The sequence below is a fragment of the Aegilops tauschii genome, chromosome 5 (genome assembly GCF_002575655.3).
Source record: "Aegilops tauschii subsp. strangulata cultivar AL8/78 chromosome 5, Aet v6.0, whole genome shotgun sequence".
NCBI classification, from domain to species: Eukaryota; Viridiplantae; Streptophyta; class Magnoliopsida; order Poales; family Poaceae; genus Aegilops; species Aegilops tauschii.
This window is the reverse complement of record NC_053039.3, coordinates 354,729,820-354,873,998: the sequence shown is the minus strand read 5'-3', so window position 1 is coordinate 354,873,998 and position 144,179 is coordinate 354,729,820. Positions and strand designations below refer to the sequence as shown.

Below are 144,179 nucleotides of genomic sequence, written 5' to 3'. Positions count from 1 at the left end.
GTAATTGTTGGCCCGAACTCACGACAGAGGAGAGGGGGGCTCTCAAAGACGTTGGGGAGGTGGGGCGGCGTTGCGGTGACCGGATGGGTCCTGGCGCGGCAGCGACGCGTCGCATGAGGACGTGGCTGGCCGGATCCGAAGGAAGGGAGCGCGTCGCAGTTGGGCGGCGCCGGAGCTAGAGCTGGAGGCGGCGGTTCTCGGATAGCTGGATCAGGAGGTGGGAACGGGGGGTACTCAGGGCGGCGCGTGGAGTAGGATGGGGAGTGAGGCAGCACGGCGGCGCGGTGGAGGAGTGAGGCGGCGCGGCGGCATAGTGGAGGAGTGAGGCGGCGCGAGGAGGGAAGCGGCGGGGCAGGAGGGGGGCGGCCCGGTGGCGCAGGGAGGGAGGCGACGCGGGAGGGGGGCGGCCCGGCGGCGCGGGGAGGGAGGCGGCACTACAGCGTGTGCAGGGAAGCGGCGCGACGCGGGGAGGGAGGCGGCACGGCGACAGGGTGGGAAGTGGAGATCGTTCGGGAGTGGGAGGTACAGGATAAGGTGGGTGGGTTTTTTTTTATCCAGGTAGTTCGGTCGGGTTAGTTTGTAGTTACGGGTGGGTGGGAGGTGTTATCAGAATAAGGTCTTAAGGGGTGTTATTAGAATAGACCCACCCTATATATATATATATATATATATATATATATATATATATATATATATATATATATATATATATATATATATATATATATATATATATATGAGTTTATGTCCTCTACAGCATTCACTTATTGCTATTTCTTCAAATTGCCTTTTTCTGCTAAGTGAATGTGATCTGACCCTTCTCCTCTATGCTAAACTCAACCCAATCTGTTCACAAATTCTTCATGTGCATTCTATTTGAGACCCGTTCAAAGTCTTTACTGTGTCCTTGTCAGCTGAAGAATTTGCGAACGAAACATTAAAATTTTCTTATCTAAATTTTTGGCTTTTGCCACTCAAACCGTTCCACATCCCACGATAGGATTTATCTATTCACCCACGATCTCACACGATCGCCACCGCTCTGTACATGGGTGACACATGTTGCTAGGATGAGAAGAGTCAGGGGCACGTTTGTCCATTTTCCTCGGGCGAGCGGTTTTTCACCTCGGCTATATATATACCGCTCACCCTCCTCGGACTGCATTTACCCCGCTCGACCTCACTTCCCCTCGCTCAAGCTTCCAGACCTAGCGCCGCCACTACTTCCATCGTTGCCGGTGAGGAAGTGCTTCACTGCCTCGACCTCGTCGCCGTCATACTCGCGTCGGCCGCGGATTTCTTCACCCCGCCGCCGCCGTAGCTGTCTTCCTCTGCCAAGTTAGGGCGTGGAAGATTTGGACTGACGAACTTGCAATCTACTACTCCCAGTTCATCGTGTTCTTCGTCAAGGGTAATTAAAAGCTACTTTTACTGCCCTTGTTGATTCTGATGATTTCTAAAAAACTTCCAAAAGGTGTTTATTCTTCAACTTCCACACTTTAAACACCTCACACGAGCATCTGTTCTTGATCTATTTCGCTCAAGCAACATTTTTCTTCAAGATTCCTCAATTGTGTGGATTTTCAATCTATACAACTCTGGAACCTAAGTCAAAAGGCGCTTAGTGAAATTCATCAAGACACCTCTGGTCAAATTCTTCAAACTTGTTCTTTTTGGAAAAACTTATGAGAACGCATATGACCTCTCCAAATTCTTCGCACCTATACTCTATTCGCACGTACTCATGTCCGCTGCTGAATTACTAGGTTCTCATCAACTTAACTCATTTGCAGCGTTCCTCAAAGAAAAATTGCATACTTCTTCAGAAAACTCAATTGTTCAAAATCCTCAGCTGAAGAATATGGCAGATGGCAAGAAACCTCAGAAGGGAGGCAAGAAACTGGAAGTCAACACCGCGTTTGAGATCCCTGAGGACATTTATGAAGAATGTTGTACTCCTGATGAAGCCAAACATGGCAAGGAGAACAAGAATCAGCGCAAGGTGCACATACAAAGGATAGAGAGGAGATGGGCATGGGAATGGAGGGAGTACAGATATGTCACTCCAAAGTACATGGAGAAATTCGCTCTTCACCCTCCTTGCCCAAGACCTACATTGGCAGCTGGCCAAGAAGCTGATCCCACCAGCCTCAAGCGCGGTGAGGACTATCCTGATAAATGGGCTAAACGGCAAGCCAAGCTAGCCAAAATGGCTAAAGAAGCTGTGAGGAAATTCAATTAAGACTTTGCTGCTGCTGCTGCTGCTGAGGCCTCTGCTAGCAAGCCTAAGAAGGCCATGATCAAGAAGCGAGCGCACAAGCCCAGTTCTTCACCAAGCCCTCACGGCCAAGCTCATCAATGCCCTCATGGCAAATTCCTCACGCTACTCCAGTTCCTCAAGTTGCAAAGCCCTCAGCTCCTCCGGCAAAGTCCTCAACACTTGTGCATCTCGCCTCGTGTCAAAGGAAAACTAGCATCTCAATTGCCTCAGGAGCCTCTACAAGTTCTTCTGCTCCTCCGCAATCCTTAACAGGCCCCACCTTGCTGAAGACCAAGGCCACTGCTGGACGAGGCTCTAGACCAAGTCCTCACAAGAAGCAGGTTGCATTTCATGTGCCATCTAGTGATGACAAAGCTGATGATGAAGAACTCGCTGAAATCATCAGAGATAGACAGCAAAGGGCTGCTAGAGCCAAAGGAAGTGAAGTGCCTCTTCTGCTGGATCCCAAGCTGATCCTTGAGTACATTGATCTTTGGCACAAGGACCCCAACACTCCTATGCCTGACTTCAAGCTTACTCCTGGTCAAAGTCACATGCTGACCGCCTTCATAGGCGAAGAAAAATGGAAATATGAGAAGGTCAGGCAGCTGAAGAAAGCTCAATACAAGAAGGAGCGCTTTCTGAAGAAGAACGTTGTCAAAATGACAACTGATGAACTTGTAGCTGCACAAGCTCAGATCAAAGGACTCAATGATGAATTCCAAGCCTACTGTGCAGATTGGCTTGGAGCCAAAGTCAGATTTGTAAAGATGGCTGAAAAATTCACTTCAAATGTTGCTGCTTCATCGCAACATGAAATTCCTCAGGCTGAAGCATCTGCACAGCCTAGTGAATAACATGCCAGCACCGCTGATGAAAATCAGGCTGCTGATGAAACTGCAAGTACCAGGGTTGATGAAGACATGTCTGCCGCCTGATGAAGTTGCCAGGGCAACCACTAGTGTTGGGCCTGAAGAACAAGCCAGACCAGCTGATGCATTTGTCACTGCGCCTGAAGAACCTGAATAAGCCAGGGCAACTGCATCAGTTGCGCCTGAAGAAAATGAACCAATTTCCTCTACTCCTCCTACACCAACACCATGCCCAGTTCTTCCTTCTGCATCAGAAGCGAAGAAAACTAAAGCTGTGAAGCAAGAAAAGGAAAGCATCCGCCACCTCAGAGTCTTCCGCACCAAAGAAGACGAAGACTTTGACAAGCTATTTTGAGAATCCCATTGATGCTATTCCTGTCTCAAGCATGCCATCAAAGGATATTGTTCCCTTTGGTGAGGATTATGTGATCCCAAGCGGATCTGATGAAGATGTTCCTTCTGCTACTTCGTCAGAGCAGTTGGACGAAGAAATTGAAGTGGATGATATCCCTTCAACCCCACTGGTATCATCGCCCATGCCTCAGTTCGCAGCTGAAGAGGCAGGCGTTGAAGAAATTGATGATGAAGATGAAGACGTGGACATTGGGAGCACCACTCCTGTTCTGAACGATGACTATTGGGAAAGCCATCATCCCAACTCTCCAATGTTCACCCCACTGCAACACATTCCTCAGTCCCCTGTCCAGACTGAAGAAATTCATATGGGCTCTGATGAACTTCAAGCTTCACTTCTTCCCATCCCTGAAGTAATTCCAGCCACTAGTGCTGATGTTAATACTGCTGAAGAGATGGAGACCCAGGCTGCCACTGAAGATGTTGGCACTGAAATTCCTCAGCCTGCGGCTCCTGAGACTGTGATTCCTGAGGCTGTGAAGACATTGACTAATACTCCTCAGCCCAAGCCGAAGAATCCTTTCTCAAAGAAGCAGAAGTTCAAGGCTGATGACTTCTTTCACGAGCATGTATTCTTCACTGACTACAAGCCATATGACTTTGCTAGTCTTCGAAGGAAGCGTTTCTAGACAGCTAGCCAGGCGAACTTCTACTCTTCACTTCTTTTCGACAAAGACAAGATCTTGGACCATGAGCATATTCCTCATGTTGATATGGAGTCGCTGCCTTGCTTCACCCCAGTTCTCAGTGTTCTTCATGACGCTGGGCTGCTCAATTTCTGCACTGACATTGTTGACTGGAATGAAGAGCTAATTCTTCAGTTCCACGCTACATTGCACATAACTAGCAATGCTGAAGATGTGAATTCATGGGTGCTGGACTGGATGACAGAGAACACGCACTATAAAGCACCGGCCTCTGAATTGCTTCATGCCCTGCCTGTCAGTCCTCCCTTTGAAGGTACGCAGCTCATCTACCATGAACCTGAGCTATCTTATCATTATATGCAAGTATTGATGAAGCCGCTGAAGCTTGGTCAAGCCCCCAGAACCAAATTCCTCATGAAGGAATTGCTCTATGTGCCAAGAACCATCTACAGAATTCTGACCAAGACCCTGAGTCCTATGAAAGGCCACGATTCTAATGAAGAAGAAGTCGTTGGCATCATGAAGAATTTGCTATTCAACATCATTCATGGCATTCCAATCAACTACCATGATTTCTTCATGAGGACTCTGGCAAATGTCGCATTATCACCTTTTGAGTTGAACCCTTACGCTCCTTGGATTATAAGATTCCTCAGATCAAGGTCTTCAATCAATTACAAGGCTGACACACTTAACCATGGCAGCTACTTGCCCCCTATTGAAGTCCTCAAGCGGACATTTTCCTCAGCTGATGAGAAGGGCAAGGCGATTGCGGTTATTGATGAAGGCATTCGTCCATTGGATGGACAGTTTCGCAAAGCTACATCCTACTCCACCAATGATGACTCTGCCACCCATGACTCTGCCGCCAATGCTTCTAAGCAAAATCCTCAAGGCACAGCTCCAAGGGTGATGACTGGTCGTGAGCTTCTCCTCAGTCTTCACCAGAAGGTCGATCGCAACCACAAATGGGTCAAGAGACAGTTTGGTTCAATTCTTCAGAACATGACCATCACTCAGAATTCTGTGAAGAAGAACCATTACTACCTCCATGAAGTATTTGATCGCACCTGGGCTATTCAACCTCATCTCTACGGTGAAGACGGTCTAAAACAGATGGGCTTCAAGTAGGACTTTGACTGGTCTCAGCCTCCTTCGAAGAAATTCAAGAAGGTCAAATTTCCTCACTTGGTGGCCACTTCTTATTCTTCATCACACGAGACTGATGAAAATGAAGACTTGGACGACACTGTGGCAGGCCCTACTTGAACAACCGACCCCAACAATGCTGGCGCTCCTCCATCGACTTCATGATGTTATTCTTCAGGGGCGTTAGTCCTCATTTTTCGTCCCTTTTGCATTCGATGACAAAGGGGGAGAAATTTGAGTTAGTCTTCAAGCGGGTCTATATATATGGGCGTTTTTTCGCTAAGTTACAACTCTCGTTCTTTTGAAAACTTTGTTGGATCGAGTTGTAATCTTAACTCCGATGGTGGTAGGATACTTTCGCTATGTTCTTCTGCATGCTATTTCCTCATATATGTTAATGCATGCATGCTGAATTACTTCAGTCACCATATTTCATCATGCATTTCAAATTCTTCATATTATATGTTAAATGCGTGTATGAATTACAAGATATAGGGGGAGATCCCCATGATTCTACTCTTTAATGTGCAATGCTTCAAAAAGAAAATTCCTCACATATGCACATCTTCAAGGGGAGTTCTTCTATATCTTGCAAGTCAAATTCCTCAATATCTGTACTTACACTTCATATATTTATCCCCATTGAAAACTTAACCTATATTGTCATCAATCACCAAAAAGGGGGAGATTGTAAGTGCATCTAGTCCCCCTTAGTGATTTCCGTGTATTGAAGACTTATAGGTTAAGGGACTAATGTGTTTGTGAGTGTACACTGGTCTATAAGTCTATGAGGAGTTTGATATTTACTGAGAAAGTCGACCCCTAAAAATGAATGTCTTCAACTGAAGACTTTGGCTTTCTGAAGACTTTGAAAGTGAAGGAATTGGTTTGACCATGAAGACTTGATATTCATGCAAGGAACATGAAGCATGAAGACTTTTGTTTTCGTAGTTTCATTTTCTCTTTCTTGAGTCATAGGAAACACCGTACTGTTAAATGAGGTCGAGGAAAAACTAAGGAAAAGTTTCCAAGTGATGCTCAACTCAAAATCCTACACCTACCAATCCCTTCGACTGAAGCCATTGGAAATCTCATACAGTTCAGTCAATTTCTTCAGTGACAGAGACGAAGTTCTTCTCGTCTCCGAGGAATTTGTTCTGACTGAGGAGTTAGGAATTCTCCAGTGGGGATTGCCTACAAGTGAGGAACATGATAGCCCTGAGGATTTTGAACCTCACATTTCTGACCATTGCTGTGCTATGCGCCAGCTGTCCCAAAATATATTACCCACCTAACGGTCATATCATTGAAGGGCATTTATGTCTTATCATGTCGGGCTGCTCCCTAGGCTATAAATAGCCGCCCCCCTACAACCACTAGCTGGTTGGCTGCTCCTAGAGAAACTGACACTTGTCATTGAGAGCATCCCATCCTCCGAGGACTTTGAGCGAAAATCATCAAGTGAGGAAAACCCAAACACAAACACCTACAAACCCAAAGTGATTGAGCATCACTAAAGAGATTAATCCTATGTGGATCCAACGCTTGTTACCTTTGAGGACTGTGCATCTTCCAGACGGTTAGGCTTCATGGTCTAGAGCATCCAAGAGGAAATTGTGGATCGCCGAGTGACCGAGTCTGTGAAGGTTTGGAAGTCACCCGAAGACTTACCACGAGTGATTGGGCGAGGTCTGTGTGATCTTAGCTCAAGGAGAATACGGTGAGGACTATGTGTCCTCAGGTTTAAATACCTAGCCGCTTCAACCAGATGTACAACTGTCACAGCTGTTGGAACTGGTCTACCAAATCATTGTCATCACCGAGCTAACTGGTTCTATTTCCTCAACCCTTGTATTTCCTCATTACTGTGCTGTGTACTTGATCGTTACTATTTGAAGACTTTGACTGAAGACTTACTCAATTTCCTCAGTTCAATTTCTTCAGTCAGTTTGTCTTCAACCTGCTTATCCTATGTTTACGCTTTCTGTACTCTGTGCTTGTTTTCATTTCATCATGATGACTGTGCTTCTATTCTGTTATGCTTGCATCTGAGTACTTATTCTGCTGCTAGTTGTTCGTGACTTAGGAATTTCCTCACCCTGAAATTCCTCATTGACGAATTTGTAAAAATTGCCTATTCAACCCCCTCTAGTCGACTTAACATACTTTCGCTAGGAAAGATCATTACCCTATACCTTTTATTGATCAAATGCTAGAAATACTATCCACACATACACACTTTTGCTTTCTAGATGGTTATTCTGTTTTTTCTCAAATACCTATGTCACAAGAGGATCAAGAAAAAACTACTTTTACAGGCCCTTTTGGTACCTTTGCTTATAGACATATGCCTTTTGGTTTATGCAATGCACCTGCTACCTTTCAAAGATGTATGACTGCTATATTCTCTCACTTTTGTGAAAAGATTGTTGAGATTTTCATTGATGATCTCCGTTTACGGAACTTCTTTTGATGATTGCTTAGGCAACCTTGATCGAGTTTTGCACAGATGTGAAGAAACTAATCTTGTCTTGAATTGGGAGAAGTGCCACTTTATGGTTAATAAAGGTATTTTCTTGGGGCATAAAATCTCCGAAAGAGGTATTGAAGTGGATAAAACTAAAGTTGATGCTATTGAAAAAATGTCATGTCCTAATGATATCAAAGGTATAAGAAGTTTCCTTGGTCATGCTGGTTTCTATAGGACATTTACTAAAGACTTCTCTAAAATTTCTAGGCCTCTTACCAATCTCTTGAAAAAAGATGTCCATTTGTTTTTGATGATGATTGTGTAGAAACCTTTGATTTTTGCGCCTATTGTTCAACCACCTGATTGGAACCTACCATTTGAGATTATGTGTGATGCTAGTGATTATGCTATTGGTGTTGTTCTAGGACAAAGAGTTGATAAGAAATTAAATGTTATCCATTATGCTAGTAAAACTCTAGACAGTGCTCAAAGGAATTATGCTACTACTGAAAAATAATGTTTAGCGGTTGTATTTGCTTGTGATAAGTTCAGATCTTATATTGTTGATTCCAAAGTAACTATTCACACTGATCATGCTGCTATTAAATATCTTATGGAGAAGAAAGATGCTAAACCTAGACTTATTAGATGGGTTCTCTTGCTACAAGAATTTTACTTGCATATTATTGATAGAAAGGGAGTTGGGAACCCCGTATCAGACAACTTGTCTAGGTTAGAAAATGTTCTTGATGACCCACTACCTATTGATGATAGCTTTCCTGATGAACAACTAGTTGTCATAAATGCTTCTCGTAGTTCTCCATGGTATGCTGACTATGCTAATTACATTGTTACTTATACCACCTAGTTTCACATACCAACAAAAAGAAAAGGTTTTTCTATGATTTAAGACATTACTTCTGGGATGACCCACATCTTTATAAAGAAGGAGTAGATGGTGTTATTAGATGTTGTGTACCTGAGCATGAACATGAACAGGAACATATCCTACGCAAGTGTCACTCCGAAGCTTATGGAGGACACCGTGCTGGAGACAGAACTGCACACAAGGTATTACAATCTGGTTTAATTGGCCTACTCTCTTCAAAGATGCTCGTAAGTATGTCTTGTCTTGTGATGAATGTCAATGAATTGGTAACATTAGTAAACGTCAAGAAATTCCTATGAATCATTCACTTGTTATTGAACCATTTTACGTTTGGGAATTTGATTATATGGGACCTTTTCCATCCTCTAATGGGTATACACATATTTTAGTTGTTGTTGATTACGTTACTAAGTGGGTAGGAGCTATTCCAACTAGTAGTGCCGATCATAACACTTCTATTAAAATGCTTAAAGAAGTTATTTTTCTGAGGTTTGGAGTCCCTAGATATTTAATGACGGTGCTTCACACTTTATTCATGGTGCTTTCCGTAAATTGCTTGCTAAGTATGATGTTAACCATAGAATTGCATCTCCTTATCATCCCCAGTCTAGTGGTCAAGTAGAATTAAGCAACAGAGAAATAAAATTATTCTCGCAAAAGACTGTTAAAAGATCCAGAAAGAATTGGTCTGAGAAACTTGATGATGCATTATGGGATTATAGAACTGCTTATAAAAATCCAATGGGCATGTCTCCATATAAAATGGTTTATGGAAAAGCATGTCACTTACCTCTTGAACTAGAACATAAAGCTTATTGGGCAATTAAAGAGCTCAACTATGATTTTAAACTTGTCGGTGAAAAGAGGCTATTTGACATTACCTCGCTTGATGAATGGAGAACCCAAGCCTATGAAAATGCCAAGTTGTTTAAAATTTAAGAGATGGCATGACAAAAGGATACAAAAGCGTGAATTCAATGTAGGCGACCATGTCCTGTTATACAACTCTCATTTAAGATTTTTTGCAAGAGAACTTCTCTCTAAATGGGAAGGGCCTTACATAATCGAGGAAGTTTATCGTTCCGGTGCCATCAAGATTAACAACGTCGAAGGCACTAACCAGAAGGTGGTAAACGGGCAAAGAATCAAACATTATATCTCAGTTACTCCCATAAATGTTGAAACCGATATTATTAATACCATAACACCGGAGGAATACAAAAGGGAGACCTACCAGAACGTTCCAGACCCCCAAAAAGGAATAGGTATGTGATACGGAAAGTAAACCGACTCCAAAACTTTTCCGATGGCAATTTTACTCCATTTTGGAATATTTAAAAAAGTAGGAAAATAAAAAGTAGTCCGAAAAGTGCACGAGGAGGCGACAAGCCTTGGGGGCGCGCCCTACCCCCCTAGGCGCGCCTCCCAGGCTTGTGGCCACCTCGTGTGGCCTCCGGACCCCGTTTTCTTGCAGTACACTTCTTTTGGTCAGTAAAAATTCATTATATAATCTCCCGAAGTATTTGAGCACCGTACGACGGCAAAATCCTCTGTTCATGTTTCGAGCTGTTTTTCTGGCGGATCTAGATCGCTATGACGTCCCCAAGCGCACCGAAGGACAAGTTCTTCGAGAAGGTCATCAACCCCTACCTTGCGGAGGTGCTGCAACACCCTCAAACCATTGAGATGCGTGTGGGGGTGCTGCACATCCGCGATGTTCAAGGGCCAAAGAGGACCGGAAGCGTGGAGACAAGGCTTGAAGCAATGGAGCAGCAAGTCTTAAAGTGCCAAGGGATGGTGTCAATGCTAATCACTCCATGATCACGGAATTTACCCGTGACCACAAGCTGGACACCAAGAACATCGGGGAGGCCATCTTCAAGCTTGATGAGAAAATCGAGCATCTCCAAGCCCTGATCTATGACCTGCAAAACCAAAACTATGAGTATGAATTCAGATTTAAGAGGATGAGTTTGGCTGCAGATTTGAGGATCCCGGAGACTCGTTCATATTTTTACGATGGTGAACCTATGCCTTGGAAGACGGAGGACAAGCCCACAACATCATCAACTCCATCATCACCACCTCCGAAGAAGGAAAATGGAGTATAAGGGTATGGGCACTCCCCTTGGCTTGTGCAAGCTTGGGGGAGGTGTCCCAGTATCGTATCACCATCACATCTTTACCTTTATCGTTTTCTTAGTTTGATCCCTTTGGTTGAGAGTTTCACATATAAATATACTAACTTGGACATCTTTTGTGATTGTGAGCACTCAATACAATATTACATGCTAAAAAGTAGATGTTGGACAAGGAAGAAAACATAATGTGTTATGCTTTCTTATATCTGAATAGAAGTTATATTGTCATGGATCCTCCAACATGTTGATCTTGTTTCTAATCCCATGCTAGCCAACTCTTTTGCACCAAGTAGAGATACTACTTGTGCATCTAAACATCCCTTAAACCAGTTTTGCCATGAGGGTCCAGTATATCTACCTATGGATTGAGTAAGATCCTTGAAGTAAGTTGTAATCGATGCAAAGCCATAAAAATTGCTCTTTAAATATGTATGATCTTTTAGTGTGAAGAAAATGAGCTTTATACGAACTTGTGGTATGGAAGAAATGAAAGCGACGGACTGCATAATAAAGTTCTTTATCACAAGCGGCAATATAAAGTGACATTCTTTTGCATTAAGACTTTGTGCATACAACCATAAAAGCGCATGACAACTTCTGCTTCCATCTGCGAAGGGCATGTCTTTTACTTCTACCTTTATACAAGAGTCATGGTTATCTTCACCATTCCTTTTTACACTTTTTCTTTTTGGCAAGCAATATAAGTTGGGGAAAGATCCATATATATATATATATATATATATATATATATATATATATATATATATATATATACACTCGGATGTAGGTTATCATAAATTATTATTGTTAACATCAATGGCTGAGATCACAGTTTGTTGGGTTTCAATGAAGTTTTATTCATACTCTACCTTGTGAACGAATTGTCACTTTAGCATAAGAAATTATATGACAATATATGTTGCTGTTCTAAGCATGATCATCATGCCCTCATGTACATATTTTATTTTATCGACACCTCTATCTCTAAACATGTGGACATATTTATCGATTTCGACTTTCGCTTGAGGACAAGCGAGGTCTAAGCTTGGGGGAGTTGATACCTCCATTTTGCATCATGCTTTTATATTGATATTTATTGCATTATGGGTTGTTATTACACATTAGGGTACAATACTTATGCCTTTTATCTCTTATTGTACAAGGTTTATATGAAGATGGAGAATGCCGACACCTGGAATTTTGGACCAGAAAGGAGCAAATCTGAGAGACCTATTCTGCACAACTCCAAAAGTCCTGAAAATTTACGGAGAATTATTTTGGAATATATAAAAATATTGGGCGAAGAAATACCAGAGGGGGACCCACCAGGTGGCCACAATCCTGGGGGCATGCCCCTAGGGCTTGTGGGCCCCCCTGGCAGGTCCCCGGTGTCCATCTTTTGCTATATGAAGGGTTTTTACCTGGAAAAATATCAGAAGGAAGCTTTCGGGATGAAGCGCCGCCATATCGAGGTGGAACCTTGGTAGAGGCAATCTAGGTCTCCGGCGGAGCTATTCTGCCGGGGAAACTTCCCTCCGGGAGGGGCAAATCGAAGCCATCGTCACCACCAACAATCCTCTCATCGAGAGGGGGTCAATATCCATCAACATCTTCACCAGTACCATCTCCTCTCAAACCCTAGTTCATCTCTTGTACTCGATCTTTGTCTCAAAACCTCATATTGGTACCTGTGGGTTGCTAGTAGTGTTGATTACTCCTTGTAGTTGATGCTAGTTGGTTTATTTTGTGGAAGAAAATATGTTCAGATCCTTAATGATATTCAATACCCCTTTGATCTTGAACATGAATATGATTTGTGAGTAGTTACATTTGTTCCCGAGGACATGGGAGAAGTCTTGTTATAAGTAATCATGTGAATTTGGTATTCGTTCGATATTTTGATGAGATGTATGTTGTCTTTCCTCTAGTGGTGTTATGTGAATGTCGACTACATGACACTTCACCATGATATGGGCCTAGGGGAAGGCATTGGGAAGTAATAAGTAGATGATGGATTGCTAGAGTGAAAGAAGCTTAAACTCTAGTTTATGTGTTGCTTCGTAAGGGGCTGATTTGGGTCCACATGTTTCATGCTATGGTTAGATTTATCTTATTTCTTTTCTTTCATAGTTGTGGAAGCTTGCGAGAGGGGTTAATCACAAGTGTGAGTCTTGCCCAAGTAAGGACATCACCCAAGCAAGGGTCCACCAACATATCAAATTATCAAAGTAACGAACGCGAACCATATGAGCATGATGAAAACTAACTTGACATCTTTTGCTTGTTTCTCCTTGGTCTTTGGGTTTCGCTTCCCGAAGCTTGGCTGAGCCCCCTGGTAGCCTGCAGGTAGCCCTCGCGAAGAAGCATAATCACACCCCTGCCAGGAAGGGGGCCAAAAAGTCCGCCACACCGCCGTAGGCGACGTGGGCGAGAGGACCTAGGCGCCCCCCTCGAGCAACGAGCACTACTGGAATCTGGCAATTTGCCGTCTGCCACCTCTTTGCCGTCCGCCAGCGGACGGCAAAGCGGAGACGTGGGCTAGCCCTAAACGGCCGCCCTCTTTGCCGTCTCCTAGCAGACGGCAAAGAAGGCCCACTTAACGGGCCGAGCCGTCTCCCTCTCTCTCTCTCTTTCCCTGTCTCCCTCCCACGCGCCTGCCTCTCTCTTCCCCCGCCACTCTGCCGCCGCCGCCCGCCCGCCCCGCCCCCGGACCCAGCCCCCGCCGCCGTCCAACCCTCCCCCCGCCCCTGCGCCCGTCGCCCCATCGCCCCGCCGCGCCTCGTCGCCCCGTCGCCCCGCCGCGCCCCGTCGCCGGAGAGACCTGTGCCGGGCCGCGCTGGTGCCGGACCCCTCTCCGCGGCCTTGCGCCGCCCCGCCCCGCTGCCGCCCTCCTCCCCGCGGCCCCTGCGCCGCCCCGCCCCACTGGCCGACCACGCCATCCAGCGGCGATCCCCTGCAGGTTTGTTCTTCCCCCCTTTTTTTTAGTTTAGTTTTTTAGTTTCTTTTAGTTTATTTTCTGTTTTAGTTTTAGTTTTAGTTTTAGTTTTAGTTTAGTTTTATTTTCAGTTTAGTTTTAGTTTTAGTTTTAATTTATTTTAGTTTAGTTTATTTTAGATTAGTTTTAGTTTAGAAGAAGAAGAGGAGTAGAAAGAGGAGGAGGAGGGAGGAAGAGGAGGAGGGAGAAGAAGAAAGAAGAAGAAGAACAAGAAGAACAAGAAGAAGAAGAAGAAAAAGAAGAGAAGAAGGAAAGGAAAAAAGAGGGCGCCCGGGGACAAGCGGGTTCGGGGTTCCTCGGTGTCGATGGAACCGTAAATAGCAAGTATCGTCGGTGCGAGATACATGTGGCCGTCGGTGTCGAATACTACATCCATGTCCCACAAGTGACGCCGACGTTCGGCGTCCCAAAGCAACTGTTCTCGGCATCGATGGAGGTCGAACACCATTGCCAATTTGTCTGGCAGCCTCTGCAATGACGATTAAAAGGCAAGTGTTGAAACTTGAAACACCCAAACTGACTCAAGTCGGTTTGGTTGTTTGAAATTTCAAAACTCGGCTTTAATCCTCATCATATAGGCTGCTAAACAAATTCGCCAAGGTGTTCGACCGTCATCGGCCACCAGAACTATTGTTGCGGGACGCCGGGCGCCGGCTTCACTTGTGGGATGTGGATCTAGTGTTCAACGCCGAGCGCCACATGTATCTCGCACTGATAATACTTGCTATTTAGGGTTCCATCAACGCCAAGGACCCCGTAACCCGCTCATCCTGTTGTAAAAATTTAGTTAGGTCGACGGAAGAAACAAAATTTCTATGTCATTCATCTTTCGATTTAAATGTGCAGTTATTTCGTTGCTGCGAGGGTCTGGTGTTCGACGAGCTCTGCCCTGCGTTCGTTGGTGAGCACAAATGACATCTCCTCCTCCCCGCTTCATTTGCTCTGTTCCGGTCTTTGTGCCGATGAAACTTGCTAGCTATAGGTGTCAATCATCAGTATGCGTAACGACTATGCGTCTCCCGTTCGAAAGGGTTACATCTATAAATATGCATGCATTTGCATATTTATAATCGTGATTATTTCGAATTGTCCAACGTTATCCATGGACAGCCCGAGTATGTGTAGATTGGGTTCGTTTTCTCATATGCTCTGCTTCGGATCCGATGCAGAATTTCGTCAGTGCCTCCCTGTTGTTCTCCGGGTACACATCCTCTCTGCTTATTGCCGAGACGTGTATCAGGAGAACAGCGGGGAGGTGCTATCAAAATTTTGCGTCGGATCCGGAGCAGAGCATGGGAAAAAGAACCCAATCTACACATACTCGGGTGGGATTAGGACCTATCTTTACCTATTAGTGTGTAGGTTGCATGGACGTAATAAAACTGACAAACTCCATTAACTGATGGATATGCATGGTTTGCTTAATTATGTATATATTTCTTGTGTGTCTAGTAGGAAGTCCATATGAGTGATCGTGCATGGATGTACACCGGCTACACTAGTCAGAAAGTTTGGACCGATGAATGGTTAACAAAAACCAAGGGGTTTGTTAGAGCCGCATTTGCAAATGGCCAGGAATTAAGTTGGTGCCCCTGTGCCCGTTGCGACAACTATAAAAAGAGGGACGAGCTTGAAATGAGTAAAGACCTCCAGAAGTTTGGTTTTACGCTTGGTTACACGGTCTGGACATTACATGGTGAGTCTGCCCAACGTGCCAGAGCCGAGGTGGTTCGTCGTCGCACCGACGAGCATGGTACCGAGACCGCAGACATGGTGCAAGACTTTGACGATGCTCGGGACTCGGACGAGGAGATGGAGGAATCTGCAAAGGCCTTCACTGAAATGTTGGAGTCCTCAAAACGTCCTCTCCACGAGCACACTGAGCTTTGTCAGCTGGATGCCATCTCACAAATAATGGCTCTGAAGGCTCAATTCAACTTCGGCAGAGAATGCTACGACGCGATGATGACAGTATTTAGACGATTTCTACCCAAAGGCCATGTGCTACCTCCAAACCTGCACCAGTCAGACAAAATCCTCCGTGCTCTTAAGATGCCCTATGAGAAGATACATGCCTGTGAGAAAGGATGTGTCTTATTTAGGCTTCAGTATGAGGACTTGAACTATTGTCCCATTTGCAATTCTTCCAGGTATGTTGTGGTAGACAACGGTATGGGTGAGAAGACGCAGACCAAAATACCCGTTAATGTTCTTCGGTATATGCCAATCGTACTAAGACTTCAACGTCTTTTCATGGTCGAAGAGACGGCCAGACAGATGACATGGCACAAAACGGGCAAAAGAACCGAACTAGATGCAGATGGGAATGTGATGATGGTGCACACATCGGATGGTGAAGCGTGGAAGCGCTTTGATGCATTACATAAGGAAAAAACGGCATATCCAAGGCATCCTCGAGTCACCATCAGCACATATGGGTTCAATGTGTTTGGTCAGATTGCAACCCCATACAGCTGTTGGCCCGTGTTTGTCATTCCACTCAATCTCCCCCGGGCAGATTATGCAAAGAAAGAACATTTTCCTGACGTTGATAATTCCAGGGCCCAACTATCCGGGGAAGAATATGAATGTGCACATGCAGCCGCTTAAGGACGAATTGCAAGAAGCTTGGGATAATGGGTTCAAGATATACGACGCCTTTAGCAAAGAGAACTTCATAATGCGTGCCTGGTACATGTACTCGACGCATGACTTGCCGGCGTATGCGCTATTCGTTGGCTGGTGTGTGCATGGAAGGTTCCCGTGCCCCACATGCAAGGGAGCTCTTGAGTTTCGTTGGCTGACGGCAGGGCACAAGTATAGTTGCTTCGACTTGCATAGACCGTTTCTACATCCTGGCCATAATTTCAGGAAAGACAAGAAGAACTTCATCAAAGGTAGAGTTGTCAAACACTCTGCACCACCTGCGTTGACAGGCCAACAGACCCTAGATCAGTTAAACGCTCTCGAGCCAGATCCAGAGCGTCCAGGGTATTTCAAGGGTTATAATAAGGAACACACTTGGACTCACACAGTTGGCGCGGGAGTTGATCTGCAAGTTAGAGATGATCTTTCCACCAAGCTTCTTTAATCCAATGCAACACTTGATTTTGCATCTCCCGACCGAGGCACGATTGGGGGGGGGCTCGTGCAAAATCGTTGGTGCTACTTAACTGAGAGGATGCAGAAGACGCTTCGAGCAAAATGTAAAAATAAACGTAGAATAGAAGATCGATGGCGGAGGCATTCATCACTGAGGAGGCGGCAAACTTCGTGACAGCACACTACGAAGCCAAAAAAACGTCATTTGCATAATCCGAAGCCTCGGTACAATGCTGACGAACCTCAACAGGGTCAATCCAACCTCAGCCTATTCAAAGGGAATCTTGCACGCAGACTAAGGCATAGCCTAGTGGTGGGAAGGGGTTGATGCCTTCCCACCCACCCAGGTTCAAGGCATGGTACTTGCAATTTGGATTTGTTGCACCAATTATACTGTAGGGGCCTCCCTTACAGTCTTTCTGTCAAAAAAAGAGGGAATCTCACACCAGCCAGTGGTTGGAAACCAGTAAGGTTGGATGTTGAAGAATGGCAGACCATTTCGCTGTATCTCTTCAACAACCTAACGGAGGTGAGGCCGTACATCGAGTAAGATCTCGGTACATTGTTTCACAACTTCTAATTCCTTTGAACTTCTCTTATTCCTGGATATTTGATGCAGTCGATACGTCGCCATATTCTCGTATGGAGCGGTGATCCAAAAGGATTCCGTCGAAGAGTGTGAGCTTCTCGCAAAACAAGGAGCCGAATACCCCGGTTTCATCTCTTGGTTCAAAAAACGGTAATTTCCATTTGACCCTTTCATTTCTTTGGCTAATTTGCGACTAATGCAACAATCCTTTCGTATTAAACTTGTAGGCTAATTCAGAGATTAGATGCCGAATTGAAACAAGTAGCTAATAGTTTTGACTATAAGGTCCGTTCATTTGACAAATACGACATCAACGGGTATCTCTTTCGTACCTATGGCAAAGAGCTGTCTATGGCCGACTGAAAGTCTACAAATTGTTGTGTCTCTGCTATCGGCGAAGGAGGTATCGAGTATTATGAAAGAGTTGAAGCAATTTATGAACTTGAATTCTATGGTGAAAACCCACCAAACGTCGTAGTCTTCAGATGTTATTGGTTCCAGCCGAGGGAGACTAGAAGGACTCATGAACATATAGGTCTAGTCAAAATCAAACAAAGCACCCATTTGGATGTTCCCGATGTCTATATTACGGCTCAACAGGCAACCCAAGTTTTCTATCTACCGTGGGCCTGTCAAAGTGATCCAAATCTCAGTGGTTGGGACGTCGTTTATGAAGTGCCGCCACGTGTTAGACCACCTCCCCCCAATGAAAAGGATTATGAACCTCACATTAACCAAGACACATATGACGAAGGAGAATTATTCCAAGAAACACGTCTTTCCAAAAAACGTTTCAAGAACCGCTCTACTCCACCCGAGAACATTGAAGTAGACAATGATAGTGAATCCGACTTCACCCCTGAGCCGGAACAAGAAGAGTCGGAAGAAGAAGAAGTTACTGCTGCAGATGACCAGTCAATGCTTGAACGATTACGTAAAGGTGGCCTTCCACATGATGCGTTTATTAATGATGATGATGAGCACGTCATTACCGATAGTGATGATGATGATGCTTTTATTAATGATGATGATGAGCACGTCATTACCGATAGTGATTATTAGGTATTCAAATTTTTATGTTATACTTGATTTATATAGTTATTTGTATGATTGTATGATTTATATAGTTGGTATTTATAATTTTCTTACTTTGTATGATTGTTTCTTATACATAGTGCCATGGTCTCGATGTCCGTCCCAGGCGGCCCTCGCCCGCTTTATGATTCGGATGTGGTAAATTCTCTTTCATAACTATTTGTTGCATTTCGCATTTTTGACAATTATGGCCATCAAGTTGACATAGAGATATTTTAATCTAGGAGGTATGTGAACCGGAATATGAAACGAACCCTCTTGTCGAGAAGTTAAATTTAGTTGAAAAATAAAATGAGTATTTGAAAGAAAAAATTAAAAGAATTGAAGAAGAGAAGATGACATTGGAGTTGTATGTTGCCGATGTCATCGATGATCACAAGATGAAGATGAATGCAATGCGCTTGAAGATGGATGCAATGCGCCTGAAGCTTAAGAAGATTAGAAAATATGCCATTGATAATGAGGCTTGGTATCATTATGCCGTTGGATCAATTTTTACCTTAGTTGCGATCTTCATCACATTTGTTGTGATGAGGGTAAGTTTTCTCTAGTGTTTTGCTTTACAAATGGATACTTAGCTTATTTTCCTCCTAAATGGCATAATTACCTAAGTTAGATAAAAAAATGAGCTATACTTAGCTTTTTCAGTTCATTTATGACATACTTAGCATACTTAGGTAAAAAATGGCATGATAATCTTTGTTAGCTCCAAAATGATATAGACTTAGCTCGAAAATGACATAATAACCTTACTAAGCTCCAAAATGACCTATTTACCTAGCTTAGCTCTAAAATGACCTACACTTAGCATTTTTACCTAGCTTAGCAATAAAATGACATTTTTACCTACCTTAGTTAGAAGAAGAAGAAGATAAAGAAGAGGAAAGGAGAAAAAGAAAGAGAAGAAAAATAATCTTCTTCTTCTTCTAACTAGTCTTCTTCTTCTTCTTCTGCTTCTTCTAAATTTCATCTTTCCCAATTTGTAGATTTGCTTTACATGAGGAAGCTTGGATCCATGGAGTGTACTATTCTTCTGGTGCTTCCTTGTTGTTTATGAAAACTTGTTTGGATATGTTGTTGGAAACTTGTTTTAGGTTATGTATATATGGATATGTTGGACTTTGTTGACCTATATTGTTGGATTTGATGAAATATGTTGTTGGCCATGCTGTTGGATATGTTGGATATGTATGCATGTATATCCGTGTTTGAAACCATGTCTAATTAATGGGATTTAAATAAAAACAGGGGGCCACGTGTCCTCTTTGCCGTCCGCTAGCAGACGGCAAAGAGCTATGCCTTAGGAACACTGGCAGTCACCTGTGCAAACTAGGAACACTGGCTGCCTATTTGGTCATTTTTCCGTCCGCTGGCAGACAGCAAAGTGACCAGCTATGCCGTCTGCCGGCAGACGGCAAAGATTCAAACCTCTTTGCCGTCTGCTGGCGGATGGCATATCTGGACACGTAGAAGCTTCCCAGTGCTACCTAGCTGGGCTCTTTGCCATCTGTCAGCGGACGGCAAAGAGCTTTGACTCTTTTCCGTCCGCTGGCAGACGGCAAATAGCGTCGTTAACCCCCTAACGGCCCTCACGCCACCGCACTGCCGTCCGCTGTCATTGCCGTCTGCTGGCCTCGGATGGCGGACGGCGTAATCCTTTGCCGTCCGTTTCTAAGAAGCGGATGGCAAAAAAGGCCTTTGCTGGCACGTGTTCATCCGGACAGTTTGCCGTCCGTGATCTATGCCTTTGCCGTCCGCCATGGCGGACGACAAAGAAGCTGATTCCAGTAGTGGAGGGTGATGCGGCTTGAAGCTACTTCGGTATTTCCCCAAAGAGGAAGGGATGATGCAGCATAGCGGCGGTAGGTATTTCCCTCAGTTATGAGACCAAGGTTATCGAACCAATAGGAGAACCAAGCAACACAACGTAAACAGCACCTGCACACAAATAACAACTTCTTGCAACCCGATGTGTAAAAGGGGTTGTCAATCCCTTTCGGGTAGCGGCGCCCCAAGATGAGCAAACGAATGTGAATAAAATTGTAGTAGATTGATAGATCGAATGCCAAATAAAATAAATAAGAATAAAACGCAGCAAGGTATTTTTGTACTTTTGGTTTAATAGATCTGAAAATAAAAGTAAAGGAAAATAGATCGCAAAGGCAAATACTATGAGAAAGAGACCCGGGGGCCATAGGTTTCACTACTGGCTTCTCTCGATAAAAATACCAAACGGTGGGTGAACAAATTACTGTTGGGCAATTGATAGAACTTCAAATAATCATGATGATATCCAGGCAAGGATCATTGCATACGCATCACGTCCTAGATTAGTAGACCGACTCCTGCCTGCATCTACTACTATTACTCCACACATCGGCCGCTATCCAGCATGCATCTAGTGTATTAAGTTCATGGAGAAACGGAGTAATGCAATAAGAACGATGACATGATGTAGACAAGATCTATCTATGTAGAGATAGACCCCATCGTTTTATCCTTAGTAGCAACGATACATACGTGTCGGTTCCCCTTTTGTCACTCGGATCAAGCACCGTAAGATCGAACCCACTACAAAGCACCTCTTCCCATTGCAAGATAAATAGATCAAGTTGGCCAAACAAAACCAAAATATCGGAGAAGAAATACGAGGCTATAAGCAATCATGCATAAAAGAGATCAAAGAAACTCAAATACTTTCATGGATATAAAAAGATAGATCTGATCATAAACTCAAAGTTCATCGATCCCAACAAACACACCACAAAAAGAGTTACATCATATGGATCTCCAAGAGATCATTGTATTGAGAATACAGCGAGAGAGAGGAAGCCACCTAGCTACTAACTACGGACCCGAAGGTCTACAAAGAACTACTCACACATCATCGGAGAGGCACCAATGGAGGTGGTCAACCCCATCCGTGATGGTGTCTAGATTGGATCTGGTGGTTCTGGACCCTGCGCCGGCTGGAATTGATTTTCGTCGACTCCCCTAGGGTTTCTGGAATATTGGGGTATTTATAGAGCAAAGAGGTGGTCCAGGGGGTACCCGAGGTGGGCACAACCCACCAGGGCGCGCCTGGGCCTCCTGGCGCGCCCTGGTGGGTTGTGCTCTCCTCAGAGCACCCCCAGGCACAGCCTTGGCCCATTAGGTGTCTTTTGGTGCAAAAACAATCTCTGTAAAGTTTCGTTGCATTTGGACTCCGTTTGGTATTGATTTCCCGCGATGTAAAAAACATGCAGAAAACATCGACTAGCACTTGGCACTATGTCAATAGTTTAGTAGCAAAAATTATATAAAATGATTATAAAACATCCAAGATTGATAATATAATAGCACGGAACAATCAAAAATTATAGATACATTGGAGACATATCAGAGGGGCGCGAGTAGACCAGACACAGAAGCGAGACTGTTTGCAATGATTGAGATGGAGAAAAGTTGGTACAAACTCGACCTATTTTGTTTTTGTAAATACGATTAGCTCATCGTCCTTGATTCAGCCCATTATGAATGAGACATGTTTGCAATGACAATTAGAGATTATAGTTACTCATGGCATGCTTAATTAGCTCGGGGTGGTTATGATGTAGTATGATAGGATGGTATCCTCCTTTGAATGATTCAAGTGGCTTGACTTGGCACATGTTCACGCATGTATTTGAAACAAAAACAACATAGCCTCCACGATATTTATGTTCATGCTGATTTATATCCTACTCATGCTTGCACTCAATGTTGGTTAATCTCAATGCATGTTTATGACTGTTGTCGCTCTCTAGTTGGTCGCTCCTCAATCTATTTGCTAGCATTCACTTGCACTAAGCGGGAATACATACTGCTTGTGCATCCACTTCCTTAAATCCAAAGTTGTTCCATATGAGTCCACCATACCTACCTATATGCGGTATTTACCTGCCGTTCCAAGTAAATTTGCATGTGCCAAACTCTACACCTTCAAATGATAATCTTTTTTGTATGCCTGGATCGCTCATGTAGTGACTGGGGGTTGTCAGTATCTTCCATGCTAGGTGGGTTATTCTCACGATGATTGTTTATTCACTTGTCATTCACGAGAAAGTGTCTGGTATTCGGGATGCCCAGTTCCATGCTCTAAATCAAATCAAAATATAAATATCAAACAAAACTCTTGCAGGACTGTTGTTGGTATGGACGGTACCCGTGGATTCGGCAAGCCGTGGAGTGTGATTGTTGGTGGAGGGGGAGTAAAAACTTTACCATTCTGTTTGGGAACCGCCTATAATGTATCTAGCATGGAAGACAGTGAGATCTCTTGGTTGTTATGTTGACAATGAAAGCATACCGCTCAAAATTATATCCATCTCTATTGTCAAAGCTCGAGCTCTGGCACCTCTGCGAATCCCTGCTTCCCTCTATGAAGGGCCTATCTATTTACTTTTATTGTTGAGTCATCATCTTATTATAAAAAGCACCAGCTGGAGAGCACCACTGTCATCTATATGCTTTGTTATTAATTGATGTTGAGTATGAGTGTGACTGGATCTCTTTTGCCATGAATTATAATATCTAGTCAGTCCTTGATCTTTAGGGGTGGTTTGCATTTATGTTTTGCGGTCTCAGAAAGGGCTAGTGAGATACCATTTTGTTATATTATATCATGATTGTTTTGAAGAAGTGTTGTCATCCGAGATTAATTATTATTGCTCGCTAGTTGATTGTGCTATTGTTATGAGTAAATGTGAGACCTAAATGTTATTGTGAATATGGTTAGTTCATAATCTTTGTTGAAAACTTGAATACTAGCTAGACATATTTGCAACAACATGATCAAACAAAGTTTGTAAAAGTTTTTCTTTGTCACTTTCAGTTTGTCAACTGAATTACTTGAGGACAAGCAATGGGTTAATCTTGGGGGAGTTGATATGTCTCCATTGTATCTACTTTTCCAAACTCTTCTGCCCTTGTTTTGGACTCTAATTTGCATGATTTGAATGGTACTAACCCAGACTGGCGCTATTTTCAGCAGAATTGCCATGGTGTTATTTTTTTGCAGAAATAAAAGTTCTCGGATTGACCTGAAAATTTACAAAGAATATTTTTGAAATATATAAAAAAATATTGGCGCAAGAAACAACCAGAGGGGGCCACCCAGAGGCCACAAGCCCTGGGGGCGTGCCTACCAGGCTTGTGGCCCCCCTGGACCACCTCTCACCCTAATTCCAACTCTATAAGTACCTATTCACAGAGAAAAAAAATTAGAGAAAAGGATTCATCACGTTTTACGATACAGAGCCGCCGCTGCCTCCTGTTCTTCATCTGGAGGGCTGATCTGGAGTATGTCCGGGGCTCCGAAGAGGGGGATTCGTCACCATCATCATCACCAACCTTCCACCATCACTAATTTCATGATGCCCACCGCCGGGAGTGAGTAATTCCATCGTAGGCTTGCTGGACGGTGATGGGTTGGATGAGATTTATCATGTAATCGAGTTAGTTTTGTTGGGGTTTGATTCCTAGTATCCACTATGTTCTGAGATTGATGTTGCTACGACTTTGCTATGCTTAATGCTTGTCACTAGGGCCCGAGGGTGCCATGATTTCAGATATGAACCTATTATGTTTTTATGAATATACTTGTGTTCTCGATCCTATCTTGCAACTTGTAGACACCTATTATGAGTTATGATCCGCATACCCCAAGGTGACAATAATTGGGATTATTTCCGATGATTACCGTAGTTTGAGGAGTTCATGTATTCAGTAAGTGTTAATGTTTTGTTCCGGTTCTCTATTAAAAGGAGGCCTTAATATCCCTTAGTTTCCATTAGGACCCCGCTATCACGAGAGGGTAGGACAACAGATGTCATGCAAGTTCTTTTCCATAAGCACGTATGACTATATACGGAATACATGCCTACATTATATTGATGAATTGGAGCTAGTTCTATGTCAACCTAGGTTATGACTGCTACATGATGAATATTATCCAGCACAATTATGGTTGCCGATCCATTGCCTACGAGCTTTTCACATATTGATCTTTGCTAAGTTACTTTCATTGTTGCTGCTGTTACAATCGCTACAAAACTACTACTGTTACTTTTGCCACTGTTACCATTACTTCCATATTACTTTGCTCCAGATATTAAGTCTTTCAGGTGTGGTTGAATTGACAACTCAACTGCTAATACTCGTGAATATTCTTTCGCTCCCCTTGTGTCGAATCAATAAATTTCGGTTGATACTCTACCCACGAAAACTGTTGCGATCCCCTATACTTGTGGGTTATCAGCTACTGAAAAATTGAATCAAGGGATTGAAGCAGAGTGGGAGTAACAGACTTCGCACAAGGTCCACACATACTAATCGTGTGCTATCAAACATAAAAACCGTCCAGGCAGTAGATATTTTCGAGAACAGCAGGTAAGCCTCGTGGAGCCCAATCTATTGTGCTGATGTGAGTGACTGCATGGGCACGGGCGTGGCACACGGGTAGTTTGGACGAACCATGTTTGTTGCATCCCCAATTGCACACGGTTTTTGCATCCAAATCGTGTGCTGTTTATAAATTTGGGAAAAAGAATAACGCGGGAAAGGGTCAGAACACGAACACACTTGCATGTGGACCAAATTTATGTATGAAAAGGGTGGTTTGCTGTTCGAATACCCAATGCACAACTTTGATGTGGCACCTGTCGCACAAAAGCACAGTATTGCTAGTCAGCCACCCCTACGAACCACACTTCATGTCGGCGGTAAGGGAATCCTAGCTACAAATGCATGCCCCAAATAGCTAGGTCTGAAATCTCACCCTACCGTAACACAAAACCTATAGGAGTCCATCATGTATATGGTCAAACTTCCCCTTTCGCTTCCCGACAAAGGTGGACCGTGTGCTGACCCACAAATGTGTGCCTGTGGCGCGAGATGGGTGAGACCACATACGAACCACCTGTGGGTGACCCTACTATATGTATAAAAAGGGTGTGGTGTGATATTTAACTACCATTCACAACTTTGATGTGGCACGTGTGCCTCGCAAATTAACCGGACTTCCTTGACCCCACGGAGGTTCCAGGTAGTGCGAAGTAGCCCCCATCCCCCAACCACACAAATGTCGGGGGGGGGGGGGGAGGGCATCTCACCAAGATGTACTATAACACGGACCAAGCAGAATCCAACTTGGACATACAACCTCTCCCGCTCATTGTTGGTCAAAGTGATGGACGTCCACATAGCCCCGCAAAATGGGATAGCTTGTCGCCGATAACGTCGCAATGGAGTACTGCATGAAGACAAAACCACTCTGTGCATGTGGCCCAAGTATGTATATGGAAGTGGTGTGTGTGGTGTTTGAATACCCAATGCGCAAATTTGATGTGGCACCATGCTTTGGAACCATAAACCACACTGAGCGAGGGTTCACAACGTGTAGCATGCGCTCAAACTTAATTAGGCTTGGGCTTGTTAAGTCTAGAGTAGTCATGCTATCGCATCTAGTAATCATTTCTTGGAAAAGGTTAGAAACACTTACTGTACACAGCTTCACTAGTCTTCTAGTCTTTAGCCTTGGCAGCAGCCAGTCGAGCCCTCAGCAGATCAAGCTCTTGGGCTTGTTGGTCATTCTTTGCTTTCAACTTAGCGACCTCTTCCTTACAGCGAGTCAACACGAGATTATGGGCCTGTCGTTATGATTCCGCATACAGCTGGTCCTCCCGGGCCTGCTTCAAATCCTTCTCCAATTGACCAATCACTTCCACTTCTATTGAAGCATGGTCCTTTAACATGGACTTCGCGTCCCTTATAAGAAGACAACCCCAAATGCTAGATCCCTGATCGTCCCAACTGGGCTCCACTACCGATCAACAGGAAATGAAACAACACAACGAACAAGATCTTCATCGAACTCCCACTTGAGCTCGGTTGCATCACCTGCACTGGTTTCGTCGGCACCTGCAACTGTTTTGGAAGTATCTGTGAGTCACGAGGACTCAGCAATCTCACACCCGCGAGATCAAGACTATTTAAGCTTAAGGGGTAGGAAAGGGGTAGTAAGGTGGAGCTGCAGCAAGCACTAGCATGTATGGTGGCTAACATACGCAAATAAGAGCGAGAAGAGAAGCAACGGAACGGTCGTCAACTAGTAATGATCAAGAAGTGATCCTGAACTCCTACTTACGTCAAACATAACCCAAAAGCCGTGTTCACTTCCCGGACTCCGCCGAAAAGAGACCATCACGGCTACACACGCGGTTGATGCGTTTTAATTAAGTAGAGTGTCAAGTTCTCTACAACCGGATATTAACAAATTCCCATCTGCCACATAACCGCGGGCACGGCTCTCGAAAGTTTATACCCTACAGGGGTGTCCCAACTTAGCCCATTATAAGCTCTCACGGTCAACGAAGGATATTCCTTCTCCCGGGAAGACCCGATCAGTCTCGGAATCCCGGTTACAAGACATTTCGACAATGGTAAAACAAGTCCAGCAAAGCCGCCTGATGTGTCGACAATCCTGATAGGAGTCGCACGTACCTCGTTCTAAGGACACACCGGATGAACACTACGTACAACTAAAACCAGCCCTCAAGTTTCCCCGAGGTGGCGCTGCAAGTGGCTCTAGTTTGGACCAACACTCCGAGGAGCACTGGCCGGGGGGGGTAAAATAAGATGACCCTCGGGAGCGCGACTCCCAAGGGAAAAAGGCTAGGTGAGGCAAATGTAAAACCAAGGTTTGGCCTTGCTGGAGGAGTTTTATTCAAAGCGAACTGTCAAGGGGGTCCCATAAATCACCCAACCGCGTAAGGGACGCAAAATCAAGGAACATAACACCGGTATGACGGAAACTAGGGCGGCAAGAGTGGAACAAAACACCAGGCATAAGGCCGAGCCTTCCACCCTTTACCAAGTATATAGATGCATTAATAATATAAGAGATATTGTGATATCCCAACATAAACATAATCCAACATGGAGCAATCTTCATCTTCACCTGCACCTAGCAACGCTATAAGAGGGGCTGAGCAAAAGCAGTAACATAGCCAAACAACAGTTTGCTAGGAAGGGTGACAAAGGTTAGAGGTTCATGGCAATTTGGGAGGCTTGAAGAGCAAGTGAATAGGTAGCGCAGCATAGCAATAGAGAGAACAACTAGCAAGCAAAGATAGAAGTGATTTCGAGGGTATGGTCATCTTGCCTGAGATCCCACAAGGAAGAAGAACGAGTCCGTGAAGAAGACAAACAGACGTAGTCGAACGAATCCTCACAACTCCGGAACGAAACCGAAGCTAACGAGAGAAGCAACCCGGAAAGAAACAAACAACATGGTAAACAACCATCACATACACATGGCATGATGCACAGTCAAGTATGATGCATGTCCGGTTTAAATGAGGCATGGCATGGGAAAATGCAACAAATAATACTACAAATTAAGTGGAGCTCAATATGCAACGAGTTGCATATTGATGAAACACCACATCAATTATTTAGTTCTCTCCCGTTTATGTACCCAACAATATTAAATGTTGATTAACATGGCAAGGGGTGAGGCATAAGAAAACTAACTATTTAGTCAAGTTTAAATGAGGCCGGAAATAACAAACAACAATTCCGGAAAATCCTCATGTGCATATTTTGATTAGGTACTGTTCTGCCCTAAACACAATTTTAATGTTATTAAACAGCAAAATAAAGTGCACCATGTTAATCTAGGCATTTTTTACCCCGTTTACATATAAAGTTTATTAAATTCCGAGTTACGGTTAATTAGTTGTGGAATAAATCATTTTAACATGCTATTTATGCAAAATTAAACAAACAGCAAGTTAAACATTTTAAACATGGATGAGAGTTGCAAATTATGAGACTAGACAGAAATCTAAGCATTTTTCATATATAAATTATTTTAATCCGATGCACGGTTGTGAAGTATTATATGCATGAAGTTCAAGGTTTTTCTGCAAATCTGTTTTCTCAGCATTAATAGGCAAAAATCGCACAGAGAAAAAACAACAACACTGGGCCGAAACTGACTGGCCCAATGGTGCACAGGAGAGGGGTGGGTGCTGCTCACCCTGGGCCAAGGCCCGGATCTGGAGTTGGGCTGGATGGAGGCAGCAGCGCTGGGCTAGGCCTTGGAGAGGCTCGCGGCCCACGCGAGCAGGAACAGGGGAGACGGGCGTCTGACGAACGTGCTCCTGCTCGTTGCAGAGGAAGCGGAGGCGGGCGACGGGGACGCGGGCAGGCGACGGCGGAGCTTGGCGCGACGGCAGCGATGCAGGAGGCGCCGGCAACGGAACTTGGCGAGGCGACGGAGGTAGGGCTTGCCGGCGGCGTGGCCGGATGTGGAGGTCAACGCGGGCGTGCGGGCGCTCGAAGCGTAGGCGATGCAGCGGCTGCATCCTGGTACAGAGAGAGAACGAGAGAGAGAGAGAGAGATGTGATACAGAGGGAAGGTGAGCAGGAGAAGGACGGAAGCAGGAGACACGGCGACCTGTGGGGCTCCGGCAGCGCGGTCAACGGGCAGGAGAGGCGGGGTCGAGGTGCTTGTCCTCCTCTGCACTGCTTCGATGCAGAGAAACAGGAGGCAGAGGCGAGGCGGGCATGGCGCGGCGGAGCTCGGGCCCTGGGATGCTAGCGAGGTGGCCGTCCGGGAACAACGCGGGGAAAAGGGGACGCAGGGCTGGAGCAGGGGCACCGGCAGCTTCATCCCGTCGGGTGCATCGGCGACCTGGTTGCTGCTGCTGCTTGCCGGCGTCGCGCCAGGCGCACGGGACAGGCGCGGGGAGGACGGGGCTCCGCTGGGATGAGGGAGGAGGCGCACGGCTGCTGGTGGCGTTGGTGCTCCTGTGGGCGTTCATGGCGACGGGCAGAGGAGCTTGGGCTCCTGCAGGATTTGGGTGGCGGTGGTGATTGGACAGGAGGGAAAAATGAGGAGAAGGTGGAGGCTGTGGATGGATGGATCGGGAGGGGATCCCGATGGGGATTTGGTGAGTGGGTGGGTGGCGGCGGCAGGGGGGACAAATGTCCTAGGATTTAGGGTTAGGCAGATTATATAGGTAGGGGATTAGGATAGGGGTTAACTCGGTCCGTCCGATCGCAAACGGACGATCGAGAATAAATAGGTAGGGAGAGTATATAAGAAACGATGATGTTTTATAGATGTTTGGGGATGATCCGAATCCAACGGTGACAACAACCTGGGTCGGGTTCGGGACAATTTTTGGACACGCGCGAGAAGGGGTTTTGTGCATTGTGCAGAGAGGCTCAGACGATCGGACAACAAAGAACGGTTGGATTGAGAAACGTCAACGGAGGCGAGGAGGGACGCGGCAACTACGAACGGATGCAAACTTTATGAAAACATGCAGATGCAAAGTGCATGATGCTATGATGAAATGCAACAAACAAAAATAACACGCGGCAACAAAGCAAAACATGGAAAGCGTCTGGAGCGTCGGTCTCGGGGCGTTACACTTACTATGTGCTTCCCTGGTAAAGGCCTTGACCTGTGACACCTCGGCTTCTGACACGCCTACTTGTGCCTTGGTCCGAGCTAGCTCCTCAGACAATTTTCCGTTCTTCTCCCGAGATGACTGCGAATTCACACCAAATTTTATCAAGCCTCCATATGGTCACACCCGACCTCACCACGACTTGGGGGCTACTCGCACAAATGTCTCTGATTCTTATCTTACTAATAGAATCCACCAACCGGATGTACCATCCAGTTGGCGTCTTGGGGCTACTGCCTATGCGACAGTTTGTTCCCCCTTTGGATAAAAGCTTCAATGCACGGATAACTACGGTCGACTATGATTTACTCCCAGAAAAAAGTGAATTCTAGAAGAAAAAAACCTGCAGACAACTGGAAAAAAGGTCTACCGCCTTCTCAAAAATGGTGCGGGTGGCGCCAAGGTAGGTGTCCATCGATCTAAGGGCATTGAACTCCTAGTCGACAAAAGCAGAGCTCCTTAGGGAGGCCTTCCGACGTCGATGATTCATTAGGCTTTCAACCTCAGAGGTAGTGGTTGAGTAGGATCCCGAAGTGACTACTTGAGGCACTTCAGGGGCATCTCCCGAAGTAAAGACCGGCTGCCCACCTGGTTTCGGGGTCGAATTGCACGCCCCTCTAGTTAATGGAACCTTAGTGGACTGCCTACATAGGAAACCAAATGGTCAGGCATGAAATACTTAACCTCCTGGACAAGTGCAATTTTGATAAGATTACCTATTCGGGGGAGGAGTGTTATGCTCCGCCTCCATGGCCGCCCCCTATTGAGGAGCACCATGTGTAGCAATTGAAAGGCCCCCTCGAGGAGCCATACCGCTACAAGAGCGCTTTCAGCATCGACCCTTAGGAAGAGAGGTCAGGGTGCTCAAGGCAGAAGTTCTCTTTCTGGATGAAACAGAGGTAGGTTTTACTGAGGAGGATGGTCGTATCTGCGGCAAGTCCGGAGTATTGGCTACTTTGGAGCCGTCAAGGCTCTCTTGGAAGAATGTCCCTTCCTCGTATATTATGGACATCTCCTCGTTTTCGTGAAAAACGGGGGCGGCATCTCGACAGTAGGTCACCGGCTCAAGCGCGGGGCACTTCAACTCCTCGACCCAGAGTCTCCATTGCTGGTCAAATACATTTGATATTTAAAAAGAGTGAGGTGTATTGCTCGATAAATGAAAGGGTTGGAGGGGGCTTACTCTGTCACCGAGATTGTAGTAAGACAAGCCATCTATAAACTTCCTCTTAGCGAAGTCCACGGCTTCGCCTTTATGTAGGCCAGCTATGGTTGTGACAAAGTTGCGTCATTATCGAAGCCTCTTTGGATTGACCGGGTGGTGTCATCGGTGCCGTTGTACATGCAGAACGGATGCTGTCATTGCGAAGAGGTTGGACTCTTCAGTCGATGGCCATTGCCATCACATCTATAATGGTGAGGCCTATATTTGTCAGACACCTCACCTTTGCTGCAAGACGAGCCACGTCAGCATCATCATGTTGAGCATTGCTTCGTGGACTCTAGCTATAGAGCTTCTTAGGAGGATCCGAAGAAAAGAGCAGAAGCCCGGGCCGAGTTGGCTCATGTAAGGGTACGTCAGCCATGTAAAACCACTCCGACACCCACGTGTCATATTCTCTAGGAGTGACGGTGGGGTAGCCGGTTCTGACTATTCTGCACACCTCGGCAGCTCCTACTTCGTGTAATTTCTTGTCTCGGGAGCAGGGCATCACGTAGAACTATCGTCTCCACAACCCGAAGTGGGCATCCCATCCGAGGTAGATCCCACATAGGTCGACAAACCCCGCGATGTGTATGATCGAGTTGGGGGGTCAGGTGATGGATTTGAATCCTGTAGAACTCAAGCAAACCACGAAGGAAAGGGTGGATTGGGAATCCTAGCTCGCGCAGGAGGAAGGGAACGAAGGATTTCCGCTCATCCCCATGAGGGATGGGATAACTGTCGGCGTGTGTCTGCTTGTCAATGGATATTAGGCCCGGGCGAGTTGAGGCCAATTCTGCATCTGGCCAGTACCCTTGAGTAGAAAGTTGATTCAGCTTGAGGCGCGTGACGAAGCAGCTCCCCCAGTCGCCCTTGAGAGGGCCGTGTGGGTGCTTGGATGAGCCAGCATCGTTCTCCATTGTTAGAACTCCTCAAGCTTGACTTTGGGAGGGGGGAATGGTGTTGGGCGGTGGATAGGAGGTCCAAGATGCGCTTGCCTGTAAATTTGGGCATGTCACTGGTTAAATAAGGCCATCTGAGGTGACGTTTCGATGTCTGGCCATCAAGGCGACACGATTCCCTAGACGACACAATGCGCGAGGCGGCGTGAGGTGGGAACTTGGGCCAAAGAAGAGCTCGACGATCCAAATTAAAAACTCTGAGGGTAAAATGGGAACTTGCTTGCCAAGCCGAAAACATTATCCGATGAAGGTTGACAACCTCAGCTTCGAAGACAAGTTCGGGGTTTACTGATGGTGTCCTGGACTAGGGGGTCCTAGCCCAGCGGGACTGATGTATGGGCTGGACCACCGGCCCATCAAGTGGGGAGGACTCTGGAGGTTTTCAATATGTGACCGAAGACTTGGCGTGTACTTCAAGCATATATGGTTAGATTCGGCATGTAGATCCTTAGATGGCAACCGACCATGTGTAACCCTAAATACCCCTGGTGCCTATATAAACCAGAGGGTTTAGTCCGTAGTGGCCATCCACACACCCATTCATACATTCATCATGCCCCTAGGGTTTAGGCCACAACTCACGATCTCGAGGTAGATCAACTCTATACTTTGATACTTCCATAATATAAGCAAGAGCAGGATGTAGGGTTTTACCTACATAGAGAGGGCATGAACCTGAGTAAACTTCGTGTGTGCTCTCTCTTGTTACCCACCGATCCGATCTAACAGGTCGGCCCCCCTACCCGAGATCTGTCGGTTTTGACACCGACACTTCAGGCCGCGACTTGAACATTTCTGCCATCTTTTCGATTGAGAGTATCTATGTTGACCCCGGTACTTTCGAGACACTGATTTTATCTTGTACTTCCATGCTAGCTCAATCTTCTTATAAATGAGCCACCTTTTTGTTCGGTACCTCCACATTTTCTTTTTTCTTTACTTCTAGGTATTGTGTCTTTGAGAGGCTTGCTAGACATGGCACCTCTGAACGTATTTTGCATCCTCCATGAACGTGTGTTTCCCTTCTCACAATGCAAAAATTGAATACGTCCAATGCCCCAGAGAATTTTTCTCACGTACTTATAGGCTAGTTACTTTTTCCAAATTAACGATCAGATTTCGGCTCTTAAGTTCTTGGGAATGGTATGATTGCGGATATTTGAGGCGTTGTACCAAGTGACTTTGCTTTTTTGCCTCCTAGATGGTTGTGAATGACATTTGTGGTCCATGAGCCATTGTGGCATATGTGGTGTGCACTTTGTGGGCTCTTTGTTGCCCACGCTTCCGACTCCGAGACCTTTGTGGTCTTAGTACTTTTGTTGTTCGAGCATGCACAATTGAGAAGTAGGATTGCATCAACTATCCAAATCTAGGGATATATCATGGAGATAACTCTAGTTTGTATCCTTTGAAACTCAAATCCTTATCAATTACTTGCATGTTATTTTTTCGCAGTCTTACTTTGTTAGCTTGCTTGTGTAGGTGTTGCTTAAGGTTCAACTAGTTGCAAGTCTAAAACTCATCGGCCCCTAAAATTTGGAGTCTAGCTTTTGATAGGAATATTCACCCCCACCCTCTGGTCCAGTATACATCAATCTTAGCTTCCACTTTCGCACCGCATCAAACACTTGCCCTTTTTTAACTAAGAGTAAGAGAATTGCCCGGTTAATTAATAAAAAAATCATGTGAAGATCGTCAAAACTCAATGATCAGGCACACATAAAAGGTACATCACACACACCACTGAGGTCATTGCATTTGATCGTGTGTGTGTGTGTTTTTGTCCATTTCTTACAAATTAACTTTCTAAGATGGAGAAAAAGCGCACCATGTAAGTGCAATCTATGACTATGTCAAACGATACCACTTGCCTAGGTTAAAATACATGCAATCAATTTGCGCATAACAAAATTCTTCACCTCGTGGCACCAGCTGATACGAGATGCTTACTTTGGCAGGTAAAAAATTGCATGAGTGTGATACTCAATAGATATTGTGATCATGACCTATCAGGTTGAATATATGGAGTGCTTTATTACCTATTGGCCATTTCTTACTCTAATTTTGTAGAGTGAGCAAATATTTTCCAGTTTAACAACGACAATGGATTGAGAAACAAATAATTGGCATTTTGTTGTCTCCTTAATGTACTTACAGGAGCAGCAAGATATGTGACGGCACTGAGGTAGTTTGAGCGTCAAAGGGAATGTCCCAATCATAAACTCGGGCATCCGATCTCGATCGTGCTGGGAGTGCATGCATCTTGCACACACCTTTGTTCTGGAAATGACAGGCGAAAGCAAAGAGCCACCTATTAGCTTTATGATGCTCATCAGACAACGATGTACACGATACAATTTCAATAATTCAGGACCATGAGCTATGACCTAATCAGCCTGCATCTTCATAGTCCACGGGCGATTCATCATTTCCTCGTCCCGAACACGTACGAGATCTACGACGTCTTTGTATATACTCTCTTCATAAAAAAATATTAAAGCGTTTAGATCACTAAAGTGATGTAAACGCTAAGAGCGTTTAGATCACAAAATTAATGATGTAAACGCTTTTATATTTGTTTACAGAGGAAGTCCTTACTGTAGTTTCCAAAGATAGCAATCATCGCCGGTAGCTGGACGTACTGTTCTTCCTCTCGTGTGCGTCAAACAAATCTGGCGTTGTGCCATATTTGCTCTACCAATTTTCTGGCAGCGTATGATATTTCACATAGTCCACAGGCGAAATTTGTAGGCCATACATAGTCCACAGACGAATCATTTCATCGTCCAACCCGCAGGAGATCTGCAACGCCTTTGCACATACATCAAGATCGTAATCATTGCCGGCGGGGCGGGTTCACTGCTGGATAGCTCCGTCCATGGACGCTGTATTGTTCTTCCGCCCGAGCGTCCGTCCCACAAACCTGGCGACACGTGCACGCCGTCGCCGGCCACGCACTTGACTTGCTGACTTGTTCCGTTGAAGCTTCAACCACTCATATGCTTCCCCGAAACAGGACTCGTCTCCTCTCAGAAAAGAAAAAAAAAAAACGAGACCAACCAGGGCTAGACTAGACTGTTGGTATTTTTTTTATAAAAGAAAACTCTGTAAACATCAAGGGCGTGTTTGATTGCCGTAGTGAATAGTAGTTGCGTTGCATACACACTTCAATCCAGCCTGGTTCTGAAAAAACAGCCTCATATGCGACATTTGCGAGTTGTTTGGTTGCCTGCATCTAGGGTCTCTGCATTAGGTATACGCAAGTGCACTTTGTTTGGTTGCCTGCATTGGCCCAAGCGGCACATGAACTCGGTGTTTGGTTGCACGCATGAGGTATGATTAAGAGCTAGCACTTCACTTAGCAGATAGGGTTAAGAGCTAACAGAGGGAAGGGGAGAAGAAGTGCAATGTGCGCCGGACAATGGCGACTACGGTGGATAGTGGCCGTGGCGCCGTGTCCGACATGACAAGCATGGAGTCGTGGACGAGCGACCCCGTCGGCGGCACGGCGAGCGACACCGTCGGTGAACTAGTTGCGGTGCTCGCACAAAGACAGTGGACAGAGGAGGAGAATGCAGTGCTCACGTCATGCTATCGTCAGTGCAGTGGACGAGAGAGGAGGCTGAGATGATCGACGTTGAAAACGACTCCAGTGTAGTAGGGCGAGAGAGAGGAGGCGAAGATGATCGACCCCGTCAGCGACACGGCGAACTGCAGTGTGCACGGAGGCAGAGGACACAAGAAAGCAGTGTGTGCGCCATTGCAACGTCAGTGTAGTAGGAGGACGACAGAGAGTAAGCCGAGATGAGCGACGCCAGAAACGACTCTAGTGTAGTAGCACGCGGGCAAGGAGATCAAGGGGAAGGTCTTCGGCATCGAGAAGGGCGAATAGGAGGGCTCTGAGCAGAGGATAGAGGAGCTCGACATGGCGGCGTCGATGCAGTAGACTGTTGTTCAAAGAGAGATGAAGCTACAATCGTCGAAATCAAAAACTTACAACACGGATGTTGTGAGGAACTGCAAGATTAGGCTTCTAGTCAAAGGAAATTTCAAATGATCGGTCGTGCGCGACGAATCTGACAGAATTCGTCCAGAATAGCTCCAAACGAGAACACGAGATTAAGAACTTACGGCCGACGAAACTACGAACCGATCGCCTGAATGGAACCGTAGCATCGATGTACATCTTTTTCGTGTAGAGCTTACCACGAATCGAAGCTTTGTTGTGTAGATTAGAGGAACATGAAAGAGAGGAGATTAGAGAGGAGCTTACTGAGGTTGAAGAAGACACCACCTAAACACCTAGTATCTCTTCCGTTTATCCTCATGCAGGGGCCGCTCGCTGCGCTTCCGCTCAGGCTGGCTGCAGAGAAACTGCCGATTCTTGCGTTTCCAGCCATCCAGGCCTAGATGTGCTTTAAGAAACGTGCGATGCAGGTCCAATAATGTATGCGGGCTACCAAACAAGCCTCTTGCTTTTCTCGCGGGCCTGATTAAGCTCTATGCGGGCAACCAAACACACCCCAAGCGTTCAAGTCGAGGCTCAAACTCTGGACTGGCTGCGAACTCCCGCGCCTTGCCAACTAAGCTACGCTCCGTTCTCCCTCTCAGAAAAGAGAAAGATGCGTTCGACGCGACAGGGTTCGTCCTCGCCACCTTACGTACCACCGGGACGGGACACAAGTGAAGGACGGGACGGCACCACACCTCACCTCAGTGCAGCCAAAGCAAACGCTCGGAACCGTGCGTACCATGGGACGCGACGGCGACGAGACATCTCTTTTGCTTGTCAGCAGCTCAGCATCGGATTGTTGTTAACCGTACCGTTTGGGACAGCGGAATAATGTGATCCAACCCCAGAGGCGATCGACCGGGTTATAAGTGCCGACACAGGGCTGTGGACCTCGGAGCGGCATCGGCAAAGTGTGCGTCGACGTGGCCGAGGAGGATAGCGGAGCCAGATCCTGCTGCTCAGGTTCACACTTCACACATGGCCCGATCGCCGATCCACTGGGATCGAGCGAGCTAAGATTTGCCCCAAAAAAGGTGGTAGCGCACGCGTCGCCAACACCAGACCTGATGGGATCGCGCGATGTTACTTGCCCCGCAGCTCCTGTCGCTCCCCTATGCCGAGCTACAAAAAGGCGTCGCGCTCCGTCGCTCACCCGACTATGTATGTGGCGGTCTTGTTCCTTCGGCTTAACGTACGCACGACTCTCTCCTGACTTGAATTCCCGGAGGGCAGAGGAGAGGACCAGACGATGGCTGGCCGCATGGCACCGCTGGGGGTGAAGAAGGAGAGGGCGGCGGAGTACAAGGGCCAAATGACGTTCGCCGTTGCCATGGCGTGCATCGTCGCCGCCATAGGGGTTCCAACTTCGGCTACGACATCTGGATGTCCGGTAAACTAGGTGCATGTACTGCAATCATGTTGTTTCATCATATTTTTTTATCTCGGTCTAGTGACCTTTGGTTCGGTTGTACTCGTGGATTCCAAGTACGTTAACACCGCCCCTAAAAAAATACTAGTATGTTAACACCGTGCTGGTATAGCGGTACATCTATTCATCATTGACCCTACGGGCCGCCAGTGTGGATCGACCAGCAGCGGAATTTTTTTTAAAAATCCTTGTTAGAAGAGAGAGAGGGATTGATGGAATCGTTTGATGTATTGCTTGATTTTCGTGGGCATATATATAGAAATACAATGATCAACTTGAAGTACAAGACAAAACAGAACAAATTCTAGTCTATTTTTTCTTTCCTAATAACCAATATACTCAACATTCCCCCGCAATCACAACGGTAGCGACGCAGACGGTGAGACTGGAGAAGAATTCGAAGGCAAACCGACAAACACCCCCACAGTCGTAACGTTCGATGCATCGTGGAAGTCGTGGCTGGAGTGGAAACCGCCGAGGTTGCTCAAGGAAGTCGGTAGCTCTTTGTGCCGATGTCGATGTAGCCGAGAGCGTAAGATGGTGTAGCCGTGGTTGAGGTAGCCGTGCGAGGGACGCCGTGGTCGATGTTGAGTCGGGGTGGCCGGTATCGAGGTAGTCACAATGGACTGGAAAGAAGAGCGGCGGCGGCGGTGGCGGCGGCTAGGTCAGAAGCGCGGCGACGGTGCTCAAAGTAGACGAGGAAGAACCCAACAGCGTGACGAAGACCGGCGCGGACGGTGATGTTCCCGTGCCTAGGGAGGCGGCGCGACGCATACCACGTAGAAGTCGGCGCGCGGGGACAGCGAAGTGGACCGCGCGCCGCGACGTTACAGCCCGAAGGGGCGAAGTAGTGGCAGCGCGCGGCGGCGTGATGGCGAGGAAGACCTCGGGGCGGTGGCACGGAACGCGTGCCACGCTCGCTAAGGCCCGATGGGTAACGCAGCAGCAGCGCGTGGGTCGGTGTAGCCACGGGGACGGCCTAGAGCGGACGGCCTCGGGGCGTCGATGGACCGCGGGCCGCGGCACTACGGCCTAAAAAGGCGACACAGCGGCAGCGCGCGTGTCGGTGCAGGCGAGGGGAGCATCACGGGGCGGCGGCAAGGACCGCGTGCCATGCTCGCTATGGTCCAATGAGGCGACACAGTGGCAACACGAGGATCGGTGCAACCCCGAAGATGGCCTCAAGCAGACGGCCTCGGGGCGGCAATGGACCGCGGGCCGTAGGACTACGACCCAAAGGGCGACGCAGTAGTAGTGCGTGAGTCGATGCAGCCGTCGAGAGGACCATGAAACGGCGACGCTGCGGTCCGAAGGGATGACGGAATGGCAGCCCATAGCTCGATCGGTGAATGGTGCATTGTACTTGATGACGATCTTCACGAATTTCTGTGGAGACGCGTGTATCCGGTTGATCAGATAAAGGCGCGATAAGCAAAACTGCGAAGATACCGACAGACGGCGAGGAACTTGCGATATGCGTGTCGGCGGGCGGACGTGGCAGGAGGAGCGAGCGGCCAGGAGACAGCAGTCCAATAGCACGCGGCGGGACGGTGCACATACACGTACGTGCGTGCAAGCACGGGGAATACATACATCCAACGGAGCAGCTCGGACCTGCACGGCGCCGCGCAACAAGCGAACGCCCGAGCAATCAACCACATCAGCACAGCTGCACGGAAATCGCGTCCGCACGGGGTGCGCGAGTGTGTTACGACCCCGAGAGAGATCGAACAGGAAGTGGGAGGAGATCAGGAGAAGGGGATGAGATCCAGAGGTAGGAGAAGGGGGTAGGTGAGAAGAGAGTTCAAGATGATAAGGGATCTGAATTATCTCAAATGACAACATGCCTACACTGCCATCGCGGTTACACCTTTAACGCCACAGCCTGGCTCAGGCCCACATGTCATACTCACACCTCCTAGTGATGACTATTCCACTGGCTCCTCCTGTGGGTCCAGTTCTTCTTCTCCTCCAAGTTCCTGTTGCTGCACTTGTGCCTCTCTGTCCGCCTCTGCTTCAGCCTGGGGCATGACTGGAGTGGAGGGCATGACATTCGCCCCTCCTTGAAACGGAGCCCCTGCTTCGAGGTCCATCGTCGGAAAACGTTGCTGGAGGACATTAAAATTTTCCCAAGTGGAACTCGCCGGAGACAACGTATGCCAATGCACAAGTACCTGAGGCACCGCTGTGTTACCTTGCTTGACCAAGCGACGCTCCAGAATCGCCTCGGGTACCAGATCGCCAATGGTGAGGTTTGGTGGGGCTGGCAACTGGTTGAACACCGGAGTATAGTCGGCGGTGAATGGCTTCAATTGAGAAACGTGAAATACCGGATGAATCTTACTTTCCTGAGGCAAGTCGAGCTTGTATGCGAGGGATCCGATGCGGCTGATGACCTTGTACGGCCCAAAGAATTTGTACGCGAGCTTTGGACATGGTCTGCTCACCACGGAAGACTGAACATAGGGCTATAGCTTGAGCAAGACCTGATCTCCTACTTGAAATTCCCTGTTGATGCGCTTGCGGTCCGCTTGATGTTTCATTTGATGTTGTGCACACAGCAGATGCGTTTTCAGCATCTCGGTGAACTGTTGGTGCTCTGCTGCCAGCTGATGCAGCGATTTCCGTGTCTTGGTGTTGAATAGGTTGGGAAGAGCACCAAAATTTGGTTCCACTCCATACAGAGCCTTGAATGGCGAACAGTTGATGGCACTATGATGGCTTGAATTATACAAGAACTCTGCCATTGGCAGCCAGCGCTTCCAGCGGTGAGGAGTGTCGTGGACGGCACAGCGCAAATAGTGCTCAAGGCACTGATTCACCCTTTCACTCTGCCTGTCTAAGGATGGTACGCCGTGGTGTACAGAAGTTTCGTGCCCACCAGTGCAAAAAGCTCGCGCCAGAATGCTCTTGTGAAGATCTTGTCACGACCAGAGACGATCGATAGAGGTACCCCATGAAGGTTGACAATATTGTCGAGGAAAGCGCGGGCCACCTGAGTTGCAGTGAAGGGGTGATGGAGAGGAATGAAATGCGCGTACTTGGAGAGACGGTCGACTACCACTAGAAATGACATCGGCGCCGTCGGAGCGTGGCAACCCCTCGATAAAATCCATTATCACCTTGCTCCAGGCGCGCTCTCGAATTGGCAATGGCTGCAGGGTACCAGCCGGGTGTGTGCGCTCATGCTTGGTCTGTTGAGATGTCTGGCATTGCTTGACAAATTCTTCTACTTGCAGCTTCATAACAGGCCAGTAGAATAAATTTTTCAGTCTTAGATATGTAGGATGTATGCCGGAGTGACCCCCGACTGCTGCTGCATGTAGTTCTTTGATTAACTTGGTCTGTAAGGTTGCATTGTTCCCAATCCACAAGCGACCTTTATACTTAATCATTCCTCTGTCCAGTTCATGTCCTTGATCATCCGTACTGTGTACTGCTAGAGCCTGGAGCAACTCTGTGGTCTTGGCGTCCGTGGCGTACGAGTTGCACACTTCCTGAATCCATGATGGCTGGTGTCGGTGTCCTGGGAACGGGGGTCCCCAGACTTGCCTGCCAGCGGCCCACGACGTGGCTCCACTAGCGGCCCTGTACGGCCCATCTTCACCAGCAAACACCCATGACCCTCGCGAGGGGCCAACCTCACGAGCCAGACAATGCAAGACCTCCTCGGGGGCGGCCTCACCAGGCTGGCTCGCGAGGGGCGGAGAGATCAAGGCAAGGGACACCTCGCGAGGTTCCTGTGACGCAAGCCATGACGACCGTGGCCAGGCGGGCGCCAGGCAGGCGCCAGCGCGCGTAGTGTCCTCGTTTCCTTTTTGGTGTTAAAGAGGCAAGCGCAGGCGAGGAGTCCTGAGGCATCAGGCAAAGGTTTCCATATCGGTGCAACAATACCAAGACCAGCAAGACGGCAGGACGGCAGGACGGAGGTCACCGTGGAGTCCGAGACGGCGTCAGCACCAGAGCCTTTGGCAGGGGAAGACCACCTTTAGTCAGGATAACTTGTACTAGTTGTCTCCCTTCGAATTTGGTCGTTGTTGGGTCCCTTCCCGCTCAATATTTGGGGAGAGGACCAGGGCCTCTATAAATAGGACTAGCCATCACCATAGGAAGGGGATCGATTCGACACCCACACAAGCTTACCAAGCACAAGAGCACCTCTCCTCAGGAGGCTGTTCTTCACCTTGTAACTGTTCATCCTCAGCCCAAGAGGCAATCCACCACACCACACTGGAGTAGGGTATTACACCACATCGGTGGCCCGAACCAGTGTAAACTCTTGTGTCTCTCGTTCTTTGGGTTCGTCGATCTAGGCCTTGCGATCGTTGCGAGAGTGAGCTAGGGAGGGAGAGATCTTCGTGCGCACAACAGTGTTCGAACCTCAAGGGTTTGCCAGAACCCGAAATCCGACATTTGGCGCGCCAGGTAGGGGTGCGCCGAAGCTTTCCTTCCGTCGATCTATGCTCCGCCACCACCGCGCTTCGCCCCCATGGCCGGCGCTGCTCTTCCGGCTGCGACGACAGACGCCCGTGGCGGGGCCAGGGGCTCCGAGCCTTAGCCCCCGCCTTGCGGCGGGTGCAGTGGCCACCCAAGTTCAAGCCAGAGATGCCGCCGCGCTACGATGGCGCGGCGGATCCGTCGGCTTTCCTGCTGGCATATGAAGAGGACGTCTTGAAGGCTGGGGCGACGACAAGGTCATGGCCAGCTGGCTTCCCATGGCCCTCACTAGTGCGCCCCACGCCTGGCTTCTCAACCTCCCCAGGATCTACGGTGGCATCTTGGGAGGAGCTGCGCAGCCTCTTCGCTGCGTGCTTCGCGGCACCGGCGCCCCTCGCTGTCGCGGCCCTCCTCGGTGGCTCACAAGCGCCGCCCTCGGACCGTCACGCCAAGCTGTTCTTTCGCCAGATCGGCGCCGCCTCCGCGCGGCAGGGGGCTCCTCCAGGTTGGGCGGCGCCCAAGGCCGACCTGACCTTCGACTCGAGGGATCACCCTGTCACCACCGTCGGCTCGGGCGTGCTCCCAATGCTATGCACGCCCACCATCTGCAGCGTAGCTGTCACCAACACCCTCATCAACAGCAGCGCCGGCCTCAATGTGCTCTCTGTGGAAGCTTTCAGCCTTCTTCATGTACCGCTCGAGTGGCTCCGCCCTAGCAAGCCCTTCTCTGGGGTCGGCGGCGGCTCCACCAGCCCCCTGGGACAGATTCGTCTTCCCGTGACTTTTGGCACCCACGACAACTACCGCACTGAGCTGATCGACTTCGACATCGCCCGCATTGGCCTTTCCGTACAATGCCATCCTCGGGTACCCAGCTCTGGCTCAGTTTATGGCGGCGACCCATCCGGCATACAACCTCATGAAGATGCCCGGGAGCAAGGACATCCTCACCGTAGTTGGGGATACCAAGGAGGCCCTGGTGGCGCTCAAGCTTGCCCTTAAAACCATCGCGGCAGTGCGACCGGCCGACGAGGCCACCTCTAGAGTTAAGGAGGCCGCGCTGGCTAAGAAGAAGCGGCTGTTCACTCAAGATCAGGCAGAAACCAAGCAGGTGCCAGTCGAGGAAGATGGGTCCTCTAGAGCCACCTTCACCATAGGTGCCAACCTCGACCCGGATCAAGAAGAGGAATTGGTGAAGTTTTTGCGTGCAAACAAGGAAGTATTCGCCTGGGAGCCCAAGCAGCTGGTAGGGGTCCCAAGAGGGGTAATCGAGCATCACTTGAGAGTGTGCCCCAATGTGCGCCCTGTGAAGCAGAAGGCGCGGCGACAGTCCACAGAGAAGCAGTCCTTCATCGTCCGGGAAACCAGCAAGCTGGAGGCAGCGGGCGTCATTCGCGAGGTTCGGTACCCCGAGTAACTGGAGAACCCCGTCGTTGTGCCCAAGAAAGGCGAGAAGGAACGCATGTTTGTCGACTTCACCAACCTCAACAAGGCCTGCCCCCAAGACCCATTCCCGCTTCTGCGCATCGACCAGATTGTCTACTCCACTGCCGAGTGCGACCTGCTATGCTTCCTGGATGCTTTTTCAGGCTACCACCAGATCAAGATGGCAGTAGAGGATGTGGTGAAGACGGCCTTCCTGACCCCATGTGGGGTGTACTGCTACACTTGCATGCCATTCGGGCTGCGCAACGCGGGCGAGACCTTCCAACAGCTGACGCACATCACCCTGGGTCAGCAGCTCGGGAGGAACACTGAAGCCTACATCGGCGACATTGTGGTAAAGTCTCGGGAGGCAAGGACTCTGATTCAGGACCTAGAGGAGACCTTCACGAGCCTGCGTCAGGTGGACTTGCGGCTCAACCCAGAGAAGTGTGTATTTGGTGTCCCCTCCGGCAAGCTGCTGGGCTTCCTCATGTCCCACACAGGGATCGAGGCCAACCCAGAGAAGGTCAAGGCGATTGAGGACATGAGCCCACCACAAACTATCAAGGAGATGCAGAAGCTTGTCGGCAGCGTGACTTCGCTAGGACGCTTCATCTCCAAGCTGGGAGAGCGCGCCTTACCATTCTTCAAGCTGATGAAGAAGAAGGGCACATTCGAGTGGACCCCGGAGGCTGACCAAGCGTTTCAAGACCTCAAGAGATACCTGACCAGCCCTCCGGTGATGGTGGCACCCCGCCCTCTCGAGCCCCTGGTGCTCTACCTCGCCGTCACTCCTTACTCAGCCAGTGCAGCTCTAGTAGCGGTTCGGGAAGAGCGCCAGGCCAAGGATACGACAAGCCGAGCCACGCCCCCAGCCGAGGCGATGCAAGACCCGAAGAGCACCGTGGGGGCTGCAGCAACGCCAATGGATGACCCAGCTCAGCAAGACGGTCCTTAGGCCCGCAGAGGCCCCAATGCGCGACCAGGCTCCGGGGGTTCTATCACCTCAGGAGGCGCCTCAACCTCCAACAGACGTAGGCCCCGTCGACGCGCCCGCCCTCATCGAGCACCCAGTGCATTTCGTCAGCACGGTGCTGCGGGATGCAAGGGAACGGTACCCCATGCCTCAGAATCTCTTGCTCGCGCTCTTGGTGGCCTCGCGCAAGCTACGGCACTACTTTCAGGGTCACCCAATCAAGGTCGTCTCGGCCTACCCTCCGGAGAGGTTACTCAGGAGCCCCAATGCTGCTGGGAGAGTCGCCGAATGGAATATCGAGCTGCAGGCATTCCAGCTGGAGTTCAGCACAACCAGGGTCATCAAGGGAGCCGCGCTCGCCGACTTCGTGGCAGAATGGACGGACGCCCTGGAGCTTGAAGCAGGAAAGGATCGATCCCTCTCGCCGGGAAGTGAAGCGCCAGACGGCTGGGTTATGTATTTCGATGGTGCATTTGCGCGCCAGGCCGCGGGGGCTGGAGCAGTGCTCATCTCGCCCACTCAGGACAAGCTCTACTACGCCGTGCAGCTCTGCTTCCAGCAGGGCGAGAAGGTCTCCAACAACATAGCGGAGTACGAAGGCCTCATAGCTGGCCTCAAGGCTGCGGTGGCCCTAGGGGTGAAGCGCCTCACCATCAGGAGTGACTCGCAGCTTCTCGTCAACTTCTCCAACAATGTATACGAGCCGAGGGACGAGCACATGGAGGCATACCTCGCAGAGGTACGCAAAATGGAAAAGCAATTCTTGGGCCTGGAATTGCAGCATGTTCCCCGTGGCACCAACAAGGAGGCCAACGACATCGCCAAAAGAGCGTCCAAGCGACTACCCCAAGAGCCTAGCGTCTTCGAGGAGCAGCTCTTCAAGCCATCAGCAGCACCTCCGCTTTCGAGGCCGGCGCAGCCTCGGGAGGAGCTCCCCCAGCCACCTGCCTCAGGAAGCGGCCCGACCTCGGGAGCGCGCCTACTCTGGGCGCTCGAGCCTCAGGAGGGGTGCTGGACCAAGGAGTTCAAGGAATACCTGGCACAGGGGACGCCGCCGGAGAAAGAGGAGGACGCGGAGCGTGTGGCCCGACAGGCCACGGCGTACTGCATCCAGGACGGTGAGTTATACAGGAAGCAGCCGAATGACGTTTCCTTGCGTTGTATCTCCAGGGAACAGGGGAACGAGCTGCTAGCTGACATACACGGCGGAGACCGCGGACACCACTCGTCGTCAGGAACCCTCGTCGGCAAGGCATTCCGCAGCGGGTTCTACTGGCCTACGGCGCTCAACGACGTGACTGAGCTGATGAAGTCCTGCGAGACCCCGTTCTTCCTCGTCTACGGATCAGAAGCAGTTCTCCCTCACGAGGTCAAGCATCGCTCCGCACGGGTCCTGGTGTTCGATGAGGCGCAACAGGACGCCATGCGGGGGATGGACCTCGTGCTGGGGGAGGAACGCCGCCGTGAAGCCATGCTCCGGGCGGCAAGATACCAGCAGGCGCTGCGACGGTATCACTGTCGCAGCGTCCGCTCCAGGACACTCGAGGTGGGTGACCTCGTCCTAAGGCGGGTGCTCTCCAGGGAAGGGCTGCATAAGCTTTCACCCATGTGGGAGGGCCCGTTTAGGGTCGCCCATGTCTCCAGGCCTGGCGCCCTACGTCTGGAGACGTAGGACGGGGTCCCCATCCAGAACGCCTGGAACATCCAGCACCTCCGGAAGTTCTACCCATGAAGAAAGGCCCAGCGCCTGTGAAGCAAGGCCCAGTGCCTGTGAAGGTCTCTGCTCGTGACGCTCTCACGTAATAATGAGTGGGGATGTACACGCCCCGGAGTCTCAGGAGTGCCGCCCTCGGGCCTCGGTGGCTCCCTCCCATGTCCTAGTGGCAGCACTTAGCTCCGTGCTGGTGAGAAGACAAGAAGACTAGACTAGGTGCCGGACGCGGCTTTTCATTTGCTTTCCGTAGTTGGCTTGCCTCTCTTTAATGAAAATTTGCTTTCTGGTGTTCCTTGCCGGCTTGGTTCGATCGCCTTTTGCCTCCGTTTCTGCCTTCAGTTCCTTGTTTTGACCTGTACTCTCTCTTGCATCCCTCGCGAGGGGGCTGGACAGGTGAACTTGTGAGCGTTTTTCCGGTTTTTAGCGAGACACCCTCGTTCGAGCTCGCAAGCTGGCGCACCTCTCTCAATCCGTGCCCCTCGGGTACCGCGATGCGAAGCGCTGGGTCGTGGCCAGGGGCGCCTGCGACTAGGGCTCGGAAGAACAAGAGTTTCCTAACAAATTTTTGCAGTTCCTAGACGCCTCCCAAGCCAAGCCAAGGAGGCCTCGCCAAGTACTGGGAAATGCGCACCTCGTGAGGTGGAAACTACTTCAAGCGCGTCGAGCTATGTTATTTCTACGCGCCTACATAAAACGCTGATACTACGACACGACACAGGAACGATAAACATAGCACAGCAGCTGGGAAATCATGGATTGTTGCACGCCCCTGCGGGGCCCCATACTTGTCTCTCTCTTAATGCAGGAAGAAAAGGAAGAATGAAACAAAAGCGGTGCACGTTCCCGTGGCAGTTCGCGAGGATGGACCCTTGGCGCTCTCCTGGGCTCAGCCAGACCCCTCCTCGCGCTTCACTGGGGCGCGGTGACGAGACGACCCACTGCCACCCTCGAAGCAGGCGCGGCAGCGTGGCGGCTGGTCGTAGCCGCCGCTGCTGGAGCTGTCGCCAAAAGAAGACTCGCCGTAGCTGGGCGAGCCATGGCCGGTGCCAAGGGCAAGCCCGCCTTCACCCTCGTCACGGCCGTCGCCAAGGCTGAGCACCTCGCCGCCATCGTTGCCCTTAGGGCAGCACCCGACGCGGCGACCATCTTCCCCGAACACCCTCACATAGAGGGTCGCGTTGCCGTCGTACTTGAAGTGGAGGGTGCACCGCTGTCCCAGGCCGCGTGCGCGGGCAAACGTCTGCCGGCTGTGGGCCAGGGCTGCGTTGCCCACGACAGAGACCTCGACCGTGACCCATAAAGCCTTGCTGCAGCAGCCATCCGCCTGTAGCCAGAGACCGCCTGGACCTGTGGCCGGCAGCTCGCCGGCGAAGAAGCGTGGGAGCTGAAGCCAGGTGCCGGCCGGGTTCACCGACCACACGATGAACTCCGGCAGCACCTCCGCCAAGTGGAAGCACGGCCGGGGAGGACTGTTGGACTATGAAGATACAAGATTGAAGACTTCGTCCTGTGTCCGGATGGGACTCTCCTTTGCATGGAAGGCAAGCTTGGCAATTCGGATATGTGGATCTCCTCCCTTGTAACCGACTCTGTGTAACCCTAGCCCCCTCCAGTGTCTATATAAACCGGAGGGTTTAGTCCGTAGGACAACAACAATCATAATCATAGGCTAGCTTCTAGGGTTTAGCCTCTACGATCTCGTGGTAGATCAACTCTTGTAATACTCATATCATCAAGATCAATCAAGCAGGAAGTAGGGTATTACCTCCATCGAGAGGGACCGAACCTGGGTAAACCTTGTGTCCCCCGCCTCCTGTTACCATCCGCCTTAAACGCACAGTTCGGGACCCCCTACCCGAGATCCGCCGGTTTTGACACCGACATTGGTGCTTTCATTGAGAGTTCCACTGCGTCGTCTCCATAAGGCTTGATGGCTCCTTCGATCATCGGCAACGATACGATCCAGGGTGAGATTTTTTCCCCCGGACAGATCTTCGTGTTCGGCGGCTTCGCACTGCGGGCCAACTCGCTTGGCCATCTGGAGCAGATCGAGAGCTACGCCCCTGGCCGTCAGGTCAGGTTTGGAAACTTAAACTATACTGCCGACATCCGCGGAGACTTGATCTTCGACGGATTCGAGCCCGTGTCAGGTGCGCCGCACAGTCACGACAAGCATGACTTAGCTCTGCTGTCAGACAATGTTCGGGAGATCACACCGGTGGCAGCTCGGGCCCTCGATCCGGAGCAGATCGCGCCGTCTGTGGACGGGCGGATGGACCCCGTCACGGAGGCCGCACCCTCAGCGCCGATAGAGCAGAATACTGACTTCACCTCTTACGAGGCCTGTGTTGCCGGACCCTTGGATTCGTCCCCGGTCACGGGCTCCAAACCGCCTGCGTCCGTGCCTGTCATATGATTGGGCACCGATCATGGAGTTTACCTCCGCGGATATTTTCCAGCACTCGCCCTTGGCCGACATGCTAGATTCTTTAAAGTCTCTCGCCTTGTCAGGAGACCCTCGGCGGAACTATGTCTGGCTCGAGTGGGAAGCGGACGACGAAGAAATTCGTTCCCCACCCACCACCCACTTAATAGCCACTGTCAACGATTTAACCAACATGCTCGATTTCGACTCCGAAGACATCGACGGTATGCACGACGATGCAGGAGAGGAACAGGAACCACCGCCCACAGGGCGCTGGACAACCACTTCATCACACGATATATATATGGTGGATACACCCAAAGAAAACAATGACGAGGCGCGGAAGGATGCAGCGAAGGATAGTTCCCTCGAGAAGCAACCAAAGCGACGGCGTAGGCCCCGCTCCAAACCCCGCCTCGGCAAAAACAGCGATAACAGCGCAAGAAAGAATAATACCCCGGTCGACTCCAAAGGAAACGACGACCACATGGATCCAGCGACAGAGCAGGATGAACCAGCGGACGGCGAACATAGTACGGAGCCGCTGTCCGATCACGGCGACACCGAGGGTAAAGCTAATCAACCTGTCTCCGGAGAGGAGAACAGTCCGGACGACGATGCACACATCATCCCGGAAAGGCACTTGGAGCAAGAGAACCTCCATAGAAGGCTTATTGCCACCGCAAGGAGTCTAAAGAAGCTGAAGCAAAGGCTTAAGGCCGCGCAAAATACACTCAACAATAGATGGAACAAAGTGCTCTACACTGAAGAAAAGTACGGCGGCAGTCGCCACACAAAGAGCTATCCAAAGCGCAAGTTGCTGCCTGAATTCGATGACGAGGCTTTAGAGCCTATACAGCCGAAAAATAAAACGGCCGGTCAGCCGGATCGATCACCCCGTGGCCGCGATAGGGCGGCTAACGATGTCACACATAAGTCAGCACACGATTTACGTGAGGACTTGCACCAAAAAGCCGTTATGACCAGGTTCATCTATGGATCTAGGAAGCGCGCTCCGGCACAGAATAAAAACCGAACACTACAACTGTCAGAATGCCATGACACATCCAAATACAGGGGTGCCGCGCACCCTCTATGCTTCACCGATGAGGTGCTGGATTACGAATTTCCAGAGGGATTCAAACCCGTGAACATAGAGGCATATGACGGAACGACAGACCCTGGGGTTTGGATTGAGGACTTTATCCTTCATATCCACATGGCTCACGGAGATGATCTCCACGCCATCAAATACTTGCCCCTCAAGTTGAAAGGACCAGCTCGGCACTGGCTGAAGAGCCTCCCCGAAAACTCAATTGGAAGTTGGGAAGAGCTTGAGGATGCTTTTAGGGCTAATTTTCAAGGGACTTATGTCCGACCACCGGATGCAGACGATTTAAGTCATATAACTCAACAGCCCGGAGAGTCAGCCCGAAAGCTTTGGAACAGATTCCTCACTAAGAAGAATCAAATTGTCGACTGCCCGGACGCCGAAGCCTTAGCGGCTTTCAAACACAGTGTCCGGGACGAATGGCTCGCCAGACACCTCGGCCAGGAAAAACCAAGGACAATGGCAGCCCTAACAAGCCTTATGACCCGCTTTTGCGCGGGCGAAGATAGTTGGCTGGCCAGTAGCGGCACCAGCGACCCAAGCACATCCGAAGTTAGGGATGGCAATGGAAAACTATGACACAATAAAAGCAAGCGTCGAGACAATGAAGACAACCCAGACAACACAGCGGTAAACTCCGGATTCAGGGGCTCTCGACCCGATAAGCGGAAAAAGCCATTCAAAGGCAGCAGGGATGGACTGTCCAGCCTAAACAAGATTCTAGACAGATTATGTCAGATTCATGGCACCTCCGACAAACCTGCAAATCACACCAACAGAGAATGCTGGGTCTTCAAGCAGGTCGGCAAGCTAAATGCCGAACACAAGGGGAGGGAGACACCAAGTGAAGACGAGGATGAGCCTCGCCAGCAAAACACTGGGGGACAGGAAAAATTCCCACCAGAGGTCAAAACAGTGAACATGATTCACGTAACGAAGAGGAGGAGCAAATGCGCACTCCGAGACACATGTGCCGTGGAGCCCGTCACCCCCAAGTTCAACCCTTGGTCGGCCTGCCCGATCACTTTTGATCGCAGGGATCACCTGACCAGTATCCGGCACGGGAGGATCGGTTGCCTTGGTACTAGACCCAATAATTGACGGATACCATCTCACCCGAGTCCTTATGGACGGCGGCAGTAGTCTTAATCTGATATATCAGGACACAGTCCGCAAAATGGGGATAGACCCGACAAGAATCAGCCAAAGCAATACTACATTTAAAGGAGTAATACCATGCCCAGAGGCCCGCTGCACGGGCTCTCTAGTACTAGAGGTTGTATTCGGTTCTCCCGACAACTTCCGAAGTGAAAAGTTAACCTTCGACATCGCTCCATTCCGAAGCGGCTATCAAGCACTACTCGGAAGAATGGCCGTCGCTCGTTTTAATGCAGTACCGCATTACGCTTATCTTAAGCTTAAGATGCCCAGTCCACGTGGCATCATCATAGTTAGCGGAAACACAGAGCGTTCCTTACGTATGGAAGAATGTATGGCGGCTCTAGCAGCAGAACACTGAACGGCCTCTCCAACCAGAATAAATGATCGGTCGTCAAGACCGTGGACACGGCTAGACGAGTCCGGCGCACCCCTAGCTGTAACAGCTCAGATAAACCTGAGATTGGGATGATGGATATACCCCCATAGGTGGTGCTAGGGGCTTCCCGCATGTAAAAAGGACTACGGTTCGCCTTGACCTTATTTGGATTGAATTTTAATGGTTTATTAAGAATAACCAATTTTTCGCATGAAGACTTTCACCTGGGTTTTTCTCTTTTACAGATGATAATCGTGCTACACCCTTCCAGGACACGGCACAACGGAGACACAGGCGCAGACGTGCAGCAGGGCCCTGCTTAAAGGTTTCTTTTTAGATTAAGACCCTGTGTAAACCTTTTTTTACTATCTCTTGTGGCTTCACACCCTCCGGATACTCAACATAACCAAGAGGGATGCTGGCGTTATTGGCATTTCGACACGTCAGACTAATGCACGTACCTGGAAAATCAGGGCTTATTATCGAGGGCATTACTCAGCCCAGTATATGTTGTAAAGACCGAATACCTTAGGGAGTGTTCGGAGTCGCGAGTTTGGCCTTATATGCATCAGCTCCGAATCATGTCTTTGGTCAATAGTTGGGTTTGCCCGGCTCCCGTGTTTTGCTACCTTACGTTCCGCTCTATCGGCTAAGGTGGCACCGGGAGAACTACTGCGATTGTGCCCTGGTTCATCTGGACGAGCACCTCAGTAGAGAAAACCGAAAACTGACTGTCATGATAAAGCGCGAGACTGGTCAACCACTCGATGACTCAGCAGAATCTTCGCGATTCCTCCGCATTAACGAAGGGCCGGTTTCCCGATCATGTATGTACGCGCCCCATATTCGGATAAGCGCGGAAGTACTAGGGGCTATATAGTAGCCCCATCGTCAAACTCCTATGGCTAAGTGAAAGTGTTAAAGCTATATAGTCTGATTGCCTTGTTCGCCGCGCCATCACCTCCTTAATGGACCAAGACGTTGGATCAAGTGTGAATACGCGCTTTTCCGAACACCCCCACATTATACGCGTGGGGGCTGAAGCCGACGACTGCAAACTTTCAGGTTATATACATACATAAACGGCCGCACAGGAGGCATCATAATACTTTCAGGCAAAAGTATAAACACAGCCTTTATAATCCAAATAGCATTGTTTTTACAATTGGGATACATGTCAGTCGAACATGATACTCTTTGAGCACTGAGCCTCTATTAAACGAGCACCTTCTAGGACTTCTTCAAAGTACTGCTCGGCCGGGACCTAACCTACGGCCGGATCCTGGGTTACAATAGCGGTGGCCTCCATCCCTGCACAGTATGTCTTAACACGGGCAAGAGCCAACCGCGCACCCTCTATGCACGCCGACCTCTTTACAGCGTCGATATGTGGCACAGCCCCAAGGAATCGTTGCACTAAATTAAAATAACTATTCGGCCTTGGTACTTCCGGCCAAAGATGATCCACGACAGACCTCATGGCAAGTCCGGACAATCTATGGAGTTCAGCCCACTCGGCCATTTGTTCATTTAACAGCAGCGGACGCGTTGGAGCACTGAACTGCGACCAGAACAACTTTTCCACTTCGTGATCTTTTTGATCTTTGAAAAACTCAGTCGCATCAGTAGCACTCGTTGCCAAGTACAAGTACGCGTCTGCAGCACTCCATAATTGATCCAGAGGGGCATACTTCGGATCTCCAAACTTCGTCCGCAACAAAAAGGGCTTCCCAGCCGGCCACAGGCGGCAGGAGCAGGCGGCACGACCGGCGCTGCTTTGGGCGGCTGGAGCAAGAAGACCAGAGGTTGAAGAAGCACTACGGCCATTGGATGGACATCGTACGATCAGTGGAGCTAGAATCGTTCATATATTGACTAAAGTTGACAAAGGCCTCCATCCCAGTCAACTTAGTAGGCCCACAAGTCAGCCTCCCACCAAGGTGGGTCCCAGCTAGCAGGGGGTATTCATTTTTTTGTGCGTAATAAGGAGGCACTTCCGGTGGGTCCGAGTTGACAGTGGGGAGAACGTTTTTTTCGCGAAATACGGTGGCCCGTCCTGTGGGTCCCAGCTGTCAGGGGGAAACGTTTTTTTCGCGAAAACTGGTGGCCCGTCCGGTGGGTCCCTGCTGCCAGGTGGAGGAATAATTATTTTCCGCGTAATAAGGAGACACTTCCTTGCGGCTGCCGTGGACCCAGCTGTCAGCCTCTCTGTACAGTACTCTTCCGATGGAAGTCGGTCGTTGACCACATTGACCACGCCGCGCCGAGAGCACCACGGCGGTGGACGACGGCGAGGCCTAGGAAGGGGATGACGCGGAGCCGGGGAAGACGCGGCAGTGGAAGCCGCGCGGAGAGGAGTACGAGGGTCCACCGGTTCGGCTGCGGTGTGAGGCTGTCGTCACCGCAGAATAACAGGGGGTGTGGGTGAGTAGAGGGATGCCCTGGCCAGCGGTGGGAGTAGTAGGGGGCGCTGAGGCCTGCGCGGCAGCACAGCCGGCCACGGGAGGCGGGAGTAGGCGGTCCCGCCGGCGCTGCTTTGGCGGCTGGAGCAAGAAGATCAGAGATTGAAGAAACACGACGGCCATTGGATTGACATCCAACGGTTACGTCTGCTAGAATCGTTTGTTGACGTATATAATAACTAAAAAAATCTTGCATACGCGTCAACTAAACAGGCCCACACATCAGACCACTCCCTCTTTTTTTAATAATTTATATATAGCTCATGGCAACTTCTTATGCAATTTATGTAGTCGTTTTTTTGGTTGGCCAGGGCCAATTTCGCATATTTCTGTGGGTTCCAAACTATTTTCAATACTGAAATGTCGAGCCAGATTTAAAGTACTTTGAAGATATATTTAAATTAGGTTAATGCCCAGTGAAATAGGAATCTGAAAATGTGAAAAAATTCAGAAATTATAAAGTAATTGCCAATTTGTCATCTGTTTTTATATTTACAACCCATTTCATATTACTTTCAAGATTTGCAGGCGTCTTGAAAGAGTTGCAGCCCATCAGGGCGCAGAAAAAAAAGTAGGCCTGGATTGGGTATTCTTCAGAAAAAATAAACTGGGCTCATTTTCACAAAGAAAAAATAGCTGGGCTGGTCACATGGTGAACATAAAATATAAGCCTGGGCTAGACGGGTCACAGCCCAGTTCAAACCCTGCTCCGTCTCAACAATACCAAACAAAAAAAATACTGCTCGAGTAGCTACGTCCCAGGTGTCGGCCGATCTTATGTTGTTCTCTTGTCTATTGACTATATACGCTCACAATGTCGTGGGTCCCAGATGTCAGGAAAACACTAGGAGGAAGCATTTTATTTTTCGATACGCTGACGTGGTGGGCCCCTACTGTCATCCTCTCCACGTACTTCTGCCGATTCCTGTTGTTTGTTGACCATGTTGACAACGCGAGAGGGCGGCGCCGCGGCGACCGCACCAAAGCGCGCGGAGGACGTCGGCGTTAACGATTTAGGAGACAGTGGGGCGGCGATGCGTGCGCTGAGGCGCAGCCAGCCGTGGGAGGCGGAAGCAGGCGGCCCCGCCGGCGCTGGTTTGGTTTTGGCGGCTGGAGGAAGACAGGACTGAAGAAACACGACAGACTGTAAAAGCAGCAGGAGTACTTAACAACCTTAACTAAAACCAGCAGGGGCACTTAACAACCAAAGCTGAAAGCAACGTGGTCAATAAACAGGATATTCGCTTTAGAGCCATGGAAAAGCATGAACATAATCTTCTGTCCTATTCTCCAAGATGGACGGGCCTTCATTATTTGAGACCACCTATGAATAAGTATCTTTTCACCTCCAAGGGGAATTGAGTAGGTCGACATAAACATCATGTTGTGACCAAGCGCAAGTCTGACCCGACCATGGTCAGGCATCTGTATAGGAACAATAGAACTCGGCAGTTCCTGTTTCAAGAAGATCACAACTGTAAAACTGTGTATAAGCAATAGTTTATGAACAACATATATAACAGAAAACAGCTCGTACCATAAGTTTCTCGACACAGTTGGACCTGTTCAACGAGTGCAGCAGTGGCACACATATCCCACGTGGCCTTCCACCATTGAAACGCCGCACAAGGACCTCAAGACGATCAATAAAGTGTAGGAAGTTGTGGATGTCGATCCAGTCAACTTCAGTGCCATTAGTAACAGCCGAGTTATTACAGAGTAACAAACGAGCAGACTGCTTAACTCTGAAAAAACCTACACGTGCCACCAATTATAAGAAAATATTAGTTAGAAGTAGCAGCTTCGTGAGAGATTCGTTGCTACTTCTAAAGTTAAATTGTGATTAGTTAGACAGAATAGGTGGATTAAGAAGTAATCGAGGCAACAAGCAAGAACCAGATACAGAACTAACATGGATGAGCAATTGGAACGACGTCGGGGTGGAAGATCACAGTGAAGATGAGACCAGGTTCTGCTATTTCCATCAACATTCGTGCGCCAACTTTCAGTCCGTAACACTTGAGAAAGTTTATCCAAGTTCAGCCATAAAAAAGCAGCGATCTTCTTGGTTCATGAACCCAACTCGGAACTTATATCCATGGCTTGTCTTCACTGTGACCATTAAACTAGTGTATTCAGTTATGGAAAGGCCGAGCATCTTGAGTACATGTGTTCTGTAGAGCAAATAATACACTGCAGGAAAAATAATATGAGAACACAGCATGTTCAAAAAAACCCCACTCTCTCGGATAGAAAAGAGGATTCTAGGAACATACTGTGCGCGTTTCAAAATGCTATGTTAGGATGAGAAGGAACAAGTGTGGCGTCTCGCCGAGGGCGCAGAAACCTGTAGGGTCCTCGCACTTTGGGCACTGCAAATGAAACACACTAGATTCAGTAGGAAGAAAAATGCATCAACGGCGGCGCCTTCCATCCTAGGATTACCTGCGACCAAGGGACTTGGATTTATCGGGGATGGATGAAGAATTCGTACCTAGTTCTCCACGAGAAAACCGTATGCAATCGCCGAGAGGGGGTTTTCTCTGAACAAGCAGACGAGGGAGAAGGGGATTCAGGCCCAGTGAAATATTGCCGCTTCGTCCGTCCAGCTTACTGCTAAAGCTGGAAAGGGGGTTGTGATTTGACGGCTCATTGGGCATTACTGCGGCGCTACGACCGGGGTGTGTCTACCGTGAAGTTGTGCACTCTAATTTGTGCATATGGCACGTGGACCCCGTTGCCGGTTGCCCCGCATATCAGTGAAAGGAAGTAGAAAGACAGGAGTAACTAGTTACACATAAATATATTTTTTGACAGAGAGATACTCCCTCTGTAAAGAAATATACAAATCTTTTATATCACAGGCTCACCTTGCCGAGAAATATACTCCCTCTGCAACGCACGGGCATTATGGGGGTTCAGCTTTTTTTATGGGGGTTCAGCTGAGAATATAATACTCAGATAGGCTCACGGTTCTGGACTTTGGGCCGCAGGCCGACCCTGCATGTTTGGGGGCCCATGTGTTCTACCTCAGCGCTTTTCATATTGCAAGCGATCGGTACGGCGCTGGTTTTAGATGTTGTCGCAAGGCGAATACACAAAATTGAATAAAGCACGGCAGTTGTTGGAATGAAATCGAACGACAGTTCCTAACCAGCAATCAGAGTTGCAATTCTATCAACGATATACCATGTGATAAATAATACTGTCGTACTACTTATACACATAGGACACTTGTTTCACCATGCCAGATTATTACATCAAAATCTCTCGGGGGATAGATCAGTTCGGCAGTTGCGTGCTGCTACTGAAGAATTTCAAAGTTGATTTGGACCAGCTCTCCTTGCCGAGAAAGTTCGATTTTGACGTCATCCCCTACCGCAAGATATGATTTAGATTTGAACCTTGACCATCCTTTAGCATCAATCATCATGCGACCATCCTTTGTACTTACGGTATATTGAGCAGGTTCATTCACACCAAGGCTGCGCATGGTAAGAGAAACTTGGCCGCGGTCGCCCGGATTGTTGAACGACTCCCTCGTTGCTCTAGGGATTCTCTGTTTGCAAACAAGAAGACATACCCAAACAGTTAGATCAACACAGTGAATCATGTGAAACAACATGGAAAGAAAAAAGAACGAAGCACTTGGGCGGCCAATGTTTACCAAGAAGGTGGACATGTCGGTTTTTGTAAGGACTTTGGTATATGAAGTGCGAACTGCAGGCCAGTCTGTTGCCGGTGCAACTACACGGGCCGGAGCAGATGCAAGTGCAAGTGTTGGTGCAGGTGCCGAAGCCGCTGCTGCTGCCGGAGATGGTGCTCCTTGTAGAGCTGGTGCCGGTGTCGATGCCCGATCCTCCGATAGTTCAGACTGATCCGCTGACGCGGTCGGTGCCCAATCCTCAGCTGGATCAGACTGAGCTGATGCCGCTGTCAGTGCTAGAGCAACTGCCGGTGCTCGATCTGTGCGAGACAGCGGCGATCTTGTCTGGTCTGCTATGATCAGCTTTCTAACTTGACTAGGATCCGTGACCGTGATCCAGTTTTTTTTCTTCATTTCTTTTAAACGCGAGAAGGACTAATTGTGGCATTTTTGTTAAACCAAACTGCGGTTCATCATAGGGATTCAGCTTGTACTCAGACAACACACTGATCCAATTTTTTCCAGTAATATAAGTGATGGACAGTGCCTTCGTTACTGACACGACATAAGAAGTGAAACCTGCAAAAATAGCCATCGTAGAGCAAACCAAACGGTTTATTCTGTGATGAATGTCACATGGCAAAACCTGCATCATAAAATTGCAGGAAAAGAAAGAAAACATGACATTAAATCAATAAGATTTACTTGATGTGACACGAGTGAATCCTTACCAGGAAATCACTATGTTGAAGTACTAAACAGAAGATTGATCGTCCAACTACGCGTGGCATGCAGGGGCCCGCCTACTCCCACAAGCAGGACAGTCCAAAGGTCGTGACAAATCGTATGGACCGAACATCCATGGGACTGGAAATCCTAGTGGGTGCGATAAACCCTGCAATGCATACAGATATTGGAGTGTAACCATAATTGATAAACCGTCCTCACAAAAAATATGATCTGGATACTTCGAAATATACAGACTGAATTGAGTGGACAGACATTAACATAGACATTAACATAGACCATTCACACACCAAAAGCGGCAGTACTAATAAACAATACAGGGTTCACAAATACAAATCAAGTACTGAACAATAGTACTTACTACAGACAAGCAAAGTTGCACTAACTAAACTCTGCAGACTATTTCTTGCCACCGACCTACGGGATGAACCCCGCATAACTGACTAGGCCATGGACTTCGTGTGAGATGTCTACATGCACCATCACCATCTTGTCAACCTTGGAGAACCTAACAGAGTGGTCTTTCCACTCATAAACATGATGATGAAGACAGGCCGCATCAGATTTGTTGGGAAGCTTTACAAGAACCACACCCTTCGTAATCGAAGGCACAACCAGGAAATTGTTGTGGTCAAGTACAGCCTCGAGAACACGCCTGACAACAATGCTACAGGAAAACACTAGTTCAGGACACGTGGCGACAAGGACACAGCAGCTGGATAGTTCAGCAGTAGAACTCATCATCAGGTCTTCCAGTTCACACGGCATGACTTTGAGAACTTCATCTCCACCGCGGACCTGGTTCTAATTCAAACAGAAACCATATTTTATTACTACCTCCGTTCAGAAATATAAGATGATTTTCAATATTATACTCCATATATGACTACATATACGCACAGAAATGAGTGAACAAAGACACTAGAACATGTCTTCAAAGGCATGAGAGCAGAGGGATTACATGCAATATCCATAACACAAGTTACTGAGGCAAATATACCCTCTTAAGAGGTAGCATTGATGTTCATAAAGTACTACCTCCGTCCCAAAATTCTTTCTTAGATTTGTCTAGATACGGATGTATCAAGTCACATTTTAGTATTAGATACATCCGTGTCTAGACAAATCTAAGACAAGAAATTTGGGACAGAGGGAGTAGTTGAAAGTAATCTATAAGAAATCAGTGTCAACCTCTCGCATGTTTTGGTCAAAAGAGGAATTTAGAACCGTCATTTGGCACACTAAAATCACATGCAAGATCACCCAGAAAGTTGTACTACCAGTACTAGTACTGCGTGTTAGATGAAAAAACACGATCAAGATCGAGAAAAAGATCGTCAACAAGAGACATTACATGGACTTGCTTAATGAGGGATCCCGGAGAGGGGGGCTTGGACAGGGCGATGGCTTTGAGCTTGTCTGAGGTAGTCTCGGCGGGGTGCTTGCGCTTCTTCGTACCGTGAGCCTCGACGGTTTTGGCCAGAGCTATAGACATCACGTCGGTCGGTGCTCCGGCGTCCATCCAAGAGAGGAAGCTGAGAGAGAAGAGTGAAAGGAGTAACGAGATGAGGGAGAAGCAAAGCGAGTGGGGGTTTTCTTCAAGAGAGGAAGCTGAGAGAGAAGAGTGAAATGATGGTTGCTTCGTCTGTCCAACTTACTGCTGGAAAGGAGGGGGTTTTGTGATTTGACGGCTCATTGGGCATTACTGCGGCGGTTCGGTCGGGGTAGTCTACCGTCACTCTACTATGGAGTAATTTAGTGCATGGCTGGTGGACCCAGGTGCTGGCTATCCCACACGTCGGCGAAAGTAGTAATTTAGTGCATGGCTGGAGGAGGATCCGCACGGTAGAGCGTGTCCACTGTTTTTCTGAAGAAGAAAATGATTACAGCAAGCGTTTCCACTCTTACGACGGAGGAGTGCGAAACACGGCAGCCACTTGAACATACACAGTGCTCCTACTACTAGGCATGTGCAGTGGTTCATACGTCAGTACTACACAATCTTGTTGCTAGTGTAGTAAGATATGAGGATAACAAATGATGTTGTGCGCATGTCAACTACTCCTATATGTAACATAGTACCGCTTTTTCGACTGTCCGGTCGAGAATGAACGGTGAGATCAATGTTAACAGAACTAGGTCCACAGCGCACGGAGAGTACGGTGCTACAGTACTCCACGAAACATGAACCATATGAAGCACGAATAGTGTTAGGCAGGGTGTATGAAGGGTGCACGGGATGGGAGCAAAAGTTCCCTTCTCGACCCACTTTTGGGTGTTTGGCAGAGTGCATGAAGGGTGCATGAGTCCACACTAGTAGGTTGACAAAAATACACGAAGAGGAAACAACTATATTGAGATGAGAATGCAACCAAACACACCCACACGCTTTGTGCTACACTGACTGATCTGCACCATCTGAGTTTGATCCAACGGTCATGTTGCGCCGGGGCATGGACATGCCCATGCAGAGGGCGCCTAAACACCACCGAAGTCCCTCTGCTTCTCGAGGCGCACGACGTTGGTGATGCAGGGTGCAACCGCCCGCAGAGCCCGCTCCCGGTCGACGGGGGCCAGCTTGTCAAAGACGGCGTCCAATGGCACGAATGGATTCCGGTGACGGAGCCCTGAAAGGATTCGCCCGGCAACGGCGATGGCAGCCCACAACCCCTCCTTGTCCAGCTCAGCCCCCACCATCGCGCAGAGACGGCTCAGCTCCTCGGAGATATAGGTGAAGAAGGAGACCAGGTCAGGAAGCCGCAGCTCGTTGAAGTCGACCGGGTGGTCGAACGGGTTTAGCCCGACGGCCGGCATCGTCGCGCTGGCACGACGGTAGGCATCGCGCAGCCGCAACACGTGCGTGGCAACTTGGTTCACCAAGTGGCTGAGGCGATCCTGGACCTCGTCACGATCGGCCCGCTCGCGCTCCAGCTGGCTCCCCTGACGGCCTATCGTATCTCCCGCTTTCTGCAGCAACGCCGCCGATGCCTCGAGCATCTTTGTGGTGGACGCCTGCCGCTTTTGAAGCTCCGTGAACTCCCGCACATAACGGAGGAGCATGGCACTCCTCTCCTCCTAGAGCTCACGGAGTTCCACGTCCTTGGCCCTGAGCTCCGCATCCTTGACATGGAGCTCCTGTGTCAGGCGCCTCACCTCGGACTCCGTGATCTGCTGCGCCGCCATGGCACCAGGTAGAAGCAATGGGGAGAGGAAGCAAAGGGGGCAAAACGACTGAAAGGCAATGCAATCTACGGGAAGGTGGAGGGAGCGGGGAATCTTTTGGTTTTCACCACGGTAAAACACCAGTCGACGACTTCTCACATCAGGGAGCAGTGGGTTTTTACAGGCGGAGTCATCGTGACTAATTGGTGCCGCGCCTGCTCCCGTCAATCAAAAAATTAAAAATCCTGCCGCACCCAAACACCAGAGCAACGCCACGGTGGATATTTAAATTTACTTGCCGGCAAGTAGATAAAAAAGGGGTGAAAAAACAAATGTGGCGGCAGCCTAGCTAATCGGTCGAACTAGCCCAACTAGCTAGCCACCGTGCTTCACTGATGTACTCGGCGGGAAAGGTGGTCTTTCGTGATTTGATGACTCATTTAATTGCTTTGGCGCTACGACCGAGGAGAACCCAAAAAACGCGCGGTAGGGCGTCCCACGTCAGGAAGAATATATGCGTGCACCACCCGGGAGGACCCCGAAACCGCGCGGTAAGGTGTGCCACGTCTCGGCACGGAGGAAAAATGTGCGTGTAAAAATATACTGTATCAGACGTAGTACCTATGGTTCAACCTCGGGACCCAGCCAGTCGGTCGAAAGCACCCCACTAGCCACACGGCTTCATCATGCAAACATGGCACGGAGGATAGATGTGGTTAGCTCCGTCTCGACCAGCCACAACATCTCTTGTTCTAGGCGATTCTTCTATTTTCCAAGCTTTTTTTAGTTGTAATAACACCACGGCAAGCTAGCGCCGCTCTTCGTGTGTGCCCGTGCAAAGGTTAGACGATGGAGAGAAGAGAGATTGAGATCGCAGACCTGGGACCCACCAGTAAGTGAGACAACGGTCATGCACGTGTTGACGAGGCACTCCCTCTACTCTACTCAACGCAAGTACTGTATAAGATCAAGTTATGGGACAAAGCCAACAACCGTTCGTTTTTTCAGGCTATCGACTTACGCTTTGTAGTCCAGGTTGCCAGTTCGAATCTCATCTTTCAGATTTGTTAGTTTTAGGTCCAAATTTGATTAATGACAAGTGGGCCCCCCGTGTGTTGTTCCGATATTTCAATGTAGGATGGTTTTTTTGAACAAACACTTTGCGCGGTTAGACAAGTAACGGCACGAGTTACACGTATTTTGCAAGTTTACGAACAAAAATGACAGCGGCATAGAATATCACATCCACCCCGCAGCTTAGATACTATGGTGATACGAGTTTTTACACCGTTGGAAGTGAGATCCAATGGCTTGGGAGTAGTCTCTGTAATTATGCGCAATTTCCAAACTCTCCAAAGGTTTTTTTTGCAAATAAAACATTCAGGCCTCGTGTGTGCCGCTGCATCTTCGATCCAACGGCTCCCCGGTGCTCATATTAGGTGCTCCCCGTAGCTTAATTACCCACTACGGTGATATGAGCATCTAGGTCGTATGATCAGTGATCAGATGGCACATGCGTAGTACTTGTACTTTCTGCGCATTTCCCAAACTCTATCAGTCGTATATTACAAAAACATTCAAACCTCCTACTGTGGGCCGTTAGATCTCAGTGAACTCGTATCACCATAGAATCTACGGTGCGGGAGCACCTCATACTCTCCCGTGCAAGAAAACATAAGGTGCTATCACAGCTTGGATGCTACGGTGATACGAGCTTGGAGGTCGTTTGATCTGAGATCCAATGCATCTGAGCAGTCTTTGTGCTTGTAAGCAGTGGCCGAACTCTTTTGGGGCTTTTCTGCAAAAAACCATTCGAACCACCGAGGAGGTGTTGGGTCACAAATACAACGCCTCCGAAGAGCTTGTATCACCAAAGCATCTAAGGTGTGGTAGCACATGACATTCTTACATACAGGAGAATATGATGTCCTCCTTCATCTTAGATGCTACGGTGATACGAGCTTCGAGGTCATTGGATATGGGACCAAAGGGCATCTAAGTAGTTTTTGTACAAATTGTGTGCAATTCTCAAACTCATCAAGGTTTCCTGCAAAAATATTAAGACACATCATGTGAGCTGCTATATCTCAGATCTACAAGCTCCAAGCAACTCGTATCGGCATATAGCATCTAAGGTATGGGGGCACATGATATTCTCCCGGGGAGGAGGAGTGGGGGTGCACAACCAATCGGTGGTTGGGAGGGTGGGGACAAATATAATCTAAACAACCCTAAACAGAGCTCCACAATTTTATCTAAGGTCGAGGGGTTGACCCCCGACAATCATAGCTCCGCCTAAACACAACATTTGCATGTACTGTAGTACTAGACTTAATATTCATGTTTCAGTTTCATGTTCATTTTAAAAATTGAACTGAGGACCATGGATGTCTTACATTTTACTCCCTTCGTTCCTAAATATTAGTCTTTTTAGAGGCTTCAAATGGACTGGCACATACGGATGTATATAGACATACTTTAGAGTCTAGATTCACTCATTTTGCTCCGTATGTAGTCACTTGTTGAACTCTCTAAAAGACTAATATTTAGGAATAGAAGGAGTATTTTTGAATTCGTGTCATACATGCATGGTTTGGAAAAATAGATGCACTATACTTATTGGATTATTGTTGTGTTCGTGCGTGTGTGTCTCTGTTTGTGTGTGTGTGTGTGTGTGGTCATATGCTTGATACATACAAAGTTTTCTCACCTCCATATTGTTCATCTTTTAAATTTGAATTTGCATTGGAAAACTTACTAGGGATACCATGAAATGTGAAATCCACGTTGAGATCACTATATCACAAACTCACTCTAATTCAACAACTCGTCATAAATCAATTACCACGTTGAGATTAGTATTTGCAAGGAAAATACGGGTATTGTAATACACATAGATTCATTCGGCAATTTAAAAGGTTCCTTTTGTATTCTCGAATGGTAGGACCCAACGGCGTACCAGCCAGACCTTGGCTCGTGTTGATCTTAAAAAAAACCGGGCTCGTGTCCTTCGGTGGCGTGCGTGGTACGCACATTAGGCAACCCCAACCAGTCGAGCCTCAGCGTTTCAAGTCGAAATATCTGGCGGCCAGAATTCCAGCCCTAGGAAATTCCCCTCATGTCCCCGATCCATAATGACTACCGATGAACAACGGAGGGATGCTTTAGTAACTAGACAACGTTACCTACCGTGCCGAGCACGGTTCAATTCCCTCGGTCGCCGCTCGTCAAGGTCACCCGTCAACTGCATTGCCTAGTACTACTACTACTACACCAGGATGAGCACAGAATTGAGCCCGTTTGTTCGTGCCTAGTACTTGAGTTAATATATCAGGCAATGCACTGGTACGGAGGGATTATCCTTTTACTCTGCATATATAACTTGTCTGAAGTCTAACTAAGCAAAATGTTTGACCAAATCCTTTCTTAAGAAATACAACAGGACAGATGTACGGCTTGAAAAGTTATTGCATGATGCAGGTTATGATATTGTTTCGAATCCTGGATCTTAAATTTCAGAAAATCCAAAAGTGAGCATAAATTCTTGAAACTAAGCATGGTCACGTGATATGGCACAAATATTACTTCGTAAGCTTTTTCTTCAATTTGAGACAAGTTGCTTATGACAAGTTACACAAATGAAGAGCCAAGGTATTTTGGAACAAAGACCTGTCACGTTAAGGCGAACGCTTTCACTATTGAAACCATGGGCGTTTACGTGCCACCACGAGTCCCCGCTTCTCATCGGCAGGTGTCGTCCAAGCAAGCGTGTGAGTCAACGGGAGGCATGCGAGCAGACCGCTGCGCCGGCTATCAGGGAGGCATGCGAGCAGACCGCTATGTAGGCTCACCGGGAGGCGAGCCCTTTGACCAGGCTCCGCCGCCCACCGTAGTCCCAACTGCTCCCACTTTTAATGTCGCTGGCGCCGCAGTTTAAAATCAACCCCGCACTACCCGGTATCGCTACAATCCTCTCTCTTCCTCTCCGATTCTCCTGTCGTCTACCTCCAACTAGCCTGACCTAAACGTACGCCATGCCGCATTACGATGGTCTGCCCTTATGCTCTAGTTTCCTGAGGAAGACATCCAGCCGGAGTCTCAAGAACATAAGGCGCTTTGGGACGAGCTTGAACTGGCCTTGCGGGAAGACGTCGCGCCTGTCCCCGCTCCCGTTCCGGCTCCCGTCGCCCCGACTGCGCCAGCGCCCATCCCCGTGGCATTGATGGGGTGGGAGCCGCACATTGTCGCCGAGCTTGATCCCACGGGGTTCCACGAGGTCCCCGCCGACTTTCACGCGCCCGTGCACCTTCCAGCGCATGCACCTGCGCCTGCGCGTGCACTGACGCGCACGCCTGTGCCCGTGCCCGTGCACCTGCCAGCGCATGCGCCTGCGCGTGCACTGATGTGCGCGCCCGTGCCCGTGCCCGTGCACACGAATGTCTCCGCCGCGCCGTTGACAGCGCCTGTCCCCGCGCGGGTGCCAGTGCCCCCCTCAGCGGCATGGATGGCCGCCGTCGACCGCTTCCTTGCACCAACGCCAGTCGCCTCCTCCCACCAGTTGACTCGCTCCGAAGTCCAGAACATTTTGGCCTTCCTTGAAGCTAGGCCAACGTCCAGGAGTACGCCAACAACGGCGCAAGACGCCGCCGTCGCCGTCGGTCAGTGGCTCGACGACACACAGAGCACGGCAGAGGAGCCGCTTCCCACCGCGAGACGCCCCCGCCGCCGCCGCGTAATCTCAATTTGCCATGAAAAACGTTCGGATTGCCATGCTTAAAATCCGAACGTTTATCATTTCCGTTTATTTTATATCGATCGTTGTATAATTTAAAGTCGGAGTCAGACTAAACGAAATGTATGGTTTGATCGATTGAATGTTCTGCTAGAGCCGCATCGAATTAAATATAAAACGTCATCAAGCCACATGTATTACTTGTCATCCAACGACCTAGACTGCTTCAATATCGAGCGCTCAACACGTTTAGCGTGCAGTTAATTTCATGCCAAAAATAGTGCTAATCACATGACAACACGCAAATAATATCCTAGTAGTTAATATCCGCATGCACTTAATATACTTCCAAATTAACGTGCATTGCACGTACACACTGACTAGTGCTGCTAGTACGTGAAACTGGTGCCGTGACTTGTGAACGCGTCCAGATATGGTCAACGGCAACATCGCCCACGAGTTCTTCCTGTTTGCCCATGCGTCTAAACGCAGAAGGGGAGGAGAGAGAGAGAGCACACATGGAACCCACCAGTAAGTGAAGGCGAATAGTACTCAAAATAATATTACATGTTATCCATTAATTAGGCTGTGGTAATATAAAAACATTATGTGAACAAAGGGGTACAACAAACATTGCTATTCTACGTATGTTGCCTATTGACGTGCGGCTTGAAGGCCCGGTCGCATGTCCGATCCTCGTCCTTTATTTTTTAATTTGTATATGGGTCCAAATTTGTTTCATGACATGTGGGCCCCTCGGTGTGTAGTTTGTAGCACTTTAATTTGTGGGTCAAAATTTGTTCCATTCCAAGTGGACTATCGGTGTGTAGTTTTGTAGCTTATTTATAATAATTAAAGAGAACAACATAGTTTTTTCAATAACCATGGTGCGACGTTGAAGGCGAGAAAGGACGTGCGAGAGAGCGATGACCGAGCCAGAGGGAAATCAACTAGGGGAGTTGCGTGGGTTGCAACGGTGTTTAGAGTAGTTGTGGGCCGAATGCTACGAAAATATAATCTAAACCGACCGGAATAAATGCCTACACAAATTAATCCAAGGTTGGAGTGCCCCTCGCAATGTAAATAGCTCCGGCTTTGCGAGGGATGGAGAGGTAGTAGCTTCAATGCGTGGAAGATACGGTGTGAGAAAGCGAGGTCAATCGAGAGACATATAGATAGAGAGACAAAGTGAGTGTGCTCCGACATTCATTGAACAAATATATATGCTCTGGAGAGATATTGTCCGATTGAGCTTTTTGGCAAGGGTGAGGGCTGTAAGATAGAGCTTGAGAGATGATCCAGTCACAGACGTGTAGATATATTTTGTGCGTGGGAGGAAGCAAGGTCAACCGATCACATAGGGTCGCCGTGCGATCGAAAGAGTGAGACGGGTTGGAGAGAGTGACCTAGATAGACGATGTGCGCGAGAGAGTATACAATGTGAATAGGTCGAATTGGGCTCAAACATGGTGATATATCGTTTTTGTCCGAGAAAGAGCGAGGTCAATCGAGACATACGGAGAGAGAGAGAGAGAGAGAGAGAGAGAGAGAGAGAGAGATTGAGTGAGCGTGGCCCACCATGAGGTTGAAAGAGTGGCGGCGGCTTGGATGGACTGACCTAGATAGACAATCTGCGTGAGAGAGTATAGAGTGTGTCGATCGAGGCCCGAACAGGGAGATATATCATTTGTGTGTGAAAGAAAACAAGGTTAAACGAGACTCAGATAAAGAGAGCGAGATTGAGCGAGTGTGGCCGCCGTGCGGAAGAAAGAGTGAGACAGTCTCGAGGGAGTGACCTAGATATACAACGTGCGTGCGTGCGCATGAGAGGTTGGGGGGCTAGATAGGCAATGCATGTATTTAGCGCGAGAGGGTGAGAGAGAGAGAGGGGGAGAGAGAGAGAGAGCTCGGCATGGGGTGCAATGGCGGGTGTGTGAGGTAAATACATTTGGTAACAGAGTGGAAAAAGGGGTTGTGTAGTTGAGAGACTTAGAGATCGAAACATGGAGAGAAGGATGAACGTGTGTTGGAAACCGATAGCTTCCTAAGGTGGTTAGGAGAGGAAGATTGACCGATACAGGAAGTATGTAGCGTTTGTGCGGGGGGGGGGGGCTAAAAACAACATTTGAATGTACATAGTACGAGACTTAATATCGATGTTTCAATTCAGTGTACATTGTAAGATTTCAACCGAGGACCAGGCATACGGGTAATTATTTCGAATTCGTGCCATACTAAGTTTCGAAAAGTTGACATTGACTCAGTTTGTTGTGCTATTTTGTAGGTCATATGTTTGAATCCATCCAAAAGTTTTCTCACTACCATGGTGTTCATCATATACATATGAATTTGTATTAAAAAAAAGTTGCGTGGATACAGTGAAATGCGAAATCCACGTTAGAATTGGAGATTGCTACGTGACACACACTCTAATTCAATTAACTAACAACGTGACACACACTCTAATTCAAATAACTAATTATGTGACACACACTCTAATCCATGTTAGCGTGGGTACCGTTTCGATTTTTTTCAAATAACTTCTCATTAATTAATTTATAGTACTCCCTTTGTTCACTTTTATAAGACCTTGAAGACATTTCAGACAATGTGCAAAACAGTTCATTTTAAGTTGTCTGAAACGACTTACAAAAGTGAACGGATGGAGTATCTCGTTTAGAATGACTAATTATTGCAAGGAAAACACGGGCATGGTAATACATACAGATTCGTTTGCAAATGAAAGAAGATTCGTTTGCATTCTCAAATGTAGGCGCACCAGGCACACCAGGGTCATGTCGGGGTGGACGCTGCTTCGGTGCCTTAAAGGCAACTGCCTTTGGGTCACTGACATGTGGGCCAGCCACCTGTTGGGCCCACATGTCATGGACACAAAGGCAGGTGCCTTAAGGCACCGAAGCATAGTCCTGTCGGGGTGGTCGCGTGTGTCGGACGGACGCGTAGCACCCAGCCACCCACCCCCCTCCCCCCGAAAAAAGGACGACGACAATATAAGTTCGCTCTTCAACGTTTCGGATTGAAATATCTGGCGGCCCCAATTCCAGCCCTGCAAAATCTCTCTTCTCCACCGTCCCCTTCCGCGCCCAGATTGCTCAAATCCCTAATTCGCCGCCAACCCTCGAATCGCCCCTCGTCTCGTCTCTTTCCCCACCGTTCTCCACTTCTGTGCCGGACGACGATGACGAAGACGACGGTCGCGCTTCACCACCGCACCGGAGCTACCTCATCTACGCCCTCATCCACCGCACCGGGTGGTCCACCGACAACGTCGGCCGCCGCAACCGGCGTGCCTCATAGACGCCGAGTTCCACCGCATCAGGTGCGCTTCACCGACGCCGTCTCCCAGCTCACCGGGGCTACTTCACCGAGCACATCGTCGCACCTCCGCCCCCCGAGGCCGTTGGGGCTTCACCAATGGTCTCGTCCACCGCATCGTAGCGCTCCGCTGCCACTCAAGATCTGCATCCGTGCGCGGCCAGCCAATGCCAGCGCATCACCCTCAACGGCTCTGAAGTGATCCGCACTCTAGCTAGGCGAGCATGCCCAAACGCCGGCCCGAACTAGGTATCCACACATCACTCCCTTGTGCATTGTTCCGACGATGTTTGGATATCCTTTCACTGCTCTCTTAGCTTACACGCCTATGCAACTCCGACTTTAACTCTTATTTCTTCTGGAGATATCATCTGAAACAAGCAAATCCATTTTTTAGCGAAGCATGACGGCGCTACGGGATCTGGTACACATCCTGCACACCCGTATAACCTTGTAAGCATATGTCCTCCGGTACAACATCAAGGTCGATTCCTCTTATTTGATCAACCATTCGCCGTGTCAAAACTGCAGAGGGGGATGCAAGGAGCACAAGGCCTGCACATCCAAGCAAGTGGTAACATGGAGTTGTACATGGAACATCCCAAGCGCAAGCAGAGCTGCAGTGAGCCTGTACAACGAGCTAGCGTAAGTCCCTGCATTTCATTTAATTCATACTGGCATTCGTGTATGATTTGTGTGCAGTGGCTGATCCACGAATTCAAGTTACCAGGGGCGAACATTTAACTTAAAAAATACGAAGGCACTTGCACTCCGGAAATCAACATAACTTGAGAAATGTGAAGCTACATGCACTTTGAAAACCAGCTAATGATCCAAAGTAGTTCAGATTATAAACACTAAATGATGCAAGCACCAAAAAACACAAAATGCAACATGGTGTACAAGGACTACAAACATGGTCTGTACCTGCTTGAATTATTCGTTCTCTGGCTGAAAATATCAAAGTGTAATTGCACGTATAACCAGTGCGCAAACTGCATATCAATATATCTATCCTGCACAAGTATGGCAATAGTTTCAAACAACAGATTAGAAAAGTATTTATGCTATGTTGTCATGATACGGTGACTTTCTGATAGATGGCCTCGACGTTTCCTCAAGCTATGAAAATGCACTATAATTTGCTTGTCATCAATGCCTGCAAATCTCTGTCTCTCTCAACATAGTAGATCATCATTAGACACTAAATCCTTCAATGAGCTTGCAAAATGCTTGCATTAGATCCGTCATTAGACACTATATGTTCATCACCAGGAGCATGTAAAATGTTTGCATCAAATCCTTCATTAGCAGTCTGTTCATTAGACACTTCAGGCTCAAGAACAACATGAGCTTGTATGTTTGCACTGGAAACTTGATTAGATACATCAGATTCAGTCAGTTCAGTATTGATTGGGGGAGTTATAAAATAAGTAGAAATTGGTTTCATTTTCTCATAGATTCCCTACATACAAGCAGTTTTACAACACCGTCAGGTTTAACTATTGGCCAGAAATTGAAGAGTTGAATTAGATATAATCAGGGATGTGATGTACCTGCTCGTTGCGCATGCTACTCTTGCAAGCCACGACTGTCTGTTTGCGCAAGCTCGATGCCATGCTCGTGCTGCCGCCGCTGCCTCCCACGCAGGCTACACCCAGGGTTGGATCTTCATCTTCTTGTCCTTCCGTTCGCTTGAAGCCTGGCGACCGCCCTCCAACGAGGGCGCGAGGAAGTGTTGTGTCGGTCTGTCCAGTGGCGGCTAGGTTAGGAGTGAACCAGACTGGAGGCTGGAGCGAACGAATTGGGATTTTTCCTGCTGTCGATCGATATGGGAGGCGCTCGTTTGGGCCGCGAGCCTGCTATAGGGCCTGCCTTGCACTTATGTTATTGGCCCGTCCAAATTGAAACATTTTTCTTCATTTTTTACATTGCCTGCTCGTGCGTTGGGACGAACAAAACTAGCGTCGGCCAACCTGGACGACTCAAACTAGGTGCACACTTTCCAGCCACCTGAGGCCCATACCAGCCCCTATGGTGGCGTCGCCCCTTTTTGCGTGTATGATTGGATAGTGAAAAATATTCCAGTGGCGCTTTTGATTTACCCACAGAATGGTTGAATTGCTTGTTTCTATGAACTGAGTTCGCCAATAATGTGAAGGATGCCAGTCTTTTCATCCTATTGTAGATTGCTTAGATCTTGATATGCCAAAAGTAATCACATGAAATATACAGTAAAAGCCAGTGTGATGTTTTTGGCTACAACTAGTCTGACTACACGTCCTCATATAACATATCAAGGATGCACCATCTTACCAGATTAACCATTCGACTTACCCATGCAGTGTGGGAAGAAAGAAGTATTGGGACTGCGTATCCAAGCAATTGATGACATGGACTCCTTCGTACAACCTTGTAAGCAAAAAAGAAGTTGCAGTGTGCCTATACAAAGAACTAGCGTAAGTTCAGTTACCTGCTTCTCGGAATTTTAGTTAGCCACTTATTGCAAAATTGTTCAATTACGTTGCTTGGCTTAATTTAGTTTGCTACTAATTACGTAATGGCACAGCCTGTTAATCATATTGTAAACTGCGCCTATCTATGTGTTTGATACTTACTGTTAAGAATTACCTGTTTGCCTTAGCTTAAATATCTACTTATTTGTTTAACTGCTTTGCTGCTGCAACAGCGGGTTACAATGATGTTAATAACTACTTTTCAGCATCCAATTGAAACTCTTTAATTCCTTGTTTGTTTAACTGGTTTGCTGCTATAACTCCCAGTTGAGATGTTTTGCTAACTTCAACTTTTCTGAATCCAATCGGAACTTTAATGGCAAAATAGGTTAGCCCAAGATCAAAGAGCGAGGTCCCCATGGACGTTGCATCATCCCACAGCAGTGGCACCGGCCCAATCATGCATTATGAATTGCCAACTGCTGATGCTCTAGAGGCTAAACTAGTGGTAGAAAGAGATTCTGCTTCTGCACTTAGAGATGAAGTTGACATGTTGAGGAAGCAAACAACACAATCACAAGCAGTACTCAAGACAACCATTAAATATTTGGTGGATTTCAAAACGAAGCAAGCTGAGACTGACCAGATTGTTAAGGTCCTGAAGGAAAAAAGGAAATTAAATTCCTACTTGGTAAATCATAGGTGAAATGTTCTTTCCATAGTTGAATAGCCTTTGTGTTTTCTGTTCATGTAATCAATCAAACCATTTGTTTTAGAGATCATGTAATAATTGTTTTTTTTGGTTTGTAATTTTATTTGAGCACAAGTCTGTATCTATTGATAAGACTCAGAGACATTTCATTTGGATTGCTGTGCCAGACCTACAAATATGCCAATCGGGCTGAATGTGCATTCAGCAATAGTAGTAGTATAGATGGACCATAAGTGGCACGCATTGGAAAGGGCCAAGATGCTGGCTAAAAAAGGATGTTGTTGTAGCCAAAAAAAGTACAGCGGCCTGGCTTATGTATGTTACTTGATATTATTGATCCATATACTCTATAAGTTTTTATATGTCTGTTAGTTCTGTACATTCTTGGTTGATTGACTCGGTATTTGAATCTTGATACATCGCTTGTGTACATATCTAAATGGGAGTACACATTATGCCGCGTGTGACATTTGAGTTGGACATGAAGTGTTCCAAATATTCGAATTCACCTTAAACTGGATTCTAGTTTCTGAATTTGAGTATCGGCATTTGTAAACCATATTCATATATGACAGTGGAATACATATTTGTTGTCCTTTTGAAGATATATAAAAACACATAGAATGATTTATAAAGATTCATATAGGAATACAAAATGGATTCGAATTTAGTTGCCAGGGTAAACGTGGATGCTTATTGTCCCAAAATTCGAAAGAAGCAGCAAAATGTCCACTCCCACGTCGGCTCTCGAAGCCAAGTGTTTGGGAGATGGAAATTACTGTCTACCCATTACACGGACAATCCATCGGCCCGATTTCCATTGCATCCACGGTGACGGACCATTAGCCTTGCATCGCGTCCTCTCGCTTCATCTACGCCGTCGTCCTCTTTGCCGGGGCCGCTCACACGACCTTCTCTTCCACGGCAACAGGACTTATCCCCTGATGCACCCGTCTACCGTCGCAGATCTGCTTCAACGCCACCGACAGCCATCACACCCCCGATGCCTACACGGCACCGCAAGAGAGGTGGTACTTCATATCTCCTCAACTTTTTGATCTCAACCAGAAAATAGATCTTAACTTGGTTACTCTACTTTCTTTTCAGCTCTTAGAATTTAGTTCCTAGTTCGAAGCAAACAATGGATGCTAAATATCATTTCTCCGGTTTGCAGCTTCAAATCTGCCATGGCACAACCATAATACGGTTTAATTGATCATGCTTAGGGTTTAATTGATCATGTTGGTTCCGTGGTGGTTTCTTTAATAGAAATCGGAGGGGAAACCCTCTTTTGCTAAAAAATATGCTTAGAGTTTCCCCCTTTTATGATCACTATACGATCAGAATACGTGCTTCGTGTCATAATAACACTGCTCCACCCATCAAGCTAAACAAGCTTAGTTGTTCAAATACGAATCTGATATTATTAAAACAGAGTTGTTTAATTGGTCAGCTAAATGTTCCTAAATTAGTTTTGAAAATGCATGTTCGCCGCTCGGGTGTGTATCTCTACATGGTGCCCACGGTGGGCCGGCCCACCCTGGGATTTTGGGTCGTCCCAGGCCCCGATTCCCCTCTGTTGTACTGCGCGCTTCCGATCTCTACTCGCCCCCAGCCGCCTGCCTCGCCGGCGAATTGCCGTCCCCGGACGGCATGACTCTAGGAGGAGACGCCGGACTAACAGGAGGCCAGGAGCCGCTCGCCCAACAGCGTCACTGCTGCCCGGGCGCGCCGCCGTGCCTACCTTCCCAGTCCGTTCAGGGCTCAGGCGTGCAGCACCCACCAAGCCAACCCGATTTATCCTGAGATACGTCCTCAACACTCAGCAGCCACTCCTCATCACCCATTTTCTAATTGATTCATTACTCATTAGGCAGGACTGTCATTAGGGTTTATTGTGTGCTCAGTGCTACCTACACTTAATGGTGCAGATGTATTTCGGTAATCTTTAGTACCTCTAAAGTTCACAGGGTTTTCAAAATTCCGGCCCTCGGAACAGAAACTAGTCATTTTGGATTGTTGGTCGTAGTGACATTGACCCAGATTACTACTGCAAGCCAGGTTTGTTGACAATTGTACTTGTCTTTCTTACTCATTTGATATAATATCCAATTATTCACGTCGATTAGTTGCAAACAATACGTGCTAGACAAACTTCTTCATTCAGATTTTGGACGGTCTCTTACTGCAGTTACAATTCTGCATACTTGTGCTAGTAAGCTCACAAGTAAATGATTGATTTACTACATCTATGATTGCCTTGTCATATTTGTTGTCAATATTCTTTTAGGGTGGACCACCCTGTTTCTAAATACTGGAACTGTAGACATGAGTGAATAGTATTTCTCTATGTGATCTCTTCCATCATGTGTGGGTAACGAACACTGCATTGTATAGAAAGAAAGTGTCATTTCCAGCTTTTACATAGGTTTCGATCGTTTACATGGAATACAATCTGCCTACTTGCTTTGTGTCGCACTACCAACACTCCACCCTTGAAGCTAAACATTACGCCACTCATAATTGCTTAGTTTATTTGTTCAAATACGAATTTCATATGATTCTAATGTTCCTACTTCAGTTTTGAAATGTGTGCCTGCCTGTTATAGAGACATAAGGGGTTTGTATTTCTGTGTGTGGTCCGGTCAGCACGGTTGGGGAGGTGACCTTTGCATATGCAGGGGTTTATAGGGAGACACTCTCCGAGTTGAATCCGCAATGCATTCCATAGATAATCTGACTACTTTTTATGTTTTCATGAATCTCAGATTCTGAACAGCATCATAATGATTATGAGCTTGCGCGCATGAAAAGAATAAAGCAGAACAATGCCATGGCTGTCAAACTTGGCATTAAGGGACTGAAATCAAGTCTGGATGCAATGCAATGCAAACGCTCTCCACCTACAGATTCATGCTCAGAATATGATCCTAACAGTGATTCTGAGCTAGAGGGAGACCTAAGTCAATGTAGCTCCCTAGTGGAGGAGTCAGAGGAAGATGCCCTATCTTATTCACCCATCAAGGTACTTGCTCTAACTTTCCAAGGTTACATTGCTCGCACATATCTTGCAACTGATGCTTTGCATTGCTTCTACTTTGTTGAACTGCCATTAGCTTAGTTTACACATCGTGTATGTGAATACGCCCTGCCTATCCATTTTCAGTACATATTCCATCTGTCATCGTACCATATTTATCCATTCAAATGTTGTTCTTGTGTATCAGACGTTCAAAAGGAAGAGGGCGATTGCTGATCGTGGAGGAGCACAAGCAAAGTATTTGGAAAAGATAGTGGCACCTGATAAATCAAATAGCCCATTAGGTGTAGTTGCAATATCACCTGACCCACAAAATACCCCAACTCTAGCAGACTCTAGCCCTACTACACTGGTCATTTCTGATGCCCCAACTTAGCAGACCCCAACTGCAGCAAATAGTATGATTATGCCAGTTGACATAGCACCAGCTGTACGACACAAAACCCCCATTCCAGCAAAGAGTACACCAAATCCAGTTGCCAAATCCCTTTTCGAACCAGAGAGAGCCCCAATTGCAGCAAATAGGACCCCTGTTCCATTTCTTTCCAGTTTAGAAGACGAAGCTTATGTTGTTGTCAGGAACTTTGTGCGCATCTTTCCTTCATGGAAAGATTATACCGCAGACACAGAACAATTTCCAGTCTTCCTCCGCAACTTACGCGTAAGTAATGTACTAATGTTATTCATGGTCATTACTGCATATGTTTCTGCTGACAGAAGACACGAGATTTCATTCTTTTAAATAGGCGAGGAGCAAACTGGATTGTGATGACGAGCAAGGGTTGGTTGCGCTTTTCAAGCACTCGTTGATGGAGGCTATCAAAAAAGGTCTCGTTTTATCCTCTATCGAGGCAGGATAGTATTATTATACCTAAAAGAAGGGTTAATTCATCCAGGAAGTCCTTCCAGGTTTTGGAGGTTACACGGTTTAAGGCCCGGATCGTATCGTTCCTACATGAGGCAAGCGCACTTCGATGGCAAGCCTCTGAACGAAATTTCTGTAAAGTCTCCGGTGCTACATTTATCCGACGGTGACTGGAATAATCTTGTTACACATTGGTCTCGGCTGCAGCGTAAGGTACTGTCTATGATATCACATCACAATTTGAACTACATTTCTGCATTTGCCTTAATGTCTCACTTGTACGAAAACTTTTAGCAGAAGAACATTCGTTCTCAAGGGACCACAGAATCTCGCAACTATACTGCACACTACTTTGCTCTTGTGAGTACCTCTTGCCCTGTATGACCATACTTACTTTCATATCTGTTTGATTATGTAGCATCACTGCACATGTTAGCCTCGTAATCGTCCATTTGGTGGACATTATAAGATCCGTATGGACTCTTACATAAATTTAGAATCAACCCAATGCTTTTGAAGAGGTTTAGCTCTGCGGTCCTCTTGTAAGGACTGAACGTGGTCTATCACTGTACTTACATTAACAGCTACTCCCTCCATCCCATAATATAAGAACATTTTGTACAGTACACCAGTGTTCAAAACACTCTTGTATTATGGGAAGAGGGATTGGTTCATTTTGTAGCATTCTGCATCTTATCTCCCTCGCCCACCATTTACTTAAAAAGATCAGACCTCTATTTAATCTTACCAACAAGTAGAATACACAAACAATGCCAGTGCAGAAGTGTAGCCCATTGCTCTTGTCAGTACATTTTGTCCTGTAATGCTTGTACTTCCAGGGATTGGTAGTTGATTATGTAGCATCAATCTGCATCTTATCTTCATTATCCTCTATCCCTTCCAGTATTATCATATCTATAATTACTCTCTACAAAATGTAGAGTACAGGCAATGCTTATGAAGAACATTATGTGCTGAAATTCTTGAGTTATCCTTCCCTTGACATGGAGAAGGGCATTATAAAGCCGGTGTTAACTGTTAATGTAAGTCAGTCCTTCTAAAGCCTTTATCCTCAACTGCTGTTTAATTTGCTCATACTCCCTATCGTTTACTGCTGTTTAGTTTGCTGTTTCTACCAAAATGCATGTTCGTAAGAACCGTAAGTTCTAAGTTTTACTTGTAAAACCAAATTCCTTATTCATACCATGCACATTACTTAATACTCCCTATATGTATGCTTGTTTTTGTGGATCTATAATCCAGTGTGTGGTGAAGCAGCCCACGTTTGCACCTTGTCATCTCCTGTTTTATCTTACTGATGTGGCTGATGATATGAACAACATGACATGCACATTATCCAAAATAGATACAATGATTTTCTTTTCCCTTCATCTATGCTTGTTATGTTGACATGGTAATCCAGTAGTGTGGTGAAGCTCCCCGCATTATGAACAATGCCAAATTATGCTATTGATATTTTGAACTTACTCTTTATTTTCTAATTTGAAATTGGATAGAATTGACAGAACAGTTATCATCTTTGTTTATACACGTGCAAAACCTGTCATCTCTCTGCTTTGTTTCAGGGTGATATGCCTGATGGCATGCACAAGTCTGCTGAAGGCTGTGAGACAAACCCAACATATATTGCAGCAAAGAAGGAAAAACATCTTGAAGATAGCGACACAACCCCAAAGTCTTGTCTTGATGCAGTGTTCAAGTTACTTGAGACTAACAGTCAGACAAGCTCATAGAATTTGTTGTCTGAATCAGTTCGACTTCTTCAGTCCCAAGTTCTAGCAGAAAGGCATTCTGCAACTCAACTTCGACTTGAAGTCCTATCTCTAAGAAAGATTGCGGAGAACACCAATGAGAACCTCATCGCTAAACAGCTACACCTGGAAGCTATGACCGACATGCAAGGCCGGTCTCACAGCCTTGCTCGGTAGCTTGCGCAGCAGTTCCCCCGCAAGGCTAACCTTTCTTGAACTGTCTTGGAAGTGGTCTTGGTTCAGTATTATTTTGTTACGCTGCAATGGTGCCCCGTTTTTGTAATCTGCTTCTTCGTTGCGCTTTATGATCACTGGTGGCGAACTTTGATGCCCAGTGGATGTAATATGTGTAATAGCCGTGATAGCCTAGCATAAGTTGCTTGCTTATTTATTTCCTTGTTGTCTTGTTTATTTGTTTGCTTGTAGTCAGTGCAGTTCTTTTTCCGCGGTTTGCTAGTGGCTGCAATAACCTATTTTTTAAAACTAGGCCACAATAACCATGGGCTAATATTTAATGTAGTGACACTCGGCCTCCTACGGGCCGTAGAAACAGTGGGCCTTCTACGGGCCGTAGAAACAATGGGCCTTCTACGGGCCGTAGAAACAATGGGCCTTCTACGGGCCGTAGAAACAATGGGCCTTCTACGGGCCGTATCATCAATGGGCCTTATACGGGCCGTATGATCGATTGGCCAAACATGGGCCAATAACAGGCTGCATTATGGCCGTAAACGGGCTAGAGTTGGAATCGTCCGTTCATGGGCCGACCATAACGGGCCATCGTTAATAGGCCGTATTTGATGGCGCTATGAAAACGGCCCAACGTATTAACGGACCACAAACGGGCCGACTGTAACCACGGGCTGAATTTGGCCCACAAGCAGAAAATGACAGTAACGGGCCGTAAGTAAACGAATGCTGGAAATGAGCCCAAGAATAAATGGGCTCTAAGAAGGCCGAAAGATAACATGGGCTGGAAACGGCCCAACGGAATAACGGGCCGTTAATGGGTATAAAGTGATACACTGTTCATTACGGGCCAGTTTCACCACGGGCCGTTAATGGGTGTAAAGTGATACACTGTTCATTACGGGCCAGTTTCACCACAGGCCGTTAATAGGCCAAGAGTTACATAGGGCCTCATATGGGCCGAAAGACGTCATGGTCCATACATGGGCCAGAAGTGAAAACGGGCTGGAATCATATTAGATGGCCCAGATGACGCTACTGGGCCTAATTCGGATAGGGCGTAACGGGCCTTGGGTTAGCGGGTTGTAAATGGGCTATATGCGAACAGGCCATTAACAAGCTTTCCATGGGCCGGCCCGCCACCTTTTGACCAAGTCAAATGGGCCGGCCTTTTCACAGGAATGGGCCTCTGTTGGGCCGTGCCACGTGTCGATGTATCATAGGCGCCTTCTGTCCAATGAGTGGATGACATCTATCCCAACGATGAGCCGACACGTGTTTCCTCCAGCCAATGATGATTTTACACGTGGAAAATCCCCATTGGTCGGGGCTGTTAACGGGATATCGGATCCAAAACCCGACCCGATAGCTTAACGGCGTTCCGTTACGGTGGATGCCACGTGTCGGTCACCCTTGACGAAAGCACTTCTGTGACGCGTGATTTATCGTCATGGAAGTGGACACTTCCGTGATGATAATTTTGGTAATGTCATGGAACACTTCTACGACAGCACAGGTATGACTATCTTGATTCTGTCATAAATTTGTCATGGATGTACATGCATGACAAAAAACGCGACCTACTGTGACAAACATGTATCATCACGGAAGTGTATTTTTTTTGTAAGGACCACAATCACCCTTGCTGTACACACCTTTTGAGAGAGACACACATGAATCGGAATTTATTAGAATACTCTATGTGCTTCACTTATATCTTTTGAGCTAGATAATTTTGCTCTAGTGCTTCACTTATATTTTTAGAGCACGGTGGTGGTTTTATTTTACAGAAATTATTGATCTCTCTTGCTTCACTTATATTATTCCGAGAGTCTTTTAGAACAGGATGGTAATTTTCTTTGGCTATAAAATTAGTCTTAATATGATAGGCATTCAAGATGGGTATAATAAAAACTTTCATATAGAGTGCATTAAATACTATGATACATTTGATACTTGATAATGGTTTTGAGATATAAAGGTGGTAATGTTAGAGTCATGCTAGTTGGGTAATTGTGAAATTGAGAAATACTTCTGTTAAAGTTGGCAAGTCCCGTAGCATGCACGTATGGTAAACGTTGTGTGACAAATTTGAAGCATGGGGTGTTCTTTGAGTGCTTTCCTTATGAGTGGCGGTCGGGGACGAGCGATGGTCTTTTCTTACCAATCTATCCCTCTAGTAGTAGTACTTTTCTTCGAGGGCTAATAATTTTTCGCAATAAGTATATGAGTTCTTTATGACTAATGTGAGTCCATGGATCATACACACTCTTACTTTTCCGCAATTTGCTAGCCTCTACGGTACCGTGCATTGCCCTTTCTCACCTTGAGAGTTGGTGCAAACTTCGCCGGTGCATCCAAACCCCGTGATACGATACGCTCTATCACGCATAAGCCTCCTTATATCTTCCTCAAAACAGCCACCATACCTACCTATTATGGCATTTCCATAGCCATTTCGAGATATATTGCCATGCAACTTTCCACCGTTCCGTTTATTATGACACACTCCATCATTGTCATATTGCTTTGCATGGTCATGTAGTTGACATCGTATTTGTGGCAAAGCCACTTTCATAATTCCTTCATACATGTCACTCTTGATTCATCGCAAATCCTGGTACACCGCCGGAGGCATTCACATAGAGTCATATTTTTGTTCTAGTATCGAGTTGTAACATTGAGTTATGAGTAAATAAAAGTGTGATGATCATCATTATTAGAGCATTGTTCCATGTGAGGAAAGACTATAAAAATAAAAGAGGCCAAAGAAGCCCAAATAAAAAAAGAGGCCAAAGAAGCCCAAACAAAAAAATGAGAGAAAAAGAGAGAAGGGACAATGCTACTATCCTTTTTCCACACTTGTGCTTCAAAATAGCACCATGATCTTCATGATAGAGAGTCTCTTGTTTTGTCACTTTAATATACTAGTGGGAATTTTTCATTATAGAACTTGGCTTGTATATTCCAATGATGGGCTTCCTCAAATGCCCTAGGTCTTCGTGAGCAAGCAAGTTAGATGCACAACCACTTAGTTTTCAGTTTGAGCTTTCATACACTTATAGCTCTAGTGCATCCGTTGCATGGCAATGCCTACTCCTCGCATTGACATCAATTGATGGGCATCTCCATAGCCTGTTGATTAGCCACGTCAATGTGAGACTTTCTCCATTTTTTGTCTTCTCTCATAACCCCCATCATCATATGTTATTCCACCTATAGTGTTATATCCATGGCTTGCGCTCATGTATTGCGTAAGGGTTGAAAAAGGCTAAAGCGCGTTAAAAAGTATGAACCAATTGCTCGGCTTGTCATCGGGGTTATGCATAATGGGAGCATTTTGTGTGACGAAAATGAAGCATGGCCAAACTATATGATTTTGTAGGGATGAGCTTTCTTTGGCTATGTTATTTTGATAAGACATAATTGCTTGGCTAGTATGCTTGAAGTATTACTATTTTTATGTCAATATTGAACTTTTATCTTGAATCTTTTGGATCTGAACATTCATGCCACAATAAAGAAAATTACATTGAAAATTATGTTAGGTAGCATTCCTCATCAAAAATTCTGTTTTTATCATTTACCTACTCGAGGACGAGCAGGAATTAAGCTTGGGGATGCTTCATACGTCTCCAACGTATCTATAATTTTTTATTGTTCCATGCTATTATATTATCTGTTTTGGATGTTTAATGGGCTCTATTATGCACTTTTATATTATTTTTCGGACTAACCTATTAACCGAAAGCCCAGTGCAAATTGCTGTTTTTTGCCTATTTCAGTGTTTCGCAGAAAAGGAATATCAAACGGAATCCAAACGGAATGAAACCTTCGTGTGGATCGTTTTTGGAACAAACGCAATCTAGGAGACTTGGAGTGGACGTCAAGGAAGCAACGAGGCCGCCACGAGGTAGGAGGGCGCGCCCAGGGGGTAGGCACACCCCCCACCCTCGTGGGCCCCTCATGGCTCCACCGACCTATTTCTTTCGCCTATATATACTCATATACCCTGAAAACATCGAGGAGCACCACGAAACCCTATTTCCACCGCCGCAACCTTCTATACCCATGAGATCCCATCTTGGGGCCTTTTCGGGCGCTCTGCCAGAGGGGGAATCGATCACAGAGGGCTTCTACATCAACACCATGGCCTCTCCGATGATGCGTGAGTAGTTTACCACAAACCTTCGGGTCCATAGTTATTAGCTAAATAGCTTCTTCTCTCTCTTTGGATCTCAATACAAAGTTCTCCTCGATTCTCTTGGAGATCTATTCGATGTAACTCTTTTTGCGGTGTGTTTGCCGAGATCCGATGAATTGTGGGTTTATGAACTTGATTATCTATGAATATTATTGATTCTTCTCTGCATTCTTATATGCATGATTTGATATCTTTGCAAGTCTTTTCAAATTATCGGTTTAGTTTGGCCTACTAGATTGATCTTTCTTGCAATGGGAGAAGTGCTTAGCTTTGGGTTCAATATTGGGGTGTCCTTTCCCAGTGACAGCAGGGGCAGCCAGGCACGTATTGTATTGTTGCCATCGAGGATAAAAAGATGGGGTTTATATCATATTGATTAAATTTTATCCCTCTACATCATGTCATCTTGCCTAATGCGTTACTCCGTTCTTATGAACTTAATACTCTAGATGCATAATGGATAGAGGTCGATGTGTGGAGTAATAGTAGTAGATGCAGAATCGTTTCGATCTACTTGACACAGACGTGATGCATATATTCATGATCATTGCCTTAGATATCTTCATAACTATGCGCTTTTCTATCAATTGCTCGGCAGTAATTTGTTCACCCACCGTAATACATGCTACCTTGAGAGAAGCCACTAGTGAAACCTATGGCCCCTGGGTCTACTTTACATCATCTAAGTTTTCAATCTACAATTCTAGTTTACTATTTATCTTGCAATCTTTATCTAGACCACACAAATACCAAAAATATTTATCTTACTATCTTTATCTGATCTCACTTTTGCAAGTGGTCGTAAAGGGATCGACAACCCCTTTATCTTGTTGGTTGCAAGGTTCTTATTTATTTGTGCAGGTACGAGGGACTTGCGTGTAGTCCCCTACTGGATTGATACCTTGGTTCTCAAAAACTGAGGGCAATACTTACTCTACTTTGTTGCATCACCCTTTCCTCTTCAAGGGAAAACCAATGCATGCTCAAGAGGTAGCAGGGACGCCAACACAAAGTTTTTTCATGCCAAGCTGGTGTCCAGACAGCGCAAAAATTCATCCATTCCATGTTGCATCAAGGGCAGGTCATGCTCGCTCATGAGGCCAAGGAAAAGGTCACTGACGACCATTTTGCCGCAATACTGGGCATGCGGGTGTCGCGCAGAAAGACCTTGGACTGGCAACGGATGCAACTTCCCAGGGTTCAAGCGGCTGGGCTTGACAACCCGTTCACTGCTCAAAAGGTGTGAGCTCCTATCAAAGAATCCCCGACTGACAAAGCCCTCGGGCCGGATGGTTTTAGTGGCATGTTCTTCAGGGTATGTTGGGACCTCATCAAGGCCGACATCATGCTGGGTTTCGAGCAGCTTTACTGCCTGGCGGGACAGGGTTTCAGTGAGCTTATCTCGGCCCTAGTGACATTGTTGCCTAAAAAGGATGGTCCCACAAGTGTAACTGACTACCGGCCAATCAGTCTAATACACTCCGTAGCTAAACTCATCGCCAAAGTCCTTTCTATCAGGCCATCCAAAGTGATCAATGGCATTATATCTCCAGCACAGACTACTTTTCTGAAGTCAAAGTGCATTCATGATAGTTTCATGTATGTGCACAATGGAGTCAAGCTGCTGCACAGAAAAAGAACACCAGTTGTTCTGTTGAAGCTGGATATCACTCGTGTGTTTGACAGTGTCTCCTGGGAATACCTGCTTGAGCTGCTTCAGAACCTGGGATTCAGTGCTCGATGGAGAGATTGGATCGCCATGATATTGTCCTCCTCAAGCTCGGCCATCATGCTCAATGGAGTGCCGGGAGTGGAGCTCCTACACCAGCGAGGTCTATGACAGGGAGACCCCCCCCTCCCCACTGTTGTACATCCTCGCAATCGACCGGTTGCACCGTCTGCTGCAACTGGCAACAGAGAGGAACCTGATTAAACCCCTGCCGGGTCGGGAGCTGAAGCTACGTGTCAGTCTGTATGCAGACGATGTCGTTCTCTTTGCAAACCCGATCACCGAGGAGATAGAGGCCTTAATGAACATATTCCATGATTTCTGGGAGGCAATAGGGCTGATGATAAACCTCAGCAAATCAACTGCAACGCCCATTCGTTGTGAGGATACCAACATGGCCGAGGTCCTCCAGAGCTTTGGAGGGCAGACCAAACAATTCCAAATAACATACCTTGGGTTGCCAATCACACCCTCGAGAACCATGATGGTGCACCTTCAGTTTTTGATTGATCGCATCCGAGCTAGACTGGCAGGCTGGAAGCACAAACTCATGTCCATTGCAGGGCGACGAGTGCTTGTTCGTGCGGTTCTGATCTCCATGCCAACTTTCACCCTCGCTGCTCTCCGGGTCCCAAAGAAACTGCTCAGAGAGGTTGACAATTCGAGAAGGCGCTTTCTCTGGGCCATGATGAGGAGGTGACCGGGGGAAAGTGCAAAGTCATCTGGGCCAAGGTGTGCTCCTTGATCGACTACGACGGCCTTGGAATTCTTCACCTGCAGAAATTCAGTAGAGCACAACGGCTCAGATGGTTATGGCACGCCTGGAATAACCCCCAATGTGCTTGGGTTGGAATGGAGCTGCCCTGTGATGACAATGACAGAGCCATTTTCAATGCGGCAACAATGATTTCCCTTGGTAATGGCGAACGAGCCGGGTTCTGGACCTGTCCTTGGGTTAATGGCCAACCTCTTAGGACTGTATTTCCTAGGCTCTTCAAGCACTCACGACGGAAGACAAGATCAGTAAAAGCTGCCCTGCTTGGCGATACCTGGATCAAAGACCCGGCCCTTGGTGACACTACTCCTCTGCTGCATGATTTTTTGTCTATACCAAGACTGATAGCTGGAGCTAGGCCAAACCTAAACCCAGAGGCCCAGGACAACATTCGATGGAACTGGTCAGCCAATGAAATCTATTCTGCTACCTCTGCCTACCAAGCACAATTCCAGGGCACGCAGAAATCAAACTTAAAGAATTTGATATGGGACACCTGGGCCCAGGGGAAACTGAAGGTGTTCGGCTGGCTTCTACACCTCAACAGATTATGGTGCAACGAAAGATTGGAAAGGCGGGGCTGGAGCAACGGCTACTTCTGCCAATTCTGTTTCAGAAATCTGGAATGCTCGGTGCACTTGTTTTGTCACTACCTGATCGCCAGGAAGGTTTGGGAGGTCGTGGCAACCTGGATCGGCTGCCAGGCAGCGAGCCTGGTAACTTGGAGCTGCATAGACAGGGTGACTGACATCGTCGAAGCAATCCTCACTGCCACGCCAGGAGGGATCAAGTCAGTAATTATGCTTGTGCTCTGGGAAATATGGCTAGAGCGAAAAAACTGCATTTTTTGGGCAAAGCATGCACTGGCTAGCGACATGGTGGCAGCACGAGCCATTTAGCTATTGCGCCAAGCGAGAGCACGATGCTTAGAACTACCTTTTGCAGAGCCTCCGGCAGGAATTGGATAATGTAATCTTCAGTTTTTCTAGACCATATGATCTTAGGATCTACGCCATGTATTTGCTTTACCCATTGCTTCCTGCTTAATATATGAATGCCATCAGCGCTGGATCTTTCAAAAAAATTCTTTTAAATCAAAGTAGCCCTTAGAGGCAGGAAGTTGCAGCTTATGGATGTGGAGGCCACCTCAAGGAGAGAGAAAGTGCCATCATGTAACAATATATATACTAGCAGATCATTATGTGTTTTTCTTTCCCCTCTTACAAGGCGATTAAGGGAAAGCCTTCCTCCCCTCGATCTTCGCCGGTGAGCCCGTGCCTTCGTCCCCCTCCTCCGGCCACTCCAGCGTCCGGTGGTGGGAAGGGGAATCCTAGTGCCTCGGCTCCGGCTAGTAGATAGGTAGAGTTTTACTCCTCGCAGGCCTGGCACTTCTTTTCCGAGTTAGTCTTCCGGGCTCCGATCCTCCTCATGTTCGTTCATCAAAACGGATTAGATGGAGCTCGGGTGTAGATTCCTAAATCTCCTCGGGGTGGCGAGGTTATGGTTTCTCGCCATGCGTACTCAAGTGTGATATTTGGTGTTAGGTTGTTCATGCCGATTCAAGGATTTAACGACAACGACTGTAGCTCCATGTTGCTAGTTCTTAGGGGCATGTGCACGAAGAATCCCTGGATGTCATCGACAAAGATAGGATGGCTTCGGTTTAAGAGCAGTGATAGCGGCGCATCGACGGCTTGTTCTGGCGACGACAGTGGTCGTTCGGTAGTCCATGGTCCTTGGACTTCAATGTAATTATCATTATTATGTTTGAGGTGCTTTACACTTTTGATGAATCTTTATAATAGATGTGATCCTTTTCGCAAAGAGAAAACACTATCTTAACAGGAAAAGATGTACATATTGGATGTCTTAACTACTAGCAGAGTCATCATGGAACGCCTTGCAGTGACATGTAACTTAATTTGAAGCCAATCCTGAATTCCATTCAAACTCGACATAAATATATGAAAAACAAATCTTGGATATCAAAATATTTAAGCGAATCATATGCAATTTTTTAGGGTGCTGCTATGCACATGACATGTTTCAGCGGATTGTTGGACGATACTGCAAATCAGACCGTCGGTACCTAGAACTAGGTACCACACAGCCAGTTGATTAACTATCGTGCTTGAATCATCTAACAGGTATTGTCTGTGAAGTTGTTTCGATTTTTTATGTCAATTCACAAGTTATGTGTAGACTCGCCATTTGACACGCTTTAGACACATGGCAACGACATATGGTGTAAAGAGAGTATGTTTACGAGTTTATGTGTATACATGCATACACTAATGTGGAAAACATGTCTATCAGTCCTATGAGACAGACCAGACAAACGTTTTAAGCTACAAAGCATTTTATTATTGCTTTTTAATGTGTTGATGTCACACTGTGTCTAACTTATTAAGGTATTGTTATAGGAGTGAACACCATGGACCCATTCCTCGAGAGGTTCTGCCTGGCGGTGTTTCGGCAAAAGAACTTGGTAAGCTTAGACAACTACTGCAAGTATGACAACTGGGCCCTCTCTGCCTGCACCTCCATCCTCTATCTCTCCGGCCAAGTCTCTACACTTGCGGCCACGCCGGTCACAAGGAACTATGGCCGTCGTGCCAGCATTATCTGTGGCGACATCAGCTTTCTCATCGGAGCAGCCCTTAACACGGTGGCTGCGAACCTCATGACGCTAATCCTCGGTCACGTCATGCTTGGCGTCGGCATCGGTTTCGTCAGTCAGGTATGATACATTCACACATACGGAGAGTGGGTGATTGCATGTGCTCGTTGTATTGCAACTTTAACAAAATTACTATTGATGCCATCGCATATAGGGTGTGCCGCTGTACTTGTCGGAGATGGCGTCGGCGCACCTCCGCGGCGGGCTGAACATGATGTTCCAACTCGCGACGATGGTTGGCATCTTCTTGGCGAACATAATTAACTACGGCACGCAGAAAATCAAGCCATGGGGGTGGCGCCTCTCCCTCGGCCTCGTGGCACCGTGATGACCCACAAGTATAGAAGATCTATCGTAATCCTTTCGATAAGTAAGAGTGTCGAACCCAACAAGGAGCAGAAGGAAATGACAAGCGGTTTTCAGTAAGGTATTCTCTGCAAGCACTGAAACTATCGGTAACATATAGTTTTGTGATAAGGTAATTTGTAACGAGTAACAAGTAATGAAAGTAAATAAGGTGCAGCAAGATGGCCCAATCCTTTTTGGTAGCAAAGGACAAGCCTAGACAAACTCTTATATGAAGGAAAACGCTCCCGAGGACACATGGGAATTATCGTCAAGCTAGTTTTCATCACGCTCGTATGATTCATGTTCGTTACTTTGATAATTGGGTATGTGGGTGGACCGGTGCTTGGGTGCTGCCCTTTATTGGACAAGCATCCGCCTTATGATTAACCCCTATTGCAAGCATCCGCAACTACAAAAGAAGTATTAAGGTAAACCTAACCATAGCATGAAACATATGGATCCAAATCAGCCCCTTACGAAGCAACACATAAACTAGGGTTTAAGCTTCTGTCACTCTAGCAACCCATCATCTACTTATTACTTCCCAATGCCTTCCTCTAGGCCCAAACAATGGTGAAGTGTCATGTAGTCGACGTTCACATAAAACACTAGAGGAAAGACAACATACATCTCATCAAAATATGGAACGAATACCAAATTCACATGACTACTTATAGCAAGACTTCTCCCGTGTCCTCAGGAACAAACATAACTACTCACAAATCATATTCATGTTCATAATCAGAGGGGTATTAATATGCATAAAGGATCTGAACATATGATCTTCCACCAAATAAACCAACTAGCATCAACTACAAGGAGTAATCAACACAACTAGCAACCCACAGGTACCAATCTGAGGCTTTGGGACAAAGATTGGATACAAGAGATGAACTAGGGTTTAGAGGAGATGGTGCTGGTGAAGATGTTGATGGAGATTGACCCCCTCCCGAAGAGAGGATCGTTGGTGATGACGATGGCAATGATTTCCCCCTCCCGGAGGGAAGTTTCCCCGGCAGAACAGCTCCGCCGGAGCCCTAGATTGGTTCCGCCAAGGTTCCGCCTCGAGACGGCGGCGCTTTGTCCCAAAAGCTTCCTTATGATTTTTTCCAGGGTAAAAAGACTTCATACAGCAGAAGATGGACAACGGAGGCCTGCCAGGGGGCCCACGAGGCAGGGGGCGCGCCCAGGGGGTAGGGCGCGCCCCCCACCCTTGTGGCCAGGGTGTGGGCCCCCTCTGGTGGATTCTTTCGCCAGTATTTTTTATTAATTCCATAACGTGCTTCCGTGAAGTTTCAGGACTTTTGGAGCTGTGCAGAATAGGTCTCTAATATTTGCTCCTTTTCCAGCCTAGAATTCCAGCTGCCGGCATTCTCCCTCTTCATGTAAACCTTGTAAAATAAGAGAGAAAAGGCATAAGTATTGTGACATAACGTGTAATAACAGCCCATAATGCAATAAATATCGATATAAAAGCATGATGCAAAATGGACGTATCAACTCCCCCAAGCTTAGACCTCGCTTGTCCTCAAGCGGAAGCCGATAACGATAAATATGTCCACATGTTTAGAGGTAGACGTGTCGATAAAATAAAATACGGACATGAGGGCATCATGATCATTCTTATAACAGCAACATATATAGATATTGTCGTATGATTTCTTATGCTAAAGTAACAATCTATTCACAACGTAAAGTATGAATCAGAAACTTCATTGAGAACCAACAAACTATAATCTCAGTCATTGAAGCAATTGCAATTTATCATAACATTGGAAAGAGTCAATATAAGAGCTTTTCAGCAAGTCCACATACTCAACTATCATTTAGTCTTTCACAATTGCTAACACTCACGCAATACTTATGGGTATGGGGTTTCAATCGGACACAGAGAAAGATAGGGGCTTATAGTGTTGCCTCCCAACCTTTTACCTCAAGGGTAATGTCAACAATGATAATTCATGCTAACTTACATCCAATTGGATATATATATATCAGGATCTTTCCAACACAAGGTGCTTGCCAAAGGATAAAATGTAAAAAGGAAAGGTGAAGATCACCATGACTCTTGTATAAGGTATAAGACAAGAATAAAAGATAGGCCCTTCGCAGAGGGAAGCAGAGGTTGTCATGTGCTTTTATGGTTGGATGCACGAAATCTTAATGCAAAAGAAAATCACTTTATATTGCCACTTGTGATATGGAACTTTATTATGCAGTCTGTCGCTTTTATTGCTTCCATATCATAAGATCGTATAAAGCTTATTTTCTCCACACTAATAGATCATACATATTTAAAGAGCAATTTTTATTGCATGCAACATGACAACTTACTTGAAGGATCTTACTCAGTCCATAGGTAGGTATGGTGGACTCTCATGGCAAAACTGGGTTTAAGGATATTCGGAAGCACAAGTAGTATCTCTACTTGGTGCAGAGAATTTGGCTAGCATGAGGGGAAAGGCAAGCTCAACATGTTGGATGATCCATGACAATATACTTTATTTCGGATATAGGAAAACATAACCCATTACGTTGTCTTCCTTGTCCAACGTCAACTCTTTAGCATGTCATATTTTAATGAGTGCTCACAATCATAAAAGATGTCCAAGATAGTATATTTATATGTGAAAACCTCTCTTTCTTTATTACTTCCTATTAATTGCAACGATGACCAAAACTATGTTTGTCAACTCTCAACAACTTTTATTCATCAACTCTTTATATGTGAAGTCATTACTCTCCATAAGATCAATATGATCTCTTTATTCCTTTTTATTCTTTCTTTCTTTTATTCCCACAAGATCATAGCAAGAAAATCAAGCCCTTGACTCAACACTAATCTTTATTATATATAGCTCACGGACTCGATTACATAGAAGGATCATAAAGCAAAAACTCAAAACTAGATCATACTAAAACTTTATTCTAATAGATCAAGATATTACCAAAAGGATCGAACTAAGAAAAACAGTAAAGATAGGAGTGTGATGGTGATACGATACCGGGGCACCTCCCCCAAGCTTGGCAGTTGCCAAGGGGACTGCCCATACCCATGTGATTATGTCTCCTTCTTCGGAGGTGGTGATGTGATATTCTTGGTGATGATGCCCCTCAGGATACGATTCTCCTCCTCGAGCTTATTGACTTGCTGCTTGAGATCCATTATTTCCTTACGGAGCTTACCCGTGACGGTTGAAGCTCCTTTCACCCATGGATGTTGCATAGCTGCGAGAGAACAAGTAGCACTCTTTTTCATATTTTCATAAGAGAGAAATTTAACATTGGAAGGGATGACCGAGGTTGGAATGGCTGAGCTCTGTAGTTCCCCCATTGTGAATTCGGCTCAGAAACGGGAAGTAACTTCTTGATCCTCCTTCATGGCATTTATCCTTTTCAAGTCGGCCCCCATCTCTTCCTCCGTTGATGGCCCAAAGTGGTCAGCATCACTGTTTTCTCTTGGTCCTGGTGTTGGATTAGACACCCGGCTCTCCCCGACTGATTCTTAAGAAGACATCTTGCTCTAATCTGCGGCAGAAACAGCTCAAAACAAAAATAGAGGATATTTGCATGGTACAGTGGTCAAAACCTTCAGGAGATTATACAATGAATTTTTACCGACCAAAAGAAGTATCGTGCAAGAAAACGGAGTCCGGAGGGCGCACGAGGTGCCCACGAGGCAGGGGGCGCGCCCTCCACCCTCGTGGACGCCTCGTGTCCTTCCCGGACTACTTCTTATCTTCCTATTTTTTTAAAATATTCCAAAGCAGAGAAAAATTACCATTAGAACTGTTTTGGAGTCGGTTTACTTACCGTACTACGTACCTATTCCTTTTCGGAGTCTGAAACGTTCTGGAAAGTGTCCCTTATGTATTCCACTGGGGTTACGGTTTCAATAACATTAGTTTCAACATTTATACGATTACCTGAGATATAGTGTTTGATTCTTTGACCGTTCACCACCTTTGGATTTGTGCCTTCGAAGTTGTTGATTTTTATGGCACCGGAACGATAGGCCTCCTCGATAACGTACGGACCTTCCCATTTAGAGAGAAGTTTTCCTGCAAAAAATCTTAAACGAGAGTTGAATAGCAACACATAATCACCTACATTAAACTCACGCTTTTGTATCCTTTTGTCATGCCATCTTTTAACCTTTTCTTTAAATAGTTTGGCATTCTCATAGGCCTGGGTTCTCCATTCATCAAGCGAGCTAATGTCAAATAGCCTCTTCTCACCGGCAAGTTTGAAATCATAATTGAGCTCTTTAATGGCCCAATATACCTTATGTTCTAGTTCGAGAGGTAAGTGACATGCTTTTCCATAAACCATTTTATACGGAGAGATACCCATAGGATTTTTATATGCAGTTCTATAGGCCCATAATGCATCATCAAGTTTCTTGGACCAATTCTTTCTAGATCTATTAACAGTCTTTTGCAAAATTAATTTGAGCTCTCTATTACTCAATTCTACTTGACCACTAGACTGTGGGTGATATGGGGATGCAATTCTATGATTAACATCATACTTAGCAAGCATTTTACGAAAAGCACCATGAATAAAATGTGAACCACCATCAGTCATTAAATATCTAGGGACTCCAAACCTCGGAAAAATAACTTCTTTAAGCATCTTAATAGAGGTGTTATGATCAGCAGTACTAGTTGGAATAGCTTCTACCCACTTAGTAACGTAATCAACAGCAACTAAAATATGTGTATACCCATTAGAGGAAGGAAACGGTCCCATATAATCAAAGCCCCAAACATCGAATGGTTCAATCACAAGTGAATAATTCATAAGCATTTCTTGACGTCTACTAATATTACCAATTCTTTGACATTCATCACAAGATAAGACAAACTTACGGGCATCTTTGAAGAGAGTAGGCCAATAAAAACCGGATTGCAATACCTTATGTGCAGTTCTATCTCCAACGTGGTGTCCTCCATAAGATTCGGAGTGACACTTGCGTAGGATCTGTTCATGTTCATGCTCAGGTATACAACGTCTAATAACACCATCTACTCCTTCTTTATAAAGGTGTGGGTCATCCCAGAAGTAATGTCTTAAATCATAGAAAAACTTTTTCTTTTGCTGGTATGTGAAACTAGGTGGTATAAATTTAGCAACAATGTAATTAGCATAGTCAGCATACCATGGAGCAGTAAGAGAAGCATTTATGACAACTAATTGTTCATCAGGGAAGCTATCATCAATAGGTAGTGGGTCATCAAGTACATTCTCTAACCTAGATAAGTTGTCTGCAATGGGGTTCTCAGCTCCCTTTCTATCAATAATATGCAAATCAAATTCTTGTAGCAAGAGAACCCATCTAATAAGTCTAGGTTTAGCATCTTTCTTTTCCATAAGATATTTAATAGCAGCATGAACAGTGTGAACAGTTACTTTAGAATCAACAATATAAGGTCTGAACTTATCACAAGCAAATACAACTACTAAGAATTCTTTTTCAGTAGTAGCGTAATTTCTTTGGGCACTGTCTAGAGTTTTACTAGCATATTGGATAACATTTAATTTCTTATCAACTCTTTGTCCTAGGACAGCACCTACAGCATAATCACTAGCATCACACCTAATTTCAAAGGGTAAATTCCAATCAGATGTCTGAACAATAGGTGCAGAAATCAAGGCTTTCTTAAGTATTTCAAATGCTTCTACACAATCATCATCAAAGACAAATGGAACATCTTTTTGTAAGAGGTTAGTCAGGGGCCTAGAAATTTTTCAGAAGTCCTTAATGAACCTCCTATAAAAACCGGCATGACCAAGAAAACTTCTTATACCTTTGATGTCCTTGGGACACGGCATCTTTTCAATAGCATCAACTTTAGCTTTAGCAACTTCAATACCTCTTTCAGAAAATTTATGCCCCAAGACAATACCTTCATTAACCATAAAGTGGCACTTCTCCCAATTCAAGACAAGGTTAGTTTCTTCACATCTCTGCAAAACTCGATCAAGGTTGCTCAAGCAATCATCAAAAGAAGTTCCATATACAGAGAAATCATCCATGAAAACCTCAACAATCTTTTCACAAAAATCACAGAATATAGCCATCATGCATCTTTGAAAGGTAGCAGCTGCGTTACATAAACCAAAAGGCATACGTCTATAAGCAAAGGTACCGAAAGGGCAAGTAAAAGTGGTCTTTTCTTGATCCTCTTTTGACATAGGTATTTGGGAGAAACCAGAATAACCATCTAGAAAGCAAAAATGTGTATGTTTGGATAATCTTTCTAGCATTTGATCAATAAAAGGTAAAGGGTAATGATCTTTTTAGTAGCTTTATTTAGTTAACGGAAATCAATTACCATTCTATAACCTGTAACAATTCTTTATGGGATCAATTCATCTTTATCATTAGGAACAACACTAATACCTCCCTTCTTAGGGACACAATGGACAGGACTTACCCACTGACTATCAGCAACGGGATAAATTATACCTGCCTCCAGAAGTTTTAGTATTTCTTTCCTTACCACTTCTTTCATCTTAGGATTTAATCGTCGTTGGTGATCAACAACTGGTTTAGCGTCTTTCTCCGATTTTATTTTGTGTTGGTATAGAGTGGGACTAATGCCCTTAAGATCATCAAGAGTATATCCAATAGCAGCACGGTGCTTCTTCAGAGTTTTCAATAATTTCTTTTCTTCATGCTCTGAAAGGTTAGCACTAATAATAATAGGATATATCTTTTTCTCATCAAGATAAGCATATTTAAGAGTATCAGGTAATGGTTTAAGCTCAAACACGGGATCACCCTTGGGTGGAGGAGGATCCCCTAGGATTTCAATAGGCAAGTTATATTTCAAAATAGGTCCCTGTTTAAAGAATACTTCATCTATTTCCCTTCTTTCATTCATAAACATATCATTTTCATGGTCTAGCAAATACTGTTCTAAAGGGTCATTAGGAGGCACGGCAATAGAAGCAAGACCAATAATTTCATCTTTACTAGGCAATTCCTCATCACGGGGTTGTCTACAAAATTTAGCAATGTTAAACTCATGAGACATATCCCCCAAACCAATAGTAACAACATCCTTTTCGCAGTCTATCCTAGCATTAACACTATTCAAGAAGGGTCTACCAAATATGATGGGACAGAAGTCATCTTGTGGGGAACCAAGAACAAGAAAATCAGCAGGATATTTAACTTCCCCACACAAGACTTCAACATCTCTAACAATCCCAACTGGTGAAATAGTGTCTCTATTGGCAAGCTTAATTGTAACATCAGTTTCCTCTAACTCAGCAAGTGCAATATCATGCATAATTTCTTTGTATAAGGAATGAGGTATTGCACTTGCACTAGCACCCATATCACATAAGCCATGATAACAAGGATCTTCTATCTTAACAGAAATAACAGGCATGCCTACAACAGGTCTATGTTTATTTTTAGTATCAGGTCTAGCAATTCTAGCAGCTTCATTACAGAAGTAAATAACATGCCCATCAATATTATCAGCCAAGAGATCTTTAACCATAGCAATACTAGGTTCAACTTTAATTTTCTCAGGGGGTTTGGGTGTCCTAATATTACTTTTGTTGACCATAGTTGAAGCTTTAGCATGATCCTTTATTCTAACAAGGAAAGGTGGTTTCTCAATATAAGCAGTAGGAACGACAGGATCATTATAAGTGATAGTCTTTTCTTCAACTCTAATAGGTGCAACTACTTTTACTTCAATGGGAGGATTATATTTAAACCACTTCTCCTTAGGGAGATCAACATGAGTAGCAAAGGATTCACAAAAAGAAGCTACTATCTCAGAGTCAAGTCCATATTTAGTGCTAAATTCACGGAAAACATCGGTATCCATAAAAGATTTAACACAATCAAACTTAGGTGTTATACCTGACTCCTTACCTTCATCGAGATCCCAATCTTCAGAGTTGCGTTTAATTCTTTCCAATAAATCCCATTTGAATTCAATAGTCTTCATCATAAAAGAGCGAGTACAAGAAGTATCGAGCATGGAGCGATTATTGAGAGAAAGCCGAGCATAAAATTTTTGAATAATAATTTCTCTTGAGAGCTCATGATTGGGGCATGAATATAACATTGACTTAAGCCTCCCCCAAGCTTGAGCGATGCTTTCTCCTTTGCGAGGCCAAAAAATATATATATATAATTGTGATCACGATGAACAAGATGCATAGGATAAAACTTCTGATGAAATTCCAATTTCAATCGGTTGTAGTTCCATGATCCCATATAATCACATAGCCTAAACCATGTCAATGCCTTTCCCTTCAAAGATAAAGGGAAGACCTTCTTCTTGATAACATCCTCGGGCATACCTGCAAGCTTAAATAATCCACAAACTTCATCCACATAGATTAGGTGCAAATCGGGATGTAATGTTCCATCACCTGTGAAAGGATTAGCTAGCAGTTTCTCTACCATTTCCGAAGGAATTTCAAAGTAAACATTTTCAGTAGGTTCAGTAGGTTGAGGAGCAACTCTTTGCTCTACTGGTCGGGGTGAAGATACCCCGAACAAGCCCCTCAAAGGATTATGTTCCATAGTAACAAGTGACAGTAAATTTCAGCACACTATATAAATCTTTCCTTACCAAAGGCGCTTCACTCCCCGGCAACGGCGCCAGAAAAGAGTCTTGATGACCCACAAGTATAGGGGATCTATCATAGTCCTTTCGATAAGTAAGAGTGTTGAACCCAACGAGGAGCAGAAGGAAATGACAAGCGGTTTTCAGTAAGGTATTCTCTGCAAGCACTGAAATTATCGGTAACAGATAGTTTTGTGATAAGGTAATTTATAATGAGTAACAAGTAATGAAAGTAAATAAGGTGCAGCAAGATGGCCCAATCCTTTTTGGTAGCAAAGGACAAGCCTAGACAAACTCTTATATGAAGGAAAACGCTCCCGAGGACACATGGGAATTATCGTCAAGCTAGTTTTCATCACGCTCATATGATTCGCGTTCGTTACTTTGATAATTTGGTATGTGGGTGGACCGGTGCTTGGGTGCTGCCCTTTCTTGGACAAGAATACCACTTATGATTAACCCCTATTGCAAGCATCCGCAACTACAAAAGAAGTATTAAGGTAAACCTAACCATAGCATGAAACATATGGATCCAAATCAGCCCCTTATGAAGCAACGCATAAACTGGGGTTTAAGCTTCTGTCACTCTAGCAACCCATCTTCTACTTATTACTTCCCAATGCCTTCCTCTAGGCCCAAACAATGGTGAAGTGTCATGTAGTCGACGTTCACATAACACCACTAGAGGAAAGACAACATACATCTCATCAAAATATCGAACGAATACCAAATTCAGATGACTACTTATATCAAGACTTCTCCCATGTCCTCAGGAACAAACGTAACTACTCACAAATCATATTAATGTTCATAATCAGAGGGGTATTAATATGCATAAAGGATATGAACATATGATCTTCCACCAAATAAACCAACTAGCATCAACTACAAGGAGTAATCAACACTACTAGCAACCCACAGGTACCAATCTGAGGCTTTGGGACAAAGATTGGATACAAGAGATGAACTAGGGTTTAGAGGAGATGGTGTTGGTGAAGATGTTGATGGAGATTGACCCCCTCCCGAAGAGAGGATCGTTGGTGATGACGATGGCGATGATTTCCCCCTCCCGGAGGGAAGTTTCCCCGGCAGAACAGCTCCGCCGGAGCCCTAGATTGGTTCCGCCATGGTTCCGCCTCGAGACGGCGGCGCTTTGTCCCGAAAGCTTCCTTATGATTTTTTCCAGGGTAAAAAGACTTCATACAGCAGAAGATGGACACCGGAGGCCTACCAGGGGGGCCACGAGGCAGGGGGTGCCCAGGGGGGTAGGGCGCGCCCCCCACCCTCGTGGCTAGGGTGTGGGCCCCCTCTGGTGGATTCTTTCGCCAGTATTTTTGATTAATTCCAAAATGTGCTTCCGTGAAGTTTCAGGACTTTTGGAGCTGTGCAGAATAGGTCTCTAATATGTGCTCCTTTTCCAGCCCAGAATTCCAGCTGCCGGCATTCTCCCTCTTCATGTAAACCTTGTAAAATAAGAGAGAAAAGGCATAAGTATTGTGACATAACGTGTAATAACAGCCCATAATGCAATAAATATCGATATAAAAGCATGATGCAAAATGGACGTATCACAGCACCGGCGCTGCTGATGACCGTGGGCGCACTACCGAAATAAACCCCTGTGCCGACGGCCAGGCCGTCGGCATAGGCCGTATACCGTCGGTATAGCTCTATTCCGACGGCTGCCGTTGGCATAGGGCCGTCGGTGTCGATCTCGAAGGCGTAGATATGCCATCGGCATAGACCCCTATACGGACGGCTTTCGTACAACTGTCGGCAAAAAACAGCGAGGCGGCAATTGACGGCGCCGTCTCCAAATCAAACCAACCAAAAGCGGCCACGTGGCAAGGGTAGGGAGCTCCTCGCAGGGAGCTATGCCGACAGTAAGGTTGTTGGCTTAGACGCAATATATGCCGACGGCCTGGCCGTTGGCATATCTCCCTTCCAAGAGCTCCCAGGAAGCACCACGTGGCAGGGTAAGCCGACGACCAAGCCGTCGGCATAGATGGCACGTGTCGCTTGCTGGGAGCTCCTGGCAGAGGCTATGCCAAGGCCGTCGGCATAGTTTTTGGTATGTTTTTTTATTTTCTGTTTTTCCATTTTCCATTCAATTGACAACACATCACATATTTATATGTATATATACAGGAATATCATCATTCTCCAGAACCTCATCTACATAATATGAAAGATCATCATCATCTAAAGATCATGAACATCATCACCGTCGAAACTTCATGAACATAAGTATGAAACATCGTCATCGTCAAAACTTCATGAACATAAGTGTGAAACATCGACGTCATCATTGTCATCTAAAGAACACTAGGATGAAGTATGGAACATGAAAAGCATAACAAAACATGGAAAACATCATAATTTAAAGAAGACTAGGATCATCGCCACCGCCGCCACCACCATTAGCTTCAGCATCACCACTAAGACCACCAGCACCGCCAAGACCAGCACCACTTTGCCAGACTGGAGTGTATGGGCTCCGTGAAGCAGGAGTGGAACCACCAACACCACCACCAAAAATCGATGATCCACCGGTTCCCTACATGTTTGAAAAGAGATTGTAAGGGTAAATATGATAGTGTTGATTCAACGATAACTAGTGTTGAATAGTTTGGTAATGTACTAACCGGAGTCACACTGCCTGGTACCACCCATTCTTCAAATGTAGGCAAGTATGGGTATGCTCCAAAAGGTGGTGGTGCCAGCCCCAGTGATGGTGGATCCGTGCGGTTTTGCATAACCGCAAACATAGCCTGGATGTTAGTTGACTAAGCAAATGCGAAGGTCAGAAGAAATGAAAGTGCAAAATTTAGGTTGGTTCTAAGTGGGAAAACTAACCGTCATCATCCGATGGTTGTAATCCCCGCTTCCCTGAACTCGTTGTAAGTACTCCCGCAGCTCGACATGCTTAAGCTCGACAAAGGCCGCATATGCCTGTGATAGCCCATAAGTATAGGGGATCGCAACAGTTTTTTAGGGTAGAGTATTCAACCCAAATTTATCGATTCGACACAAGGAGAGCCAAAGAATATTTGTAAGTATTAGCAGTTGAGTTGTCAATTCAACCACACCTAAAGATTAAATATCTGTAGCAAAGTGATCAGTAGCACAATAATATGGTAGTTTGATAGCGATAGGGGCTGTTTAACCAAGGTGGCGGGTGGGGTGTTTTCATGCTACACCATGACGAGGGCGCAGACACTCACATAGTCTTCCCAAACGGTGCAATACTGGTCGACGACGCACACGTCGACAATTTTCCTGAAGAAGTAATCGAGCCCCGCGCCGCGCCATAGCTTGTGGGGTAGTCGGAAGTCTTGATCAATGTCCTTGAAGAGAGCACTGGAACGGTGGTCGATGTGCTCCGGCCTCTCGAAGGAGAGCGCATTTTCTTCGTGATCGATGGGGTCGTAGCTGGTAACGAGCCAGCAAACCACGATGTTCGGGCAGGAGACCAGAGTCGAACCATGAGCTTGACAAGGAATCCCCTTTCTAGGGTAATCAAGATTATGAAAATGTCTGGTGATCACCTTCTTCGTGCAAGATCAACCCTGAGTAAGGCTTGACCTTTGTGGTCCATAAGCCATGATGGCATATGTGGCATGTTATTTGTGAACAACGCTGCCAAGATCCTTCTGGTCTTAGAACCTTTGTTGTTCAAACATCCACCAACAAGAAATATGACACCATCAACTATCCGATCCTAGGGATACATCATGGAGCTAATTCTAGTTTGCATCCCTTGAAACTCAAACTCCTCACTCACTTGCAAGTTACTTTTCCTAAGCCTTACCTTGTTAGCTTGCATGTGTACTGTTGTTTAAGGAACAACTAGTTTCAAGTCAAAAACTTATCAACCCCCTAAATTTTGCCTTATTTAGTAATTAAAAGGGAGAGAGTTGCCATGTTAATTAACAAAAACAATGTGAAAATCGTCACAACCCGCTGACTAAGCACACATAAAAGAGACATCACACACACCAATGAGGACTGTGGTCATTGCATCTAATCGTGTGCTTTTTGGTTCATTTCTTACTAATAGATGTTTTAAGATGGAGCAAAAGCGCACCATGTAACTGCGATCTACGACTATCTCGAACGATACCATTTGCTCAGGTTAAGATACAGGCAATCAATTTGCGCATAACAAAATTCTTTACCTCGTGGTAGCAGCTGATATGTTGTGCTTACTTTGGAAGGTAAAAAATCGCATAAGTGCGATACTCAATAGATGTTGTGATTGTGACCTATGAGGACGAGTATATGGAGAGCTTTATTACCTCTGTCGACCTATCAAGTCCAATACATATTACTATATTATCCTTTGTGTTGATAAAATGGCTTCTTAGATGATCGAAATATGTTGCCGTGGGCCGGTTTTCGAGATGTAGTGGCCAGTGATAATATGGGTTCATTGCAAACGATCGTATACTTTTTGGGCCATTTCTTACTCTAATTTTTTAGACTAAGCAAATATTACCCAGCCTAACAACAAGGATTAAGAAACAAATAACTGGCATTTTGTTATATCTTAGATAGCTAGCTTATCTTTGTCTTGCTGGGCGTCCAGTTCAATTTTTGTTATCTTTTTAAGAATGTATTACATTTTTTTTCTCTCGCGACATATCGGCTTTAACTTAATTTACTTGCAGCAGCAGCAGGATATGTATGTAACGGCACTGTGCAAGCATGTGCGTCAAAGGAAATGTCCCATTCATAAACTCGGGCATCCGATCTCGATCGTGCTGGGAGTGCATGCACCTTGCACACACCTTTGTTCTAGATAGGACCTCAGACGAAAGCAAAGAGCCACCTCTTAGCTTTACGATGCTCATCGGACAACGATGTACACGATACAGTTTCAATAATTCAGGACCATCTGCTATGACCTAGTAGTCCGCCTGCATCCTCTCATAGTCCATAGGCGAATCATCATTTCCTCGTCCAGAACACGCACGAGATCTGCGACGTCTTTTTATATAGTTTTTGCAAATATCGCAATCATTGTCGGCAGTACTGTTCTTCGTCTCGTCGTCTTCCCGAGGACGAAGCCCAAGTGTGCGTCCAACAAATCTGGCGTTTTGTGCTAGTAGTACATAGGTCATGATATTTTGGCTTTCACGTGGTTAGTTGCTAATTTTTTGGTTGCCTCTAGACTCTTGCCAACTCCCCCACATTCCTTCACGAATCTTGCAAAAAAGTTTGGCCAACAAAGCTCTAGCCAATTTCTTGGGTTGGCAAAAATTGGCAGGGCATGCTATCATGAACCAGACACACCCTAGTTCACCTGCATGCATAGTCCACAGACGAATTATTTCATCGTCCAACACGCAGGAGATCTGCGCTCTGCGGCGCCTTTGCACATACATCAAGATCGTAATCATTGCCGGCGGGGGGGCGTAAAGGCAGCCCACGAATGTCCGAGATCCACGACGGGTCACTGGATAGCTCCGTCCATGGACGTAGTACTGTTCTTCCACCCGAGCGTCCGTCCCACAAACCTGGCGACACGCGCACGCACGCCGTCGCCGGCCACGCACTTGCTGACTTGTCCCGCTGAAGCTTCAACCACTCGTATGCTTCCCCGAAACAGGACTCGTCTCCTCTCAGAAAAGAGAAAGATGCGTTCGACGCGACAGGGTTCGTCCTCGCCACCTTACGTACCACCGGGACGGGACACAATTGAAGGACGGGACGGCACCTCACCTCATCTCAGTGCAACCAAAGCCAACTTTCCGAACCGTGCGTACCATGGGACGCGACGGCCGGCGACGAGACATTTCGTCTGTCAGCACCTCAGCATCGCACTATTGTTAACCGTACTGTCCTGTGGGACAGCGGAATAACGAGAGCCAACCCCGGTTCTTATCAGAGGCGATCGACCGGGGCAAGTGCCGGGCACAGGGCTGTGGACCTCCGGGTGACAGCATTAGCATTGGCATTGGCATTGGCGAAATGCGCGCCGACGTGGTCGACGCACATAGCGGCGCCACATCGTGCTGCTCGTGTTCACACATGGCGCGATCGATCGTCGATCGATTCGGATCGAGCGAGGCAGGATTTGTTCCGAAAAGGTGGCGCGCGTGTCACCAACACCTGATGTGACGGCGATGTTACTTGCCCCCGCCACTCCTGTCGCTCCCCTATGCGGAGCTACAAAAAGGTGGCGCGCGCATTGCCCTTCTCCCGGCCATGTGGTAGAGAGCTCTTGTTCCTCGTCACAACGTACGTGCGCACGACTGCCCCTTGACTTGAAGTCTTGAACTGTTCCGGGGGAGGGGATGGCTGGCGGCATGGCTCCGCTGGGGGTGAAGAAGGAGAGGGCGGCGGAGTACAAGGGCCAAATGACGCTCGCCGTCGCCATGGCCTGCGTCGTCGCCGCCATCGGGGGCTCCATCTTCGGCTACGACATCGGGATCTCCGGTACGTACGTACCCACTAGCTAGGTGCATGAACAATCATGCTGTTCTATCCTTTTTATTATTATATCTCGGTTGAGTCACTCGCTTGTGGTTCGGTTGTACTACGAGTGTGGCTACTTTTCTCTGCCGTGCTTGTTGCCATTGACCTACATGTGGACCCTATGGGTTGTTTCTAAGCCGAGCTCGAAACCTAACAGCATGTAGCAATTTTGCTCCAGCCTGAATTGTTGCTCCCGCTTCATACTGTTGTGATAACCTAAACCGAACACGCTTCTCACAGTCTCACAAGTCGGGGTCGGGCTTCTCGATTATTCTGGCTAAAAGAGGTAGCCTCTAGGCGAAGAGGAAACCCTTGCTACCGGATTTTACTCGGAGGCTGGATGCTGCACCATACGGAGGCCACCTCAAAGAGAAGAGAGAGAGAGTTTAGAGGCATACAGGCAGTAAAATACGTACACATCGGATGTCTTATACTACTAGCAGGATCATCACGTAACGTTGTAGCGATCTGTATCTTTGGTGCCAATACATTCAAACTCTTGTTAAGTATATGGATTTTTTCCATGAATAACAGAAAAAACCAAAAAATGGATAACCCTGACCTCCGCATCATGCTATCCATACCATTATTTTGGTTACCGAACTTACCGAACCCCCTCGAGAAACACTTATACCGGGCAATTTTTTTTGAAAATTTTGAATTCAAACAATCAGAGTGTAGTTAAATGTATGCCATCTCTACCACCATAAGATAAGTGGTCGTGGCAAAGGCACCCTTTTCTCAACAGCGCGTTGCGGGTTCGAGTCTTGTCTCACGCATTTTAATTTCTTTTTTATATGCAAAAGTGAAAAAATGCCAGGGGTCGAACTCGCGACCTTTTAGCAAGTGGCAGTTCGGGTTGAACAGCCAATACGATAGAGCTAGGTACATGATGAAATTGGAGGTAAACCCCTATCTACATCGACTTCAAAAAATTTGAATTCAAAATTTGATTTTAAATTTCGTTCGAAATTTTTCCGGCATATCGTGGTTACCATGGTAACCGCAAATTCCGGTGCCCCTCGAGAAAAATTGTCCACTCGGGATCCAAAACTTTGATCCATACAACCATTTTTTTATCAAACATAAAATAACTCCAAGCCATCGAGTGTCAAAGGTTGACAGCAAGACACTACCACACCGGGCGAAAAATAATTACATAGTTCATCCACATAATCTGCTACTAGCATGCCATTCAAACTGGTTGAACAAACCCTGTGCGGCCGTTTTCAATCGGATGCACCCGACAGCCATAAGCCCTGTGTGTCCGCATGTTGTACTGATGACCATGTATGAATTGAGGCCATAGCTCCGAAGATAATCTGCAGAAAAAAAAGGAAAACATAATCAGTTAAAAACACAATCATTTTGACAATTTCAAATTGCGCAAAGAATAGCACAAACTCACACTCGCGTATGACCATTCAGATTATGGCGAATACCATCACATCAAATCAAAGAGGCGAACAAACATGATAGGAATAAAGATGAATAGTTTCCTCTTGGTCAAGTCTGTAATTCCGCTTATGATCTTTAGGTGATTTTGAGGTTTTCAATTCCCGATCCACCTTGATCTTTAGGTGACACGATATATAATATCATTTAGCAAGTCTGTAATTCCGCTTCTGATCCTCGCATTGCCAGAAGAACCTAGACTGATAGAAATCCAGCCTTTTTAACCCCTCTTTAGGTATCTAAAAAAGAGCATGAACATGAATAGGCTCGAAGAACAACGTTGATGAGGGTAAGTCGTCCTCCATATGACAAAGGCTTACCCTTGCAAGTGTTGAGCTTGTTTTGGAAACAGTCTTCAGCTACTTTCCATTCCTTGTTGGTGAGCCTATAGTGATGAATGAGGACTCTAATGTATGTAAACAGAAGGGATCCCACATCACAGCCAAATAGATGCATGTACTGACTCTCCTCTTTGGCCTTACCAAAATAGAATATCTTACTTTTGTGGAAATTAATTTTCAAACTTGGAAGTTGTTCGAAAAGACACAGGATCAAACTAATCGCCTTTCTATGGTCATGTTCCATAAAAATGACCATGTGAACCGCATACTAGAGGATAGGCACAATTCCATCAATCAGATGTGGAATAAGGTCCCCAACCGACCATCCTCCTTAGCCTCTGCTATAAGAATAGAGAACATATCTGCGCAATATTAAATAGAATTGGTGACATGGGGTCACCTTCCTCAATTCCTTATGAGTTGGAAATAATGACTAATATCACCATTGACCTAACCCCAATACTCTCGCTTTGAACATAGGAGTCCACTTGTTGCCTGCATTCAGCCGCAAAATCTTTCTGCGAAGAGCTTGCTGGAAAAAAATACCAATTTACTTTGTTGTATGCCTTTTCAAAGTTCACCTTAAAGTTAACTCCATCGAGTTTTTAGTGTTTAGCTCAATAATTATAATGAAGGACAGCCACTTCCACAAGAATAATGCGAACAGGCATAAAGTTGTCCTGGTTGGGTGCACAAGAGTATGAGCCATACCAGTCAATCAGACTGGAACATTTGACTCTCGGGTGTAATTACACCCAATTTTTTTCAAATAGTAATTTGTAAGAAAGTCAAAAAAATCTGAAACTTTTTGCGAACAAACTAGATATATTGTTACACTCGTATAAAAACTTTCACTGAGAAATGACTTTCATGTTGTTGTCGACGTAAAAAAACAAATTTGTCGCTATATATGGCATACTGTTCATGCTATTGTCAGAGAATACTTGTCATTTTTGTCAGAATTTTGTCAGAGAATATTTCTTTGCAGAATATTTTTGTATGCCAGAAACGACAGCTCAACTTTGTTGCAAAAGAGTTTTGGAACATTTTGACCTTTTTTGAAATTTTTAAATAATAAAATACGTAACCAGGTGTAATTACCACCATGTTTCAAAGGGTATTTTTCATCTATTTGTGCCTACCTTAGTGAACATTTTAAAACTTGTATTCAAAAAGCATATGGGTCATAATTGCTCAACCCGAACAACAGAAGCCTGATAATTCCAAAGTTGATGTCAATCTGTCTCACTTATTACACATATTGCTACAGGAGTGAACACCATGGACCCGTTCCTCGAGAGGTTCTTCCCGGCGGTGTTCCGGCGAAAGAACTTGGTGAGCCTAAACAACTATTGCAAGTACGACAACCAGGCCCTCTCCGCCTTCACCTCCATCCTCTATCTCTCCGGCCAAGTCTCAACACTTGCGGCCGCGCCGGTGACAAGGAACTACGGCCGTCGTGCCAGCATTATCTGCGGCGGCATCAGCTTTCTTATCGGCGCAGCCCTTAACGCGGCGGCTGTGAACCTCACGACGTTAATCCTCGGCCGCGTCATGCTTGGCGTCGGCATCGGTTTCGGCAATCAGGTGTGGTAAGCTCAGACATACGGAGTGGGCGATTGCATTGCATGTGTGCTTGTAGCATTGCCACTGAACAAGTGCTTGGTGCCATCGTAGGCTGTGCCGCTGTACTTGTCGGAGATGGCGCCGGCGCACCTCCGCGGCGGGCTGAACATGATGTTCCAGCTCGCGACGACGCTTGGCATCTTCTCGGCGAACATGATCAACTATGGCACGCAAAAAATCAAGCCGTGGGGATGGCGCCTCTCGCTCGGCCTCGTGGCAGCACCAGCGCTGCTGATGACGGTCGGCGGGATCCTCCTCCCGGAGACGCCGAACAGCCTCATTGAGCGCGGGCGCGTCGAGGAGGGTCGGCGTGTGCTGGAGCTGATCCGAGGAACCGCGGACGTCGACGCTGAGTTCACGGACATGGCGGAGGCGAGTGAACTGGCCAACACCATCAAGCACCCGTTCCGGAACATCCTCGAGCGGCGCAACCGGCCGCAGCTGGTGATGGCCGTGTGCATGCCGGCGTTCCAGGTCCTAACAGGCATCAACTCCATCCTGTTCTACGCGCCGGTGCTGTTCCAGAGCATGGGCTTCGGCGCCAGCTGGTCCCTCTACTCCTCCATGCTCACCGGCGCCGTGCTCTTGTTCTCCACGCTCATCTCCATCGCCACCGTCGACCGGCTCGGCAGGAGGAAGCTGCTCATCAGCGGCGGCATCCAGATGATCGTTTGCCAGGTGATCGTGGCGGCGATACTGGCGGTGAAGTTCGACGCAGACAAGCACCTATCGCGGGGCTGCTCGATCGCGGTGGTGTTCGTGATCTGCCTCTTCATGCTCGCGTTCGGGTGGTCGTGGGGCCCGCTCGGGTGGACGGTGCCGAGCGAGATCTTCGCCCTGGAGACGCGGTCGGCGGGGCAGAGCATCACGGTGGCCGTCAACCTCTTCTTCACGTTCATCATCGCGCAGGCGTTCCTGTCGCTGCTCTGCGCCTTCAAGTTCGCCATCTTCATCTTCTTCGCTGCGTGGATCGCCGTCATGACCGCCTTCGTCTATGTCTTCCTGCCGGAGACCAAGGGCGTGCCCATCGAGCAGATGGTGCTGCTCTGGAGCAAGCACGGGTTCTGGAAGAACGTCATGCCGGACATGCCGCTCGAGGACGGATGGGGACCCGGTGGGGATCGTGCTCTTACCGATATCAACATTCACAAGTGAAGATCATTTGTGGACAGCAGATAGATATGCGTGGCTCACAGCACGCGACGCGCGCGTGCTTGCAGTGGTTGGAGCGTGTGCGTCTGCGTTAGTTAGCTCTAACTCATCGTGTTGTATCAGAGTACACACACGCCGCACGTGCTCATTTTTGGTGGGTGTGGAGCGTATGCTCTCGTCCTATGCTTGGAAAGCATGAATAGGGCGTGGTCAGTATTTTCCCAGCGTGCCTAAGAAACATACTAGTGGTAACACAGTGCACTATTACGGAAAAGAAAAACATACATAGAAAATATTGGTGTTTTCCTCTTTTGTGTCGATAATTGTGCTCCATGTTTCTTAGGGCAGTCTCATTGAGTAGTATGGCATTTTGGAAACCGATGGAGGCCTTATTTTTGAAATTTCAAAATTCAAACATTTCAGTTTCACAAAATGCTGAAAAAAAAAGTATACATGCATACAAGGATGTAATGTGTATGCCTGTAAAATTTCAGGATGAAATTCCTTGAATTGTGAGTTGCACAAAAAAAATGAAGGACTTTAAGGATGAATAGTACATATCATGCGCAAAAAACCAAAAGGATGAATAGTACATATACTAAAAAGTCCCTGATTTTTTTATTTTGTGTAGCTCTCATTTTAACGTACTTCGATCTGAAATTTTACACACATGTACATTATGTCTCTAGGTATGTGTGTATTTTTTTCAGAACTTTTTAAAACTAAAAATTTTGATTTTTTTAAGCTTTCAAATTAAGGCATCCATGAAACTCGGTCTGCATTTGGCATTTTTGAGTCTCAGTGCAGTATATCTTAAGCTATATCTGGTGACATAAAATAGATTCTTAGATATAGCAATCCGGGTGAGAACGGCATTTTGGAGCTCGGCCTCCATGGAGGCCGAATTTTTTGAAAAAAAAAAACAAAATTCATTCTTTTTGGTTTCAAAAAATCTGGAAAAAGAATTGTACAAGTACACAAGGATGTGATGTGTATGTGTGTAAAATTTCAGAATAAAATGCCTTGAGACGTGATCTCTGCAAAAAGAACAAATTCATGGACTTTTGGGATGAATAGTATCATGTGTTGAAAAGTCACATATTTGTCTTTATAGCACATCCCTCATTTCAACATATTTTGTCCTAAAAATTTACACACATGTGTGTTATGCCTTCATGTATGTCTGTATTTTTTTCAGAATTTTTTGAAATGTAAAAATATGAATTTTGTTGAATTTTGAATTTTTCAAAAACCGGCCTCCATAGAGGCCAAGCTTCAAAAGCAATTTTCGAGTCCTAGTGCACTATATCTTAGTGTTGTATCTAAAACAATCCTTGTCACATCCCAAAATTTCAGTTTTTGAATGTGAATTATTAAAATATGGTTAAATAAAAAGTTTGATTGTGATGCTTGAGCTTAGCTAGCATCAGGATCCACTCGCACGACGTTGGAAAGTACCTACCGCTCAGTCGCTGATCTCTGGGATATTGGCGACGCACGACATGTTGCCGGAAAGCATCTGGGTATCGTCGTCGCGGTGGTGTGCATTAGCACGGAGAAAGCCCTGGTTGGTTTTTCTGGAGCTCCCTGCTTCAGGTAGTGCGCGATCGATCGTTCAACCCTATGCCCGGGTTCGTTTCCTGGAGGTTTTTGCGTGGTGCGCGATCGTTCAACCCTACGCTACGCGAAGAGCTCCAACGCAACCACGACACCAAGGTCGCCGTCTTTTGCAACACAGCCTATATGGAGGCCAAAGCAACACCTGAATTCGCAACAGTGTTGTTTTCTGTTGTCGAGTCTATTGATCTATGGATCGTCAATCGTGCGGTCGCCAGAGTCACTTACCGCTTCGCGCACTGGAGCCCTCTCTCAACCGTTGATCTTATGATGGGAGGTCCTAGTGTGCTATGTTGTAGTTCAAATTTACTGCGAGCATTGTAGCTCATTGTACCTGTCGCTTGCTACCTCTTGAGCACTGCGTTGGTTTTCCCTTAAAGAGGAAAGGTTGATGCAGTAAAGTAGCGTAAGTATTTCCCTCAGTTTTTTAGAACCAAGGTATCAATCCAGTAGGAGGCAATGCACGAGTCCCTCGCACCTACACAAACAAATAAATCCTCGCAACCAACGCAATAAAGGGGTTGTCAATCCCTTCACGGTCACTTACGAGAGTGAGATATGATAAGATATTTTTTTGGTATTTTTATGATAAAGATGCAGAGTAAAGAATGCAAAATAGAAACGGCGCCAGAAATAACTTGTTGTCGGAAGATTAAATATGATGGAAAATAGACCCGAGGGCCATAGGTTTCACTAGTGGCTTCTCTTGAGAGCATAAGTATTACGGTGGGTGAACAAATTATTGTTGAGCAATTGACAGAATTGAGCATAGTTATGAGAATATCTACGTATGATCATGTATATAGGCATCACGTCCGAGACAAGTAGACCGACTCCTGCCTGCATCTACTACTATTACTCCACACATCGACCGCTATCCAGCATGCATCTAGAGTATTAAGTTCAAAATAATAGAGTAACGCTTTAAGTAAGATGACATGATGTAGAGGGATAAACTCATGCAATATGATATAAACCCCATCTTGTTATCCTCGATGGCAACAATACAATACGTGCCTTGCTGCCCCTACTGTCACTGGGAAAGGACACCGCAAGATTGAACCCAAATCTAAGCACTTCTCCCATTGCAAGAAAGATCAATCTAGTAGGCCAAACCAAACTGATAATTCGAAGAGACTTGCAAAGATAACCAATCATACATAAAAGAATTCAGAGAAGATTCAAATATTGTTCATAGATAAACTTGATCATAAACCCACAATTCATCGGTCTCAACAAAGACACCGCAAAAGAAGATTACATCGAATAGATCTCCACAAGAGAGGGGGGAACATTGTATTGAGATCCAAAAAGAGAGAAGAAGCCATCTAGCTAATAACTATGGACCCGAAGGTCTGAGGTAAACTACTCACACATCATCGGAGAGGCTATGGTGTTGATGTAGAAGCCCTCCGTGATCGATGCCCCCTCCTGCGGACCTCCGGAAAAGGCCCCAAGATGGGATCTCACGGGTACAAAAGGTTGCGGCGGTGGAATTAGGTTTTTGGCTCCGTATCTGGTAGTTTGGGGGTACGTAGGTATATATAGGAGGAAGAAGTACGTCGGTGGAGCAACGTGGGGCCCACAAGGGTGGAGGGCGCGCCTAGGGGGGTAGGCGCGCCCCCTACCTCGTGCCTTCCTGGTAGCTTTCTTGACGTAGGGTCCAAGTCCTCTGGATCACGTTCGTTCCAAAAATCACGTTCCCGAAGGTTTCATTCCGTTTGGACTCCGTTTGATATTCTTTTTCTGTGAAACTCTGAAATAGGCAAAAAAACAGCAATTCTGGGCTGGGCCTCCGGTTAATAGGTTAGTCCCAAAAATAATATAAAAGTGTATAATAAAGCCCAATAATGTCCAAAACATAATATAATATAGTATGGAACAATAAAAAATTATAGATACGTTGGAGACGTATCAAGCATCCCCAAGCTTAATTCCTGCTCGTCCTCGAGTAGGTGAATGATAAAAACAGAATTTTTGATGTGGAATGCTACTTGGCATAATTTCAATGTAATTCTCTTAACTGTGGTATGAATATTCAGATCCGAAAGATTCAAGACAAAAGTTTAATATTGGCATAAAAATAATAATACTTCAAGCATACTAACTAAGCAATTATGTCTTCTCAAAATAACATGGCCAAAGAAAGTTATCCCTACAAAATCATATAGCCTGGCTAGGCTCTATCTTCACCACACAAAGTATTTAAATCATGCACAACCCCGATGACAAGCCAAGCAATTGTTTCATACTTTTGATGTTCTCAAACTTTTTCAATCTTCACGCAATACATGAGCGTGAGCCATGGACATAGCACTATATGTGGAATAGAATGGTGGTTGTGGAGAAGACAAAAAGGGAGAAGATAGTCTCACATCAACTAGGCGTATCAACGGGCTATGGAGATGCCCATTAATAGATATCAATGTGAGTGAGTAGGGATTGCCATGCAACGGATGCACTAGAGCTATAAGCATATGAAATCTCAACAAAAGGAACTAAGTGGGTGCGTATCCAACTCGCTTGCTCACGAAGACCTAGGGCATTTTGAGGAAGCCCGTCATTGGAATATACAAGCCAAGTTCTATAATGAAAATTTCCCACTAGTATATGAAAGTGATATCATAGGAGACTCTCTATCATGAAGATCATGGTGCTACTTTGAGGCACAAGTGTGGTAAAAGGATAGTAACATTGTCCCTTCTCTCTTTTTCTCTCTTTTTTGGGCCTTTTCTCTTTTTCTTTATGGCCTCTTTTTTTTCCGGAGTCTCATCCCGATTTGTGGGGGAATCATAGTCTCCATCATCCTTTCCTCACTTGGGACAATGCTCTAAAAAATGATGATCATCACACTTTAATTTACTTACAACTCAACAATTACAACTCAATACTTAGAGCAAAATATGACTCTATGTGAATGCCTCCGGCGGTGTACTGGGATATGCAATGAATCAAGAGTGACATGTATGAAAGAATTATGAACGGTGGCTTTGCCACAAATACGATGTCAACTACATGATCATGCGAAGCAATATGACAATAATGGAGCGTGTCATAGTAAACGAAACGGTGGTAAGTTGCATGGCAATATATCTCGGAATGGCTATGGAAATGCATTGATAGGTACGTATGGTGGCTGTTTTGAGGAAGGTATATGGTGGGTGTATGATACCGGTGAAAAGTGTGCGGTATTAGAGAGGCTAGCAATGGTGGAAGGAAGAAAAGTGCGTATAATCCATGGACTCAACATTAGTCATAAAGAACTCATATACTTATTGCAAAAATCTACAAGTTATCAAAGCAAAGTATTACGCGCATGCTCCTAGGGGGATAGATTGGTAGGAAAAGACCATCGCTCGTCCCCGACCGCCACTCATAAGGAAGACAATCAATAAATAAATCATGCTCCGACTTCATCACATAACGGTTCACCATACGTGCATGCTACGGGAATCACAAACTTTAACACAAGTATTTCTCAGATTTACAACTAATCAACTAGCATGACTCTAATATCATCATCAGAATATCTCAAAACAATTATCAAGCATCTAACTTCTCATAGTATTCAACACACTCATAAGAAATATTTTACTAATCTTGAATGCCTATCATAATTAAAGCAAATTACCATGCTGTTTTGTAGGACTCTCAAAATAACCTAAGTGAAGCATGAGAGAACAATAGCTTCTATAAAACAAATCCACCACCGTGCTCTAAAAGATATAAGTGAAGCACTAGAGCAAAAACTATATAACTCAAAAGATATAAGTGAAGCACATAGAGTATTCTAACAATTTCCGAATCATGTGTGTGTCTCTCAAAAGGTGTGTACAGCAAGGATGATTGTGGCAAACTAACAAACAAAGACTCAAATAATACAAGACGCTCCAAGCAAAACACATATCATGTGGTGAATAAAAATATAGCTCCAAGTAAAGTTACCGATGGAAGTAGACGAAAAAGGGGATGCCTTCCGGGGCATCCCCAAGCTTTGGCTTTTAGGTGTCCTTAGATTATCTTGGGGTTCCATGGGCATCCCCAAGCTTAGGCTCTTGCCACTCCTTGTTCCTTCATCCATCAAATCTTTTACTCAAAACTTGAAAACTTCACAACACAAAACTTAGCAGAAAATCTCGTGAGCTCCGTTAGCGAAAGAAAACAAAACACCACTTCAAGGTACTGTAATGAACTATTTCTTTATTTATATTGGTGTTAAACCTATTGTATTCCAACTTCTCTATGGTTTATAAACTATTTTACTAGCCATAGATTCATCAAAATAAGCAAACAACACACGAAAAACAGAATCTGTCAAAAATAGAACAGTCTGTAATAATCTGTAACTAACGCAAACTTCTGGAACTCCAAAAATTCAGACAAAATAGGACGACCTAGACAAATTGTTTATTGATCAGCAGCAATTGGAATCAATATTTTATCACGTTCTGGTGATTTGTAACAATTATTTTCGTGAACAGAAAGTTTCTGCAATTTTCAGCAAGATCAAATAACTATCATCCAAGAAGATCCTATAGGTTAAACTTGGCACAAACACTAATTAAAACATAAAAACAAATCTAACCAGAAGCTAGATCAAATATTTATTCCTAAACAGAATCAAAAAGCAAAAAAATAAAAATAAAATTGGGTTGCCTCCCAACAAACGCTATCGTTTAACGCCCCTAGCTAGGCATAATAGCAAGGATAGATCTAGGTATTGCCATCTTTGGTAGGCAATCCATAAGTGGCTCTCATAATAGATTCATAAGGTTATTTTATTTTATTTCTAGGGAAGTGTTCCACGCCTTTCCTTAACGGAAATTGGAATCTAATATTTCCTTCCTTCATATCAATAATTGCACCAATCGTTCTAAGGAAAGGTCTACCAAGAATAATAGGACATGAAGGATTGCAATCTATATCAAGAACAATAAAATCTACGGGCACATAATTCCTATTTGCAATAATAAGAACATCATTAATTCTTCCCATAGGTTTCTTAATGGTGGAATCCGCAAGGTGCAAGTTTAGAGAGCAATCATCAAAATCGCAGAAACCTAGCAAATCACAGAAATTTTTTGGAATCGTGGAAACACTAGCACCCATATCACACAAAGCATAGCATTCATGATCTTTAATTTTAATTTTAATAGTAGGTTCCCACTCATCATAAAGTTTTCTAGGGATAGAAACTTCCAACTCAAGTTTTTCTTCATAAGATTTCATCAAAGCATCAACGATATTTTTGGTAAAAGCTTTATTTTGACTATAAGCATGAGGAGAATTTAGCACGGATTGCAACAAGGAAATACAATCTATCAAAGAGCAATTATCATAATTAAATTCCTTGAAAACCAAAATAGTGGGTTTATTAATATGTAGGGTTTTGTTTTCTTCAATCCCACTTTTATCAATTTTAGCATCAAGATCTAAAAACTCCGAATTTTTGGAACGCCTTCTAGGTAAAGGTGGATCATATTCAGTCCCATCATTATCAAGATTCGTATTGAAAAACAAGGATTTAATAGGGGACACATCAATAACTTTCAGATCTTCATCTTTATTTTCATAGAAATTTGAAGAACACGCTTTCATAAAGCAATCTTTCTTAGCACGCATCCTAGCGGTTCTTTCTTTGCACTCATCAATGGAAATTCTCATGGCTTTGAGAGACTCATTGATATCATGCTTAGGAGGAATAGATCTCAGTTTCAAAGAATCAACATCAAGAGAAATTCTATCAACGTTCCTAGCCAATTCATCAACTTTTTCTCTCATTGTAGCTCAAATTTACTGCAAGCATTGTAGCTCGTTGTACCTGTCGCTTGCTACCTCTTGAGCACTGCGTTGCTTTTCCCTTGAAGAGGAAAGGGTGATGCAGCAAAGTAGCGTAAGTATTTCCCTCAGTTTTTGAGAACCAAGGTATCAATCCAGTAGGAGGCCACGCACGAGTCCCTCGCACCTACACAAACAAATAAATCCTCGCAACCAACGCAATAAAGGGGTTGTCAATCCCTTCATGGTCACTTACGAGAGTGAGATCTGATAGATATGATAAGATAATATTTTTTGTATTTTTATGATAAAGATGCAAAGTAAAGAAAGAAAAATAAAACCGGCGCCAGAATAACTTGTTGTCGGGAGATTAAATATGATGGAAAATAGACCCGGGGGCCATAGGTTTCACTAGTGGCTTCTCTCGAGAGCATAAGTATTACGATGGGTGAACAAATTACTGTTGAGCAATTGACAGAATTGAGCATAGTTATGAGAATATCTACATATGATCATGTATATAGGCATCACGTCCGAGACAAGTAGACCGACTCCAGCCTGCATCTACTACTATTACTCCACACATCGACTGCTATCGAGCATGCATCTAGAGTATTAAGTTCAAAATAATAGAGTAACACTTTAAGTAAGATGACATGATGTAGAGGGATAAACTCATGCAATATGATATAAACCCCATCTTGTTATCCTCGATGGCAACAGTACAATACGTGCCTTGCTGCCCCTACTGTCACTGGGAAAGGACACCGCAAGATTGAACCCAAAGCTAAGCACTTCTCCCATTGCAAGAAAGATCAATCTAGTAGGCCAAACCAAACTGATAATTCGAAGAGACTTGCAAAGATAACCAATCATACATAAAAGAATTCAGAGAAGATTCAAATATTGTTCATAGATAAACTTGATCATAAACCCACAATTCATCGGTCTCAACAAACACGCCGCAAAAGAAGATTACATTGAATAGATCTCCACAAGAGAGGGGGAGAACATTGTATTGAGATCCAAAAAGAGAGAAGAAGCCATCTAGCTAATAACTATGGACCCGAAGGTCTGAGGTAAACTACTCACACATCATCGGAGAGGCTATGGTGTTGATGTAGAAGCCCTCCGTGATCGATGCCCCCTCCGACGGAGCTCCCAAAAAGGCCCCAAGATGGGATCTCATGGGTACAGAAGGTTGCGGCGGTGGAATTGGGTTTTTGGCTCCGTATCTGGTAGTTTGCGGGTACATAGGTATATATAGGAGGAAGAAGTACGTCGGTGGAGCAACGTGGAGCCCACGAGGGTGGAGGGCGCGCCCAGGGGGTTAGGTGCGCCCCCTACCTCGTGCCTTCCTGGTAGCTTTCTTGACGTAGGGTCCAAGTCCTCTGGATCACGTTCGTTCCAAAAATCACGTTCCCGAAGGTTTCATTCCGTTTGGACTCCGTTTGATATTCTTTTTCTGCGAAACTCTGAAATAGGAAAAAACAGCAATTCTGGGCTGGGCCTCCGGTTAATAGGTTAGTCCCAAAAATAATATAGAAGTGTATAATAAAGCCCAATAATGTCCAAAACAGAATATAATATAGCATGGAACAATCAAAAATTATAGATACATTGGAGACGTATCATCGTTGTCTTTCTTTTTCCCTTCTGTCGCATTTTACTTTTGACTATTTAGTAAGCGCTCTCCAGCGAGGGAGCCATCTATCTTGTAATCAGGTTGTGCTCTAAGCCTTCGTGTTTCGGCTGGCCAAATCCTAGTTCTAGGTTCCTCCAATCTAAATCTAAATCCCCAAACAAATTCGCAAGATGATCGAGTTCTTCTCTGAATTTCTGTGGTGAACACTGACAGCCACGAGTAGGACCTGTCAATTGGTATCAGGTCCATGTTTTTAGTCCTTGGAGGCATAGGATCCAACGTCCAGATTGGATCTGGGCTTTGATCTATCGCGGCGACGGAGGTAGGGCGGATATCGGTAGTGATAGACCGTTCAGAAGCAAGAACGGCTGAGGTAGTGGTTTCTAAAGTACTCTGCTTCAGTGTTAAATCCCACCCATCCACCCTTCTAGTGCTTCTTATTTCGGCATTGGAGTTGGCGAGGCGACGATAGAGTTGCTCGAGAGGTCTGGTTGCCAGTTCGGCGTAAAATCCATCCCTCTACCACCCAACTGCTCCACGAAGAGGGTGTCCAAATCGGGACTGGATGGCGTAGCCTGGTGACACAGTGGACACGGGGCCGTTGGAGCTCGAATCCCTGCAGCCGGACATCAAAACTTTACAACAAGAGCGTGAAGAGGACAAGAAGGATTTTTATGATTTCACGAAGACAGTCAATAAGAACTTTGCAAGCATCGGTAGAAATTTCAAGAAGCTTCAAGCAAGTCTATAGAAGCTAATTGTAGAAGAGCGGACATCAGAAGAGGAGGAACTACAAGAACTGGCTTCATGACAGGGAAGTACTAAAGTTGCTCCTAGTCGATCAAAGCAGTTGCACACAAACCAACAATCTGCAAAAAAACAATGCCCCCCAACAACTGGGTCTGTATTCTTAATTGACAAAAATTCTGGAAAGGAGTTGAATTTGGATGCCACGCCCAAGGGCCCCTATAGACATCCAAATCACATGGCAAACAGAACAGAGTTTGCAATTCCACAAAACAATGTGGTCCCAAATCCTGGAGCAATTGTCCCTGTGGAAGATTTACCTGAGGAACACCACAAACAAGCTATGCCTCGAACCAGATCACCAGCTCAAGATGTGAGGAGGAAAGTGTGAAACCTACCAAACTGAACATTTCTGAATTTGAAGGAACTGATGAAGATTCATGGATACAAAACATAGAGCAATTTTTTGAGGCAGCCAGAACTCCCCTTGAACAAAGGACTGAAACTGTTGTCTCTTATCTAAAAGGAGAGGCCAGCCAACGGTGGAGAGGTACTGGATTTCTGGCATATAACATGCCCTGGCACAGATTTTGTTCTTACCGAAAATGTGAGAACTTTTCACAGCTTGACACAAATAGGGACTCTAGCACAGTATATATCATCTTTTGAGCAGTAGATGAATTTAATGAGAAGAGACTATCCAGCTATCCCTGATGACTATTATATGAACAACTTCCTATCTGGATTAAACCCATACATACAAAGCCACTTGGAGTGTCTACAACCAGCTAATATAACCAAGGCCATGTGGTTTACAAGACAAATGTAGAAGTCTTGTCTCCCTGCCCCAAGCTCAAGAACAGTTCCTTCCTACTACAAGAAGCAAGGGACCACTAAAGCTACTAAAGCACCTACTTATACAACACATGTTGCCGCTGTAATTCAGCAAGCCAGAGAAAAAGGGATTTGCTATAAGTGCAAAGAACCTTGGTTCCCAGGACATAAACAAGTGTGCAAAATGTCTCAAAACGCACAAATTCAAGCACTGTAAGAGCAACATGAGGACAACCCGGAGGTCATTTACATAGTAGATGCAGAGGATGACACATCTGGTCCTGAAGATGAGCCTCCTGACACCCAACAGTTGAAAATATCTATGCATGATGCTACTGGAGTTCCTGAGGACAGTTCCAAACATACCTTCACAGTTTTGGTCCAACTAGGCAACACTACTGTTGTAGCCACTACTAGGAAAATGCTTACCAGTAGCGCCGGTTTTTTTACTACCAATAGCGCTGGCAGATGCGCTACTGCTACGACGATACAGCTATTTTTTAGCAGTAGCGTTTGTTTGTCCCGGCTCTACTGGTAACTTTGTTAGTAGTAGCGTGTTTCACCCGCGCTACTGCTATTACGTACGCGTGCTACTACTAATGAAATAGTAGTAGCGTGGGTAAACAACCAATGCTACTAGTATCCTATATACTAGTAGCGCCCAGTTTCCTCCCCACGCTACTACTAACTTATTAGGAATTAAAAAAATAAACCAGTACACATCATTACAAATACAAGATTTATAATAAACCAGCATTAGAACACATCCAGTAAGAGCATACATAATTGACATGGGCTCCGGATAAATGAGCCAAACCCCATCATATGCATTGGTACTCACGATTGACCACTTCAAAGAACATGCAAGTATGTATGTCATTAACAATTGCAAAAGTAAGTTTCTTTTTACTACAGTTGTTGTATGTACTATCACACAGTTCATCATTCTACCTGTTCTCACTCCAATAATAAGAAAAATGAAAAGGAAAAATAGAGATAATCTACCGCAATTGCACTTCGGTGTCATGGATTCAGTCTGCCGCTTCAACATCTCATTATCCTGCAGCAATGGAAATTTGCCCCAAAATTACCTTTTGCAACTCTTCAAATCTCTTCGTTGAAGCAGACAGTGAGGTCTTAACCTACAAACAAAGATTGTCCCATAAGCATTGCAGACTTCAATCATGGGAGAATATAAGAGTGTACAAAGCATATACAGAAAATGGAACCAACCTTTAAAAGTTCATCTTGTAGCTCCGTATTTTTGGCCAATTCAGTGTCATATTGTGCGCATCTGTGATAACCTCGAGGTAAGATCTCTGCACAAACCTTCCCACTCTGTTGATATCTTCTACCTATGAATGAAAACAGACCTTACTTGTCAGAGAAGCAAATGTGAAAGTTGATTACAACATGTATGCTAAGTCGCTAACCCATAGAGACAACTAGACCAAATGTGAAAGTTTCCCATGTTGCCGAGGAAGTATATGAGCACCCCTCGAAACATCAATTAGCATGTACTTGACACAAACAAACTTGTACAGAAAAAATAACAAAATTGTACAAATCACCCATTTTTATAGGTTCAAAGACAGATAACAAAAATTAACTAGAAAGAGTTAGATGACAGCGAAGCTTAAAGCTACAGTAAGAAACATTAGATATACACATTTTAGATGACAACGAAGCTTATAGGTTCAAAGACATTAAGTTTTAAAAAAAAGAGGTCCAGACTAAGACTGATAACCTAAAAATTAACCAATATCATAGCTCTCAGAAACATGAATGCAGAGGACTAAAGAAAATAAATGATGTGTGCTATACATCTCCATACACTTGCAAAGTTGCAATCCTAAGAGTAATATTTGGCATGGCAAAGTTTGTGTCTCGTGATGGGATGGCAGACGCAATTGGCTAGAAGCACACAATAACTAACATTAGCATGAGCAAGGAGCAATCTATATCGGTACTGAACTACTGATACCGTTTGTCAAGCTAAAAAGCACAGAAGTCATTGATTCTACTGGAGAGATAAAAACATCTGACATCAAAGAAAAAAATGGCAATCTTTCAAGGGAAATTCTCTTTTTTGATGTAACTGCTTGGTTAATGATAAAATACGATTTATGATATTGTTGTATGATCCGTTAGAAAGTTTAAATGGCTCCTAAAGTGTATTGAGGAGTAATAACTATAATAATAAACGTGTCCAGACCTCTTTTTTGGACTTAGGACTCCACATACTGCAGCCTATATGCTGTAAGAAGTTCGTGTCACTACTAAAACAGAACTGAGGTAGAGAGTTTGGTGATGATCAGATTAAGTTTAACCAACATTTCACAATTCACATTAGCAAAGATTAAACAAAATCATATGACAGCCCTATGAATTCCTGCTTAACACTTGGAACAAAAAGCTGAAGGAAATATGCCCTAGAGGAAATAATAAAGTTGTTATAAATGTTTATTATTCATGCTAGAATTGTATTAACCGGAAACTTAGTACATGTGTGAATACATAGACAAACAGAGTGTCCCTAGTGTGCCTCTACTTGACTAGCTCGTTAATCAAAGATGGTTAAGTTTCCTAGCCATAGACATGAGTTGTCATTTGATGAACGGGATCACATCATTAGAGAATGATGTGATGGACAGGACCCAACCATTAGCTTAGCACTATGATCGTTTAGTTTATTGCTATTGCTTTCTTCATGACTTATACATGTTCCTATGACTATGAGATTATGCAACTCCCAGGTACTGGAGGAACACTTAGTGTTCTATCAAACGTCACAACATAACTGGGTGATTATAAAGATGCTCTACAGGTGTCTCCGATGGTGTCTGTTGAGTTGGCATAGATCGAGATTAGGATATGTCACTCCGAATGTCGGAGAGGTATCTCTAGGCCCTCTCGGTAATGCACATCACTATAAGCCTTGCAAGCAATGTGACTAATGAGTTAGTTGCGGGATGATGCATTACGGAACGAGTAAAGAGACTTGCCGGTAACGAGATTGAACTAGGTATGAGGATACCGACGATCGAATCTCGGGCAAGTAACATACCGATGACAAAGGGAACAACGTATGTTGTTATGCGGTTTGACCGATAAAGATCTTCGTAGAATATGTAGGAGCCAATATGAGCATCCAGGTTCCGCTGTTGGTTATTGACCGGAGATATGTCTCGGTCATGTCTACATAGTTCTCGAACCTGTAGGGTCCGCACGCTTAACGTTCGATGACGATTGGTATTATGAGTTTATGTGATTTGATGTACCGAAGGTTGTTTGGAGTCCCGGATGAGATAACGGACATGAAGAGGAGTCTTGAAATGGTCGAGACATAAAGATTGATATATTGGACCATGTTATTTGGACACTGGAAGTGTTCCGGATAGTTTAGGATAAAACCGGAGTGTCGGAGGGTTACCGCCCCGCCCCCCCCCCCCCCCGGGAAGTTATGGGCCTTAGTGGGCCTTAGGGAAGAGAGAGGGCCGCATCCAAGAGGTGGCGCCCCCCAAGGGGAGTCCGAATAGGACAAGGGGAGGGGGCGCGTGCTACCTCTTGAGCACTGCGTTGGTTTTCCCTTGAAGAGGAAAGGGTGATGCAGCAAAGTAGCATAAGTATTTCCCTCAGTTTTTGAGAACCAAGGTATCAATCCAGTAGGAGGATACGCGCGAGTCCCTCGCACCTACACAAAACAAATAAATCCTCGCAACCAACACGATAAGGGGTTGTCAATCCCTACACGGCCACTTACGAGAGTGAGATCTGATAGATATGATAGGATAATATTTTTGGTATTTTTGTGATAAAGATGCAAAGTAAAATAAAAGCAAAGGAAAAAGCAAAGGAAATAACTAATTGTTGGAATATTAATATGATGAAGATAGACCCGGGGGCCATAGGTTTCACTAGTGGCTTCTCTCAAGAGCATAAGTATTCTACGGTGGGTGAACAAATTACTGTTGAGCAATTGACAGAATTGAGCATAGTTATGAGAATATCTAGGTATGATCATGTATATAGGCATCACGTCCGAGACAAGTAGACCGACTCCTGCCTGCATCTACTACTATTAGTCCACTCATCGACCGCTATCCAGCATGCATCTAGAGTATTAAGTTCATAAAAACGGAGTAACGCTTTAAGCAAGATGACATGATGTAGAGGGATAAATTCATGCAATATGATAAAAAAAACATCTTGTTATCCTCGATGGCAACAATACAATACGTGCCTTGCTGCCCCTACTGTCACTGGGAAAGGACACCACAAGATTGAACCCAAAGCTAAGCACTTCTCCCATTGCAAGAAAGATCAATCTAGTAGGCCAAACCAAACTGATAATTCGAAGAGACTTGCAAAGATAACCAATCATACATAAAAGAATTCAGAGAAGATTCAAATATTGTTCATAGATAATCTTGATCATAAACCCACAATTCATCGGTCTCAACAAACACACCGCAAAAGAAGATTACATCGAATAGATCTCCATGAGAGAGGGGGAGAACATTGTATTGAGATCCAAAAAGAGAGAAGAAGCAATCTAGCTAATAACTATGGACCCGAAGGTCTGAAGTAAACTACTCACACTTCATCGGAAGGGCTATGGTGTTGATGTGGAAGCCCTCCGTGATTGATTCCCCTTCCGGCGGAGCTCCGGAACAGGCCCCAAGATGGGATCTCGTGGGTACAGAAGGTTGCGGCGGTGGAATTAGGTTTTTGGCTCCGTATCTGATCGTTTGGGGGTACGTAGGTATATATAGGAGGAAGGAGTACGTCGGTGGAGCAACAGGGGGCCCACGAGGGTGGAGGGCGCGCCCTGGGGGGCTAGGCGCGCCCCCCTACCTCGTGGCCTCCTCTTTTGTTTCTTGACGTAGGGTCCAAGTCTCCTGGATCATATTTGCTCTGAAAATCACGTTCCCGAAGGTTTCATTCCGTTTGGACTCCGTTTGATATTCTTTTCTGCGAAACTCTGAAATAGGCAAAAAAACAGCAATTCTGGGCTGGGCCTCCGGTTAATAGGTTAGTCCCAAAAGTAATATAAAAGTGAATAATAAAGCCCAATAATGTCCAAAATAGTAGATAATATAGCATGGAGCAATCAACAATTATAGATACGTTGGAGACGTATCAAGCATCCCCAAGCTTAATTCCTGCTCGTCCTCGAGTAGGCAAATGATAAAAACAGAATTTTTGATGCGGAGTTCTACTTGGCATAATTTCAACGTAATTCTTCTTAATTGTGGTATGAATATTCAGATCCGAAAGATTCAAGACAAAAGTTTAATATTGACATAAAAATAATAATACTTCAAGCATACTAACAAAGCAATTATGTCTTCTCAAAATAACATGGCCAAAGAAATTTATCCCTACAAAATCATATAGTCTGGCTATGCTCTATCTTCACAACACAAAGTATTTAAATCATGCACAACCCCGATGACAAGCCATACAATTGTTTCATACTTTTGACATTCTCAAACTTTTTCAATCTTCGCGCAATACATGAGCGTGAGCCATGGACATAGCACTATATGTGGAATAGAATGGTGGTTGTGGAGAAGACAAAAAGGGAGAAGATAGTCTCACATCAACTAGGCGTATCAACGGGCTATGGAGATGCCCATCAATAGATATCAATGTGAGTGAGTAGGGATTGCCATGCAACGGATGCACTAGAGCTATAAGTATCTGAAAGCTCAACAAAAGAAACTAAGTGGGTGTGCATCCAACTCGCTTGCTCACGAAGACCTAGGGCATTTTGAGGAAGCCCATCATCGGAATATACAAGCCAAGTTCTATAATGAAAAATTCCCACTAGTATATGAAAGTGACAAAATGAGAGACTCTCTATCATGAAGATCATGGTGCTACTTTGAAGCACAAGTGTGGTAAAAGGATAGTAACATTGTCCCTTCTCTCTTTTTCTCTCATTTTTTTATTTGGGCCTTTTCTCCTTTTTTATGGCCTCTTTTCCTTTTTTTCGTCCGGAGTCTCATCCCGACTTGTGGGGGAATCATAGTCTCCATCATCCTTTCCTCACTTGGGACAATGCTCTAAAAATGATGATCATCACACTTTTATTTTCTTACAACTCAACAATTACAACTCGATACTTAGAACAAAATATGACTATATGAATGCCTCCGGCGGTGTACCGGGATATGCAATGAATCAAGAGTGACATGTATGAAAAAATTATGAACGGTGGCTTTGCCACAAATACGATGTCAACTACATGATCATGCAAAGCAATATGACAATGATGGAGTGTGTCATAATAAACGGAACGATGGAAATTTGCATGGCAATATATCTCGGAATGGCTATGGAAATGCCATGATAGGTAGGTATGGTGGCTGTTTTGAGGAAGGTTTATGGTGGGTGTATGATACCGGCGAAAAGTGCGCGGTATTAGAGAGGCTAGCAATGGTGGAAGGAAGAAGAGTGCGTATAATCCATGGACTCAACATTAGTCATAAAGAACTCATATACTTATTGCAAAAATCTACAAGTTATCAAAGCAAAGTATTACGAGCATGCTCCTAGGGGGATAGATTGGTAGGAAAAGACCATCGCTCGTCCCCGACCGCCACTCATAAGGAAGACAATCAATAAATAAATCATGCTCCGACTTCATCACATAACGGTTCACCATACGTGCATGCTACGGGAATCACAAACTTTAACACAAGTATCTCTCAAATTCACAACTACTCAACTAGCATGACTCTAATATCACCATCTTTATATCTCAAAACAATTATCAAGCATCAAACTTTTCTGAGTATTCAACACACTCATAAGAAAGTTTTTACTAATCTTGAATACCAAGCATATTAGGATTATTTAAGCAAATTACCATGCTATTTAAGAGTCTCAAAATAATCTAAGTGAAGCATGAGAGATCAATAGTTTCTATAAAACAAATCCACCACCGTGCTCTAAAAGATATAAGTGAAGCACTAGAGCAAAACTATATAACTCAAAAGATATAAGCGAAGCACATAGAGTATTCTAACAAATTCCAAATCATGTATGGCTCTCTCAAATGGTGTGTACAGCAAGGATGATTGTGGTAAACTAAAAATCAAAGACTCAAATCATACAAGACGCTCCAAGCAAAACACATATCATGTGGTGAATAAAAATATAGCTCCAAGTAATGTTACCGATGGAAGTAGACGAAAGAGGGGATGCCTTCCGGGGCATCCCCAAGCTTTGGCTTTTTGGTGTCCTTAAATTTTCTTGGGGGTGCCATGGGAATCCCCAAGCTTAGGCTCTTGCCACTCCTTGTTCCATAATCCATCTAATCTTTCACCCAAAACTTGAAAACTTCACAACACAAAACTCAACAGAAAATCTTGTGAGCTCCGTTAGCGAAAGAAAACAAAAGACCACTTCAAGGTACTGTAATGAACTCATTATTTATTTATATTGGTGTTAAACCTACTGTATTCCAACTTCTCTATGGTTTATAAACTATTTTACTAGCCATAGATTCATCAAAATAAGCAAACAACACACGAAAAACAGAATCTGTCAAAAACAGAACAGTCTGTAGTAATCTGTAACTAACGCAAACTTCTGGAACTCCAAAAAATTAGCCAAAATAGGAATACCTAGAAAATTTGTTTATTGATCAGCAGCAATTGGAATCAGTATTTTATCACGTTCTGGTGATTTTTAACAATTGTTTTCGTGAACAGAAAGTTTCTGGAAATTTCTGCAAGATCAAATAACTATCATCCAAGAAGATCCTATAGGTTTAACTTGGCACAAACACTAATCAAAACATAAAAACACATCTAACCAGAGGCTAGAACAAATATTTATTCCTAAACAGAAACAAAAAGCAAAAAAACTAAAAACAAAATTGGGTTGCCTCCCAACAAGCGCTATCGTTTAACGCCCTTAGCTAGGCATAAAAGCAAGGATAGATCTAGGTATCACCATCTTTGGTAGGCAATTCTTCAATGAGACATCTATCATCCTTAGAAATTTCTTTCTTTTAGTAATTATCAAACTTTTAGGCACAGGATTGAAAAATTCATTTGTAGCAAATGGTTTCTTAATGATAGCAAAAAGATTGGGATGAATACTTAATTTGAGATCCGCAGTTTACTTACTAGAGGATTCACCCTTATTTTTAGGAACATACATAAGCTTGGAAATTTTAGTAGGAGGACGTGGAGTATTCTTTACGGAAGAAAAAGCGGTTCCCAAGTTGGTAATGATATCCTCAAGTTTATCGATCCTAGTGGAATCCTGATTTATTTTCTCATTAATTATGGGTTCCTTCTCTTTAATATTTTTCAAGGTGACTCCTACTTTAGATCCATATTGAGTGATTCAGTTGTGTATCTTTTTATCCAAATTTTCAATTAACTCTACGGTAGCAACCTTATTTTCAATAATTTCAAGCCTTTGCATTACATGCTCCAATGTTAACATAGTTCCATTAACCAAAAGAGGTGGTGAGCCAAACAAATCTATCAAAGCATTATAAGAATCAAAAGTATGGCTACCCAAGAAATTCCCTCCGGTAATGGTATCAAGGCTATATCTATACCAAGGATTAGCACCTACATAAAAATTGCGAAGAAGAACGGAAGTAGATTGCTTCCTGGTAGATCTATTTTGAGCATTGCAAATTCTATACCAAGCATCTTTTAGATTTTCTCCCTCCCTTTGCTTAAAATTTAGAACTTCATTCTCGGGAGACAACGGAGAAGATAGAGGACTAGCCATAACGACAAGCAAACGAAAAAGAGGCGAACGAAAAAGAGAGGGCGAACAAAACGGCAAGGGTGAAGTGGGGGAGAGGAAAACGAGAGGCAAATGGCAAATAATGTAATGCGGGAGATAAGGGATTGTGATGGGTACTTGGTATGTTGACTTTTGTGTAGACCTCCCCGGCAACGGCGCCAGAAATCCTTCTTTCTACCTCTTGAGCACTGCGTTGGTTTTCCCTTGAAGAGGAAAGGGTGATGCAGCAAAGTAGCGTAAGTATTTCCCTCAGTTTTTGAGAACCAAGGTATCAATCCAGTAGGAGGCTACGCGCGAGTCCCTCGCACCTACACAAAACAAATAAATCCTCTCAACCAATGCGATAAGGGGTTGTCAATCCCTACACGGCCACTTACGAGAGTGAGATCTGATAGATATGATAGGATAATATTTTTGGTATTTTTGTGATAAAGATGCAAAGTAAAATAAAAGCAAAGTAAAAAAGCAAAGGAAATAACTAAGTGTTGGAAGATTAATATGATGAAGATAGACCCGGGGGCCATAGGTTTCACTAGTGGCTTCTCTCAAGAGCATAAGTATTCTACAGTGGGTGAACAAATTATTGTTGAGCAATTGACAGAATTGAGCATAGTTATGAGAATATCTAGGTATGATTGTTGGGGAACGTAGCAATAATTCAAAATTTTCCTACATGTCACCAAGATCAATATAGGAGATGCTAGCAATGAGAGAGAGGGAGTGCATCTTCATACCCTTGAAGATCGCTAAGCGGAAGCGTTACAAGAACGCGGTTGATGGAGTCGTACTCGCGACGATTCAAATCGCAGAAGATCCGATCTAGCGCCGAACGGACGGCGCCTCCGCATTCAACACACGTACAGCCCGGGGACGTCTCCTCCTTCTTGATCCAGCAAGGGGAGAGGAGAAGTTGATGGAGAACTCCAGCAGCACGACGGCGTGGTGGCGATGGAGCTCGTGGTTCTCCGGCAGAGCTTCGCTAAGCACTACGGAGGAGGAGGAGTTGGAGGAGGAGAGGGCTAAGCCAAGCCAGGGGTGCGGCTGCCCTCTCTCTCCCTCACTATATATAGGGGGAAGGGGGTGGAGGAGGCGCCCTAGGGGAGGGGCGGCGGCCACAGGGGAAACCCTAGATGGGTTTGGGCGCCCCCACCCCTGGGAAACTTGCCCCCCAACCCGGGAGGGGTGGCTGCCCTAGGGGAGGCGCACCCACCTCTCCACGTTACGTGAGATGGGGTGGGAGGGGTGCACAGCCCCTTAGTTGGCTGATGTGCCCCCTCCCCTTGGCCCATAAGGCCCCCCAATGCTTGCCGGGGCCTCCGAAACACCTTTCGGTCACGCTGGTCGTCACCCGGTACTCCCAGAACAATTCCGGACTCCAATACCCTCCGTCCAATATATCGATCTTCACCTCCGGACCACTCCGAAGTTCCTCGTCACGTCCGGGATCTCATCCGGGACTCCAAACAACCTTCGGTAACCACATACGATTTCCCATAACAACTCTAGCGTCACCGAACCTTAAGTGTGTAGACCCTACGGGTTCGGGAACCATGCAGACATGACCGAGACGTTCTCCGGCCAATAACCAATAGCGGGATCTGGATACCCATGTTGGCTCCCACATGTTCCACGATGATCTCATCGGATGAACCACGATGTCAGAGATTCAATCAATCCCGTATACAATTCCCTTTGTCTATCGGTACGTTACTTGCCCGAGATTCGTTCGTGGGTATCCCAATACCTCATTCAATCTCGTTACCGGCAAGTCTCTTTACTCGTTTCGTAACGCATGATCCCGTGGCTAACTCATTAGTCACATTGAGCTCATTATGATGATGCATTACCGAGTGGGCCCAGAGATACCTCTCCGTCATACGGAGTGACAAATCCCAGTCTCGATTCATGCCAACCCAACAGACACTTTCGGAGATACCTGTAGTGCACCTTTATAGTCACCCAGTTACGTTGTGACGTTTGATACACCCAAAGCACTCCTACGGTATCCGGGAGTTGCACAATCTCATGGTCAAAGGAAATGATACTTGACATTAGAAAAGCTCTAGCAAATGAACTACACGATCTTGTGCTATGCTTGGGATTGGGTCTTGTCCATCACATCATTCTCCTAATGATGTGATCCCATTATCAATGGCATCCAATGTCCATGGTCAGGAAACCATAACCATCTATTGATCAACAAGCTAGTCAACTAGAGGCTTACTAGGGACATGTTGTGGTCTATGTATTCACACATGTATTACGGTTTCCAGTTAATACAATTATAGCATGAACAATAGACAATTATCATGAACAAGGAAATACAATAATAACCATTTTAGTATTGCCTCTAGGGCATATTTCCAACAGTCTCCCACTTGCACTAGAGTCAATAATCTAGTTCACATCACTATGTGATTGTAATGAATCCAACACCCATGGGGTTTTTTCATATCTCGCTTGTGAGAGAGGTTATTAGTCAACGGGTCTGAACCTTTCAGATCCATGTGTGCTTTACAAATCTCTATGTCATCTTGTAGATGCAGCTACCACGCGCTACTTGGAGCTATTCCAAATAACTGCTCTACTATACGAATCCGGTTTACTACTCAGAGTCATCCGGATTAGTGTCAAAGTTTGCATCGACGTAACCCTTTACGACGAACTCTTTTACCACCTCCATAATCGAGAAAATTCCTTAGTCCACTAGTTACTAAGGATAAGTTTGACCGCTGTCATGTGATCCATTCCTGGATCACTCTTGTACCCCTTGACTGACTCATGGCAAGGCACACTTCAGGTGCGGTACACAACATAGCATACTGTAGAGCCTACGTCTAAAGCATAGGGAACGACCTTCGTCGTTTCTCTCTCTTCTGTCGTGGTCATGTTTTGAGTCTTACTCAATACTCACACCTTGTAACACAGCCAAGAACTCCTTCTTTGCTGATCTATTTTGAACTCCTTCAAAATCTTGTCACGGTATGTATTCATTTGAAAGTACTATAAAGCGTTTTTGATCTATCCTTATAGATCTTCGTGCTCAATGTTCAAGTAGCTTAATCCAGGTTTTCCATTGAAAAACACTTTTCAAATAACCCTGTATGCTTTCCAAAAATTCTACATCATTTCTGATCAACAATATGTTAACAACATATACTCATCAAAAAATTCTATAGTGCTCCCACTCACTTCTTTGGAAGTACAAGTTTCTCATAAACTTTGTAAAAACCCAAAATCTTTGATCATCTCATCAAAGCGTACATTCCAACTCCGAGATGCTTACTCCAGTCCTTAGAAGGATTGCTGGAGCTTTGCATACTTGTTAGCATCTTTCAGGATTGACAAAACCTTCTGGTTGTATCACATACAACCTTTCCTCAAGAAAAGCGTCGAGGAAACAATGGTTTTTGACATCCTATCTGCAAGATTTCATAAATAATGCAGTAACTGCTAATATAATTCCAACAGACTCTTATCATCGCTACGAGTGAGAAAGTCTCATCGCAGTCAACTCCTTGAACTTGTCGGAAAACATCTTAACGACAAGTCGAGCTTTCTTAATGGTGACACTTACCATCATTGTCCGTCTTCCTTTTAAAATCCATCTGCACCCAACAGCCTTACGACCATCAAGTAGTTCCTCCAAAGTCCATACTTTGTTTTTATACATGGATCCTCTCTCGGATTTTATAGCCTTGAGCCATTCGTCGGAATCTGGGCCCACCATCGCTTCTCCATAGCTTGTAGGTTCATTGTTGTCTAGCAACATGACTTCCAGGACAGGATTACGTACCACTCTGAAGTAGTACGCATCCTTGTCGACCTACGAGGTTTGGTAGTGACTTGATCTGAAGTTTCATGATCACTATCATAAGCTTCCACTTCAATTGGTGTAGGTGCCACAGGAACAACTTCCTGTGCCCTGCCACACACTAGTTGAAGTGACGGTGCAATAACCTCATCAAGTCTCCACCATCCTCCCACTCAATTCTTTCGAGAGAAACTTTTCCTCGAGAAAGGACCCATTTCTAGAAACAACCACTTTTGCTTCCGGATCTGAAATAGGAGGTATACCCAACTGTTTTGGGTATTCTATGAAGATGCATTTATCCGCTTTGGGTTCGAGCTTATCAGCCTGAAACTTTTTCACATAAGCGTCAAACGACAACTTAGGTTTCTCTAAACCATAGTTCATACGGTGTCGTCTCAACGGAATTGCGTGGTGCCCTATTTAAAGTGAATGCGGTTGTCTATAATGCCTAACCCGTAAAGGATAGTGGTAATTCGATAAGAGACATCATGGTATGCACCATATCCAATAGGGTGCAGTTATGATGTTCGGACACACCATCACACTATGGTGTTCCAGGCGGTATTAGTTGTGAAACAATTTCCACATTGTCTTAATTGTGTGCCAAACTCGTAACTCAGATATTCATCTCTATGATCATATCATAGACATTTTATCCTCTTGTCACGGCGATCTTCAACTTCACTCTTAAATTACTTAAACCTTTCAATAATTTAGACTTGTGTTTCATAAAGTAAATATACTCAGCATCTACTCAAATCATCTGTGAAGTAAGAACATAACGATATCCACTGCGTGCCTCGGCACTCATTGGACTGCACACATCAAAATGTATTACTTCCAACAAGTTGCTTTCTTGTTCCATCTTACTGAAAATGAGGCCTTTCAGTCATCTTGCCCATGTGGTATGATTTGCATGTCTCAAGTGATTCAAAATCAAGTGAGTCCAAACGATCCATCTGTATGGAGTTTCTTCATGCATATCTACCAATAGACATGGTTCGCATGTCTCAATCTTTTCAAAAACGAGTGAGTCCAAAGATCCATCAACATGGAGCTTCTTCATGCGTTTTATACCAATATGACTCAAATGGCAATGCCACAAGTATGTGGTACTATCATTACTATCTTGTATCTTTTGACATGAACATGTGTATCACTATGATCGAGATTCAATAAACCATTCATTTTAGGTGCAAGACCATTGAAGGTATTATTCAAATAAACAGAGTAACCATTATTCTCCTTAAATGAATAACTGTATTGCGATAAACATAATCCAATCATGTCTATGCTCAACGCAAACACCAAATAACAATTATTTAGGTTTAATACCAATCCCGATGGTAGAGGGAGCGTACGATGTTTGATTACATCAACCTTGGAAACACTTCCAACACATATCGTCATCTCACCTTTAGCTAGTCTCCGTTTATTCCGTAGCCTTTTATTTCGAGTTACCAACACTTAGCAACCGAACCGGTATCTAATACCCTCGTGCTACTAGGAGTACTAGTAAAGTACACATTAATATAATGTATATCCAATATACTTCTATCGACCTTGCCTGCCTTCTCATCTACCAAGTATCTAGGGTAGTTCTGCTTCAGTGACCGTTCCCCTCATTACAGAAGCACTTAGTCTCGGGTTTGGGTTCAACCTTGGGTTTCTTCACTAGAGCAGCAATTGATTTGTCGTTTCATGAAGTATCCCTTCTTTCCCTTGCCCTTCTTGAAACTAGTGGTTTTACTAACCATCAACAATTGATGCTCCTACTTGATTTCTACTTTCCCGGTGTCAAACATCGTGAATTGCTCAAGGGTCATCATGTCTATCCCTGATATGTTATAGTTCATCACGAAGCTCTAATAGCTTGGTGGCAGTGACTATGGAGAACCATCACTATCTCATCTGGAAGATTAACTCCCACTCGATTCAAGCGATTGTAGTACTCAGAAAATCTGAGCACATGCTCAACGATTGAGCTTTTCTCCCTTAGTTTGCAGGCTTAAGAAACTTGTCAGAGATCTCATACCTCTTGACGTGGGCACTAGTCTGAAATCCCAATTTCAGTCTTTGGAACATCTCATTTGTTCTGCGACGTTTCAAAAACGTCTTTGGCGCCTCAATTCTAAACCGTTAGCATTACGCACTGAACTATCACGTAGTCATCAAAACGTGTATGTCAGATGTTCGCAACATCCACAGACGACGCTCGAGGTTCAGCACACCGAGCGGTGCATTAAGGACATAAGCCTTCTGTGCAGCAATGAGGACAATCCTCAGTATACGGACCCAGTCCGCATAATTGCTACTGTCAACTTCCAACTAAATTTTCTCTAGGAACATATCTTAAACAGTAGAACTAAAGCGTAAGCTATGACATAATTTGCAAAGACCTTTTGACTATGTTCATGATAAGTTCATATGATTATTTAATGAACTCCCACTTAGATAGACATCCCTCTAGTCATCTAAGTGATACATGATCCGAGTCAACTAGGCCGTGTCCGATCATCACGTGAGACGGACTAGTCATCATCAGTGAACATCTTCATGCTGATCGTATCTACTATACGACTCATGTTCGACCTTTCGGTCTCTTGTGTTCCGAGGCCATGTCTGTACATGCTAGGCTCGTCAAGTCAACCTAAGTGTTTCGCATGTGTAAATCTGGCTTACACTCGTTGTATGTGAACGTTAGAATCTATCACACCCGATCATCACGTGGTGCTTCGAAACAACGAACCTTCGCAACGGTGCACAGTTAGGGGGAACACATCTCTTGAAATTTTAGTGAGGGATCATCTTATTTATGCTACCGTCGTTCTAAGCAAATAAGATGTGAACATGACAAACATCACATGCAAATCATAAAGTGACATGATATGGCCATTATCATCTTGCGCCTTTTGATCTCCATCTTCGAGGCGCGGCATGATCACCTTTGTCACCGGCATGACACCATGATCTCCATCATCGTGTCTTCATGAAGTTGTCTCGCCAACTATTACTCCTACTACTATGGCTAACGGTTAGCAATAAAGTTAAGTAATTACATGGCGTTTTTCATTGACACGCAGGTCATACAATAAATTAAGACAACTCCTATGGCTCCTGCCGGTTGTCATACTCATCGACATGCAAGTCGTGATTCCTATTACAAGAACATGATCAATCTCATACATCACATATATATAATTCATCACATCCTTTTGGCCATATCACATCACATAGCATACCCTGCAAAAACAAGTTAGACGTCCTCTAATTGTTGTTGCATGTTTTACGTGGCTGCTATGGGTTTCTAGCAAGAACGTTTCTTACCTACGCAAAAGCCACAACGGTGATATGCCAATTGCTATTTACCCTTCATAAGGACCCTCTTCATCGAATCCGATCCGACTAAAGTGGGAGAGACAGACACCCGCTAGCCACCTTATGCATCAAGTGCATGTCAGTCGGTGGAACCTGTCTCACGTAAGAGTACGTGTAAGGTCGGTCCAGGCCGCTTCATCCCACAATGCCGCCGAATCAAGATAAGACTAGTAACGGTAAGAAAATTGAACAAATCATCGCCCACAAATACTTTGTGTTCTACTCGTGCATAGAATCTACGCATAGACCTAGCTCATGATGCCACTGTTGGGGAACGTAGCAATAATTCAAAATTTTCCTACGTGTCACCAAGATCAATATAGGAGATGCTAGCAATGAGAGAGAGGGAGTGCATCTTCATACCCTTGAAGATCGCTAAGCGGAAGCGTTACAAGAACGCGGTTGATGGAGTCGTACTCGCGGCGATTCAAAACGCAGAAGATCCGATCTAGCGCCAAACGGACGGCGCCTCCGCATTCAACACACGTACAGCCCGGGGACGTCTCCTCCTTCTTGATCCAGCAAGGGGAGAGGATAAGTTGAGGGAGAACTCCAGCAGCACGACGGCGTGGTGGCGATGGAGCTCGTGGTTCTCCGGCAGAGCTTCGCTAAGCACTACGGAGGAGGAGGAGGTGTTGGAGGAGGAGAGGGCTGCGCCAGGCAAGGGGTGCGGCTGCCCTCTCTCTCCCTCACTATATATAGGGGGAAGGGGGTGGAGGAGGCGCCCTAGGGGAGGGGCGGCGGCCACAGGGGAAACCCTAGATGGGTTTGGGCGCCCCCACCCCTGGGAAACTTGCCCCCCAAGCCGGGAGAGGTGGCTGCCCTAGGGGAGGCACACCCACCTCTCCACGTTACGTGAGATGGGGTGGGAGGGGTGCACAGCCCCTTAGTGGGCTGATGTGCCCCCTCCCCTTGGCCCATAAGGCCCCCCAATGCTTGCCGGGTCCTCCGAAACACCTTTCGGTCACGCTGGTCGTCACCCGGTACTCCCAGAACAATTCCGGACTCCAATACCCTTCGTCCAATATATCGATCTTCACCTCCGGACCACTCCGAAGTTCCTCGTCACATCCGGGATCTCATCCGGGACTCCGAACAACCTTCGGTAACCACATACTATTTCCCATAACAACTCTAGCGTCACCGAACCTTAAGTGTGTAGACCCTACGGGTTCGGGAACCATGCAGACATGACCGAGACGTTCTCCGGCCAATAACCAATAGCGGGATCTGGATACCCATGTTGGCTCCCACATGTTCCACGATGATCTCATCGGATGAACCATGATGTCGGGGATTCAATCAATCCCGTATACAATTCCCTTTGTCTATCGGTACGTTACTTGCCCGAGATCCGTTCGTGGGTATCCCAATACCTCATTCAATCTTGTTACCGGCAAGTCTCTTTACTCGTTTCGTAACGCATGATCCCGTGGCTAACTCATTAGTCACATTGAGCTCATTATGATGATGCATTACCGAGTGGGCCCAGAGATACCTCTCCGTCATACGGAGTGACAAATCCCAGTCTCGATTCGTGCCAACCCAACAGACACTTTTGGAGATACCTGTAGTGCACCTTTATAGTCACCCAGTTACGTTGTGACGTTTGATACACCCAAAGCACTCCTACGGTATCCGGGAGTTGCACAATCTCATGGTCTAAGGAAATGATACTTGACATTAGAAAAGCTCTAGCAAACGAACTACACGATCTTGTGCTATGCTTAGGATTGGGTCTTGTCCATCACATCATTCTCCTAATGATGTGATCCCATTATCAATGACATCCAATGTCCATGGTCAGGCAACCATAACCATCTATTGATCAACAAGCTAGTCAACTAGAGGCTTACTAGGGACATGTTGTGGTCTATGTATTCACACATGTATTACGGTTTCCAGTTAATACAATTATAGCATGAACAATAGACAATTATCATGAACAAGGAAATACAATAATAACCATTTTATTATTGCCTCTAGGGCATATTTCAAACAATGATCATGTTTATAGGCATCACGTCCGAGACAAGTAGACCGACTCCTGCCTGCATCTACTACTATTACTCCACTCATCGATCGCTATCCAGCATGCATCTAGAGTATTAAGTTCATAAAAACGGAGTAACGCTTTAAGCAAGATGACATGATGTAGAGGGATAAATTCATGCAATATGATAAAAAAACATCGTGTTATCCTCGATGGAAACAATACAATACGTGCCTTGCTGCCCCTACTGTCACTGGGAAAGGACACCGCAAGATTGAACCCAAAGCTAAGCACTTCTCCCATTGCAAGAAAGATCAATCTAGTAGGCCAAACCAAACTGATAATTCGAAGAGACTTGCAAAGATAACCAATCATACATAAAAGAATTCAGAGAAGATTCAAATATTGTTCATAGATAATCTTGATCATAAACCCACAATTCATCGGTCTCAACAAACACACCGCAAAAGAAGATTACATCGAATAGATCTCCACGAGAGAGGGGGGAACATTGTATTGAGATCCAAAAAGAGAGAAGAAGCCATCTAGCTAATAACTATGGACCCGAAGGTCTGAAGTAAACTACTCACACTTCATCGGAAGGGCTATGGTGTTGAGGTAGAAGCCCTCCGTGATTGATTCCCTTCCGGCGGAGCTCCGGAACAGGCCCCAAGATGGGATCTCGTGGGTACAGAAGGTGGCGGCGGTGGAATTAGGTTTTTGGCTCCGTATCTGATTGTTTGGGGGTACGTAGGTATATATAGGAGGAATGAGTACGTCGGTGGAGCAACAGGGGGCCCACGAGGGTGGAGGGCGCGCCCCCTACCTCGTGGCCTCCTCTTTTGTTTTTTGACGTAGGGTCCAAGTCTCCTGGATAATATTTGCTCTGAAAATCACGTTCCCGAAGGTTTCATTCCGTTTGGACTCCGTTTGATATTCCTTTTCTGCGAAACTCTGAAATAGGCAAAAAACAGCAATTCTGGGCTGGGCCTCCGGTTAATAGGTTAGTCCCAAAAGTAATATAAAAGTGAATAATAAACCCCAATAATGTCCAAAACAGTAGATAATATAGCATGGAGCAATCAATTATAGATACGTTGGAGACGTATCAGCGCGGCCCCTCTTTCCCTCTCCCTCTCCCTCTCCTTCCTTCTTCTCCTAGTTGGACTAGGAAAGGGGGGAACCTACTCCTACTTGGAGTAGGATTCCCCCCCCCTTGGGCGCGCCCCTTGTGGCCAGCCGGCCCCCTCCTCCCCTCCTTTATATACGGGGGAGGGGGCACCCCATAGACACACAAGTTGATCTTTAGCCGTATGCGGTGCCCCCCTCCACAATTTTCCACCTCGGTCATATTTTCGTATTGCTTAGGCGAAGCCCTGCGCCGGTAACTTCATCATCACCGTCACCACGCCATCGTGCTGACGGAACTCTCGCTCGGCCTCAGCTGGATCTAGAGTTCGAGGGACGTCACCGAGCTGAACGTGTGCAGATCGCGGAGGTGTCGTGCGTTAGGTACTTGATCGGTTCGATCGCGAAGACGTTCGACTATATCAACCGCGTTACTTAACGCTTCAACTTTCGGTCTACGAGGATACGTGGACACACTCTCCCCGCTCGTTGCTATGCTTCTCCTAGATAGATCTTGCATGATCGTAGGCAAATTTTTTGAAATACTATGTTCCCCAACAGTGGCATCCGAGCCAGGTCTATGCGTAGATGTTATATGCACGAGTAGAACACAAAGAGTTGTGGGCAATAATAGTCATACTGCTTACCAGCATGTCATACTTTGATTCGGCGGTATTGTTGGATGAAGCGGCCCAGACCAACATTACATGACCGCGTTCATGAGACTGGTTCTACCGACGTGCTTCGCACACACGTGGCTAGTGGGTGTCTGTTTCTCCAGCTTTAGTTGAATCGAGTGTGACTACGCCCGGTCCTTGTTGAAGGTTAAAACAGCACACTTGACGAAAAATCGTTGTGGTTTTGATGCGTAGGTAAGAATGGTTCTTGCTAAGCCCGTAGCAGGCACGTAAAACTTGCAACAACAAAGTAGAGGACGTCTAACTTGTTTTTGCAGGGCATGTTGTGATGTGATATGGTCAAGACGTGATGATATATAAATTGTTGTATGAGATGATCATGTTTTGTAACAGAGTTATCGGCAACTGGCGGGAGCCATATGGTTGTCGCTTTATTGTATACAATGCAATCGCCATGTAATTGTTTTTGCTTTATCACTAAGCGGTAGCGATAGTCGTAGAAACAATAGTTGGCGAGACGACAACGATACTACGATGGAGATCAAGGTGTCGCGCCGGTGACAATGGAGATCATGATGATGCTTCGGTGATGGAGATCATGAGCACAAGATGATGATGGCCATATCATGTCACATATTTTGATTGCATGTGATGTTTATCCTTTATGCATCTTATTTTGCTTAGTTCGGCGGTAGCATTATAAGATGATCTCTCACTAAATTTCAAGGTACAAGTGTCCTCCCTGAGTATGCACCGTTGCTACAGTTCGTCGTGCCGAGACACCACGTGATGATCGGGTGTGATAAGCTCTACGTTCACATACAATGGGTGCAAGCCAGTTTTGCACACGCAGAATACTCGGGTTAAACTTGACGAGCCTAGCATATGCAGATGCAGATATGGCCTCGGAACACTGAGACCGAAAGGTCGAGCGTGAATCATATAGTAGATATGATCAACATAGTGATGTTCACCATTGAAAACTACTTCATCTCACGTGATGATCAGACATGGTTTAGTTGATTTGGATCACGTGATCACTTAGATGGTTAGAGGGATGTCTATCTAAGTGGGAGTTCTTAAGTAATATGATTAATTGAACTTTAATTTATCATGAACTTAGTACCTGATAGTGTTTTGCATGTCTATGTTGTTGTAGATCAATGGCCCGTGCTACTGTTCCTTTGAATTTTAATGCGTTCCTAGAGAAAGCTAAGTTGAAAGATGACGGTAGCAACTACACGGATTGGGTCCGTAACTTGAGGATTATCCTCATTGCTGCACAGAAGAATTACGCCCTGGAAGCACCGCTAGGTGCAAGACCCGCTGCAGGAGCAACACCGGACGTTGTGAACATCTGGCAGAGCAAAGCTGATGACAACTTCATAGTTCAGTGTGCCATGCTTTACGGCTTAGAACCGGGACTTCAACGACGTTTTGAACATTATGGAGCATATGAGATGTTCCAGGAGTTGAAGTTAATATTTCAAGCAAATGCCCGGATTGAGAGATATGAAGTCTCTAATAAGTTCTATAGCTGCAAGATGGAGGAGAATAGTTCTATCAATGAACATATACTCAGAATGTCTGGGTACCACAACCACTTGACTCAACTGGAAGTTAATCTTCCTGATGATAGTGTCATTGACAGAGTTCTTCAATCACTGCCACCAAGCTAAAAAAGCTTCGTGATGAACTATAATATGCAAGGGATGAACAAGACTATTCCCGAGCTCTTCGCGATGCTAAAGGCTGCGAAGGTAGAAATCAAGAAGGAGCATCAAGTGTTGATGGTCAACAAGACCACTAGTTTCAAGAAAAAGGGTAAAGGGAAGAAGGGGAACTTCAAGAAGAACGGCAAGCAAGTTGCTGCTCAAGTGAAGAAGCCTAAGTCTGGACCTAAGCCTGAGACTGAGTGCTTCTACTTCAAAGGGACTGGTCACTGGAAGCGGAACTGCCCCAAGTATTTGGCGGATAAGAAGGATGGCAAAGTGAAAGGTATATTTAATATACATGTTATTGATGTGTACCTTACTAATGCTCGCAGTAGTGCCTGGGTATTCGATACTGATTATGTTGCTCATATTTGCAACTTGAAACAGGGGCTACGGATTAAGCGAAGATTGGCTAAGGACGAGGTGACGATGCGCGTGGGAAATGGTTCCAAAGTCGATGTGATCGCCGTCGGCACGCTACCTCTACATCTACCTTCGGGATTAGTTTTAGACCTGAATAATTGTTATTTGGTGCCAGCGTTAAGCATGAACATTATATATGGATCTTGTTTGATGCAAGACGGTTATTCATTTAAATCAGAGAATAATGGTTGTTCTATTTATATGAGTAATATCTTTTATGGTCATGCACCCTTGATGAGTGGTCTATTTTTGCTGAATCTCGATAGTAGTGATACACATATTCATAGTATTGAAGCCAAAAGATATAAGTTTAATAATGATAGTGCAACTTATTTGTGGCACTACCGTTTGGGTCATATTGGTGTAAAGCGCATGAAGAAACTCCATTTTGATGGGCTTTTGGAATCACTTGATGCTTGCAAACCATGCCTCATGGGCAAGATGACTAAGACTCCGTTCTCCGGAACTATGGAGCGAGCAACAGACTTGTTGGAAATAATACATACCAATGTATGCGGTCCGATGAGCATTGAGGCTCGCGGCGGGTATCGTTATTTTCTGACCTTCACAGATGATTTGAGCAGATATGGGTATATCTACTTGATGAAACATAAGTCTAAAACATTTGAAAAGTTCAAAGAATTTCAGAGTGAAGTGGAAAATCATCGTAACAAGAAAATAAAGTTTCTACGATCTGATCATGGAGGTGAATATTTGAGTTACGAGTTTGGTCTTCATTTGAAACAATGTGGAATAGTTTCACAACTCACGCCACTTGGAACACCACAGCGTAATGGTGTGTCCGAACGTCGTAACCGCACTTTATTAGATATGGTGCGATCTATGATGTCTCTTACTGATTTACCGCTATCGTTTTGGGGTTATGCTTTAGAGACGGCTGCATTCATGTTAAATAGGGCACCATCTAAATCCGTTGAGACGACACCTTATGAACTGTGGTTTGGCAAGAAACCCAAGTTGTCGTTTCTTAAAGTTTGGGGCTGTGATGCTTATGTGAAAAAGCTTCAACCTGATAAGCTCTAACCCAAATCGGAGAAATGTGTCTTCATAGGATACCCAAAGGAGACTGTTGGGTACACCTTCTATCACAAATCCGAAGGCAAGATATTCGTTGCTAAGAATGGATCCTTTCTAGAGAAGGAGTTTCTCTCGAAAGAAGTGAGTGGGAGGAAAGTAGAACTTGATGAGGTAATTGTACCTTCTCCCTTATTGGAAAGTAGTTCATCACAGAAATAAGTTCTAGTGATTCCTACACCAATTAGTGAGGAAGCTAATGATGATGATGATCATGAAACTTCAGATCAAGTTACTACCGAACCTCGTAGGTCAACCAAAGTAAGATCCGCACCAGAGTGGTACGGTAATCCTATTCTGGAAGTCATGTTACTTGACCATGACGAACCTACGAACTATGAGGAAGCGATGATGAGCCCAGATTCCGCGAAATGGCTTGAGGCCATGAAATCTGAGATGGGATCTATGTATGAGAACAAAGTGTGGACTTTGGTTGACTTGCCGGATGATCGGCAAGCCATAGAGAATAAATGGATCATCAAGAAGAAGACTGACGCAGACGGTAATGTTACTGTCTACAAAGCTCGACTTGTTGCGAAAGGTTTTCGACAAGTTCAAGGAGTTGACTACGATGAGACTTTCTCACCCGTAGCGATGCTTAAGTCCGTCCGAATCATGTTAGCAATTGCCGCATTTTATGATTATGAAATTTTGCAAATGGATGTCAAAACTGCATTCCTGAATGGATTTCTGGAAGAAGAGTTGTATATGATGCAACCAGAAGGTTTTATCGATCCAAAGGATGCTAACAAAGTGTGCAAGCTCCAGCGATCCATTTATGGACTGGTGCAAGCCTCTCGGAGTTGGAATAAACGTTTTGATAGTGTGATCAAAGCATATGGTTTTATACAGACTTTTGGAGAAGCCTGTATTTACAACAAAGTGAGTGGGAGCTCTGTAGCATTTCTAATATTATATGTGGATGGCATATTGTTGATTGGAAATTATATAGAATTTCTAGATAGCATAAAAGGATACTTGAATAAGAGGTTTTCTATGAAAGACCTTGGTGAAGCTGCTTACATATTGGGCATCAAGATCTATAGAGATAGATCAAGATGCTTAATTCGACTTTCACAAAGCACATACCTTGACAAAGTCTTGAAGAAGTCCAAAATGGATCAAGCAAAGAAAGGGCTCTTGCTTGTGTTACAAGGTGTGAAGTTGAGTCAGACTCAATGCCCGACCACTGCAGAAGATAGAGAGAAAATGAAAGTCATTCCCTATGCTTCAGCCATAGGTTCTATCATGTATGCAATGCTGTGTACCAGACCTGATGTGTGCCTTGCTATAAGTATAGCAGGGAGGTACCAAAGTAATCCAGGAGTGGATCACTAGACAGCGGTCAAGAACATCCTGAAATACCTGAAGAGGACTAAGGATATGTTTCTCGTTTATGGAGGTGACAAAGAGCTCGTCGTAAATGGTTACGTCGATGCAAGCTTTGACACTGATCCGGATGACTCTAAGTCACAAACCGGATATGTATTTATATTGAATGATGGAGCTGTCAGTTGGTGCAGTTCTAAGCAAAGCGTCGTGGCGGGATCTACGTGTGAAGCGGAGTACATAGCTCCTTCAGAAGCAGCAAATGAAGGAGTCTGGAAGAAGGACTTCATATCCGATCTAGGTGTCATACCTAGTGCATCGGGTCCAATGAAAATCTTTTGTGACAATACTGGAGCAATAGCCTTGGCGAAGGAATCCAGATTTCACAAAAGAACCAAGCACATGAAGAGACGCTTCGATTCCATCTGTCATCAAGTGTCGGAAGGGGACATAGAGATTTGCAAAATACATACGGATCTGAATGTTGCAGAACCGTTGACTAAGCCTCTCTCACGAGCAAAACATGATCAGCACCAAGACTCCATGGGTGTTAGAATCATTACAATGTAATCTAGATTATTGACTCTAGTGCAAGTGGGATACTGAAGGAAATATGCCCTAGAGGCAATAATAAAGTTGTTATTTATATTTCCTTATATCCTGATAAATGTTTATTATTCATGCTAGAATTGTATTAACCGGAAACTTAGTACACGTGTGAATACATAGACAAATAGAGTGTCCCTAGTGTGCCTCTACTTGACTAGCTCGTTAATCAAAGATGGTTAAGTTTCCTAGCCATAGGCATGAGTTGTCATTTGATGAACGGGATCACATCATTAGAGAATGATGTGATGGACAAGACCCACCCGTTAGCTTAGCACTATGATCGTTTAGTTTATTGCTATTGCTTTCTTCATGACTTATACATGTTCCTATGACTATTAGATTATGCAACTCCCGGATACTGGAGGAACACTTAGTGTGCTATCAAACGTCACAACGTAACTAGGTGATTATAAAGATGATCTACAAGTGTCTCCAATGGTGTCTATTGAGTTGGCATAGATCGAGATTAGGATTTGTCACTCCGAATGTCGGAGAGGTATCTCTGGGCCCTCTCGGTAATGCACATCACTATAAGCCTTGCAAGCAATGTGACTAATGAGTTAGTTGCGGGATGATGCATTACGGAACGAGTAAAGAGACTTGCCGGTAACGAGATTGAACTAGGTATGAGGATACCGACGATCGAATCTCGGGCAAGTAACATACCGATGACAAAGGGAACAACGTATGTTGTTATGCGGTTTGACCGGTAAAGATCTTCGTACAATATGTAGGAGCCAATATGAGCATCCAGGTTCCGCTATTGGTTATTGACCGGAGATAT

At 45.5% G+C, this 144,179-nt stretch overlaps 1 protein-coding gene, 1 long non-coding RNA gene and 1 pseudogene across 2 annotated transcripts; 2 read left to right on the top strand and 1 right to left on the bottom strand.

Annotated features, from left to right (window-relative positions):
- The first annotated feature begins 37,551 nt into the window (after nt 1-37,551).
- On the top strand, nt 37,552-88,191 carry LOC141022390 (sugar transport protein 7-like; annotated as a pseudogene).
- Nucleotides 88,192-103,045: 14,854 nt separating this feature from the next.
- Nucleotides 103,046-108,256, top strand: LOC109731868 (sugar transport protein 7-like). The gene is made up of 3 exons (XM_020291045.3): nt 103,046-103,255; nt 106,361-106,677; nt 106,768-108,256. The coding sequence occupies exons 1-3, from the start codon at nt 103,114-103,116 to the stop codon at nt 107,869-107,871; spliced, it is 1,563 nt and encodes a 520-aa protein (XP_020146634.1). The 5' UTR covers nt 103,046-103,113; the 3' UTR covers nt 107,872-108,256.
- A 10,899-nt stretch (nt 108,257-119,155) lies between these two features.
- On the bottom strand, nt 119,156-119,957 carry LOC120963974 (uncharacterized). The gene is made up of 2 exons (XR_005755662.2): nt 119,723-119,957; nt 119,156-119,631 (listed from the first exon to the last, which is right to left on the bottom strand). It is a non-coding gene; the product is annotated as an uncharacterized lncRNA (long non-coding RNA).
- Nucleotides 119,958-144,179: the final 24,222 nt, after the last annotated feature.

Bases quoted from the DNA above. Each gene is read 5' to 3' on its own strand.
- LOC109731868 (XM_020291045.3), top strand. From the start codon at position 103,114: ATGGCTGGCGGCATGGCTCCGCTGGGGGTGAAGAAGGAGAGGGCGGCG. The intron at 103,256-106,360 runs GTACGTACGTAC...ATATTGCTACAG, and splicing joins CTACGACATCGGGATCTCCG to GAGTGAACACCATGGACCCG. The intron at 106,678-106,767 runs GTGTGGTAAGCT...GTGCCATCGTAG, and splicing joins GCATCGGTTTCGGCAATCAG to GCTGTGCCGCTGTACTTGTC.